We start from the raw sequence: 104,818 nt of genomic DNA, 5'->3' as shown, positions 1-104,818 counted from the left end.
TCCCGATTTTGTTTTACTGGATGCTGAAATCGGACTTTGGATGGTCACTCCAGAAGTGACGAACACAAGGAAAGATTACCTCGAGATTTCTGGAAAGGCAATTGAAAACAAGTTAACCGAAAAGGAGGAGTGTTACAGCTCTCATCTTCAACCAAAACAGCGAAACGATTCGCCATTTAGAGTCACGTGACTCCATTTGCTGAATACAGGTACACGGTCTTTGATGACTCTTAAGAATGCAAGAAAATTCGTTCGCTTTATTCTTGGCTCATCCCTTCTCTTCATCGCGCCGTCACCTACCTCCGTTCACAAGTGACCCGAAGATCGATCGCTTCGACGCCAGGTTCTAACTTCAAGACTACAGTTACGAGACGGCAATTGGTCGAGCAGGTGCACGTGGATCGAGTAATGAAGACGGGAGGGATGAAGTGTCCCGAACAGGAAGCCAGGTGTGCGGCAACACTTTTGCAAAAAAGTTCTTTCTTGAGGTCTTCTTCCAGTAAATTGTCGGTTGCCAGCGCAGGTACTTTCAGGTAACGTTTTCTTACACGCAAGGTGTCGATGACTTTCTCCCACGTGCTAAGACAATCTTAAGGTCTCCAACACTGCCATGAAATCGTTGTCAACTGTTTTTGTCCGGCACGAAACATGTAAGTGTTAGAAATAGTTTTACCAATAGTTTTAGAAATTAGCTTTTACAAAAAATAGAAAATAGATATAAATGATTCTGTGTTTTCATAATTGATCTTGTGAATTTATGAAATTGTTGACAATAAATTCAGATAATAATTCAAGGATGTATGGTATAAATAGTAAACAGTTTACAATTTCTGTTTTTCTCAATATATATATCCTAAAAGTCCTAAAAAGGACTGGGAGATGGACTGAGTCCTTGACTCTTTATCCCATCATCCTAATGAAGAAAATCTGTGTGGATGGGGTGTTATTGAGCTAAAAGCTCTAGTCATGGCTGGGTAACGGCAATAGCCGAGCATCAGTTAAAACGTCATTGGCTACAGCATTGCCATTCCTTACCCTGGAAGTCCTAAAAAGGACTCTTGGTCTATGTCTCAGGTGATCAATTTTTTTCTCAATATATATATACATATGTGTGTAGATAGATAGTAAAATATTTATGCATATTATGCAGAACTCGGTGTGGTGATGATGCCTTTGGTCGGAAAATCTTAAACCTTTGATGGGTTATTTTTGGTGATAAAACTTACAATACATATAGGATTAATTGTCCTATCAGAATTTTAATTAGGGTTTGACGGTGCATTTGAGTGCCGTTGAAGTCTATTGAGTCTAATGCTAAGGGAAATAAAGGATAAGGTGAGACAATATTTCTTTGTAACAGATATAGAAATAACGTAGATAATATTTGGAAGAATTATCGTTTTGTTTGTTGCCCGAGATGAAGCTCATCGTGTAACTGGGCTTCCTTTCTGGGTGTGGAAGCCAATCTTTGATTTATGATTTCTCCTTTTCTCGTTATCCTTGATATATTCTGCGCAGGTATCTCGCACCAGCGGCCATTCTATCTACACAACTAAACACTACATGAGTATTTTAAATTCCGACTTTTCTTTTTATTTATTTTTATTTTTTTATTTTGAGTGCGGGTTAGATGAACTTAAAAATATGATGAATCAGGGTAGGGAAAGAGAAAGACCATCTTTACATTGTAATGTTTCAATATCATTGCGATGCTAGTTGTCGCACGTTGAATGTATTGGTTCTGGTATTCCCTACTGCCTCAGTTGTCTTGGTTTGAAGTTTCCTGAGAGATTGTTTGGGAGGTTTTTATTGTTTTCTGTTATAAGCATTTTCTTATAGGATTACACTAAAGAGCAGAGCATCTGGTTGCTCTTCTCGTCATCAGTTGATTAGGTGTATACGTTCTATCACTGGTTTCTGAAAGTGCCTCAATTTTTCCCGGATAGTAGTAGGAAGCAGTATATAAGCAACGGGGAGTCCCAAATGTCAAGAACAGAACAGAAGAGAAAAAGATAGTTCCTGTATGAGTTACATAGTACCATCCCAAGGAACATTGACAAATGTCCTCGTGGACAGCAGGGTTTCCCCACCCCCAGTTAATCTGGGGTTTTTATCCCGCAAGCAGGCAAACCGGCCCTGTGAACACACACGGTTACAGTCAGGAATACTTAAGACAATCCCTTCAGCCATAGGTCTGAATGTCAGTTAAACCGGTCCCGAGTTCGGATAAAAATAGAGGGTATTGAGTTGGTGCCATACCTCCCCGTAAAAGGGCCCACGGCCGTTTAATCACCATAGGAAATGAATGAATGAATGAATGAATTGGCAAACAAACTGACGATATCAACGCTTGTCATAAAATCAGGTGATCCTTTGTCAAATTCTTCTTCTTAATGAAATATAGGAAATCCATAACGATTTAGTTTTGCCAAAAGGAATGAGTTAATAGTGAGGATAGCTATTTGGACATATTATAGGTGGACAAACCGCTAGCATCCAAAATACAACATAAAAAGTGCATTATTATTGGATTCGAAGTCATCTGATCAATGGCTTCTTCCTTGAACCATTTCTACAGCCCTTTCATCAAATTATTGGATTTTTTGTGCAAAAATGACGTCATGTCGACTATACTTTTCAAAACCATTCCATAAATCTTTCCTCGTATTTATAATAGCCAACCTTCCTTATGATATTAAAAGCTAAGGTGATTTTCGAAAAGCATGTTTTGTTCAGTAGGAGTAAGGATGTCAGAGGAGAAGTTATTGACCAGCTTGTTAGGGAGTAGGTATCTCTTGCAAATTTCCTTCTCGGCCAGCAACTTGGCGAATTCCTCCTCCGACTGGTCATAAAACAGTGTCTTCTGCTGGAGACACTGCTTTATTATCTACAGGCAAACGTAGATAATATTTACTAAATTTCAGTTATTAATATGCATACTTCTCTGATAGTTACAAATATGTCAAATGTTGTAATTGACTTTGTTTCGAAAGAATAATAACTAGCTTCCAAAGTAGTAAAAATCCTACTAAGTCATGAACTGTTTTCATACATTGCAAAGTAATGTACTGTGAATGAGAGAGTTAAAGTCGTTTGTTTTGACAGTTGTCAGTTTTTGTTAGGATATGCCATACAATCTCTATATTTTTTACGCCTCCTACTCATTAAAGATTTCTGTAAGCCTATAGCCTCTTAATAAAGTAGGTGGTGTAAGGATTTTCCTATTTTTTAAATTACTTACATATTTATATATTTTATATATTTTTTAAAAACTTTTACCTAGTCTGAAAACCCTACTCTTGGAGGAACTTTTTCAAACCACTTCAAGTCTCGAATAAGCGGGTCGGTAGTTTCACACCAGGCGATGATATTCATTTTCCGTTGAAAGCCAATTATAAACAGCGATGCACTTCCTGGATTCGAATCCGAAGTCTCATGGTTTGAGAGCTGCCAATCTCTGACTTAACTAACCAAACACAGAAAACTGATTGTTTGCATTAATAATGAAAGATAAGATTAATGGGATTATGATGTTTTAGGAAACTTTTACAATTTTTCTAAGCTTTCTTGGCATAACGGTGCAATTTAAACACGCAATTCTTTTTTTATATTTTCATTTCTTGTCTTTTTAAGCTTAATGGCTTGTCATTGCCAATAATTTGGCCTCGCAGAAACCTTATTAATTATAGAAACCTTATAAACTTTGTAATATTTGTTAATTGCTCGCACCCTATGATCCATTTGTTTGTCTTGAGGGGTTAAAATGTCATGGTCGAAGGAAATATTAACTCGCATTCAGTTGAAAAGTCTAGAAGAAATACGAACTAATGATCCTTCTGTGCAACGGGAATTATCATTACTATGAGGAAGCAACAGAAGTGATTGCTATATCCATGATGATAACATTTGAGTCCTAAGTTAATAGTGTGTTAGCATTTAGATGAATGAATGTAGAATATTAGTTATCATCATCATCATCTTCTTCTTCGCTCATAGTCAACTTTGCTCATAGTCAATATAGAAGTTGGAGCGCTGTATAAGTGACAGTTTCAGTATAACCCAGTTTCATTCCAATTATTTCTGTATACTCCAGTTATTTCTAACTGTCAATTTTTAGGGAAAGACGACGTATATTGTTATATTAATTAAAAAATTCTAATTAATACTTCCTATATTTCGGTAATGCTACATCACCATCTTCAGGGAAAACATAAAATTAATGATATGTGCACGCAAGCACTAACACTGAACAATTTAGTCCGCTAGGTGGCATCTTTTAGGACTGACTTCAGTTGTTGTCTTCAGCCATATTTGTTCAGTGTAAGTGCCTGCTACACATATCATTAATTTTATGTTCCCTGAAGATGGTAATGTAGCATTCCCGAAATATAGGAAGTATTAATTAAAGTTTTTTTAATTAATATAACAGTATGCGTTGTCTTTCCCTAAAAATTAACACTTATGTATCACCAACGTATAAATTTATCTACAAGAATTCCAGTTATTTCTGTCCTCGTATCATCTTCTTAACAGGATAGGAAACGAAGAATTATTCTTTCCATTTTCTAGTATTATCTATCCAGGTAAGTCTAGCTCGTCAATTCTTCTAGTGCTATTTAGGTAGCACTATCCAGGTACATAACCCAGCCATCGCAGCTGTTTTTGACGTATTTTAGTGATGATATTTTCTTGTATTCTGGCAATGGAGCCTATTTTCCTTTTAACATTGTAAGTTGTTAAGTGTGCCTTGTATGGTATCTTCAAATGTTTTCTGTAGCCCTTCATCTCGAATGACAAGAGTCTTTCTCATTTTCCTTTAGCAATGTCCAACGCTCACATCCTTATAATACGATACAGTTAACATGGGTGTCGATGAGGTATATAGAGTGGTGTAGTTACTATTTTCCTTCTTAACTAAAACTTCTGAAGGGCAGTAGTTGCTTTAGCAATGCATGTTTTAATATATATTTTTCAATTTTTCATTGATTATATTTTTTCATTGATACCAGCTATACTTTTAATACGATTGTTTTTCCAAAGCCAGATATGTTATATATTCCAAATATAATTTACAAAGCATCGGTAAAATTATGCAAATTTGCTGCGGACTTCTTTCCATTTTGAAAGGCTTACTATAATTGCTATTGGTTTCTATTGGCATTTCTGGGAAATGGAAAAGATTTTTAATTAGGCGTACTATTTTAGTACGTATTCCGTATCGCTTCAGGATTCTCCACAATGCCTCACGCATTGCTGAATCAAAGGCCGCCTGTATATCTATAAAACTGTGACATAGTATTTTATTTTCAATATATTTTTCTTCAATGAAATGTATTTGAATATATTATCTATTGTACTGTTGTTTTTACGGAATCCTGCTTGGTTCTCGAAAGTATGCTTTTTTTTTCTTCTCAATCCTAGAGAGTAAGATTTTTAAGAAAATTTTGCTTCGAAGACTGATTAAAATGATAGTTCTACAATTGCTACATTTTGCGGTATTTCTCTTTTATGAACAGGAATCAGAACAGAAGTAAACCAATCTTCATGATTCATTGTTTCACACATCTTGATAAATTTTGAACGGATCATCTATGAGAGGTTCTTCCCCCATCCGCTGAAATTTTCCATTTATGCCTGGAGATTATGTCAGCCTGGTTGGCCGAGTGGATAGCGTATCCGCTCTCCAGCCAGAAGACTGCTGGTTCGAATCCCGCCGTAAGCATGGATGTTTGTGATTATCTGTGAAAATACTAGTGGGAATGGTGGTCGGCGGTAGATGGCGTTGGTGTACTTGCGGTTCGTTGTAGTTGGTAGTTGGAATGAGTGAGTGGTGGAGACGGAGTTGTAGAGTAGGTACCCTCCCTCAACGAGTCTTTGGACTCCTTGGAGGTGTCACGTAATGATAGTGATAATAATAGATTTTTACCGCTTTCAAAGGATTAATTGATGCGTCTGCAGTTTATCTCTTCTCTTAAAATAGAGAAGTCTCCTTCATCCAATGCTCCAGTTCATCCCACAGATGTTTAATAGATTTGAGATTACAGCTCTGTCAAGGCCAGTCAAATGTGGTAAAGTTCATATCCACGAACCACGAAGTTACAGCAGCAGCAGTAACCTTATGGCACGGTGCCTTGTCTTGCTGAAAGAGACAATGGTCAATTTCGTAGAAACACCACAAACTAGGAAGCATGCATCGTCCAGAATGTTACCTCTCTGAGTTCAGTTTTCGTGGCAACACAAACAGAGGTTTGTGGTCAAACCGGGAAAAACAGGACCATTCCATCACACTGCTACCTCCGAATTTTAGAGGTTGCGATCACGCACTCTGGTAAGAGACGTTCACCAGGAAGCCGCCACACTCTCACACGTCCATTTGCTCGGTAGAGAATGTAGAGTGATTCGCAGCTCCATAAGAGAGCTTTCCAAGCTTTCAGGTCCCACTGTACACGCTCTTTGCACCACTGAAGACGACGCATCATTTTTTCATGTTCCATTGAATACTTCAAGAATAATTTTATTCAGTTTTTTTAAAGTATTCAATGAAACATGAAAATATTTCAGACATCCATAACTGCATTTGTCTAAAGATTACTCTTCGAAAAACTTCACAGCTCTTAGGAAGATAGTTGCAAATCTCCTAGGAAACCTCACATTCCGAACGGGAGCCCTAATATTCGCACTATACTAATATACTGATTGATAAACGGATAGACTGGCGAATAAAGTGAACTTAATAGGTGCTTAAAGCATTGTTGGCAAACTCACCTAACAAGAATAACAGAAACTCTAGGACAACCGTTGCTACAGATGTTTAGACTTATGAGATGCACCAGACGGACACTGATGAATTAGCAATGACATATTTTCCAAGAATAGAACGCTTATCTTTGTATGATTCTTTCGCTTAGAGAGAGAGAGAAAGAGAGAGAGAGCTGGATACTTTAGATTAAACAAAAAGTAATCCAAGCTGGAAATAAGACTAGCAAAAACAACATAAGAGCTGCTCTAAGTGCTACGGATAATAAAACGGAAACGAAAAATAAACAGAGCAAGAAATTTTCGAGGCAAGTCTTCTAATGAGTCTGGAAAAAAGCCAAGTCTCACTAGTATGAATAACAGCGACAATTTTGGCTAGAGAGAAAATGAAGGAGAAGCTGATTGTATTTAATGTGACTTGTGCTTTCAAGTGTACTTAATAAACATTTTCACTGAAATCAGTTAAATTATGTGCATCTTTCGAGATCTGACATATATTTGAAATAAATACAATAACCAAGTTTGATTCTCTTGAGAACAGCTTAGTTGTAATTTGCATGTTCTAAATCATAGTCTTATATAATTCAGAAGATTTCTTGAAAAATGAACGGAATTCTGTTAGCAGCTTTAATATTCCGACTGTTCTTTTACCTCATCCATTCGCTATTTTAAGCTGAACTTTTTTTTTGCTATCAAAAACGTTCATCTTAAGTCTGTTTACATTAGGAATGAATTTTCCTCTTTTTCAACTTTTCAACTTTTCAATTTTCAACTTTTTTTAACGTCAGCGCAACTCAGCAAATCAGCGCGCGCGCACGCACGCACACACACACACACACACACACACACACACACACACACACACACACACACACACACACACACACACACACACACACACACACACACACACACACACACACACACACACACACACAAGTAAAAAAAAACCTAAGGAGAAACACTATTTCTTAAAATTAAAACCGCAAATTCAGACAAATCACCTTGTTGCAATTTGTATAACTGACGATTTCGAATAGAAAGCGGGTACACATTTAGATTTTTGTATTGCTCGCAAATGGGTCACGTAGTGTCACTCACCCGGATGAGAGGCAAAAGTCTGCGCTATTATTTTTGTAATTGCTGCAAGTTATTTTTTAAGGAAGCTCTTTTCGTGAAGGAATAAAGTTACAAATTTAGATATCTTGCAATGTCTCAAAGACATTACTGAGATGATTTCATGCGGGAAAGAATTATTGGAAAGCGTGAAGAAGGCCACAGAATTACTGATATTGCCAGAGAGTTTATAATCTCACATAGCGTTGTATACAGGCTCTGAGTAGCTTTTCAAACTGATAGAATGTGTTCCACACGTGTGCTAAGAGGTCACCTCGGTCAACCACGGAGCATGATGAAGACAGAGTTTTGGTTATCAAAGCAAACCATAATCGACGTACCACGGCAGGTCAGCTTGCAAGTGGGCTCCATTTAAGCACAGGTGGGCGAATATCTCGACAAACTGTGGCAAGACGTATGTTACGGTAGTCTGCGTCCATTTATCCACAATTCATTGTAGAGCACGTTTTCAGTGGTGGTGGTGGTGGTGGTGTATCCATAAAAATTGAACAAGACACCAATTAGCTAATGTATTCTTTACAGGTGAAAGTCGTTTTAGTCTTGCCTCCGATTCTAAACGACGCTTGATCTGGCATGAAAGTGGTACTGCTTACCATTGCGAGATAATTCTTGAAAGGGATAGCTACGGCGGTGCTGGTAGTGTGGGGAGGCATTATGCTTAATAGACGCATCTAGCTACTGGAAAAAGGTAAGTGCTGGAAAAAGGAACTATGACTGGTGAACGACATTGCAACGAATTTCTTCAACTTCATGTTCGATTGTTCCGTGGTGCTGTTGGCGAAGAATTCATTTTTATGGATGACAATGCCGCACCACATCGTATACGAGCCGTGGAGATGCTTCTGGAGTCTGAGGATATTAAACAAATCGAGTGGCCAGCACGCTCCTAAGACCTCAACCCCATAGAACACATTTGGGACTCAATGGGGAAGATGCGCTGCTGCTCGAAATTCCCCTCCAAAAACAAGGCCTTCTTCTTGCTCTGAAGGAGGAGTGAGCAGTTTTCCTGAAGAATTGCTGAATTATTTGCTGTCAAGTATGGTACGACGTTGTGAGAACTGCATCGCAGTTCGGGGGTGGACATGTTCCATACTGAAACTCCGCATAGTTTTCTGTAAGCGCTGTACATTAATTCCTTAACTCCGTCCTTAGGAAATTGTTACTTTTGTCAACAACTATTGCGATTTAATTTATACGAAATTTATAATACATTTTATGTAATATTTCATATCCAGGCAAAAATGGATTTCGTCCTTAACGTTTGGACACCAATGTACTAGAAACATTGGTTTTCGTCTACAGAAATGCACTAAATAGCAAGAATAAAGAAAGGTTGCGCCGGAAAAATGGAGAATGTCCGTGTTATCTGCACATGGCAGCGGTGGTGAGATCTCCATATTAAGCATATTGAAACGTGAAGGTAGAGAATATATAACATCTGCTAAAAGGAAGATATATCATTCCATTAAGGTGATGAAGGTGAGAGATAATTTCTATAAATCATATATGAAACAAAAAAAAATAATAAATAAAATTAATCATCATCATCATCTGTACAAATCTTTTCATTTCATTCCATTCAGTTATAAATATTCCTCATTTCTTTAAAAATAGGCTGTGCCATTTATTTGGCTGTGTCATAGACCTTATCATGTAAGAAATCCAACTTCAAATAACTTACTTGGTTAAGCACTCTAAAACCGAAGATATAACAATAAAATCAAACTTTTCCTCAGATTTAAATCTGCTTGATAAGCTCAAGCCTTTTTTTTTGTTTGTTTTTTTACTGTCAGTCTAAACTTGTAGTTCGTACGATCTCTGCTATTAATGTTGTTTAGTCTGCTAACAATCCTAATTCTATTCCCCAATGTGATTAGGAAATAGACGTACAACTAACTAGTAACTGCATTTTGGCTGCATTAGTAAATTCAGCACATATAAAATGCGTAAGCACGTATTAAACCCTTTCATCTTCGGATTACCAGTTTGGGTTTCAATCTGATATTTTTCAAGAGCAAAATCTGGCAAAACATCTCGACATTATATAAACAATAAGTCAAGAGGAATTTAAGAAACAATTGGGAGTTATAATGTTTACTAAAATATCTATACGCGGTTCAGCTGCAATTAGAAATTAGAGCCATAATTTTGCTATGACACTGCTTAATATAATGTTTAGTATTTAGAATGTCGATTAAAGTTTGTCTGATATCTTCGAATTTGGTTTTAATGCACAAACCAAAAATGACTCTAGATTAAGTTGACACGATGGAACACTTTTTTATGACTGCAGATGCGTGTTCACGGGACCGGCAGTTTCCGATTCTGGGAACGAAAAACCACAATTTTCGGATTAAAAATCCCCTACTTCCGTATAAAACCGACTAACTCACCTTAATCGAGAGAGAGAGAGAGAGAGAGCGCATATAGTTCCTCACGTCCTGAACGGTAATCAAAGGGCTTCGTTTATATCCACTGAGTTATGGATGCTATATATAAGGATCTGGAAAGTTCTGATTCGCCTAGAACAAAAATGACATTTAAGCAACTGATGGCAGTAGTAAACTCTTATTTAAGCTCTTGAATTTCGAAAATGAGAATGACTTTGACAATTGACATTTATGTCTTTAGGGGTGAATAAAGAAGCTTTTCATATTCCCCGCGATCTGTTGCGGTTACAGTGAAGGTAAAATTTATGAGCAGTTTGCTCGTCCTGAATGGGCATGGAGATTATGCATCGCTACAGGAGACTAATATAGCTTTTGGTCTTCTATATTTGAATATGTCCGTCTTCGTATGCTGCAGCTCTGAACCAAATCGTTGGGGTGTGTGGACGTCTTTAAGAACCTAGATGCTAAAGACTGTAGGAACGAGAAAATATAGGGAATATTTTTTTCTCTATGAAGCTGATTGTTTCTAACATACAATGGGGCGTTCAGAATCATTCTCAAGCACTTGTTCTGCACTCGTTGTATCTTGATAATGATAGTATTAGAAGTGTGGCTCCAGGCCGGAGAGGCAGAGGTGATTATAGGACGAATCGTCATCTGCTAAAGCTGCAATTTGATTATGTTACTTAGCTTGATATTTCTATTAATTAGCGGATAGATCTGAGCTATGGCTTTAGATGCCTTTGCGCACGTAGACTTGATGTGTTGGTTGAAAGATAGCTTTTTCTCGAGAATTACACCCAGGTATTTTGTTTCTGTCTGCGAGGGAATTACAGTATTGAATAGTAACACATCTCCTGCAGGAGACATTGGCCTTTTTGAGAAAAGAACGGCTGAGCTTTTTGGGGGGGTTTACTTCTAATCTCCATTTGAAGAACCAATCCTTCACCTTTAGAAGGTTTTCTTGAAGCTTTCTGGTAATGAAATGGGGTCGGAGAGATCTGTTTAGTATTGCTGTATCGTCCGCATACAGGGCCAAGATGGAAGACATCGGATTGTGCGAGATGGCCAACATGTATATAGAAATAGCAATGGAGCTAGTAGGGATCCCTGTGGCACTCCAGCAAAGATATGGCGCTGGGATGAGGTAGAACCATTGATTTTGACTTGTATTGATCTCTTCTGAATATATGAACGGATTGGATGAACCATTTTAGTGAGATACCGGCTGAGATAAGTTTGTGTAGGAGTCCGATATACCAGATTTTGTCAAATGCTTTGGATAGGTCTAGAAAAACAACTCCTGTGCACTGGCGCCAGTTATAGCTGGTGGTGATGTATTCCACAATTCTGTGGATTTGCTGGGTAGTACTATGGTGTTGCCGAAAACCGAACTGTTCTTTAGGGAGGATGTTTAGGTCATTTACTGAGGTTTGGAGTCGTGAGAGGATGACCTTCTCCGCAACCTTACCCAGGTTGGAGATAAGACTGATTGGATCGGTAGGTGTGGGTCGTTGTCTGGCTTATGTATAGGAATTACATCAGCCAGTTTCCAGGTGGAAGGAAAATAGTGAAAGCTATTTTCCTTCAATTATTTTCCTTAAGATTGCATTTATTATAATGGTCAGGTGCACTATAGCTTTTCGAGGCAACAGCTTGATCAACCTGTTTGAAATTTCGTCTGGACCAGGAGCTTTTTTGTTCTTTAAGTTTTTAATAATATTATATATTTCACAAGGTGATGTGGGTACAATGTGGTCAGTACTAGTATCAGGAAGTTTGAGTGAGTGTCTGACCCCTGTTTGTGAATTTGTATATGTGATTGAAGTCTAGATTTCCATATGCAGGTTTGCACTGCTCTTCCAAATTTCTTGCCATGGCCTCCGCATCAGTGTGCAGAAGGCCCTGGTCAGAGATTTGCCTTTGTTTTTGATATTTCTTAGTAATTTCAAGACAGAATGATCAGTAGGTGAGATAGAGGCTAACGTTTCTTCCCATACATGGTCCCTGTGAGCCTTGAGTGCATCTCTCACAGCTCCAGTAAGTCTGTTTAGATTTGTTTTATCTTGTGGCGCACTAGTGTTACGAAATCTTTTCCTGGCTCTGTTTTTTTCCCTGATCAAGTTCATAATGTCTTCAGGCAGACGACCAGGCTTGTGGACAGATTTGTAGAAGGTGGCTACCGTTATGGCGGAGTTAATTAGTTGGGAGAGGCTTGTAACTGCAGATTCTATGTCTTCTTTTGTACGTATGTGAGGAACAAGGCCAATACTATCCACGAGCACTTCCGACAATCTTTCCCACGATATATAGGAGTGAGGGGGAAGAGACAGGTATTCTTTTCTTCCCATTTGAAGTAGTATTGGGTTGTGATCAGATGACAACTCATTTAATGATCTTAGGCTGTATTGAAGATTAATATCCCGCAGGATAGCTATATCCAGGATGTCCGCAGTTCCAAACGTACTAAGATGAGTTGGTTCAGTGGGGCCTGCCACAACAGCATTGTGTGATCCTATGAAGTTGAAAAGAGTGCAACCGTTTTTGTTACTGGATCTGCAATTCGTGCAGGGTGCTTGGAGTTCAGATCCCCAGCTATAATTGTGGGTTCTCTGAAGCATAAAATGGCATTTAAGATTTAAGTCAGAGTGTAATAGAGTTTTTAGGGGTGAGTTGTAAGCAGAGTAGATTTTCAGTCTGCCAGCCGAGCTGGTGAACACCTCTACGCCCATGATCTCAAGATTAGTGGTTGGAGGGTTGTTCACAGAATTGTGCTTGATGTAGTTTTTAATGGAGATGGCAGTGCCACCACCTCTGTAGACCAATCTGTCATTTCTGTATAGGCGGTAACCCCTTATTTTAGGGTTATCTGAGGGTCTTAGATGAGATTCGCTGATTAATATAACATCTGGTTGATATCTGTTAGTGAAGTCTTGAAGATCCAGTCTTGAAGTGAAGTCTTAGACCATTTGCATTCCATTCAATGATCTACAAAAAGGCTGGAATAAGTTTGTTTCTGCTCATCAATTTGCGCTGTGAGGATGACCTGAGTTTCACGGAGAAATCTTTTGGTGGAGGTTGCTGAAGGGTTTGACAAGCTGAAGTCTTGTAGCATGTTGGCTAGAGAGGCTGTTAGGTTGGTAGGTGCTGATTTCCTTGTACGGGCTACGTCAGCATAACGTCTTGTTTGCTTTTGGTTCACTCTATCTTTGAAGGTCTCTGACTGTGGACGCTGAGCCTCTGGATGTGGTGCAGGGGCCTCTGGAGTTCTTGTACTAGAGGAAGAGGACTGTTTGGCTGATTCCATCCGTTTATTTTTTGGGTGCTGAATGCATCACTTGTAGTTGGCAGGATGGGGGTCACCGCAGTTGGCACATTTATCAGGGGTTGTTTTTGGCTTTGTGCAGATATTGGTTGGGTGGCTGTCCCCGCATTTCAAGCATTCTGGGCATGACCAAATGTTTGACACCTATGGCACTGCCCAGAAGATGCCCTTTTTCAGAGTGGCTCTGGTGTAACAATGAGCCCGCAGATTGTTTTCGAGTTGTAGATATTTTTATATATCTTATGGATCTCTACGAGGACTAATGACATGGGAGATTTGTTGGATCTGTACATTCTGCTGACCTTAACAGGAGGTAGATCCTGCAAGTTAAGATCAGCAACTATATCTTCAATATCAATGTGTTCACAGACTCCACGGAGGACCACTTTTAAATTTTTCTCCGAGCTGAGCGAAAAGGTATGGTACTGTATCCCTCTATTGTCCATTTCTTTTGTTAGTCGCCTATAGTCCGTCACCGTTGTAGGATATATCTTTATTCCTTCGTCCACATTTTTGGCCTTTACATAGCCAATGTGTAGGTTGGACATTGTTGATCTTAAAGCTGCCCATCTCTGCTTCTCTCATAATATAATCGGAGGCACCTTTTCTTTGGGAGACGCAGTGGAGTCTGAAACTTGATCGTGTTGTTCAATTATGTTGTCTTTGAGTGGTTCATCTATTGTTCTCCGCTTTTTAAGTACTTCTTGAAAATCAGAAGTAGCGGGGTTTGCCGATTCTGACTGATCTTCCATAATCTCGGCGTCAACGTCTGTGACACTTGCCGGGGGAAACGTATCATAAAGTTTCACCTTTCCTGGCCAATTTTTGTTGAGCAGCTCGCCCAGTCTGATAAATTCCCGATATGCTTCTTCAAACGTTGTCTCGTTTGGCTGCTGCTCCACTGTCAATGTGGACCTTAAAAATAAACCAAAAAACAGCTTACCGTGCAGTTGTAGTCTTACCGGCACTACTGCAGGACTCTGAACTGTTTTGGTAAGAGCACTAATTCAAAATTGCATGATTTTCAAGACACGCAAACCAAAACCAACCGTGACTACCCACTTTTTTTGAACAACAAATTTTTCAAACCTCGAAAATGAGAATTACTCCTTATAAGGACTGGCTTAAAGGGGCGAAGCAAGAATGCTTTTCATCTTTCCCGTTATCTGTAGAGGATAGTGTAGGAATAAGGTGTTATTGAGCTATTAAAGCTCTGATCATGGCAGGAGGGTAACAGCATTAGTCGAGCCTCATTTAGAACTTCATCGGCTACAGCACTGCCATCCATTACCGATGTTTAAGTAAAGGCAACTCTAAAAATTCGGACGATCCCTAGACCAATCCATAATGGACGAAAGACCGTCCAACTCAGCGTTGGTTCCACTCAGTGATGGGCTCCCACCACTGAGCAGAACCGCTCATATTCCGAAGAAAAGCATTCACCGACAAAGCCCCTCACCGGAAAACACTTTCCCCGGAGACTCAAATTGCTCCCTTAAGGCAAAACCCTTAAGAGAGCGAACTCAAACTCTCGAATCTCTGCGTCCCAGGGCAGGGGGGTGGGTAACACAAGAGCGGAGCCTCAGGTAAACTTCATTGGCTATAGCATTGCCATCCATTACCCTCCAAGGGTATTAATCACCGCATCTCACGGTCGATTCCTTTTCGAATGTTCAAAAGTTCTTAAGAGAACTGGAAGATGGACTGAGTCCTTGACTCTTTATCCCGTCATCTGAATGAAGAAAATCTGAGGAAATGGGGTGTTATTCACTAAAGGTTCTAGTCATGGCTGGGTAACGGCAATATCTCCAAGCCTCAGTTAAAACTTCATTGGCTACAGCATTACCCTGGAAGTTCTAAAAAAGGACTTAACCTGAACATTCACAATCCTTATAAGGACTGGCTTAAAGGGGCGAAGCAAGAATGCTTTTCATCTTCCCCGTTATCTGTAGAGGACAGTATAGGGATAAGGTGTTATTGAGCTATTAAAGCTCTGATCATGGCAGGAGGGTAACAGCAATGGCCGAGCCTCAGTTAGAACTTCATTGGCCACAGCACTGTCATCCATTACCCTCCAAAGGTATTTGGATTGAACGAATCAATCACTGCATCTCCAACCCTATTTTTCCAACCTCTAAGGTACCTAACTTTATCAATAATTAAGATATGATCTTATAAAAGCTGTATTACTTAGTTTCAGAAATATAAATAATATTTAATTTTATAAATTCAAATTTTATTATATTTTATTAAAAATATTACGTAAATTAAGTTTTTTAAAAAATATTTAAATTATATATCAAGATATTTCCAACTATCAAAATTTTATATGGAAAAATTAAAAAAGTCAATGAAGCTAAAATTTGCCCTTTGGTGCGAAGCATCCCATTTTTATAGTATATATTTTATACACAAGGTTACTTTCTACGGATTTAAGAAAGCGCTAACTAATTTTTTTTTCTTTCAGTCATTTAGCGATGACTAGTTAGGAAGAAGCTTAGTACAGAATTCATTAGATGAGATAACACTTTTCTGGCTATATTTTTTTTTATTTTAACAAAAGTTTAACTAATTTTAATGTCTGATCATGATTGGTAATTTGTGTATTTTTAAGTACAGAGAAACGTGAATTAAGATTATATACACGCACGCACTCACATAAACTGCTCCGAATGAAACTTCTCAGGCGATTCTTGATCTTGAGCGAGACTTAGCTATATTGTATCACTAAATACAGTACAACAACAACAACAGAGAATTAGAGTCTAGGTATTATATTTAGCGACAATTAGTGTAATTAGAGAGATATGGAATGAAAATGTCTCTACATAATGAAAAATGTGAGAAACATAATGAAAAATCTGTTTTTCACAGAAAACACACAGCGTACACAAAAACAAAAAAAAGATTTATTGCAATGCCAAACTCGGTCTAGCTAAATACATTGCCTAAATATTATCTTTCATATTTTCAGCTGCAGAAAATACGTGGTTGTGCTCATGGAGTGCACAAACCAAATTATAAAAAAGCAAATAAACATTTATATAACTTGAAATCAGAACTACATTTGAGATTTTCTTTACCATTATAACAGTTTATAAATAATAATTTTACAAATAAAATTTAACCAAAAACATTCCGTATTCCGAAAATGCGTGAAAATAAAAAGAATGCGAGTGCCAGTGATAAAAAAAAGAAGCGTAAAATTAGCACTTTAGAGCAAAACTTGAATTATTAAGTGATGCGGGTGTGTGATGTTAGCATTAGTGATTTTAGACTGGAAAATAGTAGCGCGAACTCTTTTCAGGAATTATTAAACTCACATTCAGAAGAAAACAGTGATAACGACCTCATTCATATCGAAGCGAGTATGGAGAAAAAGATGATTGTGATGGAAAATATTTGCCAACATTTATTATCCAGTTATATTAAATTAAACAAAGTTCTAAAAAGAACTGGGCGATGGACTGAGTCCTTGACTCTTTATCCCGTCATCTGAATGAAGAGAATCTGTATGGATGGGGTGTTATTGAGCTAAAAGCTCTAGTCATGGCTGAGTAACGGCATTAACCGAGCCTCAGTTAAAACGTCATTGGCTACAAGCATTGCCATCCGCTACCCTGGGATATCTCCTCTCCTAAATTGAACAAAACATTCATGGATGACTTATAAATTTAATTATTTATTTACATAAGTAGTGCAGTCCTTCATTATAAGGACTGGCTTAAAGGGGCGAAGCAAGAATGCTTTTCATCTTCCCTGTTATCTGTAGAGGACGGTGTAGGGATAAAGTGTTATTGAGCTATTAAAGCTTTGATCATGGCAGGAGGGTAACAGCAATAGCCGAGCCTCAGTTAGAACTTCGTTGGCTACAGCATTGTCATCCATTACCCTCCAAGGGTACCACATTTATATAGTCCTTATCAGGACTGGCTTAAAGGCTCGAAACAAGAATGATTTTCATCTTCCCCGTTATCTGTAGAGGACAGTGTAAGGATAAGGTGTTATTGAGCTATTAAAGCTCTGATCATGGTAGGAGAGTAACAGTAATAGCCGAGCCACAGTTAGAACTTCATTGGCTACAGCACTGCCATCAATTATCCTCACTTCTCCCACATTTATTATAGTCCTTATAAAGTCTGGCTTAAAGGGGTGAAGCAAGATTGCTTTCATATTCCCCGTTATCTGTAGAGGACAGTGTAAGGATAAGGTGTTATTGAGCTATTAAAGCTCTGATAATGGCAGGAGGATAACAGCAATAGCCGAGCCTCAGTTAGAACTTCATTGGCTACAGCATTGCTATCAAGTACTCTCACTTCTCCCACATTCATGTTCTTAAAAGAGCTGGGCGATGGACTGAGTCCTTGACTCGTTATCCCGTCATCTGAATGAAGAAAATCTGTGTAGATGGGGTGTTATTAAGCTAAAAGCTCTAGTCATGGCTAGTTAACGGCAATACCCGAGTCCTCAGTTAAAACTTCATTGGCTACAGCATTGCCATTTGTTACCCTGGAAGTCCTAAAAAGGACTTTTTCTCGTAGGTCTCAACTAGCCCACATTTATGTTCTTAAAAGAACTAGGAAATGGACTGAGTCCTTGACTCTTAATTCCATCATCTGAATGCAGAAAATCTGTGTGGATGAGGTGTTATTGAGTGAAAGCTGTAGTCATGGCTGGGTAACGGCAATAGCCGAGCCTCAGTTAAAGCTTCATTGGCTACAGCATTGCCATTAGTTACCCTGGAAGTCCTAAAAAGGACTTTTCTTCCTCCTTCCCCATATTTATGTAGTCCTTATAAGGACTGGCTTAAAGGGGCGAAGCAAAAATGCTTTTCATATTCCCCGTTATCTGTAGAGGACAATGTAGGGATAAATTATTGAGCTGTTAAAGCTCTGATCATGGCAGGAGGCTAACAGCAATAGCTGAGCCTCAGTTAGAACTTCATTGGCTACAGCAATGCCATCCATTACCCTCCAAGGATCTCACGGTCGATTATGCTCAAGGTAATTATTCTCTGTACCGTAATCCCACATTCATTTCCTTATAAGGACTGGCTTAAATGGGCGAAGCAGGAATGCTTTTTATCTTCCGCCTTATCTGTAGAGGAAGTGTAGGGATAAGGTATTATTGGGCTATGAAAGCTCTGCTCATGGCTGGAGGGTAACAGTAATAACCGAGCCTCAGTTAGAACCTCATTGGCTACAGCATTTCTATCCATTTCCCTCCAAGGGTATTCATAAATCTCCTACCCGCCCGTACCACATTTATGTATGTATTAAATTGTAAATATAAATATAAATATGTGGTAACATAAAATAACTTATAAATTTAATTATTTATTTACATAAGTAGTGTATTAACTTAAAATGACTTATAAATTATAAATTTATTTTTTTCTGGATTTTCTAGAGATATTAAATATATTTTATTAAACTAAATAATATATTAATATAAATAAATAAATGCTATATAAATATAAATAAATAAATGCTATATAAATATAAATAAATAAATAAATAAATAAATAAATAATACAATTGCAATATTTAGCCATCTTATAAGAATAAAGTTCGAAATTATTGTATTGGTTATGATAAATGTTTAAATTGGGAAAGTACTGTTTTAAATAAAGTTTCGGAAAACCACTAGACATGACATATCTTTGTTTTATTGGATACACAAATCTATTCATATTTCTAAAGTATTTTATTCAAAGAATTTTAAGTTGTTTTTTTTTTCCTTTTGACATGACAAACATCACATTCATTATAGCCTCATTTATTATCATAGTATTTGTTGACTGTGCTAGTAAATTTGTTGACTGTGCTAATCAGACAGTAAAAAGACGTGTAAATTTCGGTTCAGTTGACTTTTCGTCAAGATGTCATCCACATTTTTTTTATCCCCTTCACTTTAGGTACCCAAATCGAAACGAGTTTTTCACGAGTTTTTGGAAGGAAGCCAAAATCGGTCCACGCTGAGATACAATGCATATTGAAAAGTCTCATCATAGATGCAACACGCGCGTCTATGTCATTTGTGTGTTGTTGGAACTTTGATTGTTGTATACAGGAATTTTACATATCTCTGTTACAACCATTTGTTCAAAACGTATCCCTATGCTTAAATAAAATGGAACTACAATAGAAAATTGTAGCCATTACTTGATTACATTATTATTTTACAAGTAGAATATTGTCTTGAGTTTTAGAGATATTTTGCAAGAAACGCAATGTTACGCAGACGAAATTGAAAAACTTTCACAAAACAACAAACTGGGTGATAATAAATTCCATCTTGATAATAGCAAGGATCTATTCAATTTTTTTTTTTTACAGGAAGGTTTATGTTGCGAGTGTGAGTACACATGCGTGCTGTTCTTGATATCTGAAATGAAGGCTCTAGTAACCAAATTTCGCTGATCATGGTGCATTTATGTTAATTTAATTGCGCATTGTAGGCTGAGAGGTTGTTGTTCAATCGTTGCGATATACATACTCATTTGAATAACTGTCGTTGTATATCGGATATGTCCATTAACAGTTAATTATGTTGCTAACATTCATTAGGCTCTTCAAGAGCAATCAAACCTTTGTAAACACTTAAACAGTTCGATTTCCAAATCACGTCAAGGGTGTAACTGAACGCTGTGGTCTCTCTCTCTCTCTCTCTCTCTCTCTCTCTCTCTCTCTCTCTCTCTCTCTCTCTCCAGGTACGCAAGGAACGGATGCAAAATAACCGAAATAGCTACATTTCAGGGACTTTTTTTTGAAAAAAAAAAAAAAAACAGGAACGTGTGACAGTAATGTGTTTGGTCGTTGATGCTCTCTGCTTCCTGAGAAGCAATCCTCGCTGGTTTCAACATATCCCTCTTAGAACAATAATGTATGTTGATAAAACAAGAATTAACAACGAATTTTATTATTATTTTTTTTATTTATTTATTTTTTTTTATATCAGCGGTTTTCGTAGATTTAGAAGTTTCCACGCAATTTCGCATGAAAAGTTGGGTACATTGCTTCATGGTGCTTACGCAAAATTCTCGGCACAGAACAAGGTGTACTATACTGTGACTCATGCATCACATGACATTCTCAGTCTTCCAGTGTCCAGTCACGGTGTTCCTGACACCACTATAGACGAACGTTCCGATTTTTCGCAGACCACTGATTTCTACGATCTCTTCAATTCTCTGCGCATCGTTCGATGAGATATGGGTCAGACCAGCCTTCATTAAACGCTTCAGTCAAGTGCTGCACACGGGAAGTTCTGTTCGCCCTTACAAGCCTTCTCAGACGACTGCGATCTCGTTCCTTTCTTAGGAACTCAGTCACGCCTCTTAGAAAAGCAATACGGGTCATTTTTCCATTGATTAAACACCCGGGATATCTCACCTTTTGAGAAAGCAGTCGCTCTGTTGTGTTTCAAAACGTGGCTACAGCCAGACTGCACCCAAAAGAAGTCCTTTATCGAGCTCCGAAAGATCCTTGGTTTTTCCCAATGTGATCAACAATTGATGATTACTGACCAGCAGCATTCTTAAATATTTGCCTGGAACACGTGGCGGCACACGTCATGATCATGTATTTTGCATATAAACTGTGTAAATGACGTTTACGTACATCTGCCTAAAGGTTTCTAATTCATTGACTGGCATGTACAGAACCGAGTTCATATTTCGTCTGCTTACTGGATATGATATAAAAATTGCGCCATCTTCCATAAACTATATTGAACTGATGAAAAAACTACTAGCAATACCTTCGTAAATCACCAATGCAACAAATCTTAGAAGGCAGCAGTTATACATGTTGTCACATCGATGGTTTATGGAGACTCCCCCTCTTCTGATATTTTTGTTGCCTTAGCTCACATATTTTTCGTTGGAAAGGCGTTAGTTCAATCTCGCTTATTATACGGAAGAACTTTTGGATAGAAAGGTTAGTTAGCCGATCTCATATAGATGCAACACGGCCTCCCCATTTAGTCCCGTTTTCCCTTTAAAAATATGACCCAAGTAGGAATTGCAGTCAGATAAATACACGCAGTTAACAGACATAATATATTGGTCTCTTTAATATAGTTGCTTCTGTACTAAATCCACAGTACGAATCCTTAATTAAATTAAATTAGATTAAAAAAGGGAAACTAGTAAGAAAAATCATGCGCGTGTTTTTGTTCGATATTAACTCCTGATGAAGACAAAACGTTGTATATAAGAAAGAGTTCTGGTAATTAGACCACATGTTTATTAAGATAAATAACAATAAAAAAAAACAAACCCGACAAGTTCCGTAAGTTGTTTGACTTACATCTTTAGGGGTCAAAGGTAACTAAAAGTTTAAACACAAGAAATGAGAAATTAATCAAACCAGTTCATTCTATGCAGTTGTGGCCGTCTAACCGTTCATTAAATTAAATATCCGAATTCAGTGCAATGCTAAGTCTGAACAATGCTGGATGCTGTCACGTTCTGTTGTTCACGTTCATATTGTCCGAGGTCTGACTTGGGTATATTTTTTATCAATACTGACCAAACTTAGTATAGAATTAGGCCCTGGTTTATTGTTGCATTACGTTGGAATCCTAAGCATGTTTGTGGCTTCTTTAAATTTCCTTATGTAACATTTTTTTTCAATGTAAGAGATGTTTGTTTTTTGCCAGAGTGCATTATGGCCGGTGGAAGTTGTATGGTATGCTAGGCCTCATTTGTGTTCTCTTCTTTTTTGCACATCTTTTTGGTGTTCGTCTATACGAACTTCCCCTGATCTTCCCGTCTGGCCTATGTAGCAGATGCCACAGGAACAATGACTTTTATAAACACCTGGTTTTTTTAAAGGATAATATGGAGGTTTTGGGGGTTATAGAAATCTTGAAATTTTTTCTAACGGTAGAAAAGCAACTTTGATGTTATGTTTGTTTAGTAATTTGGCCATTTTGTCTGTTAACATTCTTGATGTATGGAAGAGTGATTACGTTCTTGAAATCTTGTTTTTGTGAGATGTTTGTAGAAGATGTGTTGAGGATTTTTTTGATTGTCTTAGGTTCATAACCATTTTTTTAAGTATTTGGGTTAAATATTGTAATTCTTCATTTCTCTGTTTTTCTGTGCTGGAAATATTATAAGCTGTGTCGCTGAAGGTTTTAATTAAAAACCTATTTTTTTGCGAGGGGTGGTGTGAGACTGCATTAATAAACATGTGGTCCAATTACCGGAATCTTTCTTATGAACTGCTAAACCACAGAAACCTACGCCTACAAAACGTTGTATAGTCTGCCCACAGTTGAGAGAACCATAACTAACAGAGTGCCAAGAAGAGTCAATTCATGTTGAAGGGGAGAAAGAATTAAGGGATGTACCGTCACCAGATTGCTGTACTAGCTTGATTTTTGTTGTCGCTTTTTTTTTCTCGAATTTATTTGCATGGTGGATCCAGTACCATCACCAAGTTCTGGTTTTAAACCTTTCAGTAGCACTTACAAAAGAATATTGCATAATGTGCTGATATTCTGCGAAAAAAGAATTGTTAGAAGGCAGTCTCCTTGTTATACTTTCTCAGGCCACAAAACGTGCAAGTGAAATTGTGGGCGTATCGAAGTCGACCGTTTAAAGAATTTGTAGGGAATCAAAAGGTGAAGGTAAGCCAAAATTTAAATCTCCTAAAAAAGCGCCAGAGAAAGAAAACCATCGAAAACGTAGCTTTGAATGATTTTGAAGTAGACTTTATAAAAATAACTCTTTGCGAATTTTACGCGGTCGAGAAAAATGTGCTAACTGTTCCTAAATTGATTCCTGTGCTGAAAGAAAAAAAGTAATTTTCCCTGGAAAAGAGAAACGTTAAGGAAAGTACTTCGTGAAATCGGATTTTAAAAAGTCACAGAGTAAAAGGAAAATTATCATGGAGCAAAGTGAATAGTTTTATCTCAATACGACGTTTCAGAGAGCAGGAAAGGCTGATTGTGTATTTAGATGAAACTTGGATTAGTAGCAATTTAACCTTTGGAAAATGTTGACAATCTAAAGAATAATGTGAAGTGTTTCAAGCAGGAAATGCCTGACGGCACAAACAAGTTCTATGTGAGAGTGGGAAAATGTTTTTTTTTTTATTTATTTATTACTGAATTCGAATTTACTTTACAAAGCCAATTCAACAACTGGAGATTATCATGAGCAAACGATCTTCGAAAAATTGGGCAGAACAAAAACTGATTCCAAACCTTCCTAAAAATGCGGTTGTTATAATTGATAATGCTCCATATTTTTTGGATGGAGTGATATCAATCACTCCATCCAATTAAACAAAGTTCCAAATTGTTCTAATAGGAAGCAAGTCATTATGGATTGGCTCTCTGCAAATGCCATTTCTCATTCTCCAAATAAAATTGAATTGCTCAACTTTGTCAAAAGAAACTCGCCCACAACTAAACTATTTAAATTCGACACGATGTTCAAAGAGCATAGATTCCTAGCTTTGAGACCACCACCATATCGTTGTGATATTAATTCTACTGAGTATGTTTAACCCAAACAATGAAACTGTCAGTCGGTTTTATGCTGATCTGAAAAGTTAATTAATTATAAAAAAAGTAATTAAAATTTCTTGTTCAAGCTACAACCGAGTTAGTCCTTCTGCACACCGTTGACAAACTTTGATCCAGGAAGCATTTGCAGTGTTTGGAAGATCTAAGAAGATTGGTTGAGAAGCGACAGGTTCTTAGAATGTGACATGTTTTGTTTAATAATCTCTTAATTTTTATTGTATCTTTGAACAGTGAGTGGATTTAACAACATGTACGAAAACCCACACTAATGAAAAATGTTTCTTTATTACCTTATTCTATTAACTGCAAGGTTTAATCATTGTTCAATGATTTTCGTATAACAAATGTCTTCTGAAGGTCAGCTTATATTCATCAAGATTACGTCTAGCCTGTATAATGAAAAATTCCGTAAGGAATAAAATATCCCAACATAAAGGCTGTTGTCGTCATTTTTTAGAATCCCTTTTTAAATAAATTTACCTTTGAGGATATTGCATTTTACAGAAAAATCCACACCGTACAAAACAATGCTTAAAACCATAATTCTTTTGTACAGATAAAACCCAAACAATAAAACTGTCAGTCGGTTTTATGCTGATCTGAAAAGTTCAATTAATTTTTTAAAAAAAAGTAATTAAAAATTCTGGTTGAAGCTGCAACCGAGTTAGTCCTTCTGCGAACTGTTGACAAACTTTGATCCAGGAAGCATTTGCAGTGTTTGGAAGATCTAAGAAGATTGGTTGAGAAGCGACAGGTTCTTAGAATGTGACATGTTTTGTTTAATAATTTTTATTGTATCTTTGAACAGTGAGTGGATTTAGCAACATGTACGAAAACTCACACTAATTCTAAAAACTGATCTTCAATTTACCTAATTTAACTTTGTTTCGTAAAGTTTAGGTGGGAAAAAAATTAAATAGGTAGTGGGAAAGTAATCAAGCACTTATATGGAAGTATGAAAATGATCCAAAACATATAAAAGGTAAATTTAACCATGGTACTCTGCTGTTGGACATAAGTAAATGATATATAATTAAACTTTTAACAGTTCTTCTTCTTCTTCAGCTTGTTGAACCTCTAAGTTTCTTTGCCAGATGCACCAGGTTCTTTCATTCTTTTCTGTCCTGAGCCTTTTTCATACCAGTTCTGAATTCCCATCTCAGCTGTCTCTTTTAGATATTATCCTCCCAACGCATCCGCTGTCTACCTCTGAATCGCATCCCATTAGGCTTCATCTTGAATGCTTGTTTAGCCATTCTCTCCTCACCCATTCTTTCCATATATCCATCTCAATCTGCTTGCTCGAATCTCATCAATAAGTGGGGATATATAGAATTCATACAGTTCTTGGTTATGTCTTCTTCATTCACCTATCGTGTTATCTCTTACAAGTCCATAGACTTTTCTGAGATTTTCAATTTTCAATGCAATGCTTGTGCATCTTGATCTGTCATGCTCCAGGTTTCTGCTCCACACGAAACGATGTCTAATGATTGTCTTGTATATTTCTGTTCGAGCTCAGCTTGATAGATTTTGGAATAAAATAAATTATGTAGTAAATTATAAGCTCTATTGTAGGCATGTATTCAATGTTCCAAGATATTTGAAGGAAGTGGCAATTTTAAATGTCAGGTTATCAATGGCAAAATGGTCAATTTCCCATTGACTGTGATTTCTGTATATATTTGAATATTCAGTTTTGTAGTCCTAGTTTTTCAACAGAAATTCTGAGTTTACTAAATGTTATTCTAATGTTTTCAGCAATTTTTCCAACGAGGAGAAATTACAGTTTTTACAGTTTCTCGAATACATTTTTCTAATGCTAAATTAAAAAGGATGGACGAAAGAACATTTCATTGCTTCAGTTTTGTATATCAAAAGGATCAGGTCTAATGCCATTAGATCTCAATTGCTGTCAGTGAGGCAAAATTTGATTAAACATGTTATCTTATGAGGTGTTCCTAGTTCATGTAATACACCCTGAAGGCCTTTTCTATAAATGCTATCATATGGTTTTCTAAAGTCTCTATAAATAAAATATCGACCTTTAGAATATATTCCCATTTTTACCAGTACCTATCTTAATGTAACAATTTGGTAAACTGTCGATCTATTTTTCGGAATCCTGTTTGATATTCACTTATATTTTCTTCAGCATAAAGGAAAATTCTTTTAGTATAATGTTAGATAAAATTTTGTAGTCTGCTGACATCAGCGATATCTCTCTGTAATTTTCACATTCAATATTGTTTCCCTTTTTATACACTACTTGGAAAGAAGTCAACGAACACCATACAGCGAGGAACAAACAACCATGGCGCCCACCATAATAAGATGTAGATGGGCGCATGGTCGTAATGAGGTTCTGGACTGTAATGAGGTCTTGAACTGTTATGGGGCCGACGTGTGCCTTGACCTCACTCGACGTTCCAGTAATGTGGGACTTGCATATTACCGTGCTGCCATGGAAACTCATGTTGTGAGCCACGGTTCTGAATGTTTTTGTGCAGATTTCTGTTCCAGTCGATGCCTAGAATTTTCGCATTCAACGTGTCGGCCGGCAAATGGCAGTTTTTACATAATATTCTTCGTAACACCCTACGGTGATGTTCTGTTAAGTGTGGTGAATCGTTCACTGGGTAGCACTTGCAGTTGACCTCTTCTCTTTGGTCTCGGTATGGTATCGCTGATTGTTGATCTGGGATAAACTAATTTGTCAACAGTTTGTCGAATAGATAAGACTGCAACATGGCATCCTATCACAACACTTCTTACAAACTCTATCAGTTCCCTTCTCGCAGTTGTTAAACCCGGACACAGTTGAACTGACTTGGGAGCAACCTATTCCTCCAATGTATACCGGCTACAATCACGTGACTCGCTACATGGCACTATGCACCTTTCCATGTGGTATATCCGTTGACTTTTTTCTAAGCAGTGTATATTAGAATGATTATTAATTTTTAAAATTTTCGGGGATCTCTTCTTTTTCCAGCCTATGTATATGAGTGGTTAATATACTTCCCTCATATTTAATGAGTTCGGCAACTATATCATCAGTTTCTAGTGCCTTTTTATCTTTGAACTGCTTTATACTTTCTTCTACTTCAGCTAGCGAAGGTTTAAATACTTCTGAATGTTTTTTGTGAGGTCACAAGTGTCAAAAGTATTCGGTTTAAAAGAAGTCAGCATATTCATCACAATTTAGGAGCTTTCTAAAATACTCTCTACACCTGTTCAATAAGTAATAAGACTAATTTTACTGTGGCGAAACCATTCATCACAATATTAATTTCTGTGGAATATTGCTGTCTGTATTAACAAAAGAGGTTGAAAGATGGCGTATACGGGCTGATGTGCCAGAGTGTCACGTGACTAAACGCAAGTGCTCATCGGCGCGCCTACGAGGGGCGACCGGTCTTCGAAATGGAAGCATCCTTGGAACAGCGTTATGCGATTAAATTTTGTGTGCGTTTGCAAAAATCGGCACCGGACACTTTTAACATGATACGCGAAGCTTTCCACGATGAAGCAATGTCAAGGGCAAGTGTTTTTCGCTGGCATAAAACTTTTAAGGAAGGAAGGCAAAAATGTGGAAGATCTTGAACGTGCGGGAAGACCTTCAACGTCCATCACAGAGACAATGATCAACACAGCAGCGATTATCGTCAAGCACGTCAAAAGGAAGCGTCCATTGCTGAACAATGGCTTCTTATTGCACCACGATAATGCAAGGCCACATATTGCTGATTGTGTAGCGGACGTTTTGCAGAAGAACAACACAGATATCCTACCACACCCTCCATACAGTCCTGATCTCGCACCGTGCGATTTCTGGCTGTTTCCTCAGCTCAAGAAACCACTAAGAGGCCGCATATATATATATATATATATATATATATATATATATATATATATTGTAATTTCATGAAAAAATTTTCCAGAATTGTTTGCAGTAAGATATTACCTGATTTATTCAATCCATTTACGTAAAAAATTTCTTTCCTGTTCTCAGATTATTTTATTGGCTTCCTTGCTACTCTCTTTGTATCTCTGAGTGGCATGCATACCTAAGTCTTAATTACCCATTGGGGTAATTAAGACAAATGCTTCTATCTTTTTTCTTTTTCGTTATTGCCAGCCAGTTCACATTCTTCATTAAACCATTTTTATACTGTGCTTTACTTTGAATTCAACTGAATTTTCTGCTGCTACTTTTATGCTATCTAGGATACGAGTTCAGATGTTTGCAACATTTTCATTCTCTTCCTGCTGCATATTTTTCATTTTCTGTTTTATATACTCATATTTTCTTCTCTCTTGAGTTTATCTAGTTTGTTAATATTGTATCTTAGTTGATCTGCATGTGCTGGAAAATATTTACTGTTTATACTGTTAATACTGTTTACTAAATTTAAGAATAGCGCCAATTAAAAAATAATGATAATTAGCTCCTCTGAAGCTCGGGATATTCTGAATGCAATTTCTATCTTTTATTTGATTGAATGTACGAGCATGACCATCACTAGATTTCCGTGTTTGTTTGTTTGTATATATTCTTCCTGATAAACATAGTGCTACTTATTATTAAATTTCTGAATGCTATAAAATTGATTGATTTTAGTCATGAAACATGTACCAAGTAAGCTGCCTATGGTAATCCAAAAATAGTTCAACGGCTGTGAGAAGGGACGACTTCTCAATAGAAGAATGCCATTGGAAACGTGCCTTTTTTGTATTATGTTTTGGAGCATTTTCATATTTAAATACCGGTGTTTGATTTAATTTAGAAAAGTTTCCAGCGATTTTTTTTTACTCTAGAAAATTCAACTGAAAACAGAATTCAATTATTTTAAATGTATTTTAATGCTGATCCCAAATACTTTAGCCTTTGTTAAAATCTAGGATTATTTTACAGTAAATAATCTGGGATTATTTACTGTAAAGTATTTCTGGATTTCTTCAATCTGTTTTCGCGAAAAAATTTTCTTCTCTGTTGTCTTATTATTTTATTGGCTTTCTTGCATGATTTCGAAAATTTGAAATAAAATAAGTGAATAAAATAATAACGATTTATGATTAATTTATCAATTAATCGAATTTATATTTAATTAAAATTAAAAAGTTAATTATAATTATAAATAAGCGTCTAGGATGTTGTTAAATCCACCTAAAAAACAGGTACACTTATAGTAGGATGCGAATGTACGTATTATTATTATTATTATTATTATTATTATTATTATTATTATTATTATTATTATTATTATTATTATTATTATAAAGTAATTTTACATTAACAGCAATGAGGAACTCTTTCAATTCTTCAATTATTCGCTACGATGCCTTCAAAATGAATAATGAACTATGAATGAACAACTCGAGAATGCTGTTGTATGTCCTTTTGCATAACAATTCTTCTTCCTATGTGAACTGATTCTGACTTATAAGGATCTCTGAGACGACAATTTCCTTTCTATTACTTCTATGTAACTCCTCTGTCGGCTAATCTGAAAATGATTGTTTAGCAGATATGCCTAAATGGTGATTATATCATTTGCACGAAAGGTTACAAAGATCCGATGCGCTCAGCGATTCCCGTGAGTAATGAGAGTTGTTCAAATTTGTAGTGCTAAACAAAAGTTAAGCCTCTTCGACACTAAAGCTTGAATGCGAACAGACAAATAGTAGTCACTACTACATCCGTGATATTAGATGGAGAAGTTAGAAACGAAGCGTAACTTTGTGTTAGCATTGTGTTTGTTCGTTTAGGCCACAACTTAATATCACGAATCAATTTATATGATTGCTCAGGTCAGTGCGCGAAGGTAATACAATCTTAGGAAAACTGTTATAGATTTCCTGTCTGTTTGATCGTACTATACGCATTGTAATAAAGAGAAAAGACTATATGTTATCAACTGTAGCAGAGACTTATATATATATATTATCATCTGTCGTATGACTATATATCTTATACGCGTATATATCTTACTATCTAGAGCCTCCGTGGCACAGTTAGTATAGACTGACTTTGTTCGGAAAGACCTGAGTTCATTCCTGTCAGTGACGTGAGGAACCTTTATCTGGTCTCTTTCGACTATTAGCTGGTCTTCTACAGAGGCAGAGGGTTTTTCCTCTCGGAAACTCGGGTTTTTGTTCCCTCAGAACAGGCAAACTTCCCCCGTGAACACACTCCTACGAACAAAAAAAATACTCCCTCCACCACACACACACACACACACACACACACACACACACACACACACACACACACACACACACGCACACACACAAACGTCTGGCTCCGGGACAAGTCGATTGGGATCACACTCGTAAAGTCGCATCATGTAAAAGGCTGACCCCAAATAGATAGGATAAGGCACAAGATGAAGAAGAAGAAGAAGAAGCAGAAGAAGAAGAAGAAGCAGAAGAAGAAGAAGAAGAAGAAGAAGAGATATCTTACTATCTTTCGCTGTAATTGTGTAGCTCGTATCTATTTAAAAGAAGCGGTTGTATTTTTTGCGGATTCAATTCTTCCTAGTTTAAATGAAGAAGAATTGGTAAACTTGGCAATCCCGAAGTTCACTAAGATAAATTATGACCATGGAATTTCTTTCTTTCGAATATAATTACTATCTTCATCAGGTCGAAAGAAGTCATTAAGTCTTCTCATGTTCATCGTATTTATGTCAATGTTAGTCATTTTCTCGTATGTAATCAACAACCGCAAAACGAGATCTCTTTCTCAACATTTGCATCTTCCAACTACAGTGGACGATATCCTAAACGCTGACTTACTCGATAGACTTCCCAGGCAGTCTCTTCGCTGATCCCATAAGGAATAAAGAAGCGTCCTTGACTTGCAGATTTGATTCTTGCTGACCAAGCAAAAAAAAAAAAAGCGTGTTATTATCAACCCTACTATAGGAATGGTTTCCAAAGGACAATTCTTTAACATACCTGATAAAATTCCGTATCTAAATTTTCTTTGTAACATCGAAAGCAACTTATTCACATTCTAATGAGATGATGCTGATAAATTTCGTCTCAAAGTTTCTTCCGTACTGTTACAAGTCACACTTTTCCCTCCAAAGATGTCTCCAATCGCATTTAAAATCCTAAATTAAACAGATAAATGAAGAGTTGTGGTTAGTTACAAACACTTCTGATTATAGTAAAAACAAAATGCTAAAATCAGAAGAATCTAGTGCTAGAATCAATAAACTAAATTCTCTGTTAAGCTGCGACGAGGATGCTGTTAAAGAATCCCTCTTTTCTTTGGTTTGCTAAAAATCCAAAAAGATTTGTTCCGCTCAAACTCTGATTCTCCTACATATCACTTAGCAAAATTCCTGGTTCGTTGTCACTCCCAGTCTTCTGTGAAAAATTTGTTCGCATTCGTAACAAAACGTAAAAATCTTATCCTTACAACCTACTGACATAATGATCATTTTTTATATATATTCAGTCCTTATTCACTAGTATAACTCCTGCTTACATTTTCCAGTTGTTATAATCAGGAATGCATGATCATAGTTAACGAACTAGCTAATATCTCAGGTAGTGGGATCACTTAAATAGAATGAATAAAAAAAAAGGTAAGTGAAGTAGTTGTTTGATGCTAACATGGGTAAAAAAAACCTAGAAGAGAAGAGAAGGAAGATCTAGACGAAAGGAGGCAGTTATAGGAGCCTTAGAAGATCGAAATATAAGATCTGACAATATTGGAGTCCTGACAGACAACAGAAAAATTTGCAGAAAAATATAAGTTCAACAAACAAGCACATTATGCATATTTATAATAGAAAAAGTGTTCGATATTTGAATAATAATTAACAAATTAAAATTCGGTCACGATAAGAAATTTGTGGGACTATTTTCTTTATCTTCGATGCATAAAAGTTGCGCATGTTCCTTTAATATAATCCATATACAACATTATCGGAGAGGGAAGAATTGCTTCTTCCCTGTACATTTGACATTTTTAATGGAGCCACTATTTTTTAATCCCCGTCCAATACTATAACGAACATAAGCGGAAGGATACAATAAAAGTGAAACATTTTACTATGTCGAGACATCTGTAATAGTGCATAATGTTAGCAGGAATTAAGCTACGGCCTTTAAAATGAATATTACCATATAATGTATTCGTTTAATTTATTATAATTAATAAATACTATACTACTTTATCAGTAGAATAGTTAGTATACGTAAAAGTGGGGAGGGGGTAATCACATGATTCTATGAAACATAATTGAAAATTTGTAAGGTTATTTTTAGTCATACTAATTAGGCCTCGACTACGGATTTGCTCTCCTTCTCATCGAACTATTGACCAGGAAGAAAAACATTTGATTAAATGCGCCATATGAATAAAATAACAAAGTATTTTCTCTAGTACGAATACAGATGTTGATCAATGTCACCTTTATAAGAAAAACACTACTATACGAGCACTGTGTATTTATAACTCAACTCATTAACACAAGAAATTTATTCGTTGCCATGTGGATCCAGTCTTTTTCATCAGAAATATACACAGTGAAGTAAGTAGGGCTCTCTAGTGTTCGATTTTCCAGCTTTATTATAGAATCTCTGCTCACCTAAGTGACTAAGCATCACGTGTTTTAAGCGTGCCGAATCAAAACAATCTCCATCTCGACCGAGTTTGATACGTCGTTGTCAGCATTATTTCTACCCCATAAAATACTTCAAAAGAAATTAGTTGTATCGACTTTGTTTTCGAGTAATTAGTTTCCCTAAAATTACTCGTTAATTAGTAACTAAATACTTTGTTGATTAATTCGCTAATGAACTTAAGCCGTTTGAGATATAAGAATTATTCCCAAACACACTCAAGCTTAAAAGGCTATTTAAATCCAAAAAAATGTAGAATTTTATTCTTTAGAAAATAACCAGAAAAATCTCTTTTTTAACGTTGTTTTTTAACAGTTTATAAATGATCGTTAAAACAATTTACGACGAAATAAAGCTGTGTTCGCTAATCTTAATCAATCTCTTTCTGTAAGCATATTGATCCTTTTTTGATAGCTAGCAGGTCAGTGAAGGAGTAAACTGGATACTCAGTCTCAATGTTTAAACAATGTTTAAACGTAAGTTAAACTAAATGGATTAAACACATTTAGAACAATGAATTCTTAGGCTATACCAGTGTCCGATACAAGCTGGCATAATAGAGTAAACAAAAGAAGACCTGGACAAACTGGACCGCAAAACTAGAAAAGTAATGACTATGCATCATGCATTTCATCCACGAAGTGATGTTGACCGGTTGTACCTACCGAGGAGAATAGTTAGACGGGGGTCTGCTGCATGTGAGGCAGACTGTGGAAGAAGAAGAAATTAGTTTAAAAAGTTACATCGTCAATAGCTCTGAGCAAATTCTTCAAGCAATTACACAAGAGGGTCTTCTAAAAGCAACAGGAAATAAATCTGATTACAAAAAGGAGCAACAAAATAACCGATATGTGCGCTGGAAAAATAAACCTTTGGATATCTCCAATTTCTTAGAGATACTGAGGACCAAATTGACGTGAAGAAGACGTAGCAATGGCTACAATATGAATATATTAAAAAAGAAACAGAAGGATTTATTATAGCAGTTCAAGAACAGGTATTACAAATTAATGCAATGAAAGCAAAAATTTTGAACATTAATAACAGCAAATGCAGATTATGCGATCAGAAAGATGAGAATGTAGAACATCTAATCAGTGCCTGCAGCAAAATAGCTCAAACTGATTATAAATACCGCAATGATCAAGTTGCCAAAATAATTCATTGGCATGTATCCAAACAATATGGCTTTCTTACTTCTTATAACTGGTAGCAGCATACAATCGAGAGAGAGTATTGGAAAACGAAACAGCAAAAGTTCTCTGGGACTTTAGAATACAAACTGATCGTCATTTGGAACACAATAGACCTGACATCACAATTATCGAACATCGACAGGTTTGACTTATCGATATCGCAGTACCCAGTGATAACAAAATCGGTAACAAAGAACTGGAAAATCACTAAATATCGAGATCTGACAATCGAAGTTGGCTGACTGTGACTTAAACACACCAAAGTCATCCCAATAGTTATCGGTGCACTTGGTGCAACTTCAAAGAAACTATCCAACTATTTACAGCAATTAAACATCAACGAAGTGACCCCATATGACCTACAAAAAACAGCATTACTTGGAACGGTCCATATTTTACGATGCTACCTGATGGACTATTCTTAGATTCTTGGGTAGAATCTGAATTCTGTATAACCAGTGAAATTGTTGTTTGAATTATATCTTTTTGATTGTGTATCAATTATGTGAATAAAATAATAATTATATAGTTGGCGTTAATGGCATGTTTCTGGAAGCAGATCAAAGGAGCACGTTCCCTCTTAAATTTCAATAAATACACAGTAAAATGTTCTTGAACCGACCTATTATGGATCGGAAGTCTTTTCAAAACTGCAGAAGATGAAGTCACACTCTCCTTTAAATACAGAACTTAGTCACCAATCTACCTGGCCTAACTGAATCAAACACCCAACTATAAAATAGACTCTCGCATATTCAACTTCATCTGTTCATATTCCAATATTTTTATTATTCAAGGAGATGTGGCTAATCCTATCCTACTTTAATGGCTAAACTTATAAACTGTTCAAGTCAACGTATATGTTTTATCTACAGATGTAATCTCTCATCTTTTATGCATATGTTTTGTTGCTTCTTATTATTATTTTTCTTATTCTTATTCATTTAAAGCAGCGTATTTTTCTCTTTTTTATTTCTAAATACGGTACAACACAAAAAATGTAAACTTCAACTTACAGTCGCTCAGATCTTGTCCGAAAACGTGCATTGCAAGGAATACGTCGAAATGGTATGGAAATCCAGACTCTGTTGATCAATGATTATATAGGACTTCCTTTCAGAGATGTAGTTTAGTAGTTGATTTAATTAAACAATCTTTAGTTTGTTATAAAAAAAAAGAAGAAGAAAATGGGTAAAATCAGTTAAGTTATGAAAATGGAAGGACACTATTTTTTAAGAGTTCAAATCCCAGTACGTGCTTTGTAACATATCTTTGTCGCATCATAATACAATGAAAGTTAATTAAAATTGTAAAAAACATTAAAAAAATATTTTATCAAACTTTGAAAAGTAGTTGTTTATCAATGTGAAATTCTGCTAAACATATTTTATAGAGAGGCGTGTATTCTTAATAATTATGCTATTTATTTCGATTTCGATTTCATAATGACATCACTACATCCGTTTTGAATTTTTTGCAGAAAAAAAAATAAAATTCAACACATTTGGTTCTTGTAGGGATTGTTTACAATCAATATCTAGTTATTTAAACTTCACAACGAGGTAGCTGAAACCATGCGTAGCGACTGATATGTCTATCAGGTGTGTATACACGAAGCGACCATTGCACATACACGTTAATCATGTAATTTATGAAAGGAAAAATTTCAATTACCTGAAGAAAAATCTCCATTGATTCCATCTGAGACTAAAACGTCTTCAGTGGAAGAGTCCTAAAAATTGTTTCGCGTGTATTTGTTATATATATATATATAACATATTTCGCACTTTTGTATATATAACATCTCTACATAAAAAATGGTTTCATTTGTTTATTGAATAAGAGTGGTAAAATGTTATATTCCCATGGCAACAGCAGGTTCTGCTTGAGTACCAAGTAGCATACAGAATCCCTCGATCAATCCGTCTAATGCGTTCTTAAAAACAGGCGCATTAATCGAAACGCACTAATCGAATATAATAACCTATGGGAAAAAGTACAATTCGTTCCTCAAATTTCTTTGTTCACCCTTAATTTTTTTTTATAAATAATCATGGTGTATCTCAGGGCCCAGTTACAGGGAAACCATGAAGCTAAAAGACAATAAAACATATTCAGAATATAAATTTATCACTCTACTTCTTAATTCAAATAATTCAGCTAACGTAGTTAGGCCGGCATTCTGTTTCTTTTTTTTTTTTCCATACAACTGACGGTATGGCCCTATTGCCTCTACTACTACTACGACTTCTGCAAATTTTACTGCTTCTCTATTCATCAAGGTCTGCCTCTATGCATTGCTGCTTAAAAACTTTTGTACGAAAAAATATTTTGGCATTATTTCTGTGAAATCTCTTTGGGCGCTTGTTCAGTGATTAAATTTCTTTTATATTCTTCAGGATCTTCCCGCTGTGCACCGCAAGGAGAAAGTGAAAGTAAACCAAAATCGTTTTGTTGTATTTGAATATCATTATTCTCATAATGATATTTAATTAACTCAGATTCATTTGAAAAGCCTCAGAATGTGCTTCCAAACGGCTCACATATTGCTAGCAGTAATTTCATTCGACTTTGCGACTTTATAACCAGGCTGAGATTTCTCTGATTTGGCCAGAAAAATCTTGGAAGGCATTCGCTTCCAATAAAGGCCGGTTTCATCGAAAATAAATATTTGATGATTACAACAGTCCTTTCTTCCACAATTTTCTTTAAAATCTCTGGATAATTTGCGTTACTTCCTTATCTGCACTTGCAGCTTCACCTGGAATTCGAAAATTATGTAGGCTATTTCTCTTTTGGTTACAATCTTCGATCCATGTAGAAAGAAGTCTCTCTAATTCAATCTTTATAATACTTTGATTTCGAATGCATGCGTGATGAACTTGAAGCAGCCTTTAACTTTCTCTTTCTATTCAGCAGCTTTGCTTAAAATTGCTCTTATATTTGATTCATTTTTGTGTTCTTGTCCTATCTTGGCTCTTGACTCGCCTTGTTCATTTTTCTTATTATTTCGAGTATTTCTTCCAATGAAAAACTTGAAATAAAAAATAATGAAAAACAATGAGATTATTTTTCGAATCTTTTTCACACTTCCACTTTTTTGCTCACCAATTCTTTTACTGATGATTAAAGGTTGGGAAAATACTTAAAAAAATTAAGGAAAACAATTGCAAAGGAGGCACGAGATATAATCATCAAAATGCTCTGTTAATTAGCAGACGACAAATTTTGGCGGTGAATTTGGAACATAGTGTACATTAAAATAGTGTAGCATGTCATTTAAAAATAACGTTTGTAAAATGTTTTAAATCGGAAGTGGAAATATAAACAGACAGTGGAAATATATAATATCTTTTAATTCAAATTTCTTTTCAAATGAAAAAAAGAAGAAAAAAAGTACGGAGTACTAAAGGGTTTTGTTTTAACTGGTTGCACTGACGAAGCTCTGGTTTATTTCTAAAATCTAAAATGATGCATTATCATATTCTAAAGAAATTTTGGAATTGAGATAGGTATACTAACCTTGGAAACACCATGAGACCAGTTGACTCATATTCAAATGAAAAAGGCCATACCCTTTATTTCGTATTGTGTCAAATGTATCTGGAGAATAGCAACTAAAATATACTACTTATAGAAAATCTAAAAATTTCCAAATCAAATCAAAATTGAAATGCGTGGATAAACTATGCAAGATCAATTTTCAAATTAGTGAAGGACTATTATATACTTACACAGACAAAGTAATCATATTAAGATAGTAGAAAGTAGTCACGCAATATGTAACAGCAGTACGTTATTTTAAGAAACTTATTTAAATACAATAAAGATTTAGAAGTTTTTATTTATATCACACTAAAGGTCTCGAGACTGATAAAAAGACGGTGTCATGACAAGTGATGAGAGAGAGAGAGAGAGAGAGAAAGGAATATGTTAATTTGTTTCTTGAAGAGTTAGGGAGAGTTACGTTTGGGGTGCAGAATTCGTTGGTGAAAGCGGTATGGAGAAGACTTCTCCAGGAGAGAGAGAGAGAGAGAGAAAGAGATGGAATAAATAAAGAGGAGAAGAAGCTCGCTTGGTGAGTCCGGAGGTGAATAGCCGCTCTAGCTGCTGCTGCGCGTGTTCCAGGATTAAAGTAGATGAACTGTGGGCACAGCGCGACCGTTTCCAGTTCCTAAATCTGTGTTTAGCTGACTCCAGAGATGCCGAGGTAGATTGAATCTATTATCATCTAAAGCATGGAGGAGTGATATGGGAAAGAACAGATAAACATGGGCGAGGATTTGATCGTAAGGTACCAAGGATGGTTCTTATTATTACGTTAAATCGTTTCCACAAAAGTCGTGTGGTAACTTCGACACCAAAGTAGTAAACAATACTCTGCAACAGGGAAGACTAGATCCAGGGCGGCTGTTTTAAGAATAGAATTAAGTCATTACAACTCCAAGATGCGCCAGTCAGCTTGTTTATAATGTTGTTCGTGTGGGATATCTTTAACTTAGTTTTTTTATTAAATGTTTTCGTTAAGGTACGCTACGGTCAAGTGTAACAAGTGATACATTATGGATTAGAGTCCTGTTACAAAAGTTCATTTTTATTTTTTTAGTGTTTCATTGGAAGTTATTGTCTTGGGTGGAGATAGCTATGTCATCAGCAGAGTAGATGGAGAGCATTTGTGGAGAGCAGAAGAGGAGGTCTCCAAACCATTTGGAGACCTATTGGAGAGCATTTGTTCTAGTAATTTTATTTTACCTTTTTTAAAACCCTTTTGATATCCAGCTTCTATATGGGTTGTGAGAGCTAGGACCCGATATTAGTAGTTTTTGCCAGGGCTAAACCCAGCTGTTCAGTGGGTGAAATGGCTTCTATTTTTGAGGAAATTCTAAAAAGTATATTCCTTTTAAAAACTTTTTAAAGAGTGCCGAGCAATGCTGTATGGCAGTAGTTATTATCAGTTGACTTATTTGGGTTTGGAAAAATAATGTGGAAAAAGAGCGTCTATGGATATTCGGAAAGAGAAAGAGAGAGATGCAAGATCAGCAAGAGAGAGATGATCTGTTAAGCGAGTCTATTCTTGATATAATCAATCATTCTGAGGGACTTATTCTGTGCGTCACTCTAGATTCTGGGGTTGGGCGGATTTGGGTTTAAATCAGCCCAACCCTTGAATGGAGTTGAATTGAATTGAGTAGAAGTAATATTTAGAATAAAGAAAAAGAATACAAAATAGATCGAAAAGCTTTGAGAATTGAAGAGACTGGACAGCATAGGTTTGCACTTCAATAAGGTTAAGTGTTAAAGCAATAAAAGGCCTTGAAGCTTGAGCTATCTGAGTATTACAAAGTTTGTGAATGACGAAGAGGAACAGGAGTGTACCGTCATCAGCAAAGTTATGAATTAGATTGGATTCTAGTGATAGAAGATTATTAATGTATTGATGAGAGCAAAGAGCCTTGAGGTACTCCAGCAACGATGGAAAAATCAAACGAGAGGGAACCATCCACAACAACAACACGCAATCTTGCATTATTCTTTCTTACCTTGGAAAGAATAATGCAACATCATACTCACTAAATCCTCTGGAAATATCAAGAACCATCGGAAAAGATTCTTTAAATCTTTCCATGGCATATGTCCAAAAGTGGGTATGGTTAGCGAGGAGGTCTTCTATAAGTAAGAGAAGAAGTTGGTTGCCGATGATCCTCTCTATCTTTTCAGATTATTGCGCTGAGAGTAGTGGGATGATAGGTTGATTACTGACACTATCTCCCTTTTTAAGGCACATAGCTTACTTCCATGTTGTTGGATACATACTAGATGTGCAGGATAGCTTGTAAAGATGTTACTAAAAGCATTGACTTTTAATACAACTCTGGACTGGAGTACTTTGATACTAAGTCCAAATAAGTCCGAAGCCATTGTGCGTTTTATGATGGTCTTGCAAAAATCTAAAATTAAATCTTCCTGTTTAACATCCTTTTATTCCATCTTCAAAGTAATCTTTACAAAAGTTGTGGGTTTAATTTTCGTCTATGATGTGAAGACTATTTATCGAAAAGACAAGAACTTTTTCGCGTGATCATGAATTAGTTTCACATAAAGAAGGCAGATTCTCTCTCTCTGATTTTTCATCTCAAAATGTAAGCGAGCGTGAGAACATAGGGTGGCGTTGTGGATTTGGGATAACGACATAAGCAACTAAGGCTATGGATGGCAGCATATTCTTGCACATGCGTTCGTCTGACTGATTTGGGAGACAAAATAATTGAGTTTTGGGAGGAGAAGTCCTACTACCTCCGTATGCGACTTAGGCTGGGGAGAATAATCACGAATATCGAAGGGTACAGTTAATTTCTCCAAAAGCAGGGAGTCGATTGCGTACATTTGAAGAGGTAGGATGTGGATCAAACTGTTACCTACTGATTTTCTAAAAAAAAAAAAGAAAAAAAGAAAAAAAGAAAAAAAGAAAAAAAAAAGACACAGATTTATACAAAAGCAGTCAAAAACAAAAGGTAGTCTGCCTTAAATCCTGACCATCAACTCCAGAAGAAAACTGAACTTATGAACTCAGGTTTCTTTACAAGCCGGTCTGTTAAAATTCTTAACACGTAAAAAAAAAAAAAAAAAAAAATATATATATATATATATATATATATATATATATATATATTTTAAAAAACATAGATTTAATGACTAAAAACCGATATAACTTATAAAGATTTTAATAAGAATAATACGACTAGTTTCGGCTTATAATAGCCTTCCTCAGGTATTCTTAAAGGAAAAGAATAGTAATAAACATTGAAGTATCTAAACAAACTGGAAATTACAGGTAAAAATTGCCAAACATAATTGATACATAAAAAACGTTGTATTTTTTCAAGTTAACAGGTATGCCATTGTTTATTACAAGTGTGCGTGCAGGCTCACGTGAACGCCAATATTGAATAACTGCAGCATGGTTATCTGGGATGTTATAACTCAAATTGTTGTTTAAGTGGACAGGATTCAGAAGGATTTCCCTTGATCCTACAATTTTCCTCTCAAACTCATCATCAAAGCGAAAGATATTTTCTGATCTATCCCAGCAAACGGAGTGGCTTTGTTGATCATCATTAGGATTATTTGAAAAAAGAACATGACTGGATAACGCAGTTGCTTGAGATCTTTTGTAAGAGATGTCTCTCTTATGCTCTTCTATACGTTGTTCAATAGATTTGTTAGTTTGTCCAAAATAAGGGATATTGCAATCGCACCATAATTTATATACACCTGGATATTTTAGGTTGTGATGAGTAAGTCTTTGGATGGCTGATTAGAAAACGGATTTTAGGAAGTGGTGAAGAACGTCCTGATATCATATTTTTTAAGGACTTTAGCTAATTTTATAAAGACTATGCTAATGTATGGAATGGAGATGCGACCTGTAAAATTAATAGTTTCTGTTGTGCACTGTCTAGGAGGATCCAGAAGAAATTTCTTAATCGTTTTTTCAGAGTATCCATTTTGTTTAAAGATAAGAGTTAGGTGATTTATTTCTTTTTGTAGTTCATCTGGTTCATTCAAGACAGAGCGTGCTCTGTATCCTAAGGTAGATATAGTTCCAAGCTTTTGTGGTGTAAAATGATGAGAAAGATTATGCAGATATCTATTAGTATGAGTAGGTTTTCTGTATATAAAGATTTTTAATCTTTCAGAGCATGTGTAAGCATGACATCCAGGAAAGGTAAGGAGTTATTATTTTCTAGATCAGCAGTAAATTTTATATTAGGATGTTGGATGTTTAGATGATGAAGAAAATCTGTGGGAGATGTGTGCTCGTGATTCCAAATAATGAATATATCATCAACATATCGTTTCCAAACTTTTGGTTTGAATTAGAAGGAAGATATGGCTTTCGTTTCAAAATCTTCAAGGAAGATGTTAGCTAGAACTGGGGACAAAGGATTGCCCATTGGCAGGTCTTGTTTTTGTTGGTAAACGGAGTCCTGATATTTGAAGTAACCAGAATGAATGCAATTTTTTAATAAAGTAAACATTTTTTTGGATAATTTGTCCTTTAGTAATGTAAGTACCTCGTCTGTAGGAACGTTAGTAAATAAAGATATAATGTCAAAACTTGCTCGAATGTCATTTTCATTGATGGGAATATCTTTTATATGCGAAACAAAATCTGTGGTGTTTTTGATGACAGATGAAGATTTGTTGGAGAAACACTTGAGGTACTTTGCTAGATATTTGGAAAGTTTATACGTAGGTGAGTCAATTCCTTCCACAATTGGGCGAAGAGGGATGTTTTCTTTATGTATTTTGGGAACTCCATAGATGCGTGGGATAAGAGGATGTAGAGAGCGTAAAGAGAGGCGAACATTATGAGGAAGTTCACTCGCAGTCTTTAACAAGTTGTTTGTACGGTTTTGTAATTCTCTTGTAGGATCTTCCTGAAGAATTGAATATGTCGAACTATCTCCAAGTAATTGAAGCATTTTGTTGTGGTAATCTTCAGAGTTGAGGATGACCGTGGAATTGCCTTTATCCGCAGGTAAAATAATAATGTTACTGTTCTGTTTTAGATTTTTTAGGGCTTGTCTTTCAGCCAGAGAAATATTATCTGTTGGAGGTTTAGCATTATTGATAATGAAAATCGATTCAATACGAAGAAGTTTCGTAATATTAATTACGATTAATACAGATTAATCGTAATTAATAATACTGATATTTTTCTTCTGTTCAATAATTACTAATTTATTAATTTGTAAATTACTGATTCATCTAGATTTAAACTACTGTATGCCTCTTGCTTGGTCTTTGACATTACAGTATGTTTCGGCTACCTTTACACGCAAGTAACAGAAAATCCATCTATACGATAATGTGATGCATTTTATTATTTGTAATTATTTTAATTTCATATAAATTCTTATAATCTCTTTATAATATATATTAAATTACCCTATATATCTTAAATTAGGTTTAATATTTTAAATTCATTTTATATTTTGGAGTATTTCTTAAATTAATTTTCATTTTTATATTATACACCTTAAATTAATTTAAATAATAATTAAGATAAATTATCCAATCAATATTACGTTGTATGTTTTTCGTAATTTTTAATTAAAGTAAGGGGGGAAAAATCAGACTAACTCATGTGACTTTAATAAAAATTCAATCTTTATCAAAGAATTTATATTTTACAAACACTCGAACCTTGAGAATTCTTTTTAGAATATTCAAGGAGACGAATATTTCTTGTTTTTACTTGTTTGATTCAAAATGTGGAATTTCTTGTAAAAAAAAAAAATAATAATTGTAAACTAAAAATCTGATAATATTTGTAAATGAGATGTATTACAGTACGAAGATTTAAATACCTTGTAAATTGTTCAGTTTCCAGGAATTATACACGTTTAAATAAAGCTCAAAATTAGGAATAATTACCTTTAATAATTTTGTCTTGTTTTCAAGATATAAAACAACTGCCATTAGATATCGATATTATTAATAAAACTCTAACTTTGTTGATATTACTCAAATTTCCAATTTTTCTTTTTACTATTTTTTTAACTTTTCATATCTATGTCGATTTCAGTATTTTTAAGTTTTTTTAAGCATAGCGAAACAAAGCGAAAACAAACTAGTGATCTATTCTGACTTCTTTTTTCACATTGAAACTTTTCTTTAAAATCATTCATTTATCGTGTAATTTTCATTTCTATTTTATCTCCTCATTTTTATTGTATTCAAGGTCAAAAATAATAAATAAATTCTGTACAGGTAGCCCCAACGGTAATGGACAGGATGGTTGAGTTCTAACTTTAGTAAATCTATAAGCAGTCGATCTCCTCCTTTAGTCTTTATTAATTGTTGAGTTCAATATTGAACTCAACAGTTGTTCTAATGGACGGATTGTCTGTTGTGCAGGATGAAAAAACTCTATTTATTGGAGGAAAAACTCTCTATTTCAACTCACCTTCAGTTGAAAATCCCTGATAAAATTCTCGTTATAGATGGGATTCGAACCCAGGTCTTTTCATCCAAAGGGTATCATCATAACCAAACGAACTACAGAGTCTCTCTGAAGGTGAGTTACCTGGTCTCATATGGGGGAGATAGGACTTATTTCCACCCCGCAAGCCGAGCCCATGAACAGATATCTACAGACATTGCATACTTACCCTTAAGCAAAGGAGAAATAGCAAGCGTGTTGTTTCCATGCATCAAGTAAGTCAAAACTACAATTGCTGATGATTGGTGCAATTACATCTAATTTCGAGTATTTTGTTTCACTCTGGCAGCCTATCTATGTCTTCCGAGCTGTTTATTTGTATACACATTGAAGTTTGTGACTTTCTCAAGAATATCTTGTCATCTTTGATCCCCAAACATTAATTTTTCTTTTCCTTTTCTGATTTTGCTTTTCTTGCTTGGTACAACAGATTCTGATTGAATGGTGTTAAATACTCAGATAGAAAGATTGGAGTGTTGTCTTGCTATGCGTTTAAGCCATTGACAACTGGTTTTTTCAGTCTGCTGGCTTTTATGAGATTGTGTCATAATAATATTAATAATAATAATAATAATAATAATATTATTATTATTATTATTATTATTATTATTATTATTATTATTATTATTATTATTCAATGCTTAAAAATAGTAAAAATTCCATGAACAACTTTCTTCAAGAACTTATTTCAAAAACCGATACTTACTTAGCCAAATACTGTATATATTTTTTGTTATTAACATGTTATCCGAAAAAATACTGGAGGAAGGAAGAATTAAATCATTCAGAAGAAAAAAAAATATAAGCAAAAATTAATGGAAAACATTTTAAATGCTAGCAGCAAACAATTTTTTTGGCTAGATGGGTCAAGTAAGAATGCCCTACGCTCTAATCCTTATAAGGACTGGCTTTAAAGGGCGAAGCAAGAATGCTTTTCATCTTCTCCGTTATCTGTAGTGGACAGTGTAGGGATAAGATGTTATTGAGTTATTAAAGCTCTGATAATAGCAATAGCCGAGCCTCAGTTAAAACTTCATTGGCTACAGTATTGTCATCCATTATCCTCCAAGGGTTTTAACCACCGCATCTCACGATCGATCTTTTATCCCTTCTATGAACTCCTTATAAGGACTGGCTTAAAGGGTCAAAGCAAGAATGCTTTTCATCTTCCACGTTATCTGTAGAAGACAGTGTAGGGATAATGTGTTATTAAGCTATCAAAGCTCTGATCAGGGCAGGATGATAACAGCAATAGCCGAGCTTCAGTTAGAACTTCATTGGCTACAGCATTGCCATCCATTACCCTCCAATGGTATTGCTTCCCCCTAGGCTCTAAAGCCCTTATAAGGACTGGCTTAAAGGGGCGAAGCAAGAATGCTTTTCATCTTCCCCGTTATCTGTAGAGGACAGTGTAGGGATAAGGTGTTATTAAGCTATTAAAGCTCTGATCATGGCAAGAGGGTAACAGCAATAGCCGAGCTTCAGTCAGAATTTCATTGCCTACAGCATTGCCATCCATTACCTTCCAAGGATATCTGTAGAGGAGAGTGTAGGCATAAGGTGTTATTGAGCTATTAAAGCTCTGATCATGGCAAGAGGGTAACAGCAATATCCTCAGTTAGAACTTCATTTGCTATAGCATTGCCATCGCCTACTTGCTCTAACTGTTAACTGATGTGGCTTTGATGGATATCAGTCTCGTGGACTCTGATCCCTTCATCGCTATGAATGATTCTCGGTTTAAAGGAAGAAGGTTTTGAGCACTTGGCTCGCCCTATTTAGGGCTGTGTTGAAAGATTTCAATCAGTGATCAGGGCCGCCTTTGGGCGTTTATGTTTCCATGTGGCTTTTTCATCGTAATCTGATGACTCACGAATGAGTAGGTTGGGATGGAGTGATGCTGGAGTAAAGTACTTGGCTGCTATCTGGAGGAGAAATATGTATGTCTGGTAGGTTGCCGTCTTGATGGCCTCCTTGCACTAAAATAATTCCAACATTATTTATATATGTATGTATTTTTAAATAAATGGGTGTAGCTATACAACTCATTAGAAAATAAATAATATTTCTTAAAAGTAAAATATGATGAACTAGTAATATTTTAACTATAACTTTTGTTTATTTTCCATATAGAATAAACTCTTTTCTGGAATAAATTAAACATTACTTATGTAATATGACAGCTTCATATACATACGGCAGTGAAAAATATATAATTATTTGAAAGCAATTTCTATTTGTTATAATAAATTGTTTATTATAACAAATGAGACTTTGCTTTTTATCTAACTAGAATTGTCACGGAATCAGATTACTTGTCGATGTAACTAAATTGAATATTATTAACAAACGTAAAGTTTATTAATATTCCGGCGAAATTAAGAAATCTAAACTAATAATATTTACAGAAAGGGCACGAATGAAAAATAAAAAAAGAGCAAAACCAAATATTAAATACGAATTTGAACTCGACTTTGTCGTGAACTTATTAATTGCATTCTTTTGTGAAACTTCGATCATCTCAAGATGGTTTAATATTGCCTGAAGTAGTAGAACATACGGAAATGAGAATATTACTGCAAACGCAATATTTGTTGAGTGGCCAGATGAAAGTGATTATTATAAAGCTCTTAAAATGGAAAAAAAAAAAAAAAAAACAGAGTTAGACCCTCATGTAGAATGCCCTTTATTAAATCAGAAAGGAATTTATAGATACGGATGTAGGGATCGAAATGAGGCGATTGCTTATAGAACAATAATGGACGACTCTGAGTATTTGCCTTTAGGAGTTTAATTGTCAGTTTTCGCGGTGTGTTTTCTGCTGTATATTAGTAAGGATATACGTACAAAAGAATTCAAATTATAAATACTACTGGAAGCATCCAATGTTTGGTCTTTATGGGACACACACACACACACACACACACACATATATATATATATATATATATTAGATATTTATTTTAACTTAACAAATCATCTTATTATAAGATGATTTGTTCATAATTAGATAATTTCAAATTAGATAATTATTATTTCTTAGCATTGTAAAACTGTCATTTATTGTTTGGGCTTAATAATGAAAGAAATGAAAACCTCGAGTTTAGAAGTGACATTTATATCACAGTTGCATCCATAATTTCAGTACAATAAACAGGTTTACAGAAAAATAAATCTTTTCTGGTCTGAAAACTGATGGAGGAGATAGGACTTTTTTTGTGTGTGTGTGGGGGGGGGGGAAGCTAGTATATGTGGGCGAAGCAAGAATGCTTCTCATATTCCCCGTTATCTGTAGAGGACAATGTAAGGATAGGGTCTTATTGAGCTATGACTCTGATCATGGCAGGAAGGTAACAGCAATAGTCGAACCTCAGTTAGAACTTCACTGGCTACAGCATTGCCATCCATTACCCTTCCTGGGTACCCATTTTAGTCGCCTCGTACGACATGCATGGGCTGCAGTGAAGCTATTCTTATCATCGGCCACCACACGGGGAAGAGGCAGTACATTTTTTGGGGGTGGGGGGAATGGACTGAGTCCTTAACTCTTTATTCCTTCATCTGATTGAAGAAAATCTGTGTGGATGGGGTGTCGTTAAGCTAAAAGCTCTAGTTATGACTGGGTAACGGCAATAGCCGAGCCTCAGTTAAAACTTCATTGGCTACAGCATTGCCATCTGTTACCCTGGGTTGCTCTTCACCAATTGGTATTTATCTTTCCTATTGAGCCAATACATCTGTTCTACATCAAATAAATAAAATCAATATAATATTAATAATATCAAGTATATGCTATAAAATATAAAATGGTTTTACAATTAAAATCATTATGTTGTATTTTTTCATTATTAGCTGGAATTTTATATATTACAATTTTTTTTAAGATTTAAATTAATTAATAACTAAGTGGGAGGCAATATGCAATATTGTGTCTATTATTATTCATTCGTGATAGTGTGTGCTAGAACAATAGAAATGTGAAATTAAGAGATAGAATGTTTCTTCTACTACTACTACTGTGTTAAAAACATATTCTCCGAGCTCATCCACAAATAGCGTAATGTGATTTTCTGAAATTTTTTGTCCTCTTCACTCTAAAGCTGTCAAAAATTACTCATCCATTATACACAAAAACATGATTCAACTCTCTGAACCACAAATTTCTTAAAAGTGAGTAATATTATCTTCAGAATATAAAATAAATGAAATATATTATTTAACGATAATAATAATAATAATAATAATAATAATAATAATAATAATAATAATAATAATAATAATAATAATCCACGGCGCCTAACCGCACGAAGGAAGACTTCTTATGTTTCGAATCTAGTCGGCGACTAGAAGAAATTTTTCTAAGCCTTTTTTCGACCGGTTCCCGAGTTAGTCGATCTCTAGCACGGGCAAGCCGGTTTTTTCTCCCGGAAACTCGAATTTTTCGTCCCTTAAACTCAAGAAAATCGACCGTAGAATCCACATTATTTCAGACATTAAATACGAGTGTTAGGGTTAGGGACCACGAGATGGCGGCACTTGTTGAGCCGTCTCTCTTCACTGCGTGCCGCTTAATTAATGATGGCCTTGGACTAGCATCTTTGATTGAGTACCAGTGGAGATTGAACTGCCCACTCAGTCTCCAAAAGTTAGATAGGGCTAAACGGCCTCGCCTGCTCCCTATATACGAGAATATAAAGGCGTTAGATGATTTTTTTCCTGATAATAATAATAATAATACATTTAATAACGACCAGATTATCAGTCATTATCAGTTTATTAAAATAAAATAAAAAAACGACAGATCCTCTTTGCAGGCTACATTTTTTTTCCCTATTGAGTAGATTCATATGTTCATAGTTGGTATCAGAAAAAGTATATATGAGTTTTTTTGTTTGTTTTTTTTAATAAAAAGGAGAGAAAAGTTTTTATATGTCATTTTCCTGGGCTTGGTTTGCCGAGAAGTTAGGCAGTCACTGATTGTCTAACTGACAGATTATGGGTTTGAATCTCGCTGTAGGCATGATTGTTTGTGATTGTCTTTAGGTAGGAGATGAAATTAATCGACCAGTGTGAGACCATACCTCGCTGATTGGAGGTCTGAAATGGCTTGAAAAAGTTCCTTGTTTGCTTTCTAGAGCAAATCATGGGTTTTCGGATTATTCAAAACTTAATAAATAAATAACATTAAAAATGATAATCCTTAGCCTGCACAATTTAATGTACTATAGCTTCACAGTAATTCATGGGAGAGAGTCATATAAAAAATAAAAATAAAAATTTTAGCTTTCCTCCCTCCACCGCTCCTATCTCACTACAGTACATAACTCAGGAGAGTTATGTACTGTAATTTATGAATAAACCGTTGCAGTTCGCCTTTTCATGCAAAGCGAAGGATTTAACAATTAATAAAACGCCAATTCACCAAAAGAAAGCCGAATTATTTGCTCAAATTAAAACGCTGTTGTGAATCATCGCAAATCAAAGGGTTCGCTATGGTCAAACCAAGCAATAATTTTTTCTTTATGTCTCTTTCAAACCATAGCAAAACAGAGTAGTTTTGCTATGGTTTCACCCACAGCAAAACTACTGGGTAGTTTCAAGGAGACATAAAGGAAAATTATTATTATTATTATTCAGAGGAAAATTAGAATATTGGGAAAGTAATTTAAAATTTGATAAGCTGTTTGCAGGCAGTTTTATTTAACTTTTACATTTTGTTTTTACTGTGACATAAATAAAACAACTAAAAAATATGTTCACGAAATGTATTTTTCTTTTTATTTACATTTTTTTCAAGTGTCACTGTAATGATGGTATATATCGAAATATAGTAGTAGGAATGCTGATAGCGTATCAATAAATTAACATAATTAATAATAAATTGACCAAATACTAACATTCATATTCAAGAATTTACCAAAAGACAGCCACTGTCTGTTTTTCACTCAGCCAACGTCTCACAGCATTCTTTCACACACACACACACACACACACACACACACACACACACACACACACACACACACACACACACACACACACACACACACACACACACACACACACACACACACACACACACTCTCTCTCTCTCTCTCTCTCTCTCTCTCTCTCTCTCTCTCTCTCTCTCTCTCTCTCTTAATAACGGATTTTTGCGCCATGTAGAACAACAATTTATCTTTATTTGTGTGTATGTGTGTGCGTGTGCGCGCGCGTGTGCATACTGATGAAATTACAAGAGATATTTAGTTCTTATCGATTGCGGTCATCGTTGCTGCTGGCTCTACCGATATCATAAACAGCAAAGTCATTGTAATGTGAACAGTTTCTCATCATTCAAGTACAGCAGGCTTTAGTACGATGTTTAAATGAAAAAGGAAACATTAATAATGCATAATGCTTTCGAATGAAAGAAAGTCTACATAGTTGAAATTTTAATCACTAGAATACCGAGATAAACATGAATATGTTAATGAATATATAGAACACATCTTAAAAATACATTTTAATGGGAATAAAAATTTTAAAAAAATAAAAAAATTAAATTCAAAGTTACCATTATTTTATATTATACTTTTTAAATATTACTACTTCTATAAAAGAAAAAATCCTATTTGGAAAAGTTATATGTTTATCGAAGTGGTCATATCCTTTATTATTTGTTTTAATTTAATTTTATTATACTTTTTTACCAACAGTATTCGTATATTCATAGCTAAATTAAATTTTGTTTGATAGTAAAAACATATGTAACGCCATACATATACTATGCATGGTTCCAAAAAATGCATTTTATTTTTTCGAAATAATAATCTATATTATTAAATTGTAAACGTAATTATTTTATTTGAAATGTTTTAATTATTTTCTAAAATTATAAAAATATTAACTACACCTTCAATTATTTTATATGTTGATATTATATTATAACCTACTACCTTCTATCCATCACGGTTGATTTTAAGTCCTTTTAAGGACTCCCAGGGTAACGGAAGCAGTAGTCAATGAAGTTTTAACTGAGGCTCGGCTATTACTATTATTCAGCCATTACTAGAGCTTTTAGCTCAATAACACCCCATCCACACAGATTTCCCTCATTCAGATGAAGAAATAAAGAGTGAAGGACTCAGTCCATCTCCCAGTCCTTTTTAGGACCATCCACCGCACCCATTGTGGAGGTCGGGATAAGAATAGTCCCCTGCTAACAGTATTCGTATATTCATAGGTAAATTAAATTTGGTTTGATAGTAAAAGCATATGTAGCGTCATACATATACTTTGTATGGTTCCAAAAAATGTATTTTATTTTTTGTCGAAATAATAATGTATATTATTAAATTGCAATTTTAATTATTTTACTTATATATTGTAAGTAAATTTTAAATGTTTTAATTATTTTCTAAAATTATAAAAATATTAACTACACCTTAATAAGTGACTAAAATGGACGCAGAGTTTCGAGAGTCTCGCTCTCTTAGGTTTCTTCCGGAATTTTGCTCACATGAGGGGGACTTAGATTTCGGGGTGGTTTGTCCTGAGAGAGCATTTTGAGTCTCCGGAGAGAGTGCTTTCCGGCGTGGCCCGTGTGGGGCCTTGTCGATGGATGCCTTTCTCTGAAATATGAGCGGCTCTGCTCGGTGGTAGGGTGAGCCTGTCACTGAGTCGGCCAACGCCAAAGTTTGACGATATTTCAGCCACTATGGAGTAGTCTACGGATTGTTCTAATTTTTAAACAGGGAAGTTAAAACAGGGAACTTTACTTAAAAATCGCCCATGCACGTCGTAAGAGGCGACTAAAATAGGTACCCAGGGAGGGTAATGGATGTCAATGCTGTAGCCAATGAAGTTTTAACTGAGGCTCGGCTATTGCTGCTACCCTCCTGCCATGATCAGAGCATATAGCACTACCCATCTATACATTTTCTTCAACAGGGAATATCAAAAGCATTTTTGCTTCACCCATCTAGCCAAAAAAAAAAAAAAAAACATTCACTGTTACAGTTCGTTATGAGCCTTAGCCTGCAGGTCCTCTATCGCTCTTATAATCTTTCACTTTCATAATAGTCAAGTCTTGGATAACGTTATCAATCCATTTTAATCTCGGTCTTCCTTTTCTCCTTGTTGCATGTGTCTTCTCTCTCTTTCCCTCCCTCCATCTCTCTCTCTCTCTTTCTCTCTCTCTTAGCATTCTTTTTGGCAAACAGAAGTCTTCCATTTTCATTCTCTCTACATGACCTAACCATTCCAATCTCTGTGCTTTTATGAACCTAAAAATATCTTCTTCGTTTAGTATCTGACTGATATCTTCGTTATACTGTATTCTCCATACACTGTTTTCTTCAACAGGTCCATAAAATCTTCTTATAATCTTCCTTTCAAATTTCCTCAAACTGTATTGGTCTTTTTCACTAAGAGTGCACGCTTCGCTTTCATATGTAACCGCGAATCTAATGAGCGTTTTATATATAAGTATTTTAGTATTTCTGCTTATTAGCATATTTTTAATCATGCTCATATTTGCATAGTATGCTTTATTATCAGCTTGAATACATTCTTTAATTGCTATGATTGATCGTACCTCATTTTCAACAGTATTTTCTAGATACTTAACTTGACACGATGACTACATCATCAACATAAGCACATAACTGACTTGATTTATTAAAAATTTCCCCTCTTTGATCTAAATCTTTAATCGTATGATGTAAAACTATCAGGAATAATGTTGCTGATAGTGCATCTCCTTCTTTTACACCTTTATTAAATTAGAAGAGTTCACTAAATTTATTATCAATTTTTAACTTTTGCTTTTTTTTTCAATGTCATCATTACTAATCTGGCTAATTTTGGGTATCTCTAATTCTTTCATAGCTTTTTATAGATTATCTCTGTTTAGACTATCAAATGCTTGCTTAAAGTCTATAAATAACACATGCAGGTCTAGTGCGTGCTCAAAACATTTTCTCATCATCTGTTTGATAATGAAAAGTTGATCAATGATACGTTTGTTTGATCTAAATTCCCATTGGTATTCTCCTATTTTCTTTTCAGTAATTTCGTTAAGCCTGTCATTTATTATGGATGTGAGAATTTAATAACGTACGTTAAGTAACGTAATACTCCTGTAGTTACTACAAGCAAATTTATCTCCTTTTTTATAAATAGCATATATGCCAGCAGTCTGGCATTTCTTCCTTGGAACAGACTGTCGAAAATATATCCTGTAGTACCAAACATATAGAAACTCTCCGTGTTTCAGTAATTCTGCAACTATATTATCTTCTCCCGGTGTTTTATTATTTCTCTCTCTTTTTGTTTTTATTTTACCTTCAAGTTCACTAGTCGTCGGTGGTTTTCTGAGGGTATTCTTCTCCACATCAGTGTCCTTTCTTGTTTCTAACTGAATATTTTCCCTATTTCCTTCTCTATTTAATAAATCCTTAAAATATTCTGTCCATCTCTCTACTGTTTTCTTTTTTTCTTCTAATAAATTTCCTTTCTCATCTTTACATCCGCTAGTTCTTGGTTGAAATCCTGTTTTCCATTTTTTTGGACGGCAACATAAAATTTTCAACTTTCATTTTGGGTATTAAGTTGTTCCATTTCTTTTATTTGTTTCATAATCGTTTTCATTTTCTTTTTTTTTTTCTAGTTTATTATTTGCTTTTCTTCTAGTCCATTATATCTCTCCTCATTACTTCTAGTATTTAACTTCAGAATTTGTGCTTTGGCACTATGCTTCTCTTTTATAGCTGCATCACATTCTTCATAAAATCATTCTTTGTCACGAGTTCTTTTCACTTATCTTTTCAGCAGCCGCTTCTTTAATCCTATTTTCTATTCTCTTCCATTTTCCATCAATACTATTGATTCTATCAGCCGTGTTATTTTCAGTTTTAGTTAATTTGGTTTTTAAGTTATCTTAGTATTTCTTAGCTTCTTTTGTGTCATTACTAAGTTTATCTAAGTCCCTTAACCTAGACTTCTTTTTTAGTCATCTTTATCACATTTGATAATATTTCTCTTATAATCGTTTTCACTAAATAAGGGTCGCTGTCATAATTAGGGCCGATACCGCTCTTGATATCAATGACAGACGAGAAATGACGTCTCGTGACAAAAACATGATCAATCTGGTTTACGTGGTTCGTGCCTGGTTACTCTTCAAGTTCCCAGATGGCTTGCTTTATGTGTGAATGATGTGCTTCTTATGAAAAATTTGTTTCTGATTGCAAATTGCATCAGTAAATCACCATTTTCATTATTTTTATCATGTAAAGTAAACATTTCTGCCACTTCTTTTGATTTTCATCTTTCCCAGTCGTAGCGTTAAAGTCTCCCATGACTAATAGAATATCATACCTTTGCGTCTTACAGCAAACTTCTTCAAGTTGTTCATATAATCTATCTTTATCACTTTCTTCTTTCTCCTCAGTTGATGAATTAGCTGACTTCGTATTCCGACATACTACTTTTCCGTATTTCCGTGCTTAATATGAAGCCAGTACACAACTGCCCAGTTCGTTCATTGGGACCACTATAAATAATACTATAATGTTGTTTATCAATTCTCCCCTGTCTATCATTTCTTGTAGTGCAATGAGGTCTATTTTATATTTCAGAATTTCATTAGCAACTTCATTCATCTTTCCTATTTGTTTCATTGTCCTTATATTTCATGTTGCCATTTTGATATATCTTATTATTATTTTATTCTTATTTTTCTGCCTATTTCATAATCCGATCATTTCCTTTTTACCATTCCAGATCGATTACCATTGAGTACTATTCCGAGGTTTCGTTTGTATCGGTTTCGTAGCATAAAGATTTTTTTTTCATGTGATTGGGCTGCTAGCCCAATGCACAACCCTCCCCCTCCTTCAGCTTGGGATTCTATAAAGTTATTTGTTTCGCTGAAAAAACAGTGAAACAAATAACTTTATAGAACGTATTCTAAAATATGCTTGGTAAACATAACAATACTTGGGGGGGGGAAGAAACGTGTTAGCACGTGGAAAGGAAATTAACATTTAATAAAAACTCATATATTTCGTTCCCTGTAACATGAGTATCATTCGAGCAGAGTAAAATAATTGGTTGCAACATTCAAAATATGAACACACCAGAATGAATCAAACAGTATGAGCATACGTCCACGTATCTCGATTGCCGCTGAGTCACACAGGAGAAAACGCTATTAAAGTTTCAGGAAACCAGGCATAGTAGTGTAATTCACAATCAATTTTAAAATAAAATAATAAATAAATAAAATTTATGAAGAATTTATGGAGATTGCTTCCCAGAGATTGTAGATAGACAATTAGGATTAGGCGGTTGACGTAGTGTTTCACAGAATTCAAGGAATGGACGATCGAAATTAGTGCAAAATCTTTATTTGATCCGAATGAACACTACGGCTAGTGTCGATGTCATGAAAAACAAGGCTTAAATCCTCTGATTCTAGAAATCTTATGTAATCTTGGTGAAAATGTTCTTGGATTCTTGGATTCTGGTCTTAGAAGAACGGCCAGTCTGTCCAAAATAGTAAAGTTGACATAAAACAACAGGGTACTTGATCAGCACCATAGAAGCGATTCATTGACAGGTATATTCATCCAACTTCACACCACCTTCGCAAATGACAGATATTTTCAAAAATCTTATACACATAGAGCACCTAAAGCAAATGAACTTCGTTTTTTATTTGCTTTAGGAGTTATTGCGATATTGTTAAATTATCCTAATAGTTCTTGATGTTCCTAACAGTTTCAGGAACCTTGTCGAAGCTGATACTGCTGTATTGTAAAAAAATCTTCATAATCACTACATTTTGTAATCTTCTCTTTTTCTCATCAGGTTCCTGGAAAGCATCTTAATGGAAGTTTTTATCTCCTTTCTGCACGTTAAAATTGCAATTTACATCATCACCTGTTTCCAGTACAATAGTACATCTTTTAAGCTGTCCTGTCGTGTGTCACTTCGTTTTGCTTCTGCACATATTTTAAATCACCACTGTTACCTCCCTCGGAGACTTCAATGTTCACAACAGCATCTGACTACCCTCTTCTAACTACACAGATCAAGAAGGTAGAAAGGCTGAGACTTTTGCAATTACAAACTGTCCCCATGCCCACTAGAATACAAAACTACTCTCCAAACATCCGGATCTCTTCCTCGCTAGTAACCCATCTAAATACGCTATGAATGCGATCTGCCCTCCAGATGCTCAGACCACAATCTAGTGCAAATCTCATCCCCACGAAGTAATCCATCCACACCACTCGCATCAACATTACAATACCACTTGGTATTACGATAAAGCCAAGTGAGACAATTCTCGCACTCCTACGCCTCATTTCCTGGTTTGATTACTGTTTTATCCGTTTGAGCTAACCTGTGCGCAGAATGAACCCCGAAATTATTCTCATCAGCATAGAAACATTTATTCCCTACTCCACCCTAACCTTTGGTTCTCCTACAGGTGTGTCAAGGCTGTACAAAAGAAGAGTCTGGCATACCGCAACGTATTCCCACACCAAAGCCTGGAACCGATGCAAGAAAATTATTACCATATTGAAACTGATTTTGAGCTAAAAGCAGGAAACTTACATTCTACCCAAACGGCAGGCATGTTTTCTGGACTCTAGCCAAAGCTATTGTACGTAACTTTTGCCCAACACTTTTCCTACCACTATTACTCCCAGAGAGTAGTATCGCATCATCATCATCCACAGAACATATCAACCTCCTGGCTTCCCATTTCTTTTCCAATTCTTGCATACCTGATTATGGTAAATATCTCCCAACTATTCTAAACACTCAATTCTCGTTTGACCTCTCTTCAGAAAGAGATTAGAAAAATTCTGCGAAAATTGTATCCTAAAAAATCTCCTGTCCCGATAGCATTACTCCAGTTGTTCTAAAGGTTTATGTCCCAGAGTGACTGCCAACTATGCCGCTTGTTTACAATTTCTTATTTCTCGGAATCTATCCTGCAAACTGGAAACTAGCCCATATATAACTTATTTCTAAGAAGGGTGACAAATCTGTACCCTAAAACTGCCGGCCAATTTAATCAACATTCAGCACACTACCTTGAAGACTCTCATCTAATAAACCAATAGTATGGATTCCGTCACTGCCGATCAACAAAAGATCTACTAATCTTTGACATCCATCTCTGGATAAACACCACGGAAAGGTTTGGCAAATCTCAAGTGGCTGCCCTTAATATCTCCAAGGCTTTTGATCAAGTTTGGCACAAGAGACTATAAAAAAAACTCCCATCATATGATCATCCCTTGACTTCTACAATTATAGAAGCCAGCGTTAAGACTTAAGACTGGAAGCTCACTTCGAGTGATGGTGGATAGCTACTTATTTTCTAACTATTCAACTAATGTTGGGTTTCCACAAAACGCTTTTTTTTTTCATCTGCTTCAAGCGGATCTAAAAAAAAAACTATCGACTCCAGCGGACTGCCAATCCATTGCACAGTTTTTCTAATCGCACTGCACTGTTTGAAAACCCTTGCAAAGCACAATGTTATAACAATATTCGATCACAATGATGAATAAGGTACGATTCTTATTTTCATTTTCGAAATCGAACCATTATCTTGTAATCTAATTTTTATACCTCATTTTGTTTTCTTTCCTTTCACAGTAATCAATTCACTTCCATTCACAATAATCAATTTTTCTAAATTGAGTCATTTATAAAGGACGTCCATTCTTTTATAAATTTATTACAAATACTTCTGAAAAAGATAAAAGAATAAATTAGTAGTTGAAAAAAAAAATCATTTTAAACTGATAATACATAATTATCAGTTTAAAATGTTTAAACCACCTACTTGAAACATAATTATTTTCTCTTTCTCTCTCTCTCTCTCTCTCTCTCTTTCTCTATCTCTTTCTCTCGTGCGCGATCCAAAGCACACTACGTTCACAGTGCGTAAGCTAATATTTTCTGCGTTCTCTTACAGAACGACTCTAGCGGGCGGTCCGGTGGGCAAGCAACATCAATCTTCTGTTCCTTCCTTTCTCTGTCTCTCTGTGAACGCTTTCCTTCCTTGTGTAGTGGTTTATTTATTGCATCGCTTGTTAGTGCCCATAAAATATGGATGTTCATCATCTCCGATCTATCTACAAAATCTACAGAGCGGCATTTTCAAAGATTATCCTACTCAGCTTAGTAATCAGGTAAGAATCGTAATTTCTCTGCTAAAAATTTATTCGTCTAATACTTCGTTTTTAACACTGTTTTTAATCAAAGCGTTTTTATAACGTTATTAGAATAGAGAATTGTTCATTGCGCTATTTTATTGATAAAAGTGAATTCTAGATATTGCAACGCCCTCTACATTTTTTTTGTTTAAAATTTCATGCCACGTTAGTAGTTCTTTGTTTCACTTGTTACTCTTTATTATTAACATATTTTTATAAATAATTAAATTTGCTGAACATCCAAGTTTATTTTTAATTAACAAGGATAAATTGGCATCAAATCGTTGTACACCATATTTATTTTTCTATATCATATCTTTATTTCAGTAAAATCAGCCCTTTTGATTGGTAATTTACAATGGTTTGAAAGTGATAAATTGATGATAATGTACTATCAATTGGTTTTGAATGACATAATGAACATTAAAAAATATATAAAAAATAAATATACATACAAAAATGCAAGTTCAGTTAATTTCTTGTTTATTTATAATTATGTACACTGTTTGTAAACGAATTTTTAATGCAAAAAGAAAGGTAATTTGACTAAACGTCAGAGATAGACGGTATGAAAGTTTAATCACACATGAAAACGACTGAAGAACTTTTATTTAACTTACTTAAAAAACAAATGAATGCAAGCCGTTCAGAGTTTTCTGGACATGCGCATGAGAGATAGATGTATGTTCATCATAAACCGAAAACCTGCGTTTCGTCTGTCTATCAGTTTACTGCCGAGCATCTAAGCCAATTTTATAAAGTGGAATTGGCAATATTTGGACAGACTGATATCATTTTGTTTTCAGGAAAAAAAACAACATATTTATTATTTAAAAGCTCCCTATGTTATGTTTCTGTAAGAAGATAACTACAAAATACTTGAAAATAGTGCAGCTAAAGGTAATTCAGTTTTCTGTAATGGGTAAAACTTCAAATAAAACTAGCTTTTGAAAATATTGCAACTAATTGATAAGTTGGGATGTATCGGACTTGCTTTCTTCACAAATGGATTTGTAACATAGTTAGTGTGTTGATGTTTCTATTACAAGGAATTCATTCTTATTAATAATTTATAACTCGTGTGATATGCATATCTCGAAACCATCTAGACCTAAAAAATCAATAATAATTAAATTATGTTATACGAAGTGTTTTTTATAGAATCTCTTAGAATATTTTTTTCCTTTATGTCCTCTTCAAAATCTTTTCATCTATGCAAAATAAAATCTTTTTTAAAAAATGTGATTATGACTTTTTTTGCAAATCCGAGTTTCTGACATGTAAAATCTTAAGTCCATTCCTGTATAAGATTGGGAAAAAATCTCTGCATAGTTTTAAAAAACCTTATAAAGGTTCTTCGAATCTCAGGACTCGGATAGCTAAATTATTTACCAGTGGATACACACAATTAACGTATAAAATATACATTTGCTGAGTTCCCACGAGAGAGTAAAGGGATCAACAGATGTGTAGAAATTATCTTTAAGCAGAGGTGTTTTAAGTCTCCCTTTCTACAAATCCATTCACCAATCTCTAGCTACGATTATCTTTAGCTGCAGAGAATAATGCTGTTTCTGATTTCCACAGATTACTAATTTATGAGCATTCCAAAGATTAACATACCCCTTAGTGAAGCTAAGTATAAAATGAATAAACGTCTTAAGATTTGGATTTGAATTTTTAATTATTCTGATTTTCACCTAAAGTTTTCTAAATACCAAGATTATGTATAAAGACTAAATGAAGGGTAAAAAGTAATTTTATGGAATAATCTACAGACTGATTTATATTATTAAATGTATATTTCGGTAAAGCTAATAAGCCACTGATTTTTTTTTCCTTTGTGGAAAAATGTAACTTATTTCATGCGTTATATCTTTACACCTTTACCAACTGTGTTCGAAGTCACCCTTATGCTTTAAAACTTCTCTCGTAACTTTACTCTTATCAACAAAGTAATAATCACAAAGTTTATATTTTATTTGTATTTACAGAAAGTTTTAAGATTGTAATCCATTTTTATGCATACGAAGTTTATGTTTCCCCTTCGTTCTTTTCATGATGGAAAAAAAAAGCACCGAATCTCATGTTAGTCGGCTAACTTTTGCTGATATACTTCCTGAGGATCCAAGAGCTTACGACAAAATGAAACCTCCGAAGAAAGAAGGTAATTATTTGATGCTGAAAAACAGTTGTTGCTAATTAAGTATTACATTAGAATGTAATATCTTAATTAGCATCGTAGTAATTAGTATCTACATTTTGATAAAAAAAAAATTCGAATTTAAATTAAGAAAGAAAATCGTAGTATGTTATCAGCAGAAGGATAGAAATTGGTTCTATAAATGAATGTTAATTTCATTATCTTGGTTGTTTCACATCATTCTAGAATTATGATCTATAACTTACGCTATTTTGTGTTCCAAATTCTAATTCTGGAACAATGGTCAAAAATTATATTATATGTTCATATTGTAGTTTTGGGGGGGGGGGGTTTCCCCGAAAATCCTAGTTTTCAGACAGCACCTAATTATTTCCCCAAAAGACTGACACTCTTTCTTTCGAAATCATTAGCAGAGGTAGAGATCTGTTGTCTACGGATTTCTATAAATTTAATTAGAGTTAAAGAGTAATGCCTGCTCCCTTTGCAGAATAAATACTTTACAGGATTGATTTCTTTATATGTATTCTCATGTAATATTTCTTATCCAAATAAATCTTGCATGTTCACTCTGTTTTTCTCTTCTCCAATTTCAACATTAATTTGTTTATTCTGGACTAGCAAGAAATTTACTGAAATATTAATGAGTATTTTTTAACTCTAAAACAGTGATCGAACATAGTAGGATGAATAAGTTAGGTTATTTCAAAGTTATTTTAAAATGTTGTGTACACTTTTCTCGTGCATGTTATGTTCACTTAAAATCGAACACAGGTGGCTCCATCTGTTAGTGTTCAAATAAAACTTCAGTATTTTATATGACTGAACATCATGATGCTCCTAAAATGTTTGCGATTTGAAGGGACTATGAAAATCAAAAGAGGATTGATTGAAAATTTCAGCTTATTTAAGACTATGAAAGATTGATTCTCTTTGAGGTAAAGTGAAAAGTGGTAAAATTATAGAAAAATGCAGTTGTTCACTTGTACATACGTGAATTATTTCTTGCGCTGTATATAAATGTTTTAAATTCATATGAGATTCCTTCCCATTCCACAAAGCAACAAACAGAATCGCTTGACCATATCGAGCAATTTCCTAACACAAACCAAACGCTGTTTTTTCTTTAAAAAAAAAAATAATAATAAATAAATAAAAAAAAATATATATATATATATATTTTTATATATATATATATATATATATATAATATATATATATATATATATATATATATATATATATATATATATATATATATATATTATATATGCTGATGGGCTCCGAATTTCAAGTATCTAGAGGCTTTTGAAATAGACTGTATTTATTTAACCGAATTACATAAAGAAATAATAAAACAAAATAAAATAAAAGCTCAAAAATCTCAACTTATTTATCATCATCCATTCGAATGTAATTACTTATTATAACAAAGAACGAAAGTTTTAAAAGATTTAAGTTCACGCAAGCGTGGCAATTGGAGAACGTCAGAGGTATCTTGTCATATATTATGTACTAGAAGAAAAATGTGTTAATCCCTTCCCCTCCTTTTATTATAAAATTTAAAAAAAGTAAAATAAAATCTGATGATAACAGCGGATGAACTGCAGTCAAAAGAATACGAGATAAGCAGGAGAGTGGATGTTAATTTGAGGCAGTTGATATCAAAGCCGATAAGATAAAATATATAGTTGGTTGCTAGTATAGGCCAAGGGGTTTCAGGGATGATGTGGAAGACATACATCTGTCTTCCACATCATCCACGCAAATTAGTACAAAGGGTGCAGGTCAAGCAATTATTATGAGGGACTTCAACTGGAGATATAGACTGGAAGGAAGAGAGATCACGTGACAGGAAGGAAATAGAATTCATACACCTATTGAGAGATAATTATTTGAGGCAGCATGTGATGTAGAGGACTCGAGGTGCAAGAGCATTGGACCTATTCATAACCAAGGTGGCCACACACTGTCTCCGATTGGAAAAAGTAACCAAGTGGATTTGATTTAGGAGATTGCAAAACATGAGGAACAAGACCGTCGCCAGATTTGATCGCGCCCTGAGGGAAACAATTAAATATCGTCCCTGATGGATTATAAGACAAAACTCTCCACTTCCTATTTTTTTTTTATAAGAGAAACATTAATGCAAACCGATTACATAATAATATTAATTAAATGTTTGTTCTACGGAGAAGATCGCAAAATAAAACTGTTTATGAGTTCTTCTAAACTAAACGCCGTATATTTGTAAAATATCTTGTTGCCATAATACGACGCCTTCCCAAAACGGCTGAACGAGTGCCCTCATCTGTACCTATCGACGGTACAGATGAGGAATATTTGTCAAGAAATGTTATGTGTGACACTACAAGGAAGGTGATTATGAGAAGTTTAGAGGTTAGCTTGAAGTTGTGGCATGGCATAAAAATCTGCAATGCTCCTTAACTATCTGCTTTGGAGATAGTTAAGGAGCATCTAGAGGAAGCAATATTGAACTGTATACTTTAGGTATGGAGAGTGAATCAGGTGGGAGTAGGATGGACGAATAATATTATTAAACATCATCATCATCATCATCATCAACTACCATGGGTCCAATGCCCGTAGGTGTCTGCTGCCATCTTGATATGATTCTTCCATTGCATTCTGTTTTGTGCAAGATGACTCAATTTGTGTATAGAATTTCCACACCATTTGACGATGTCATCGCCCCATTCTCTGTTTGGTCTTCCGCTTTTGTTCTTTCCTTCAATCATTCCAAACAGCAACGTTTTTAATTTTCTCTGATCATTCATTCACATATATGGCCAAACAGACGTAGTTTCTTTTTGATTATTTTCTGGATCAGGTTTTCTTATGGTTGTATTCGTCTGTAGATTTCCTCACTTTCTGTATCCAGCTTATTCTCAAGATCTTTCTATGGCACTTCCTCTCAAATTCCAATATCCTCCTTTCAGATTCTCTCAGGAGTACCCAGGCCTCGAATCCATAGAGCATGCTGCTGAAGATACTGGTTTTTATAATGCTCAGTATAGTTTGCATCTTTATAGCTCGGCTCTTCCATATTTTGTCCATGACTTTTAAAATAGTTGTTGCTCTGGCTATTCTAATTTTTATCTCTTTTTTTTGGAGTAGAAGTCATGCGTCATGTGACATCCAAGATATGTGAAGTGCTCCACATTTTTCAGTTGAAATCTGTCTATCGTAACTCTGTTCAGTAACTCCTGTTGTCCGAATACCATTGTTTTAGTTTTTTCAAAATTGACATTTATTCCATATATTTTGCCTTCTGTGTATAGTGTTTGCAATGTCTGTTCCAGCCTTACTGCATCTTCTTCAATCAGGACGATGTCATCTGCAAAGCAGAGGTAGTTTATTCTTATTCCATTTATTGAAATACATCCACCTTCTTCTTTAATCTTATCTAGTGTTCTTCCCAGATGTGTGATGAAGATGATTGGTGATATTGGGTCCCCTTGTCTTGTGCCTTGACTAGTGGCAAACCAATCTCCAGTCTCACCTGCTATTCTGATTTTTGCTTGTGCTGTTTATATCTTTCAGCGGGCTGATCAATTTATTGTCCACACCATAGGATTCCAAGACAGCCCATGTTATATTTTGGTCAATATTATCAAATGCTTTTTGGAAGTCCACTAAATAGCAATATATCTTTTTGTTCTTTCTTCGAGCTTTCTCTGCTATTAGTCTTAGTGCGAATATTTGTTGCACTGTACTTCTATCTTGTCGAAATCCGGCTTGGTCATCCGCAAGATGTGCCTCCATATGCCCCCCTTCAGGCGCTCTATTAGTATTTTCATCAGCACTTTTCCAAGATGACTCAATGCAATAGTTCTGTAATTGGTGCATTCTAAAGCACTGCCTTTCTTATGAGGAACAACCAAGACCGATTTTTTCCACTCTTCGGGGATATACCCTGATCTCCATATTTCATTACATAGCTTATGTATTTCTTTTGCAACTGATTCTCCCCATATTTTAGCATCTCGCCTATTATGTTAACATTTCCAGGACTCTTGTTGTTCTTGAGATGTCCTTATTCACCTCCTCTTCCAAGATGTCATTTTCAAAGGTCTCTGCTGGTGGAGAGATTGCTTTTAGTTCTTTGATTACTTCTGTTGCAGTATCATTTAGTTGATTTTTATATAGTTCGCTGCAATATCTTGTCCATCTGTGTATGATTTCTGTCTTGTCCATCAATAGTTTACCATTTTCATCTTTGATTGCTACTGATCTTGTTTGCCACTTCTTATTGACATTTAACACTGTAGTCAGTGGTTCTGCTCTTGTATTTATATTTTGTTTTTCACTTGGGGTCTTAAGCTTAATTTCCAATATGTTCTAATATGCTGTTCTTAGTCTGTCTTCATTTAGTTTTGAGATGTCTCTAGCTTTCTGGAACTTTCCTTTGTACTTCTGTTTCAGTTTTAGTCTTACATTCGCAATCACTAAGCTGTGGTCCAAATCAATATCAGCTACTTGGAATGATCTGCACTGTTGAACTGAGGTTCTCCATTTCTGTTCTATTAATATCAAGTCGATCATATTCCTGTGTTTGCCATCGAAGGAGCGCCATGTCCATTTATGACAATCTTTTTGTTGGAAGTTGATATTGCAAATCATGAGATTGTTATCCGTGGCAAATTCCAGAACCATCTCTCCACATCCAAATTTTCCCATAACCTTTTCCCATCTTGTGTTATTTTTGCCAATCTTTGCATTCCAGTCTCCTCCAATGACGAGTATATCCTGCTCCGGCACCTCATCAATTACTGGTTGTAGATCCCTGTAAAATCTCTCAATGTTTTCATCTGCATTCTCTGCAGTAGGCACATATATTTGAATGGTTGAGATAGTAAATGGTTGGGCACCGAATCTTGCAACCATTATTCTTTCACTAACTGTTTTTTTTTCTTTCACTAACTTATTAAACATGAGTTGCGAAAAAAAGAATTGTACTGGGGGTAGGTATATAACCTACCCCCAGCATTCTAAAGGTAACCCAAAGGTAACCAACATGGTAAGGAAGACAAATTCGGGATTACTAAAAAAGATAGCCGAGCAGCCTCAAAGGAAATTCGAGTTCTTTTGTTATGTGGCAAGTAAGAGTATGACTATGGTAAGTAATGACTATGGTAGATTAACTTTAATGAATGATGATGGTTACGAAGAGACAGAAGAGAATAAAATAGTTCAGTTACTGAGTGACCACTTAGCAAGAGTATATCATCCAGCTGAGGTTATTGCAGTGTATGTGACAGAAACTTATGTGGTAACAGAGGTGGATGAATTGGAGGTCCTTACGATATTGCAGAATCTCAGTGTAAATACAGCTGTGGGATTGGATGGGATATCAACTGGGATTTTGAGAGAATGTGCAAGGGAAATGGCAAGGCCTTTGACTAGGCTCTTTAATTTAAATCTCAGCTCTGGTAGAGTTCAAAGGGAATGGAAAGAGTGCAAAATAATTCCTTTGCATTAGGGAGGTTCTAAGACCTCAGTAGCAAATTATAGACCAATTAGTATAATTTGACCAATTAGACCTTTTGACCAATAGAAAAATAGTTAATCAAGGCGATACGGAGAGCTTGCAGGGTGTCAGTTTAATGTCGAGAAATGTAAAGTTATTGCACTTTGGGATAAATAGATTACAAGCCGTTTATCACATTGATGGCACTGTTCTCCAGGAAATAGATGAAGCTAAAGATTTAGAGGTGGTGATAGACAGATAGTTAATGTTTAGAGGACATATTGCTATGGTGGCACATTCACTTGGCTAGTGAAGAACACATTAACAAGTAGAGATAAGGAAGTTGTAATTCCTCTTTATAAACCCATGATAGGCCTACATCTGGACTAGTGTGCTCAAATCTGGTCCCTGTGTTTCATGGAGGGTTGACGAAGTGGTGGAGAGGATTCAGAGGCGAGTGATTAAGATGGTGAGTGGAATGTTCTCTATGAGGATAGTTTGAAGGTGTGTGGATTGCAGAAGTTGGTTGATAGGAGAAAAAGAGGGGATATGATAGAAATATTGTAGTTGCTTAAAGAGTTTTATAAGACTGATGCAGAGGAAATGATTTGGTACTTGGCTGGAAGGGCCGGAACAGTGGGGTCATCCCTGGAAGTTGAATAAAGGTGTGGTAAGTAGGGGGTATGAGGACCAGATTTTTTGCTTGGAGAGTGGTGAATAAGTGGAATGGGTTGTCAGAATCAGTTGTTACTGCTTTGTCTATTTATGGATTCAAGGAGAGGTATGATAGATTGTATGTGGATAGTGTCCGCGGTGAGTCCTAGGTCTCTATGGAGGTGCCCATGAAACAACAATAATAAAATAAAGCTCTTTAAGTAAAACTACTCCATGTAACTAATATAACTGCTGCGCAGTTATTTAAAAGTTTTTTTACATCATTCCTACAATCAAGAGATCATAAAAACCCAGCTCTGAGTTCTGAGTCTCCATTTGAAACATGGATGTTTTGGTAATGCCTTTAAGTTGTAGATGAATTTCATTGCCCGATATGAGACCCTGCTGATGAATGGAATTGTGAAGTGGGTTATCCTGAAACCCTACACTACACCAAATGTCGTCTAGCGTAGGGTTTCAGGATAAACCATAACTTTTTCCCCCACTCACAGCACCAAATGTACGTCTAATATGCAGTACAACAGAAATAACAGCCTTTCATGAGAAATGGAATTCGCATTAAAACATAATAAAAATAAAATAAAATACGTGTGTATATGTATCTTCAGATGTAAAAGAAAGAACTAACAATCAGTAAAAAAATAGCATGGGACAATAAATACGGAGTTATGTAGCATCTAATTGTTGTGAAAGATGGCTCGTGTTCGAGTCCTGCGTGCTTGATGGTCAGAGCTAGGAAGCGATCAGATAAATTAATGCTAGGGTTTACATTTAGGTGTATAGGATAGATAATAACATTTCCAATAAATCTCAGATTTCCTTTTCCATTTTTGTCATGACACCAGTGTATGATCTCAGATTCATTTAACAAAACTTGGTATTTCAGAAACCAAAATAATAGCATTAATAGTATTGCTTTACTGTAAAAAGGGAAAAGTTATTAACAGTATCTTAATCTCTTTATAAAATTAAAACTGTTTCATTTTGAAAGTAAACTAATTATCCGAATAATTATGTGATGTATTTGAATGATGATTATCGGATACTCCACACGATAAAAAATATCCTAAGAAAAATAAATAAATAAAGATTGTCGAGCCAAACTCTCTACTTTTCTTACTGAGGTAAGTAAATAAGATAAAGTAAGATTTACGTAATCAAGTCTCGTTTCCAATAATGCACGAAGAAACCAATAAACTGCACAGCGCATTGGGTTTTCCAGTAATTTTAGCTCCATAAAGTAGAACGTTATTACCGAAATAAATATTTACGTAGCCATAAAATGTGCCATTATGATACTATTAAAAATAAACGTATTAAATAAAATAGCATAAATTCAATTTACAAAATTCCATGCAGAAATATAATTCAATTCAAATAAAAACGCATTTAAAAATTATTTTCATTTTCTCTGGTAAATAAATACGTGATTGGTAATCAGTAAAAATAATAGTAATTAACACAAACTCTTCATTATTCTTAACTTTTATAAACTGTGTTTGTCGCATGTTCTGTATACCAAGCATTCTAATTAAGATCTTCGTTTTCAGACCACCCTACTGTTGTGAACTTCCACGTGACAGTTATGGGACTAGATTCAATCAACGAAGGTTCCATGGTAAGAAAATACTTCAAATATATAATTAACATTAAATATATAGCAGTGTAATAATGACTTAAAAATATGACTTTATATAAACAAGTTTCACACCTAAATGTAATTTATATAAAAATTGTTTATGTACGTAAACAAAACGCTTTATGTTTAACGAGCAGTTTGCACGCTAGCAGAAGCTTTTGCGCATACAGAAATGGAAATAATAGAAGGTCTGTGTGCGTGACCACAGCAAACATTATCTGATGGAAAATGCTGTGCATAAAGGAAAGGTAAGTCTGGGTGGGTGATTAATCCTGAAAGAAAATTTCAGAAAGTGGACTTCATATAACAATAGATCTGTGTGTGTGTGTGTGTGTGTGTGTGTGTGTGTGTGTGTGTGTGTGTGTGTGTGTCAACATATATTATTTTGAATATTCTTAACATTGCAATATTACTTTGTCATCTTGTACGCAAAACTAGATGTAATATTTTGTGCTTCTAATAATAAAAGACCTTACAAAAACTTAAAAAAACCTATAAATTCATTAATATATATATATATATATTCTGTATACCAATGGATGGCAATGCTGTAGCCAATGAAGTTCTAACTGAGGCTCGGCTATTGCTGTTACCTTCCTGCCATGATCAGAGCTTTAATAGCTCAATAACACCTTATCCCTACACTGTCCTCTACGGATAACGGGGAAGATGAAAAGCATTCTTGCTTCGCCCCTTTAAGCCAGTCCTTATAAGGACTATTTCAAACTTGTGATGAGGAATTAATGATTGATCGACCCTGAGGTGCGGTAATTAATACCCTTGGAGGGTAATGGATGGCAATGCTGTAGCCAATGAAGTTCTAACTGAGGCTCGGCTATTGCTGTTACCCTCCTGCCATGATCAGAACTTTAATAGCTCAATAACACCTTATCCCTACACTGTCCTCTACAGATAACGGGGAAGATGAAAAGCATTCTTGCTTCGCCCCTTATTTCAAACTTGGTTATAGAATCGAGATACAGATCCATGCATGTATTTTCAAAATGTTATCAAATGCTGAAAGGTTGTTTTTACAAGAGAGTAACACATCAGAAAAGTAGGGGCAGCATTAGTACTCAAAAAACATAGATGTGTGTGTGTGTGTGTGTCAACATATATTATTTTGAATATTCTTAACATTGTACCATTACTTTGTCATTCTTGTACGCAAAACTAGATATAATATAGTAGAAATATGCAGCATAGGAGGAAACAACAGACATTACTGCGGTGTTAAATTGAGTTTTATTTAAAAACGTATTTTAAATCTTTCTTTATAGACTTATGCTGCAGATATATTTTTTGCCCAGACATGGAAGGACCATAGGTTACGTCTCCCTGAAAACATGACCTCGGAGTATCGCATTTTAGAAGTAGATTGGCTACGAAGCATGTGGAGGCCCGATTCATTTTTCAAGAATGCCAAACAAGTGACCTTTCAAACAATGACAATCCCAAATCATTATTTGTGGCTATACAAAGATAAAAAAATCCTTTATATGGTAAAGTAAGTGGGTTTAAATATACGTAGAGTAGCTATCATAGCGCATTATTAGAGAAGCTTTGGATTGTTTAAATGTTATAATTCAAGATAATGTTTACTTTAAAATAATTCAGAGTAACCGGCTTAACTGATCTTTTTCTTAACTGTAGGCTAACCCTTATCTTGTCCTGTGCCATGAATTTTGCTACCTATCCTCATGATACTCAACAGTGTTCTCTGCAAATGGAGAGCTGTAAGTACAATAGATAAAATAAACGTAATAAAATAAACAGTGTTCAAATACACATTTTATGTAATAGAGAAATATCTTGTTGATTATTACCTGAAAATTGTTTTTACTCTGGTTTAGGTACTTCAATGCCTTCCTATGATTTTTTCTGTCACCTCAAAGATACTATTAATATCTACACGTTCTTTAGGATCCTCGTTGTCCCCAAAAACACCAAACTCTGGTGCTTTTCCTGCAAAAGAGGCAAAAACGGTCAGAATAATACACGCGGTTAACAGGCTTATAACATTAGCCTCGCATTCTTCGCTGATTTCAAACAATAACAACATCAGCCTTTGTAACAAGAGCATCGACTACGTCTTTTGATTAGAAAGAACTACCGTTGAATTCTGTCGAAGACAAAAAAATCATTATAATGTCTTTTCAACTGACGGTAAAGTCCATTTCATGATAGAAGAGACATGGTTTTCCTCTCCTAAAAGGGAATTTTTCCCCCATCAAGAAACCTCCCAGTAAAATAACACACACACACACACGCGCGCGCGCGTTTACGGACGTTTTTTAACAGGCATAAGGCTTCACAAAACTCGAGTTTTGTGAAGAAAAAGAAATTCAAATTATTAAAAATTAAATACACTTTTGTCTACCAGTGAATAAGCGTATCTAAATTTGAATTTAATCTGTTTTTCTCCTGACTTTGCAAAATATGACGAACTACTTAGCCATGGACATGTCATATGAAGGCATTTTCAGGGGGTTCGGAAAAAGTGGGTCTTCCGAAATATAGAAAAATTTTCCTCAGAATGCACGCTTGATCAAATGACATATAAGAATTATTTTATTTATTTATTTATTTTATTTTATTTTATTTGTATTATTATTATTTTTTTTTTGCTGTTTATACAAGTTCAGTTTCTTGAGGAAGCTTATATTTTCCATACTATTTTCGTGAGAATATGATTCCAGAATTAATAATGATTTTTAAAAGCAATAAAACAGTTGAAAATGACAAGTGAATAGCCCTAATATTTTAAAATAATAAATGAATGAATACATTAATAATACTAGAGAGAAAGAGAGAGAGAAAGAGAGAGAGAGAGGGAGAGAGAGAGAGAGAGAGAGAGAGAGAGAGATCAAAGACCATATCATTTATAGAATAAGAAAAAGAAGAATTGTGGTACTACTGCCATTGCTCAATTTTTTATCGCAGGAAAATAATTAATAACACAATTCTGAGCTGAAAACATCTATGAGGGTGTATATAGCATTCCCTAATTTAGTTTTGTTTGATCGGTAGAAAACAAAAGCTCGATTTTAGGAGACGAAAACCCTCTTCTGTATGAAATGGATTTACCGTCAGTACATAATAACTGTATCAAAATTGACAGGTTGTTTATTTTCCCTTTTTTTAAATAGTTTAATATGACTATCATCAGTACAATGCTTTCTCACGATTTTGATATACGAAATTCCAGATCAATATTTGTGGAACGAACAGAATTAGCACCATTCTAAGAGTCTATTATTATTCAAAAAAAAAGTGAAATTTCTTATCATCGTTTCCGTCGAACAGAAAGCATACACATTCTTCCGACTTCCCCACCAATGCAGGACTGCCCAACTCTCTGTTTTATCGCATGCCCTATTTCTCTTACAAGTACTGACATTCTTTCCTTGACCGATAAATTTGCAGTTGAAGAAAGAATTGAGAGTCAACAAGTTCAAGTACCTGGGATTCATTATTAATGTGAAGAATTATTGTTCAGAAGACGTCAGAAGATGATTAGGAATGACTAAAACAACAGTCAGAAACTTGTCTAAAATCTGAATGGATGAATCTATCTCCACAGGAACAAAGTTGTGGATTACAGATGCAGTTGTTTCTCCAACAGTAACTTATGGATGAGATTTAGAAACTAAAGAAGTGTCTGATGGGAAAACGATAGCTGTTTTTGAGATGTGGTATTACAGATGGCTGAGAAAGAGCCTGAGGATATCATATACTGATAGGAGGACAAACGGATGGATGCTAGAAAGGATCGTCAAAAACTTTAAGGCTCCTTAAGGATAGTGACAGAAGAAAGTTTAAATACTCTGGAACATTGAAAGGATAGAACGTTTCAAAATAGTAATAGAAGGTAAAGTTCCTTGAAAAGAGGAAGGAGAGACCATTGATGAGATGGACAGATGACTGTGTGTGTGTGTGTGTGTGTGTGTGTGTGTGTGTGTGTGTGTGTGTGTGTGTGTGTGTGTGTGTGTGTGTGTGTGTGTGTGTGTGTGTGTGTGTGTGTGTGTGTGTGTGTGTGTGTGTGTGTGTGTGTGTGTGTGTGTGTGTGTGTGTGTGTGTGTGTGTGTGTGTGTGTGTGTGTAGAATGACTAAGAACTAAGATTCAGTGAGTTGAAGCCTCCAGAAAAGCATATAACAGGATCACCTGATGAGGACTGGTGTGGAATATCAAAGAGCATCTGAGTAACTATATGGCATCTTATATTGCCCAATGAGTAGATGGCTGGATGGATGTACCCCTCTGTTTCTCCTATTCATGTGACAACATTCCCAGTGCCTTGATATCCCGGGATTGAAGATCTTCCATAATCACCGCCTAAAATGGTGTAATTGATGCACAAATGTCAGTACACAATTTTCCCCCCTTTGTATGTTTTTCTTTACTTTCGTTTTAAAAAAAAAATAATTGTTCAAAGTCAAACAGAAATTGACCTTAATGCTCAGCATTCGACAAAGGTACTCGCCAAAAAGCCCTGTAGCTGAACACTGAAGACAACCTCAACCTCAGTACAACCTCCCCCAATCACAACTCCTACTGGGACATATTCAAAAATAATGGGAAAGGTTGGGGGCTAGCCTATGTTTTGTTTAGTGAGTAAGGTTTTGCATAATCGAGCCGTGTTAATACCATTCCTCGATAAGGTATGAATAATTTGGTTACCTATCTTTACCTATTATACACAAATCATCATGACAATTCAATTGCTAACACAAACACACTATATCAAATGCTTCCGCAGCCTTTAAATAACTTCGAATCCTTTTCTGCTCAATTCGCTACTTTCCACCAATCAACTACCACCTATATAAAATAAATTTGCTGAGGATAGTTTCAAACTTTTGCTAGTTCTTGACCTGAGCTTGGGATCTTTTTGAAGATGAAACTAACTAGATGATTCATCATTCACCTTTATGATGGCAAGGCACATAATTAGACGTGTTTCATAATCACAATTCACATAAAACTAACTTAATTAGTTTTGTTTTCTTTAACAGTGTCCCATACAATCGACGATCTGGTGTTCGACTGGGAAGAAGAAGTGCCTCTGGCCGTAGCTGACAACATTGAATTACCACAGCTGGACCTGATGAAAACCGAAAGAGGTGACTGCACGCAGGTTTATTCCACTGGTAAGTTTGCTATAGAGGCACTTAAAAGCCGTAATGTTTTAGTAGGAATTGTCACATCATAATACCCTTCGACTATTGAGACAGGATTAAAAAAACATCATGAAGAACTAAACATTGATATTTAAAAATTATGTAAGCTTTTTCTTTAAAATAATAAAACATTTAATATATAGAAATTCGTATATACAATCTTGTCAAAAGGTAGATATCTCTCAGATAGCAGAAAAGGCCTGAGACTATTTAATATGCTTTTTTCGCCTATAAAATATTAGTAGTTCGTGAAGATTCATTGCGATCTCGCATGACAAATGATTGCAGACATTTAATAATCAGCCATTTAGAAGGAAAGAATTTATAGTCCGATGCCATCTCTAGAAAATGTCTGTATATTTCGTTGCATACCAGTTAAGCATTCCGAAATCTCTCTCTCTCTCTCTCTCTCTCTCTCTCTCTCTCTCTCTCTCTCTCTCTCTTCATTATTGTATCAAAATGAGACGTTTGCTATATGTGATGTTATATTCTTTCAAGAACACGTCAATAATAACACGGATTACTCTATATTTTTCAGCAACAAATTCGCATCAATTTTCAAACAAAGCCCAATTGCATCAGCCCAATGCATATCCCAAATTTCTCATCAAAGAAAAAATTTGTCTTCTTCGCAGACTTTTGGATCCTCGGCAGATACATTATCAGTCCAACAAGCAAACTTACTGTACAATAAAAAAAAATCTTCTGGCAGTTTCCGTTTTTATTATAAATATTCATAAATATTCTATTATAAAAAATCTGGAAACACACCCCAACTCAACATCACCAGATTTAAAGATCGGTACTATCAACATGCGAAGCCTGAATGGCAAAGAAATGGAGCTAGCTGAGGAATTAGATAAGTACCAGATCGACATAATAGGGGTGACTGAAACAAAAAAGACAAAAACTGGTGAGATCTTTCTGAGCAATAAATACAAAATGTTATATTCAGGAAATGACAATCAAGGAAAAGAAGGAGTATCCATACTATTCAACACTAAATATGAGGCTAATCTTCTTGAATGGCAGGCAGTCTCAAGTAGAGTAATGCTTGCAAATGTGAGAATGGGGAACTGGACAATGAGACTTATTTGTACCTATGGTCCCACAAAAGGTTCTACTAAGGTAGAAGTGAAGGAATTTTTTGAGGCTTTATAAAAAGCAACTGACACAATGAAAAGGGAAAAGTTGGTCCTTGTTGGGGATCTAAATAGCAGAGTAGGAAATGATTGTGAGACATACAAAAATATTTTGGGAAAATTTGGAGAAAAGAGCAAAGCTAATAACAATGGCAAATATCTGTTGGATTTCTGCTCAGGACATGGACTAGTTATTACTAACACCATGCTCCAACATAAAAATGTGCACAAATTCACATGGAGAGAAGAGGCAAGGAATAAGAAAAGTCTCATTGACAATGTTATTGTTGATAGTGATATTTTCTCCCTGGTGCAGGACACCAGAGTGTACAGAGGATTTGAAATTGGAAGTGATCACTATTTAGTCTTGAGGAGGATAAAATTGAATTTCATATTCAAAAGAATAACATATAAGAAAGTTTTAAAGCGAATAAAAGTTTGAAAAAAAATAAAAGTATGGTGGAATAAGAGTCTTACAGTGGCTGCACTGCATAGTTCAGAAAGCCTGGAAATAGGGACGAATTCCCAATGATTGGAGTAGAGCTCTCATCTCAAAAAGGGAAATAAAGAAATAAAACTGAATTTGAGAATTACAGAGGTATATCCCTACTGAGTGTTCCTGATAAGATATATGCAAGTATACTTGAGAAACGGTTGAGAAGAATGGTAGAAGAAACGCTTGGTGAAGAACAAGCTGGATTCAGGTCAAATAGAGGCTGTCAGGATCAAATCTGCACTTTACAACAAATAGTCGAGAAAGCATGGGAATACAACAAAGATCTGTATTTAAGTTTTGTCGATTTGGAAAAGGCTTATGACAAGGTGCCAAGAGAGAAGCTATTCAATACGCTACAGTTGTATGGTGTCAATGGGGCATTATATCAAGCAATACATAGTCTTTATTTGAGTTGTAAGTCAGCAGTTAGAATTGAAGGAAGTATAGGAAGATGGTTTAATGTTAAATCTGGTGTGAGATAAGGATGCACATTATCTATATGGATCAAATTATGAAGGAAAGTGGTATTAAACATGATATCAAAATTGGAGATGTTTATGTCAGCTCTTTGCTTTTTGCGGATGATGTTATACTTCTAAATAAATCTGCTACAAGTCTGCAAGATTCTCTGACTAAATTGAATTACTGTTGTAATAGATATGGTATGAAGGTTAGCAATAAAAAGAAAAAGACAATGAAAATAGGAAGAATTGTTGAAAATGTCAACTGGGTTGTGAATGGATAGCCTGTGGAACAAGTAAAACATTTCAGCTACTTAGGCACGATTTTTGGTGAAGATGGTAAATTAAGTAGAGAAATAGACAACAGAATCAAACAAAGCTGGTATGGTAGAAGTCAATTGAATAAATTCATATGGAATAAGAGAGAAATTAGTCGGAACACTAAATTAGCTGTATACAAGACAGTGTTCAAACCAGTTTTAACTTATGGATCTAAGAGCTGGGTCAGAAGTAAAACACTTGGCCAAAGACTAGAGACCGCAGATATGAGAGTCCTGAGAAAGATTAGAGGCATGAACAGATGGCATCAATGGCAATATCATATTAAAAATGAGGATATTAGGAAAGAACTTGACATTGTTAGCATCCAGGAATGCATTAGCAGAGATAATCTCAAATGGTATGGGAGAGGAAAGATTAGCAAAACAAGTGTTCTCTGCCAGGTTGGCAGGAAAAAGATCCAGAGCAAGACCAAGATATAGGTGGATTGATAGGGTACAAAGTGCCTTAGAGGACAGAAATATAAGATCTCATAATGTTGGAGTTCTGACAAGTAACAGAGTGATTTGGAGGAAAATTGTAGATAGGAAGTTAGTAATGATGTAAATTTTTCATGTAGTACTATCATATCCTGTACATCCCTTGAGGATACGAGGCAGGAATTTGATGATGATGATGATGATTATAAATATTCATTACTTTACTATTTCACGGCTAATCACAGTATTATATCCTTACATGTACAATAATATGCTTATATAGATTTAGCTCAGAGACACATTTGTTTTTGAGATTTTTAAAACATATGAAACAACTGTAAACATTAAATGCATCATCACTTCCGTATCCTTCTTCGAATATTGTTTTATGAAAACATAATGGAGCATGTTTTTCTTTATTTAGAAAATGCCTTATTTTCTGGACGATACAATGATACTTATTTTATTTTTGATTCAGCTGCTAATGACGCACTATGCAACGAAACCGGTGTGTATATGTGTGTGATAAAAAATTATTTCACTAATCGGAAATAAAATTATTGTAATAATAAAACATTGTTTAAATTATTTCAAACTTTTCTTTAAGATTAATAATAAAACTTTAAAATGATTAATACTAAAACACCATAAATTAATTATGATCACAACCTTTGAAATTAAATATCCCTTCTAGCAACAAGCTAAGCATCAGAATCAAACTGCTTTTATTTATATACCAGCATCAGAATCAAACTGCTTTTATACCAGTTGACGATTCGTCCTATAGTTACTTATGCTTCTCCAGCCTGGAGCCACACCTCCACTGAGCGAGCAAACTGCTCATAACATAATATTTTCTCTCACTGTGACAGACAACGGGGAATATGAAAAGCTTTTCGCTTCACTCCTTAAGTCATAAATGTCAATTGTCAATTGAATTAAATATCATTATATATATATATATATGTATATAATTCACTAGAAGGTCAATAATAACACGGAATACTCTATAATATTTTTCAGCAACAAATTTGCATCAATTTTCAAACAAAGCCCAATTGCGTCAGTCCAATGCATATGCCAAATTCCTCATAAAAAAATAAATAAATAAATAAAATAAAATAAATTCGTCTTCGATACACTGAAACCAAGAAAACAGATAATAAGTTAATTTAATGGAGCAGAGTCTCTTTAACATGCATACCAAAAGGACATATGGGTGGGAACACTTAAAGCAAATAAAAAACCCATAAAAAAACACTGTACCATTTGTGCGAGCGTATGAGTTCACGCGTACGCTAGTATCTAATGGTAGAACGATGCGAGTCAGGAAAACTGTAATTGAGGTTGGTGTTGATGTGAGAAGAGCAGGGCCGTTCCGAGAGTATCTGATGCCCCTAGGCAAAGAAAATTTAGGCAACTCTATACATTGTCTCTATGCATGTATTTTGTCATACCCACACAAGCACACGTACACCTACGCATGTGGATATCTATAGCCTTAGCGTGAATAGTCTTAGCGCCCCTAGGCGATTGCCTAGGTTCGCCTAATGATAAAACGAGCTCTGGAGAAGAAAGAGTCTAGGATAATTTCTTTGGATTCAACTATACGACGTTCCACTTCATCGTGACAAATATAAACGCTTGATGTTGCATTATAATCTATTCCGTGTTGGTGACCTTCATCGTTTGTGTTCACTGAGAATAAGACGTGACTTGAGAGTGCGCTTGCTCTGATTCCATTGTATGAAATGTCTCTCTGATGTTCCTCTAGCCGTAGGAGGATTAACTTCTCAGTCTGGCTATAGTATGGTCTCCCATAATCACATATTGTTTTATATGCAGCGGGGAACTGAACGTGGTTGTGAGCTTGTTTTGGGTGCTTAGAGCTGAGCTTAGTTTTGGAAGAGTTGAGAAACACGTTTTCATATTAAATTTTTTCAAAATTCTTCCTAGTTTTGGGGAGAGAGCGCTGATGTAAGGTAAAGAAACATAGCCCTTGGGGTTGTTAGGATTCTCTGTGTTGTTTTGAGGGCGCTGGTATAGTTGCTTCTTGATGTTTTTGAAAGAGTATCCGTTATTGGAGGAAGTTCTTTCTAGATATTTTAGTTCATTTTTTAGTTCTTCATCGGACAATACACATTTCAGTCACTCGAACCTATCTACTCACCGAGTAAATATAACTGATGATCATCTATATATATATATATATAAGAAGGAGTAAAAAAACTAAATTTATAAAATTACTTGGTATCCTTAATATATATTATCACCAAGGTAAAATTCTTTTCAGATCTTTATTTTTTCCAGAGTTTCTTATTCAAAGTAAAAGCACCTTGTATTAACTTGTATAGGTAAAGTTGATAAGAGGCTCTGCTTGGGGATAGGTTTTAGCGATTGAGGAACAATCGACCGTGAGATGCGGTGATTGATTCATTCAATCCAATACCCTTGGAGGGTAATGGATGGCAATGCTGTAGCCAATGAAGTTCTAACTGAGGCTCGGCTATTGCTGTTACCCTCCTGCCATGATCAGAGCTTTAATAATAGCTCAATAATCTTATCCCTACACCGTCCACTACAGATAACGGGGAATATGAAAAGCATTCTTGCTTCGCCCCTTTAAGCCAGTCCTTATAAGGACTATAAGGATAGGTTTTAGCCTGTCTCTGAGTGGGGCCACCGTTGGGCTCTGCTTGGTGGTGGGGTGAACCTGCCACTGGGTAGAGCCAAAATACTGAAATACTGAAAAGTTCTCGGTGATAGGGTGAGCCTGTCATTGAGTGGAGAGTTGGGCGATCTCTCGGGATCGTTTTATTTTTAGAGCCCGTTTCACTTTTACACTCAAAAAAGGTTGAAATCGGTCTGGTAGTGACCCCCCCCACACCCATAATGTATAACAGTATGCATCTCTTAGTGAGATGTGTTTTACATTATGGGAAATACTAAGAATAGTGATCATAGCTACCTTTACAACGAGTTGCCCTGATGTTGCACTACCTTTAGACTTGAACTACGTTCAGGCGCAAACTTAACTGTTTTGCTTACTCACAGTTTTTCACGCTTTTTAAACATCTTGCAAGTCTTGCTCTGTTATAGATCACAAAGTTTTAGCATATTAATTTGTTCTTATCATCGCTGCTTCTTTAGTTCGTGCTATCGATTCACAGCTGTCGGAATATTGGAATTCTCTTTTTACTGCATTTTTTGAAACTTTCGCGGTTAGTTTTGTTCTGTTCTTTTTTTTTAAAGTAAATGTTACACTGATTTGTATTTGTGAACAAATCCCATTGCCTGTAGTCAATGTTAAATCGCAATTCAAAGGTATTTTGAATTTCATATTTTGTAAACACTGGTTCGTCTACTCAGGCATACTAAACTAAACTCCCTAGTCAAAGAACCCAAAGTTTATTTTTAAAAATAATTATATTGAAAGATCCTAAAAGTAAACTAAAGATGACATAAAATGAAACTAGTTTCAGCCAGAACGGCATTTCTCTTAATTAAAACAATACGATTCAGTTTCGCTCATTTCTTATATCAAAAGAAATCGCATATTGTAACTCCTACCTAATTTAATCTAAAATTCCAAAACATAAAGAAAACAAAAATAATTGACTACAATCCTTCCTATTTTTGTGGCAAGAGAGTGAATGAAGATCTGAATCAAGCTGCATAAAGTTCAACTTTCCTGATAGCTCTCAATTCTTATGTGAGAATAGGAAGAATTAACCTTATAAAAAGAGGAGGGGACTTATATCTATTCTCTGCTTCTTAGCAAGCTATATTTGTATGTATAAGAAAAATAATTTTCAATTAAAGTTAATTACTGTCTATGAGAAAATTACGTTTATTTATATTTCTTCACGGTGCTAAAAGTTCGCTTCATTTACTGTATAAAGTTTAACTTACTCGTATTACCAAGAATTTATTTATATAAGTTTAACTTTATCAAGATTTTCTACCTTAAATATTTATTATTTAGGAATTAAAAAACACCCAAATTAATAAATTTATGCACAAAACGTTCTTTGATTATAAAATTCTACCTACTACTTTCAGAATTCTTCTGTTACTTTGTAAATACCGCAACTCTTTCAACAAACATTCTGAGGTTTATAATATTCCATGTTCTTGTGGCCTTTCTTGCATAGAGCAGACATTTAGAAGTTCGGGAATCATACAGAAAGAATATATTGGAGACGTTAATAACAACAGAGAAGACAGCTCAGTCCTAGGTTTTCATTTCTCCCATGCACATCAAGGGATAAGAACTCCATGCCTTACACAGAGTACAATTTCAATGCCTCAACATAAAAGAATACGCTCATAAGGCATATTCAATAGAGACCAAGGAATGATCCTGTGTGATATTTGGAAATCACTCATACGTCAGACTTTATCTTTTTAGCCAACTTTAATTAACTTACTTAACTTCAAACTTTAAACTTTAACTTAAACCTTCAGACTTTAACTTTTTAACTTTTTTGTTCAGTGATGTGTACACTATCGTGCACACATCACTGAACAATAGCTGATCCGTGCCTGCTTCCACGCTCCATGTGTTTTCTGTTTTTAACTTATAGTAATGGTTCCTACTTGTTTCTGTATTTTAGTAATGTTAGGATGCATGTTAGTGCTTATTGTATTTTTTTGTTCATCCTAACCCCAGAAGAAGCCACAAATATATGCGTCGAAACTATCCGATTTCATTTATTTGTATTAATATAGCCATATAAACCAAATATATTCGTTCTTATAATATGATTTTATTGGTTGGAAATCTATTCCTTGTATTTATTCATCAAGCTACATATTTATTAACAATATTGGAAAAAAATCTCAATTTTTATAACTTTGTACATGTAATCAGTTGTTGAGTCAGTAATTATTCTTTTAATAGGAAGTATTTCGAATCTTGCTTGAGTTTCCATTTAACAGAGAATAAAATTTATCTTTTTTTTCTCATCACCTTAATGATAATACATTTCAATTGGTCATTAAAATTATAATTCGTACATTTCTGTTAGTTTTAAGTTCTTCATTCGTAGATGTATATATATATATATAGTAGTAAAGAGGTGTGAATTGCTTGTCTGAGTGTTTGTTCATATTTTTGATCTCTTAAGTGTCGTTAAATTTAAGGCTATATGTTATTTATTTAATGTTATTTATGTTATTTAATGATATTTATATATGTCTGATAAAATTCTAATAACTCTATCTCCATATTTTGTTTTAACTGATCGATTCCGTTAAACTGATGTCTTCAGTTCTGTTAAGTAAATACTGGTTATTTCCAATTTATGTAGCTTATTAAACCATTTTCATATATTTTAACATTTAAAGAAACATTTTAAATTCAAAATTAAAAACTTTAAACATTTAAAGGAGATATAATTGTTTGATATTAATTTTAATAAAAAAACACCTTGATTTAGCTTAGTTAATAAGTATATAAAGTTGATAGTTGATGGGAATCAATCGACCGTGAGATGTGGTGATTGATTCATTCAATCCAATACCTCCAAGGGTATTTGATTGAATGGATGGCAATGCTGTAGCTAAAGAAGTTCTAACTGAGGCTCGGCTATTGCTGTTACCCCCCCTGCCATGATCAGAGCTTTAATAGCTCAATAACACCTTATCCCTACACTGTCCTCTACAGATAACGGGGAATATGAAAAGCATTCTTGCTTTGCCCCTTTAAGCCAGTCCTTATTTAAGCCAGTCCTTATAAGGATAATAAAGGCAATAAAAACCTCTCCAACCTGGGGTCACACGACTAAAAGCAACATCAACAGACTTCAGATAATACAGAATAAATGCCTAAGAGTGGCATTTAATGCCCCATGGTTCATCAGAAACATCCAGTTACATCAAGAAACCAATCTTCCAGATATTAAGACCTACATGACAAACATTGCGGAGAAATTCTTCACAATTACGGATAATCACCCAAATCAGCTAGTTCGACCGGCAGCGGACTACAAACCCTCAGATCGTTTCAAACATAAAAAACCGAAATCCTCCATCGCAAGAGAAAGCTGATACAGCCTCAAATGCTCAAAATGAGCGGATAAATTATCCACAAATCTCATCACCCACAATCTAAAATCCAGATAAAGGGATAAAGAGTCAAGGACTCAGTCCATCAACCAATTAAGTTCAAAGTTCAAAGGGCGATAAAAAAAATAGCATCCCAATTAAAGTAGTAAAACTTATATACTCATACATTAGTGAAAGAGACATGCAAGTAAAACTCAACGGAATTGTTTCTTCAAGGCCCAAAATCCTGGCTGGAGTGCCTCAGGGTTCACTCCTGGCCCCATTACTTTTTACAACTTACGTTTCAGACATCCCTCTTAACTCAAGAACAACCATTACGGCCGTTTATGCCGATGACACCGCTATTCTTGCAAGGTCGCTCAGCCCTCGCCTAGCAATCACTACACTCCAAGGAAGTATCAATGTGCTAGAAAACTGGTTCACCAACTGGAGGATTCAGGTGAATCCCATCAAGAGCTCAGCCATGCTGTTCTCTAGAAGAAAGATCTGCATCAAAGAAGACATCTTGCTCTCTGGCCGAAAGATCCCATGGCAATCAGAGACCAAATACCTCGGGTATTGTTGGACAAGAAACTCCTTCAACCTCATTGGCTCCAAGACTTCCAAAGTCATAGCTCAGCTCTACTCAATGATCAACCACAAGAGCAAATTAAACTTACAAAATAAATTACTACTTTACCGTATGGTCATACGTCCAGTTATTACCCACGCCTTACCAGCATGGAGTCATACTTCACGATCAAACATTTGAAAACTGCAAAGAATCCAATATAAGTGCCTGAGGATGATCCTGGACGTCCCATGGTTTATCAGAAATTCACAGATTCATCGAGAAACAGGCATTCCATACATCTCCTCCTTTCTCCGCGATCTAGCAGAAAAATTATTCGTGAAATCAAGTTCACATTCAAACGCACTGATCCTACAAGCTGTCAACTACAATGAACGGATTACAACAAATATAAAAGAGAGAAGGCTAGTCTACTCCCAAATGATCATGGCTAATACAACCTCCCCCCTGAGGGTGATCTTATTTGCTCACAAAACTTCCTTTCCCAAATAACTCTCATTACAGACAAAGGGGAATATGAAAAACACTTGCGCTTCACCCATCCTGACAGTAACGTTAACGGTAAAAAAAATGGTATCAACTCGAAAAGCCGTACCTCATCAATAGTAGCTGGACCCACTGAGCCCGCCCACTATAGCCCATGAGGTAGTTCTGACGTATTAGACATAGTTATCCTCAGCAACATCGGATATCGATACCAGCTGGAGGCATTAGAAGAGCTTAACTCAGATCATAATCGCATCCTGCTCAAGCTAGAACTCCAGGATCAGCTCTCTCTGCATCATTCTTTCTTATCATGGGACAAGCTCTCTAAGGTTCACCCAGTTCACATCGGTCCACCCCCCTGTCATTCGTAAGAAAGAAGACATAGACCAAGCTGTAAGCAATTTAACTAGGCAAATCAACACAGCAATAGCATCAGTCACTCAAACCAATGTCTTCCACGCATCCAACTGGATCCTAGAAGAGATAATGGACCTGATTAGGGCCAAAAACAAAGCCAGAAAGCGATATCGCAATACTAGAGCCCCGCAAGACAAAACAACTTGAACAGACAAGTTTGTGAAGCCCTCCAGATACACAGGAATTCCAAATGGGAACCCAAACTCACTGAAATCAACCCAGAAGATAAATTCGTGTGGAAATTTGTAAAAGCTCTTCTTACCAAAAGACAACCCCTTCCCCCTATGAAGACCAATCTTGGAATTGCACACTCAGATGAAGAAAAAGTAGAAGCCCTAATTGACAATCTGGAAAAACAATGCAGTCAATCTAATAAAAACTTAAATATTAATCACATTTACAAAGTTCATCGTAAAGTTAGAAAAGCATTAAGACAGCCCTAAGGATGATTCAGAAATCATCATCCACCCTACATGTCCAACAGAAATAATCAATATTATATCCCATCTAAAGAACAAAAAGGCTCCCGGCATCGACGGCATTACCAATAGAATAATAAAGCTAATCCCAAGGAAAGACATAATTCATCTAGTTAATATTACCAAAATTCTATCTTAAGATTCCAATACTTTCCCACAGATTGGAAAATCGCTTACGTTATACGTCTGAAAAAGTCAGGTAACAACCCACAGCTTCCCCAAAGCTACAGGCCCATCAGTCTTCTTTCGCGCCTCGGCAAAGTAACAGAAAAGGTCATCCTATCAAGACTACAATCAGCAGTGGACCAACAGAAAATAATCCCAAATGAGCAATTTGAGTTTCGTAAAGCTCACAACACAATGCAACAAATTCACCGAACTAACGGAACATATCACCCATGGCTTTAACTGGCACCTTCACACTGCTGCTGTATTTTTAGATGTTGCCAAGGCCTTTGATAAGGTCTTATCTACGCTTTATCTGCAAACTAATTGAAAACACTGTCCCAGTTAAACTAGTGAATCTCATATACTCATACATTAGTGAAAGATACATGCAAGTAAAACTCAACGGAATTGTGTCATCAAGGTGCAAAATCCTGGCTGGAGTACCTCAGGGTTCTGTCCTGGCCCCAATACTTTTCACAACTTACGTATCAGACATCCTTATTAACTCAAAAACAACCATTACAGCCCTTTATGCCGACGACACCGCTATTCTAGCAAGGTCGCTCAGCCCTCGCTTAGCAATCACTAGACTCCAAGGAAGTATTAATGCGCTAGAAAACTGATTCACCATCTGGAGGATTCAGGTGAGCCCCATCAAAAGCTCAGCTATTATGTTCTCTAGAAGAAAGGTCTGCATTAAAGAAGACATCTTGCTCTCTGGTCAAAAGATTCCATGGCAATCAGAGACCAAATACCTTGGGGTATTACTGGACAAGAAACTCCTTTTTAGAAAACACATCAATCTCATTGGCTCCAAGACTTCTAAAGTCTCAGCTCTACCCAATGATCTCCACGATCTCGCAGAAAAATTCTTCGTCAAGTTCACATTCAAACCCGCTGATCGTACAAGTTGTCAATTACAATGAAACAGATTACTACAAATATAAAAGACCGAAGACTATTCTACTCCCAACTGATCATACCTAATACAACTGCCCCAGAGGGCGAGCTTAATTGCTTACAAAACTCCCTCTCTCATTACAGACAAAGGGGAATATGAAAAGCACTTGTGCTTCAGCCATCCTGACAGTAGCGTTAATGTTAATGGTAAATATACAATGGGATTAATCCCGTGTGGTGTCGCTCTTACGTGTTGGCGGTGATAAGAATAACCCCATTGTAGCCCAAACTCTCGAAACTCATAACCCATGGTATGAGTTTCGAGAGTTTCGCTCTCTCAGATTTCTTCCGAAATTTTGCTCCCGGTGAGGGGGGGGGGGTTGATTTCGGAGTTTTGCCCTGGGAGATTATTTTGAGTATCTGGGGAGAGTGTTCTCCGGCGTGGCCCATGAGGGGGCCTTGTCGGTGGATGTTTTTCCATGGAATATGAGCGTTTCTGCTCGGTGGTAGGGTGGGCCAACGCTGAGTTGAACAGTCTTTCGGCTACTCGTAGGAGTGGTCCGGGAGATCGTCTTAATTTTTAGAGAGGGCTTTACTTACATATCAGCCCCCCATTGTAGCCCATGCATATGATACCAAGAGACTAAAATGGGTACCCAGGGAGGGTAATGAATGGCAATGCTGTAGCCAATGAAGTTTTAACTGAGATTCGGCCGTTGCTGTTACCCTCCTGCCATGATCAGAACTTATATAGCTTTATATTACCCTATCCATACAATTTCTTGAAAAGCATTTTTGTTTCACCCATCTAGCAAAAAAAAAAAAAAAAAACTGGACAATGCTTTTTAACCAGCGATCGCAAATTAAAAACTGGTACAGTTTGATTTTGGAATTTCGCTAATAAATGGAAACAAAAATTTGCAAGGAAGAGAGAAATCTTAATATCAGAAATGCAACGATAACCTTATTAACTCGGAATGATAATGCAGCTTAATCCTACATTAGGATTAAGTTACATGATCCTTAATTAATTGCCTAGTCAGTGATACGATTTGTTTCAGTGTGTAAGCAAGTGGTTCATCGCTTGGATTAAAAATTAAGTGTAATTATTAGGAAATTTTTGAAACTTTTAAACTCGGCCAGTAAATTTCCGTACATTTATTTATTCCTTGCGTCCCTTTTCTTTTAGGCAACTTTACCTGTCTACAAGTGATATTCACTCTGAAGCGTCGGCTGGGCTACTACTTGTTCCACACGTACATCCCTACTTGTTTGATAGTGATCATGTCATGGGTATCCTTCTGGATTAAACCGGAAGCCGTTCCTGCCCGAGTAACTCTTGGAGTCACCAGTCTTCTGACCTTATCTACGCAGCACGCTAAGAGTCAAGCATCCCTTCCTCCAGTATCGTACATCAAAGCCATTGATATCTTCATGTCTTCGTGCACGGTCTTCGTCTTTCTATCTCTCATGGAGTACGCCGTAGTCAACGTAGTTCTGGAGGAGCCAGACAATCCGGATAAAAAGAACGACAAGGTATCCGATTTCTCCATCAAGGTGAGCTCGCGTGTGTATGTGTGTGTGCATGGATAAAGGAACCGAACAGCGACTGGATGTTACTCATAAACAACATAAAATCAGAAGTATCTGAGAAAGAGAAAAACATTCGAAAACTTTTGTAGTTTTTTTTTAAAGTTTATTGCTCAGATTTCTACCCCCCCCCCCTCCATACTTCTTGTAACAAAGGGAAACATTCTACAGCTGGATCTATCTTATCGACTATCTGTTCTATTTTATTGTATTTTTAGTCATACAAATCCTCTTATCTTAATTTTTTCTCTACTCCTCACAAAGTGTTTCTCTTGATTTTTTTCTCTTTTCTGTAATTTGCTATTTTGTCGGCAGAATGCTGACTTCCGCAGTACTCTAAAACATTAAAAGCGAGGTCCGCTTATTTGTTAGTTTATAGACTGATTAACATGTTTAATAAAAAAAAATGTATTCCATATAGAAAAGTATGTATTCCATATAGAAAATAAAATATCTGGAAAGTATATTTTTCCCCGATGATTTCGTGACAATCGCAGATTTAAATCAATTCTGTTGGTTGGATGGATTCGGTCATAAATCCAACCTGCTAAGCGCTGATTAAACGATCAGTCAATAAATTGCAAACGATCATAAATTGATAACAATGTGTTAAATGTAACAAAATATTTCTTGAACTTCAATATTAAAATTGCATTAAACTGAAAGCGTTACTACAGGAGCGCCACCTATTAATCAGCATATGTTTTAATTGTAATGATAATAATAATAAGGTATACAAGAAACAAAAGAACATCGAACTCACACGAGGGGGGGCATTTTAATACGTCTCTGGGACTTCATTCGAAATGTCTATTGTTGACAGATATTTCACAAAAAAAATTATTCAAATTTGTTTATGTGTGCATCGGACTTGCATTTATGCTATCAGCAATTTTCTTTAATCTGAAAAATTACACGATTCTTTGTAATCAGATATACCATAATGTCTAATTTTAAAGAATACAAAGAGAAAAATATATTCTCATAATAAGTATTTTTAATATTCTAATTTTTACTTTTCTTCCTTCTTTCTGACTTAAAAATATAAAACAGCTTTACTGTAATGCGCATTCTTACTTCCTTAAACAGTTCTATTAATATCCTTCAACATCCGGATGTGTTTTTTCCCCTTTTGAGTCTTAAAACCATCAGTTTTCCTGGATTTATGTGGAGTAGTATTTCTAAGAAAAAAGGCATTTCTTAGGGGAAAAAAAAAGTAATTCTAAAGAAAGACAAGGAACTTTAGCAGAGGGATTTAAAAAAAATAAAAAAAAGTTGTTTAGGAAGCACACAGTAATATCTGTGCAGATTTATTAATTCTGAAAAAGTAATAGGAGTCTCTACAAAATAAATTTAATAAACGAACATGATTTTGTCACGATAATAACAAATTATTAAAGATTATGATAGTAAAATTAGTAAAAGATTATATTAGTTATAAATTAGCACCTCGATAGAGCAGTTGAAAGAACGGGGGATAATGCGCACTTAGACTGAAAAATACCTGCGTTCGATTATGGTCATAACGAGAAGAATCTTTTACACAGACCTTCATTTGGAAACGAGTTAGCTGGTTTCACAGACAAAAATACGATTGGTGGGCAGTAGAGTATGAATGGTGGATTATGTAGTGTGTAAAAGGAGCGTTGTGCGATTAGTGTGCTATCTTGCATTGGAAATGTCACATAATAATAAACTGGGTAAACATATACTGACATTTCACGACGTCAATCGTTTTCCAATTCTCTATTTAAAAACTGCTGCTTGCAATCAGTCAAATCTGATAATCACTTTGCTAGACATATTCATTTTTATTTAAAGTCTATAAAATTAGATGAAAAAAAAAGTATAATATAAAATGTTTTATGATTTTTTTAAATAATTTGAAAAATATTTTTATTATGCTTAAAATCTCAATACACCATTTTATTATTATAAGAAAATGGAAATAAAAGAATTAACTAAATGTCATTTGAATTACGGTACAGGTTGAAAGGAGGAATCGATCGACCGTGAGATGCGTAGATTGATTCATTCAATCCAATACCCTTGGAGGGTAATGGATGGCAATGCTGTAGCTAATGAAGTTCTAACTGAGGCTCAGCTATTGCTGTTACCCTCCTGCCATGATCAGAGCTTTAATAACACCTTATCCCTACAGATAAGATGTTATTGATCCTTATCAAATATTAGGGATAAGGTGTTCTCTACAGATAATGGGGAAGATGAAAAGCATTCTTCCTTCGCCCCTTTAAGCCAGTCCTTATAATTTGAGTTACGTTACACGATTGAAAAGGTGGGGAGGTTCCTACCCAGGGTAACAGATGGCAATGTTGTAGTCAATGAAATTTTAACTGAGGTTCGGCTATTAGCCATGACTAGAGCCTTTAGCTCAATAACACCCTATCCACACAGATTTTCTTCAATCAGATGAAGGGATAAACTCAGTCCATTCCCCTACCTCCCCCCCCCCACACACACACACAACAAAAGTGAGTTATGCTTTAATTAACCTAAACAGATTATTTAATCATCAATGTCAGGGCTGTCCAAAGCACTGCCATAGAAAATCGCGATTTTGTGCGGCGGTATGTGGGTTTTGATTTTCACGAGCGAAAAAATAAAATAAGAATTTGAATCGAATGCGTATTAGATATTTTAATTCTATCACTAATCGATAATCTCGATGTGAGTAATTTTATTCGGTGCTTTTACGTCACTATACACCCACGTGTTTTTCAAATATTAGATGTGTCATAGAAGCGTTCTTACTCTGTTTTGTTCCCACGTGCATGCTCCTGGCGCTCACGTGGAACGTAAGCGCGCGATTAGTGCGCAATTAGTGTTGTTTGTTTGTTCAGCTATCGAGGTTGTGTCGCTGCTACTCATCAAATTACTAGATACACATTGTGATGCCACCCTCGGATTTTTTTTTTTTCTAATGTGGTCCTCGGATTACCTAAGGTTGGATATGACAAATAATAATAATTGGGCTTAAAATAGTGCAAAATTGCCTTACTTTTAAATAGTAATTTTTAACTGAACTGAAAAAAAAAAAAAAAAGAATGGAACACATTGTATTTGATTTGATTAACATCAATTAATGACTTTTTTTTTGTTGCTGAGTCTTAATGGATACGTTTGAAATTGATGGTAGGTACTTTGGGCGCTTCAAGCCCAAGCAGGTAGCACTAATTTCATTTGTCAGTCGGTCTCTTTTAATGTTGTTTAATGTCGAGAATGAGGTCTCGCAAGAAGGAAAAATTGTGAGTAAAGCCATTGATAAATTTTTAAGGGTGCTAAAAGTTTCCGGAATTCGATTCCAAACATTCAAAATTTCTTGTTCGTAGTGGCACTCTTCATTCTGCAGGCTTGGACTCCGCTAACTGCAGCTCTAATTATTCAATTTGTAGCCATTGGAAATCATTTAATTCCACAGTAGTGTGTATACACCACTGTGGAATAAATATTCAGATACTTAATTTTTTAATTGTCTGTTCTAAACTCCTAAACTGATTAAATCTTTCGCCAAAGTGATCATTTATGAAGTTTAAAATGTGCTGGTACTTTATATACAAGGGCTCCACTTCATGTTGGAAAATAAAAAAAATTCCTCGAAATGTTTTTTTTCTTAGTCGAGGAAAATTCTTATAAATTTTAGTCCCAACATCTCGTTTGACCATCTGAAGTTTAGTTTCAAAGACTTTTATGTATTCAAACAAAACGTCAATACTTTTGCCAAAACCTTGTAATTTTAAGTTCAGTTCATTCATATTGACCGAGAGATCTGTAAAAAAAGCATTAGTGTGCTCATCCATGTACAATCACTGAGTTGAGGAACCTGTTCCAAATTTTTATTCTCAACATATAACTTAATTTCTTCATACTTACTTACTGTCCTCTTCCGTCGGGGACGGGTTGAGTCTCTTCCGTGTTTCCACAGGAGTCTCGGTTTCTTGCTTGGCTGGTGAGTTATTCATACGTGAATATGTGAAGAAATGCGTAGCAATGAACTTCTTCACAGCAATCGACAAATCTTCCGAACACTTTTCCTCGGCTCAGCCACCTCATATTGTTGTGCATCAGCAATCCACTGAAACTTGATTCACCTTCCAGCAATAATGCAGAAAATTGTCAATTGTGAAAGGATCGAGCAGCTATTAAATTCACTATTTTTGTTGCAACTTTCATTACGTCATGTAGTTTTGAATGCTACCTTGACACACCACACCACATCTCCTGTTGGATGATGCGATGAAACGGCCTTTCTGGATGTCCAATAGCTTTTATAAACAGTTTCATAAATCCGACCTTTTTCCCCTCCATACTGGATGCCCCCATTTGTCGTCAGAGATACAACTTTAAATACATCGATACTGAGGTCACGGAGCATTTTTAGAACAATGTTGCACATTTCGTTCCCTGATGTACTTATTGGCGCTGTTTCCAGCTTTCCCAGCTCTTCTCTCATTGTCTGCCATCGGAAAATCTAGTAATGACGACCATCCGAGCCGGATGAGATGACATCAGTAGTTTCGTCAAGACAAATCGAAAAATATTGACAATTATTTAAGTCTTCTTTTAATCGTTGTCATCACTCTGTCTTTAATGGCATTTCTGGTGACGTCAATCAGAAATACGCTTAGTAATAGCATCTTCATTTTGCATATCTTGAAACACAAACAAAAGTGCACCTTTCAGAGGAGGTTAATAAATACTCCTTTTTGTAGAAAAAGGAGCATTTATTAACCTCCTCTGAAAGGTGCACTTTTGTTTGTGTTTCCTTTCTTCCTCACCAAAACAAATCACCACTGATGATTTGTTTCGAAATGTCCTTTTACATTCCACGTTCTGCTTACTACTGTTACGTGGCACAATGATTTGCCATTTCTATCAAAATAGCGCCGTACTTCTCACTCCATGCATCTTGAAAGCGTCGACCACTTCGTTTATCACTCAATCGAGATTTTATTTGAGGTTCCTCCATAACTGGGCCAGAATATTAAAGAAATAAAAACTTTGTATTACAGATTACGAATTGCACAAGAAATGATAAATTGATGAACTGGCACAAAATAATTCCACGCACTTCTTGTTCACATGAATGCAAAAGCTAAACTGAACTCACACAGCGAGAATAATTGTCGAGTGTTGGTGAAATCTGGGGTCAAAATGTAACATGTCACCGTTGACGCGTGTTTATAATTATAATATATAAATTAAATTAATATAATACATGAAGTAAAATAATAAATATTTGTATTGCTCATTTAGATTTGAATGTATATATAAATAATAACATACACCATTTTATTATTGCATTAAAAAGAGTATTTAATTAGTGGAATTTCGCTTGTATGCTCTTGGAGGAGGACAAGCCAAAAGTCCACACGCCATACAAAAAGTAATTACTGATGCGTTATTATATAAAAATAAAGAAATTGCTGAAACAGATGTATATGTTACAAGTTTTATGACATTAAAAGAATGTGTTGTTTTAGCTTTCTATTGGTGCTTCTCGTATGTGGAATGAAGTTCAGTATCCTAAAATAATGGAGCTTCTTAAAGTGTTGGGACCAGTTACGTCTAGCAGCTGAGGCCTTAGGGCGGCGAGATCTCAATTTATTACCAAGTGAAGGCATATTTGAATTTCTGTTAAATGAACTAAAAATTGAAATTAGTTTCAAATTATTAAATGCTTTAGAAGTACGAATTCAATAAAGAAGATAAGTTGGATTGGTAACCCCTTTTGCTATATTTGCAAAATCCACAAAACATTTCCACAAAGAAATCTAGTGTATTTCCACTAGCTTCAAAACTCGATACTATGAAATTATCTGGAAAACTATTGCATTCCGATGATGAATATATCGGAGACGGAGAAATTATTAATCCGGGAAATGCTCTAAAAGACGCCATGGAAAAATCAGTTCATAGGTTTCTTGAGGAACCTGAAGAAATAATTATATCAAATAATAATATCAAATCCGAAAACACTGAAGGTTGAATTTTCAATATTTGAGGCAACCAATAAAAGAACAAAGAATTTTGATTTATTATTTGATGCCCTGAAAACGTAAAACCAATTCATTAGCCAGTGAAAGAGTATTTTCTCTTTCAAGCAATTTTGTATCTAGAATAAGAACAAGATTAAGTAATCATTCAGTGGACATTTTATGTTTTTTGAAATCATATTTCCTGAAGAAAAATACTAAATGAAATAAAAAAAAATTCTTTATTTATTTAGTTTTGTATGGAGTATATTTTATTTTCTTCTTTTTCTTCTTCATGCAGCTTCCTCAGTGAGAGGGTGTCCTTCCAGTTCTCTCTGTCTGCGACTTTCCTTTTTGTTTCTGCATAACCATGTGATCCTGTCCATGATCTTATATCTTCAAGCGATGTCTTTCATTTTTTGCCTTTGATCCTTTTCCCATAATTTTTCCTTCTAAAACTGTTAATATCCTCTGTCCTGCTGAACCTCTCAGTACATGTCCTGCTGAACCTCTCAGTACATGTCCTGCCAATCTCATCTTTCTCTGGATCATTTCCTGTAATTAAGATCTCTGTTCTCATTCTCTGTAGGACATCTGTATTAGTCACATGTCCTACATCCTACGTCTCTGTCCATGAGATTTTCAGAGCTCTCCTATAGCACCACATTTCAAAGGCCATTATCTGTTGCCTTACTCTCTTCTTGAATATCCAGGTCTCACTTCCATATGTGAAAATTGGCCGCACTAATGTTCTTATCATTCTTTTCTTTGTCTCGATACTCACAGAACTTCTGAGCAGATCTTTACTTTTCCAGAATGCATCTTTAGCTGTAGCTGTTCTTATTTTTATTTCTTTATCTTGCTTCCATCTGCAGTAAAGTAGATGCCTAAATATTTGTATTCTGCTGTATGTTCAATTTTCATATTGTTCATGAATATTTCTGGCTCGGATCTGCTTTCTTTTGAGATTTTCATAATTTTTTTATTTTTTTTTTTTTTTGCATTAATATCTAATCCAAATTCTTTACTTTCTTCAGTTAGTAGTTGCAGTAATTTGATTAATTTGTTTCTTTTTTCTGCTATTAGAATGGTATCATCAGCATATCTAAGATTGTTGTATTTTATACCATTGATACTAATTCCTGTTTTTTGTTTTTCAATCTTTTTCATCACTGTCTCACTATAGATATTAAATAGATTTGGCGAAAGGATACAACCTTGTCTAACTCCTCTTTTTATTTTCACTTCAGAAGTCTCAGAGCTAAACAACTGCATTTTCTGTTTGGTGTAAATCATTTTTATAATCTTAAGTACATGATCTTCTATGTCTAATTTATCTAATATATTGAACATTTTATTATGTTTTACCCGTCAAAAGCCTTCTGAAAATCAATGAAGCATATGTAAATGTTCCTATTTCTTTCAAGTGATCATTCTATTAGTATTTTTATTTCCAGGATAGCATTAGTGGTTCCTATTCCCATTCCAATTTGTTCATTAACGAAGGTTAAAATAATTTTATACGCATGGTATATTAGAGTCACAGTTCTGTAATCCTCACAATTTTGTGCATTATGTTTCTTTGGAATTGGATTTAAATTGTATAGTTTTGTTTTATAGATGTTTTATAGATGTAATTATATTGTTTTATAGATGTCCTGAATGGATTGCTAAATAGTTGTTATTATTGCCAGGCAAAGCTTTCAGCAGCTCAGCCGGAATATTATCACGCCCAGGGGATTTATCATTAGGAAGATTCTTAATTATATGTTCTACCTCCTTTCTTGTGGGTAGAGTGGATCTGTTGTTACGTTTAACTTAAGGTATCGTGCATCATCCAACATGTTACCATTATCTTCATCATAGAGATCAGATAAGTACTCCACCCATCTTCCATTTAACTTTTCCTTATCAATGAGTATGTATGTTTCCATCTTTGTCTTTGATGTTATTAGACTGTGTGCATTTTATGTTTCCATTAAGTTCTTTCACTTTCAGGAAGGCTTCTCTGGTTTTGTTCCTATTTTGTAATTTTTCTATCTCAGTGCACTGTCTATTTCTCCAGTTTTCTTTCAATCTTTTACATAACTGTTTTCTTTTATCCAAAGTTTTATATCTTAACCTTTCTTCTTCATTTGCTCCTCTTTTCCATGTTCTTTTTTCATCAATAAGGTTGATTACCTCTTCAGTTATCCATGTTTTTTTTCTTTCTTTCTTCTTGTATATTGATGTGGTTTTTAGCAGATGTTATGATAGCTGCTTGTAGCCTATCCCATTTAGACGGTTCATTTTTCATTTTCGTTTTTCAACTGTGCAGACAGCAGTTCTGAAATATTTTCATTAAATTTTGATTTTATTATCGGGTTTATTATCGGATATTTTATTTAAAAAATTTTTAAATAAGTATACTTTTTTTTACTGTTTTAATTGTTATTATTATTTATTTTTTTATTATTTTTTATTTTTTTGGAAATACTGGAATTCGAAAACTGGTTTTTTTCCAAAGTTGGTTTCTGTATAAACCTTAGTCTCAACTAATACTGGATAAAAATAGTAGTTAGCATTATAATGAATTTGGCTTGGTTGGAATTATTACAGCAAAAATAGCTGGAATGATGAAGTCAGTGTATTATGTTATTTGAGTGTTCCTCGTTTCGGGAAACTCACTTTCAGTTGAAAAGTTTATAAAATTTATTCCCTTCTGAGGCGGAATCATCATTATCCAGTGAGCTGTGGAGACTGTAATATGAGTACGAAATGGAACTGTGAGTAATCAGTAGTAAAATGCAGGGGAGGAAGGAAATAATAATAGGGAGCCGATTAAGTAAAAAAAAAAAAAAAAAAAGTTGTGGTGTGTTTCCTAAAATGTCGGAACAGCCTCTTTGTGATCCAGATGATATTTGGAGCAGAAACAAACAAACAAACAAAATATTATATATATATATATATATATATATATATATATATATATATATATATAATTTATTTTTTAATTTTTAAAAAAATTAAAAAATAAATTTTAAAAAGTTGCTTATATTTTTTTTTTCAAATCATTGACAAAAGAAAGTATAAGAAAAAGAACAACATCTTGGTATGCTTCGACTAGTAGACCAATTTGTCTGATGATAAAACGCAGTTAAGCAGAAAGGCACTAGAGAAAAAACTAGACATTCTTTCTGAAGATTGATATTCAAATACAAATAAATGCCCTAGAGATGGTCATAACACATCTTTGACATTCTGAAGTAACTTACAGCTTTTAATTTTCACGTTTATCTCTAAACATTTATATTTTAAAAACATAAAATATTATAGCTTGTATAGCACGTGCACTATTTTACAATTTCTGTTTTTTTTTCTTCTCTTTTTTTTCGTTCTTTTGAAAAAAAAAAAAAAAAAAGATTCTGTAATTTTTCTCGTTTGAATTTTCCTGGTCACTTTTCTAATTAGCACACCAGTTGTAAGTTCTTTCTCTCTACCTGTAACATTAGATTAGCTTCATATGCAAAATTGATCATCTATTTCATTCTTTATGACGTCAAGAATGCTGCTAATATCGAAAAGCATACAGTGACATCTCTTCCACCTGCCAGAAGTGAGCAGCATTGTATTACATTCATTAATGTGTTAATGCTCTAAAAATGAAAATAAATAAATAAATAAACAAAAAAGCTACTTTTACAGAAATATTTTTAACATAAGGAATAAGTATAATGCTTGGAATGGCGTAGAATTAAGATGTACGCGATTCCAAGAAAATTTTCCATCATGTAATTTAGAAAACATCTTGGGGGGGGGGGGGGGTTCGCTCACATGAACAACCCTTAATATAAATTAGAACTGCGTATGCACGAACCATTCCTTATCAGATTTTGTAATATTTTGACCATTTATTCCAACAATCCCAAAAGAGCAATACGAAACATTTGTTACAGTTTTACGTTGAAATGCAACCTTCCTATAGTTTATATTATAAACTCTGGAAGATATATTATAAAAAAGATATCGTTGTATAGCTATCTTCTTTGTATTTTATATTGTTAACTAGTAGTAATCCTGAAGAAGCTACCCGAGAGATGTTCAAACTATTTTCTTAGTTTATTATTATTAGACATAGACAATATTATTATTTTCTATATCTATTCCCTTCATTCTTGTGGGGCAGCAATACGTTACTATACCAGGGAGATGGTATAGTAGCGTATAGGTTGCCTTCCTTGCAGCAAGTATATTTTAGGACTATAGCCGTGTGTATTCAAAGGACCGGTTTGCCTGTTTTTGAGGAATGAAAAACCATCCACCTCCTTATGAGACCGGTTAACTCACCTTTAGTCGAAAGAGACCAGATAAAGATTTCTCACGCATGGACGGGAATCGAACCCAGGTCTTTATCTGAGTTATTATTATCATCATCAAAATAAATCCCAGTAATTCACAAACAATATTTATCCAAATAAAATTTTAATTTTATTTTGAAAAATTAGCAACACGTATAATAATTGAATCAAGTGATATTCTTGGTATTCTTCATTTATATAAATATATATATAATTTTCCCACACATGACAGGTACAAGAATATGTAGCATATCAGTGCCGTGTGTGAGGCTCAGATGAGGGTTGAGAAAGAGGAAACCTATTGACATTCTTCTCAAAGAGCTGTAGGTTGAAATTGTTGGGGAACATATTCATGAGGAAGGCTGTTCCAGAGGGCAGAAGTAGATGGAATAAATGAGGAAGAGAAGAAGGTTCAATGAGTTTGCAGTTGTGCCGTAAAAGGGATGTTGGACAGCAGTTGCTCTTGTTTTAATAGGCTTAACAGCAAGTGGAGGAATGATGGTTTGCAATTTCACTAGAGCAGTGACCATAAAAAGAGTTGGACAAATAAAAAAAAAAAAAAAAAACGTCTTCAGTGAAAAAGAATGTCACTTTTTTTTAAATTTTAGTAATCATAGGATGCTATTAAAGTGATGATTATGCTAAGGAAGACAAAGAGTAAGAGTTAGTCTGAGAAGAGAGATCTGTTAAAGTTAAGCATTATCAAAGATTAGGAGAGAAAACCCTGTTTTTTTTGGGGGGGGGGGGTGAGCAAAAATTGTATTTCAGATGCACCGAAGACAACTATGTTGTTATCATCCGCTAAAGGATGGTTTGGCACTTATCGAAGATAGCCTTGAAGATTGAGATATTTGAGTACCGCGAGACTTGTTTTATGAGTAAGATGAGTGGAGAGTGTTACCATCAGCAAAACTGTGAATACGGTTTGAGGTCAGGGAAAGCAGATCATATATATATATATATATATATATTATCATCAATTAATCAATGATAGTAATTAGTAATTACTGTCCTCTACAGATAACGGGGAAGATGAAAAGCATTCTTGCTTCGTCCCTTTAAGCCAGGGGAAGATGAAAAGCATTCTTGCTTCGTCCCTTTAAGCCAGTCCATATAAACTCTATTGATGTGTTCTAGAAAAGTTCCTTTTGTCCGTCTTTTTATCATAAATAATGTTCAAATGATTGAAAGTTTCGACTTGGTGAATTCAGTCATGAAAAAAAAATCGTTATTTCTGTAATTCTATATTAGTTTTGTATGATCTTTTATAAATTTTTTTTCGGGAGAGTTTATTAGGTATAAGTTAAATGACAAGAATCAAGCTAACCCGGAATGGAAGCAGTCGTTAAAATTTATTTCGTAGTGGGCACGTAATGACACTTAGTGAGATTTTTGACCAGACGACGTAAATTGATGCCTTGATTTTCAATGAATTGCGTAGTTTGCGTTCAACTTCTGAAGCTTCGTTGAAGCTTGCCAAAAAGATAGGATAGCAAGGCTAATGAGGATTACAACATACAAATGTGCGTATTTTTCAGAACTGTGTTTAACACTTTCATGACACTGTTTCAATGCATCTTTTCCATTTGAATGTAAATCTATTCTTCTGTAGACAATCTGTAATAATAAAAGAATGTTCCTGAAAAAAAAAATTAATTAAAATGATAAACTTAAAAATACTTGGATATTTGGCGATAGACTATAAAGAAAAGGAGAGTGCTTGTTTATCTATATACGTGTATGCCTTAAACACTTCACTACCTTTACGAAATGCAAATACAAAAATGAAGGAAATACGAATACAGCAGAAACTGCCTTGTGTTCTTTAAAACCAAAGAAAACAAAATCACGTGTATAAAAATTGAATGCTGTGTCCTTTATTTTTAGTTCTGTCTGTAGATTCCCCTTTTATAATGTTGTTTACCTTATTCTACAATCCAGTTTGAATAACATTACATTTTTTTTTTTAACTCTAGGAAAGCGTCAGGATATTCAACCTTCATGCGAAACTCCCGGGATTATCACCAGCACAAAAGAGACGAAGAAGGGCAACCATGATTGATCGAGTGTCCCGCATCCTTTTTCCTATTAGTTTTGTGATTTTAAACATCTCCTACTGGGTGTATTATGTTCTTTATGTGTGACAGCGCATGAGACTTCTACAGGTAAACAACAAATACGAATCAAATACCCTGAAAACATAACAAGAAAGAACGGAAAGCTAGCGAAGATGAAAGACCAGCTGGTTCAATTGTATATGCCTACATTTCATGGATAAAGTTATTTTTTTAATTTATTAATTTTAATAGGATTACAATAGTCGAAGTTACATATCTGATTGTCGCATATCCTGACAAATTTATTATTTTTTTAAATTTTTATTAATGACAAACTAGAAATAGTTTATTGTTTTTACTTAGCAGACGAACTTTATTTCATATATTGTTGGATGTTAAAATATTTTTCAACATCGTGTTAGTCATATTTTATATTTTATAATTAAGCAAATTGAAATAATTGTTGAACACCAGCGATAAGCACTGTACTCAATATTTACAGATATGAAAGTTCAGGAAGTAGTAAATATATATAAAACTAAAAGAATAAGAAATGGCTCAAGCAATAATCTTGAACCATTTCTTAAATTGTTTATGTACTTCCTAAATTTTAAAAAAAAAAAAAATGCATGTTCTTAAAATTAGAACTTTTTTTTTTGAAAACTACAATTATTCAGTCATGTTGAATCGTAGGAATTAAATAAAAGTAATTATGAATATAATTACTTTTATAAAAACTAGTATGATTATACGAAATCGATCGATTAAAAATATATAGTTGCAGTATTAATATATTAATGAGAATACAAGTTCTTCGATTTTTCTTCTAATAAATATTGATTTAAACTTTTAGATAAATATAATTAACAATATTTAGGATTTAATTACTTAATAGAGGGATATTTTTTCCCATTAATTTCCTACACCTTTTTTTTTCTTTCAGAATCTAAATATTTGTATAAATTTACTTCGAGTTCATTGTTATGTTATAGCCTATTACAATGGTGAAGCAACAAAGTTATTTTTATATGAACACAAATATTTGTTATCTAAAATAACAATTGGTTCTATTGTAAAATTAATTATTATTATCCGTTAAGTAAAGCTGCTCTAAGAACAAAGAGTCGAAGGAATTTTATTCCTTTATTCAAAATAATAGTATTATTTTGTCAGTACTTTTTATCAATTGTGTTATTTCAGAAAAGAAATAACAAAGCTGATAACTGGATGCAGTTTTACTAGTCTGGCGGCCTGGTTGGCCAGGGGACATCATATTCGTTCTTCCATCAAGAGGCTATCGGTTCGAAGTCCACTAGAAAAAAATGGATGTTTTTGAATGCCTTTAGGTGGCGGATAATTCTTATTTCCCCGGTATGATGGTTTCATACCGGGGAAATCACCCTGTTAACTAGAAGCCTCAAGTTTCCAGAATAAATTCATGTTTGTTCTTTGGAGCAGACTTACCGGATTATATAACTGATAGCCCACTAGCAGTACTAATGTACCGTAGGTTTTACAGCCTTTCATTGCTGGGATGCACCTAAGGCTAAGAGTGGTGCTATCCAAGAGCTTTGGAACCACACAATGGTCAGCCATAAAAACTCAGAAGCTTAATGAATAGTCATACCGACTCACTTCCTTCTTTCCGTTACCAAAATATGTAGTACATTCTCTCTCTCTCTCTCTCTCTCTCTCTCTCTCTCCACACACACGCACGCACACACACACGCACCTACAAAATTATCACCTAAGGTTACCACGGATAAACCAGATAGCACTTGTGGAATTTAATACTAACAAACCACGCTCTACTTATTTTATTTACTTTGTACTGCTTCCTATTAAACAAAATATTCCAATTACGCAAAAAATCGAAACAAGAAACATCGAATGTTTTGACGTTCACATTAAAGAATACTGAATTAAAAAAAAAAAAAAATGGGGGGGCTAAATGGGAGAAACAAGAATGCTTTTCACATTCCCCGTTATCTGTAGAGGACAGTGTAAGGATAGGGTGTTATTGAGCTTTGAGCTCTGATCATGGCAGGAGGGTAACAGCAACAGCCGAGTTTCAGTTAAACCTTCGTTGGCTACAGCATTGCCATCCATTACCCTCCCTGGGTACCCATTTTAGTCGCCTCGTACAACATGCATAGGTTACGTTGGGGCTGATACATAAGTAAAGCCCTGTATAAAAATTAGAACGATCCCTAGACCACTCAATAGTGGCCGAAAGATAGTCCAACTCAGCGTTGGTTGCACTCAGTGACGATCCCCCCCCCCCCCCCAAACCACCACCACCGAGCAGAACCGTCCAGGGAGAAGCATCCACCGACAAAACCCCTCACTGGCCACGCCGGAGAATACCCTTCCAGAGACTCAAAATGCTCTCTCAGGGAAAACCTCCCCAAAATCTAAGCCCTCCCCCCTCACCGGGAGCAAAATTCCGGAAAAAACCTGAGAGAGCGAAACTCTCGAAACTCTGCGTCCATTTATTTGCCTCTTAAGACACGCGTGGATTTGCGGTGGAGCTATTCTTATCCCGGCCACCACACGGAGAAATACTGAATTAAAGTTAAAGGGAGAAGGGACTTCATTATTTTTATACAAAAAAGTAAAATAGTGTAGCATTGTATTTTATTCTGAAATTAAATAGAATACAACGTTTAAAAATTAGTTTACAAGGAATTTTATTAAGTTAATAATTAATGGAATTTGTTGCGCTATAATTTTATTTGTTATATATACTCATAAATAAATAACATTTCAAGAACAATGAGGAAACGAAAGTTTAGAAAAAAAAATTATTCAGCAGTAATTTAATGTAAAAGAACAGGACTGATTGGATATTTTTTTATTAAATAAAAGAAGGAGGGGAAAGTTGTTTAAATGTAAAAAAGTATATACTTTACGATTAAAAAAAAAATCCAGGAATGAAAAGAGAAAAAGACATATCGAAGAGAGAGATTTTTCATATATGGTAGACCATCACATGGCTATATAACCTCTCCGTGTAGAGTAGTTAAAGTTCGAGGCGTATATAATTGCTAACAAACCATAAAATACAGCAGTTCTAATTTACGTCACCACAAGTGTAAGTGAAATAATCTATGATAGTATGAAGGTGACCTCAAATACTTTCGAACGTCTTCATAGTATTATACTGAAATGCTACAACATTCACTACAAAAGGCTTAGTATGTACGGGATGCACTCTCGTAAATTTTGTTTCCGCCATTGGTTTCTATACTAATTAAAACAAGTTTTTTTTTTTTTTTCATGGAAATGTTTTCAATCCTACGAGCTTTGGACAATTTATTTAAATGCATAAATTGACTTTAAAAATATTTTAATTACGATGTGTTTGCAAGTTACATTTTGGAATTGTGATATTAGTTTGTAAAATGAAACATGTTACTTAACCATAATATCATATTTTATAGTTTTACATCTTTCTCTTGGTAGCCGTAAAGTAAAATTGATTACTATTCAATATATTACAGTATTTGTACGTTACTTAAATTTTGACTAATTCGTCATACAAGAAAATGAATATAAAATGTTAAAATTTCACATTTCAGATAAATGGCCGTCATAAATTTTTAACACGGAATTTGACAAGCATGTCTAAAATGATTTCCAGAAGTGGTAGTTTTGTGGATAAATCAGTATATTTTTAAAACTACTGGATTACCAGTGAGAAAAATAAAAATAAAATAAATCTCTTAGTTAAACTACTTTAGAATTTACGTAAAATAGGTAATGCACCTTTTCATTTTATTCATAAAAATATTATAAATATTGTAAATATTTTTACATTGGAATATTCCCCGTGTGGGTGCCGAGATAAGAATAGCTCCACTGCAGCCCATGCATGTCGTACGAGGCGACTAAAATGGGTACCCAGGGAGGGTAATGGATGTCAATAATGTAGCCAATAAAGTTCTAACTGAGGCTCAGCTATTGTTGTTACCCTCCTGCCATGATCAGAGCTCATAGCTCAATAATACCCTATCCTCAGAATATGAAAAGCATTCTTGCTTCGCCCATCTAAAAAATAAAAAAAAAAACATTGGAATGTTCATTCCGATGAATCTGAATTTAAGTCATTTCTATTTCAAACTTTTCATGAAATTTCCTGTAAAAAAAAGCGAGCGAAAGTTGTTACCTTATGGATTTCTTCAAGTCTGCGAATATTTTTGATTTCATATTAATCACCCAGTTCTGGATGACTAATATTAAGAAGTAATGATAGGTAATGTCATTTCTAAATAATTTTAACCATGCTTAATCGCTAGGATTGTTATTATTCGTATTGGGATTTCCGAGAAATCTTAATACAAATAACCAACCCTGACGTTAATTTTTTTTTAAATTAAACTAGATATCACTAATATATTTTGATTACGCCAAAATATGTTTAGTCAGTATACCCCCCCCCCTTCCCGGCTTAAGTTAGTTTGTGTCGATTTTGGGTTTGCTTTTCCTTCACAGCACTAGTTTTTACTCACAAACATAAGACTGACCTCAAGCACAAATTGAATGAATTTGCGTGATGCAATTGACAGCCTAGGCAGGCTTATGTCTCATGATGAAAACATAGTGATTATGATAATAATATAACAGTACCATTTATATATATAACATCCTATTTATATAACTGTAACGCTTTGAATATATTTATAATTTATCCACTATTTGATTTTCTTCATAAATGGCGAGTACATTATTATTACATAGCACCTCCATAGAATCCCGCAACTCATTTAGGGAGGCCCTGGCACACTAACACTAATTCAATCAGACGGAAAGTGATGAAGGCGCTAAAAAACAGAGTTACATCAATATTTTGATCTAATTATTTCTATACATTCCTTTTATCTAAGTATTCTTATCTTTGATCTAATTATTCCTATATATATTCATAAAATTAGAACTTGCATTTGTTGTGAACATTATTTTATTAAATTATTGAAATAAATCATTTGTACATTAGTTAAATTAGTTAAACTTGTACATTAGGTAACATTAGTTAAATCACCTTAGGTTTCGTGAGCAAGCGTAACATAAAGAATGTTGCTCACGAAACCTAAGGTGATTAGTACCGTGGTTTGTTGAGGATTTTTTCTAGATTTTTTCAAGACTCATAAAAATAAATAAATTTTATTTATTTTTAAACTATTCCTGGATCCACGCTATAGAGATCAAACAAGGGACCTTTTCAAGCTATATAAACCGTTTAATAAAAGTGAGTGTTCTCGCACAGAACGATGAAATTCCCATCTAAACACAACAGTGGCGCACTCAGGATTTAATCTTGGAGGGGGGGCCGAGCACTCAGGATTTAACCTTTGGGGGGGGGGGGCGAGTTGAGTAGACGTTTTGCGAATACACACTACACATCGCATATGACCTATAACTGAGCATCTGCAGTGATCGCTAATTCATAAGTAGCACACAACATAAATAAAAAAAATGAATTTGAATTAGGAAAAGATTTTTGGAAATTTTTCTAGTGTTT

General features: G+C 35.0%; 1 protein-coding gene across 1 annotated transcript; it reads left to right on the top strand.

The window, feature by feature from the left end:
- Window positions 1-60,356: 60,356 nt before the first annotated feature.
- On the top strand, window positions 60,357-99,384 carry LOC150109940 (glycine receptor subunit alpha-2-like). Its single transcript, XM_090415875.1, has 8 exons — window positions 60,357-60,393; window positions 68,104-68,171; window positions 69,473-69,699; window positions 69,846-69,928; window positions 73,209-73,343; window positions 86,510-86,825; window positions 97,612-97,620; window positions 99,228-99,384. The coding sequence occupies exons 1-8, from the start codon at window positions 60,372-60,374 to the stop codon at window positions 99,382-99,384; spliced, it is 1,017 nt and encodes a 338-aa protein (XP_090272001.1). The 5' UTR covers window positions 60,357-60,371.
- The last annotated feature ends 5,434 nt before the right edge of the window (window positions 99,385-104,818 follow it).

This window comes from Typopeltis vanoorti, chromosome 1 (assembly GCF_054136105.1).
Source record: "Typopeltis vanoorti isolate ZY-2024b chromosome 1, IOZ_Tvanoo_1.0, whole genome shotgun sequence".
Taxonomy (NCBI): Eukaryota; Metazoa; Arthropoda; class Arachnida; order Uropygi; family Thelyphonidae; genus Typopeltis; species Typopeltis vanoorti.
Note: the sequence above shows the minus strand (reverse complement) of the source record. Positions and strands in the feature narration are given on the sequence as shown.

Coding starts and splice junctions, on each gene's coding strand:
- LOC150109940 (XM_090415875.1), top strand. CDS start 60,372: ATGAAACCTCCGAAGAAAGAAG. Junction 60,394..68,103: donor GAAACCTCCGAAGAAAGAAG/GTAATTATTTGA, acceptor CTTCGTTTTCAG/ACCACCCTACTGTTGTGAAC. Junction 73,344..86,509: donor CACGCAGGTTTATTCCACTG/GTAAGTTTGCTA, acceptor CTTTTCTTTTAG/GCAACTTTACCTGTCTACAA.